Raw genomic sequence first — 144,179 nt, forward strand, 5'->3', positions numbered from 1 at the left:
TGGAAGAAGCACAGTGGTCAGCAAAGAGACCTTGTGGGAAGAGAACCAGAAGCAGAGGGAAGGAGGACACGTGGAGAAAGGTGACCACAACCCAAGTCCACCTGGCACACCAGAATCTCACAGGCAATTGGACAGCTTCTCCCCCAGAGACACCAGCAGGAGCATGGCCCCACTTACTGTGGGGTTTGTGCCTCCAGAATCGCAAAAGAATAAGTATGTAGGTGGTTTTTGTCCTTTTTAATAATTTACAAATATTACTTCTTTTCCCCTCCCTTTCCCTTTCTCCCAGCCTGTTGCTGACTTTGTCTGCTTTCTGTTTCTGTGAATTTGCTATCTCTGGTCAACTCTTATGAGTGACATCACACAGGTTTTCCCTTTTTGTGCATGTTTATTTCACTGAGCATGTTTCAAGATCCTTCCATATTATAGCTTATCTCATAATTTCATTCTTTCTTAAAGTCAAATAGTATTCCAATCTGTATATGGACTACATTTTGTTTCACCCATTCATTTGTGGATAGACACTTGGGATGCTTCTAGGTTTGGGCTATTGTGAACAATGGTGCTATAAAAACCATTATAATGTGATTATTATTGTGAATAATGATGCTGTACAATATCTATTTGCAACCCCTTTTTTCACTCTCTTTGGTTATATGTCTTGATGTGGAATTGCCAAGTCATATGGTAATTCTATATTTATGCTTTTGCAGAACTGCCATATTGCTTTCTACAGTTTTTGCACCATTTTACATTCCCACTAACAATGCACTAGAGTCAAAATTTCTCCACATCCTAACACTTGTTATTTTCCAATTTGTTATAATAACCTTCCTCATATGTGTGATGTGGTATCTTATTATAGTTTGGCTTTGTATTTCCATAATGGTCAATGATTTGAACAATTTTCATGTGTTTATTGGCATCTTATCTATCTTCTTTGGAGAAACGTCCAAATTCCCTGCACATTTTATAACTGGGTTATCTTTTCCTTGTTTCATTAAAAAGTTCTTTATATATTCTGGACATTAAGCCCTTATCTAATATACAGTTTTAAACTATTTTCTCCCATCCTATAGGTTGTTTTTTCACTTTCTTGATAATTTTGATCAATGCACATAAGTTTCAAATTTTGATGAAATCAAATTTCTCTATTATTTCTTTTGAGGCTTATGCTTTTGGTGTCATATTTAAGAACCCATTGTCAAATTCAGGTCATGAAAAACTGCTTCTATGTTATCTTCTAAGAGTTGTTTAACTTTAGCTCTTATATTTTGGTCCTTGATTCATTTTGAGTAGATTTTTGCATATGCTGTAAGGTAGGGGTTAAATTTCATTCTTCTGCCTGTGACTATCCAGTTTTCCCAATACTGTTGGTTGAAGAGACTGTTTTATCCCCATTTCATGTGCTTAGCACATTTGTCAACAATCAATTTGCCCTAGATGTATGAGTCTATTTATGGATTTTAAATTCTGTTCCACTGGTCTATCTGTTTTTGTGCCTTTACCACACTGTTTTGATTACTGCCACTTTGTAGTTCAATTTGAAGCCAGGAAGTATTAGTCCTCCAACCTCTTCTTCTTTTTCAAAATTGTTTTGGCTGTTCAGGGCCCCTTGAAGTTCCATAAAAATTTGAAGCTCAGGTCTTCCATTCCTGCAAAAGAAAGAAAGAAAAAAGACTGCTGGAGTTTTGACAGGGATTGCACTCAATGTCTATACTGCTTTTCAAAATAATGACATAGTAATGTCAACATTTCCAGTCCATGAACAAGGGCTACCTTGTCATTTGTGTAGTTCCATTAAAATTGCTCTCAGTAGTATTTTGTAGTTTTCACTACTCAAGTCTTTTTAACCTTGAGTACATTTATTGTACATTTATTATGAAATGTTTTATTATTGTAGATTTTATGGTAAAAAAATCTGCTGTTTCAAGACACAAAGTTTGTGTAATTTGTTATGGCAGTTGTAGGAAAATGATTCAGCAAGATAAGAAGAAAAAGCATCCCACACAGAGGAAAAATATCTAATGTACAATAAAAAATAACCAGGTACACTAGGAAAAAATTACTAACAACTAGCAGAAACAATAGGCAATAGAAACAATTCAGTTTCCAATTTTTGAAGCTTGATCAGACACTGGCTTTAAAGTAACTATGTGTACTATGTACAAAGAAATAAAGGAAAAGATAAAAATTTCAAAAAGATCTGATAAGTACAAAAACTTGTATAGCATTTTCAAAATAATTACCAATTTGAAATTATGGAGCCCTTAAAAAATACAACTACAACTCAAATCTCAGTGGATGCATTTAACAGCAGGGCATATTAAACAGAGCTCTAGAGAGAATTAGTGACCTGAAGTTATGTCAAAAGAAAGAAACAAGAAGGGAAAAGGAGTGATAATACAGAAGAGATGGGGAGAGTCTGGGCTCAGGGAGAGGTTCTGATGTACATGTAATTGTAGTCCCAGAGGAGAGAAGGGAGAAAGGATCAAAGGCAATATCTGAAGAATTCTTGCTAATGTTTCTCAAATCTAATTTAGGAAATTAGGTTATGGGTTCAAGAAGGACTATGACCCTAAACCTGAAAAGCATTTACTGAAAGTAAAATTGAAAGACAAAATCTTAAGATCATTTAGAGAAAAAAAGTCAAATTGCCTTCAAAGGAAACAACTGTTAGACGACAAATAACTTCTAAAGAAACAGTAGAAATGAGAAGAAAATGGGATGGTTTCATTAAAGTGCTGATAAAAAATAACTGCCAACCCCAAAACCTTATATACAGTGAAGACATCTTCAAACACAGGGGTAAAATGATGACATCAACAGGCCCATAGTAAAAGAACTACCAAAGAGCATTTACTAGGCTGGGGGAAAATACTGCTGCAAGATTCAGGCAGGAATTAGGGTTTGGGAATATGTCAATAAATTAGCCCTTGATGACAAAAAACAAAATATTATTTTAGTGAATATTGATTATGGAAAGCAACTGCAATGATAATTTATTATAGAATTTAAAATATAGACAGAGATAAAATATGTGATAGCAGTGATATTTGAGTTGGTTAGAGATAAATGGGTTTAAATGTTCTAAGACCACTGAATTCATGGCAAGGGATTCGGAGTCCTAATTACTATCAAATATTAGATTTCATAAGTCAAGGGCTCATATAATTTCTAGTGTAACCACTAAAATAGCATCCTAAAAGTGTAAAGCTTTCAAGCAAATGGGGCAGATGGATCTGAAATATTAAAAACATCAATCTGATAAAAGGCATGAAAGAAGGGCAAAAGGAACACAAGCAAGAAGTACAAAATAGAGCACATTAAGATAGATTTAACTGAGACTTCCAGGCCAAGACGGAGACTTAACAATGTGCGCATTTAAGTTCATCCTCCAGAACAACTACTAAGTAACCAGAAACAGTACAGAACAGCTCCTGGGGCCACGTCAGTGACTGGACACACAGTGTACTCCAGTCTGGACCAGCTGGACCAGCTGCAAGCCCCCCCGGAACTGTGAGTACCCCAAGCCATGGTGGCTGCTGCCCCTCCCCTACAGGCTGCTTCCCAGAGGGGAAAGGGAAGAGACTTTACCAGCAGCAGGGGCTGAGTCCAACCAAATGCGAATGGTGGAATTAATTAACAAATTATGACTACTAAAAATAGGCCCCCAGCTCAGGTGAACCTGGCCAAAGTGGAGGTCACTCATTTTTGTCCCAGCACCAAGGGGTCAGGGCTCACTGAAAAAGAAAAGCAAAGGGAAACAGAGGTTTTTGTGGCTGTGTTTCTAAAAAGGCTTGACTGCCTTTGGATACAGCAGCAGGGCTTCCCAGGCTGCAACTTCCCCAGGCATAGGCAGAAACAAACTTGTTTGAGGACTTGTCTGGAGCTTGTGCCTTCCCCAGGGAGGGGTGAAGCCCAATTCAGGTGGGGTCTCCCCCTCAAGGAATTCAGACAACAGGGCTTGGTAATTTGAAGCCATTAAAACCAGCCTACAACCTCTCTGTCTCCACCACGCCCCCAGTAGGGAGTCTGCCAAAGTTAAAGGTACTACATCATCTTATGCTGGTGGGACCTGTAGGCAGACAAGTACCACATACTGGGCAGGATAAGAAAAACAGAGCCCAGAGACTTCACAGGAAAGTCTTTCAACATGCTGGGTCTCACCCTCAGGGAAAACCAATTCAGGTGACTCTTTCCTCCTGACAGGAGGCCAATTTGGTCTGGGAAAATCTGGCTTGGGTCTATAACACCTAAGTAGACCCTCCTAAGGGTGAGGGGAAAAGGCACCATCCAAGCAGGGCAAGAAACAAGAATTGAAAAATTCTCCTCTGTTAAACAAAACTTAAGCTAGGCGTCCAGATAAAGCTGAACTGAATGTCAAAGAGCAGATAAACAACAAATTCATCCAGCAAGAAAACCCTAGGTAAAAGAAGTGAAAGCAATCTCCAGAATATACTAATTGAGGTAATTAAATGCATAGACACCAGCAAAATATAACAAATCACACTAGGAAAATTGAAGATATGGCCCAGTCAAAGGAACAAACCAAAAATTCAAATGACATATAGGAGCTGAAACAATTAATTCATAATATATGAACAGACATGGAAAACCTCATCAAAAAACCAAATCAATGAATTGAGAGAGGATATAAAGAAGACAAGGAATGAACAAAAAGAAGAAATTGAAAGTCTGAAAAAAGAAATCACAGAACTTATGGGAATGAAAGGCATGGTAGAAGAGATGAAAAAACAATGGAAACCCACAATGGTAGATTTCAAGAGACAGAACATAGGATTAGTGAACTGGAGGAAGGAACATCTGAAATCTTGCAAGAAAAAGAAAAATAGGGAAAAAATGGAAAAATATGAGCAGGGACTCAGGGAATTGAAACACAATGTGAAGTACATGAATATATGTGTTGTGGGTGTCCCAGAAGAAGAGAAGAGGAAAGGAAGAGAAAAACTAATGGAGGAAATTATCACTGAAAATTTCTCAACTCTTATGAAAGACTTAAAATTACAGATCCAAGAAGTGCAGCATACCTCAAACAGAATAGATCCAAATAGACACACTCCAAGATTAGTAAATACTAATCAGAATGTCAGAGGTCAAAGAGAAAGAGAGAATCTTGAAAGCAACAAGAGAAAAGCAATCCATCATGTACAAGGGAAACCCAATAAGACTATGTGTAGATCTCTCAGCAAAAACCATGGAGGTGAGAAGACAATGGGATGATATATTCAAATTATTAAAAGAGAAAAACTGCCAACCAAGAATTCTATATCCAGAAAAATTGTCCTTCAAATGTGAGGGAGAAATTAAAACATTTTCAGACAAGAAATCACTGAGAGAATTTGTGACCAGAGACCAGCTTTGCAAGAAATACTAAAGGGAGGACTAGAGACAGATACGAAAAGACAGAAGAGAGAGGTGTGCAGAACAGTGTAGAAAGGAAGACTATGAGCAAAGGTAAAAAGAAGGAAAATTAGATATGACGTATAAAATCCAGAAGGCAAAATAGTAGAAGAAAGTACTACCCATGCAGTAATAACACTAAATGTCAATGGATTAAACTCCCTAATCAAAACACTGACAGAATGGATTAAAAAACAGGACCCATCTATATGCCGTCTCTACTCAAAGGACATGAGGGCAAGGACACAAATGGACATTAGCATACCAATGTTTATAGCAACAATACTTACAATTACCAAGAGATGGAAACAACCAAAATGTCCATCACCAGATGGGTGGCTAAACAAACTGTGGCATATATGGATGAGGGAATATTATACAGCTGTAAGACAAAATAAAGTTATGAAGTATGTAACAACATGGACAGACATTAAGGACATTATGCTGAGTGTGATTAGCAAAAAAAAAGGACAAATACTGTATGGTCTCACTGATATGAACTGACATTAGTGAATAAACTTAGAATATTTCACTGGTAACAGAGACTACCAGGAGAAGAAATAGGGTAAGATATTGGGTAATTGGAGCTGAAGGGATACAGATTGTGCAACAGGACTGAATATAAAAACTCAGAAATGGACAGCGCAATACTACATAACTGTAATAAAATTATGTTAAAACACTGAATGGAGCTGAGCATGAGAATGATAAAGGGTGATAAGCAACTCTCTTGCTGTTTTCAAGATTCTCTCTTTCTCCTTGACCTCTGACATTCTGATTAGTAAATGTATTGGAGTATGTCTATTTGGATCTATTCTGTTTGGGTTATGCTGCACTTTCTCTTTGACCTCTGACATTCTGATTAGTAAATATCTTGGAGTATGCCTATTTGGATCTATTCTGTTTGGGGTATGCTGCACTTCTTGGATATACAGGATAAATTCCTGTAATTTTTTAAATTAATAAAAAATTTAAATCACAAAGAAAGATAAATGATAAAAATTGAGATGGTATAATCTAGGAATGCCTAGAGTGTATAATGATAGTGACTAAATGTACAAATTTTAAAAATGTTTTTGCATGAGGAAGAACAAAGGAATGCCATTACTGCAGGGTGCTAAAAATAGATAGTAATTAATATTTTCAAATCTCAACTGATGTGTGAGACTAAAGCAAAAAATGGTTATTTGGTAAAAAAAAAATTATATTTTGACTAATGCATCTCCTAATATATCTTATGTAGGTAGTTGGTTGAACAACATAAGTACATGGAACCTTGGGTAGGAAGTGAGATTTTGTTGGGTTGTCCAGAGTGATGCCCCAGCGAATCCCAGTGTGATTTGATCAGTGAGTGGAAAAGTATTTGCAAAGTCCCTTTGGGGAATGGTGAGAATGGGGGAAAATTCAACCTCCCTAAGTTGAATTCTTGATATTCTCACAAGCAGTGTGGACAACCAAAGCTATAGGCTGAGTCCCCAGTCTTGGGGCTTGTTCATATGAAACTTAACCCCACAAAGGATAGGTGAAGCCTACTTAAAATTAGGCCTAAGAGTCACCCCCAAGAGAACCTCTTTTGTTGCTCAGATGTGGCCTCTCTCTCCAGCCAACACAACAAGCAAACCCACCACCCTCCCCCTTTCTACATGGGACATGACTCCCAGGGGTGTGGACCTTCCTGGCAATAAGGGACAGAAATCCTAGAGTGAGTTGGGACTCATTCTAGGGGAAGGGGAAGAGTGAAATGAGACAAAATAAAGTGTCAATGGCTGAGAGATTCCAAAGAGATTCAAGAGGTTATCCTGGAGGTTATTCTTACACATTATATAGATACCACCTTTTTAGTTAAGGTGTAATGGAGAGGTTGGAGGGAACTGCCTGAAAATGTAGAGCTGTGTTTCAGTAGCCATGTTTCTTGATGATGATTATATAATGATATAGTCTTCAGAATGTGACTGTGTGATTGTGAAAACCTTGTGTCTGATGCATCTTTTATCTACCTTGTCAACAGATGGTAGAACATATGGAAAAAAGTAAATAATAGGGGGAACAAATGTTAAAATAAATTTAGTTTGAAATGCTAGTGATCAATGAAAGGGAGGGCTAAGGGGTATGGTATGTAAAATTTTTTTTGTTTTCATTATATTTTTCTGTTGTCTTTTTCTGAACTGATGCAAATGTTCTAAGAAATGATCTTGATGATGAATATGCAACTATGTGATGATATTGTGAATTACTGATTATATATGTAGAACAGAATAAGCATATACTAAGAATGTTTGCATTTATTTCTTGTAATTTTTTAAATTAATAAAAAATTTTAAATATATAGATTTAACTCAATTTATCACTAGTTACATTAAACATAAATGAACTGATATTTCAGTTATGTGTCAAACTTTTTCAGTCTGGAAAAAATTAAAAATATTATACAAAGTACAACTCTATGCTATTTATGGGAGTACTTGCAAAATGTAAGGATATAATATAAAAATTTATATCATGCAAACCCTAAAAGAAATCTGTTGTAGCTACATTAATATCAGGCAAAGTAGCCTTTAGGGAAAATGCATTAGTATGACTACAAAGGGATATTTCTTACTAAGAACAGGTGGAACTCACCAAGAAGTTGCAATATTCTAAATTAATATGCACCTAACAATACAGCCTCAAAATGGATAAAGCAAACACTAGCAAAACTAAAAGGAGACACAGAAAGTACACAAATTCGAAGACTTTAGACACGTTAATCTGTAACTGTTTTTTTTTAATGTTGGGGAAGAGGGCACTGTAGAGGGCCGCAAGACTCAGTCCTTCCATGAGAACAACTGTTAAACAGGCAGGAATGGCCTGAACCAACTATGTTGAAACTCAGGATGCTGGAAGGGCCTTGAAAGCACCCAGGGAAGAACAGGAGGTAAGGCCTGGTAAGCCACAGTATAGAACCATAAACTGCTCTCTGTGTCATGGCTATCACCACTCATACACTACTTTCAATATTTCTGCAATGGGGTACAGTCCCTCACTGGCTGCTGCCAACAGAAAGGAATATGAAAACCCTCTTCCCCAAGAATAGGGGTGGTAAACATTTTTTATTGTGAGATATAACATATATAAAAAAGTAATAATTTTTAAAGTACATTGTGACAAGTGGTTATAGAACAAATTTCAGGGTTTTGCATGGGTTACAGTTCCACAATTCCAGGTTTTTCCTTCTAGCTGCTCAAAGATAGTGGATATGAAAAGAAATATCAGTATAATGATTCAGAAGTCATACTCATTTGTCAAATCCTTTCTTCTCTGTTATACCTCCTTCTCCTTTGATGCTTCTCCCAATCTTGTGTGCTATTTCTAACTTCTTCATGTTGAAAAGGGGTGTGAAAATTATGGGGTAGGGGTTGGAACTTGATGTTCTAAAGAGGCTAACCCCTCTGTGGTTCAGGGCTTATCTAGACTGGGAAGCATCTGGAGGTTGTAGGTTTCTGGAAATTAATGTTAGTGTGTGAAACTTTGGTAGAATCTCAGAGAGCCCTAGGTATTCTTTGGGTTTGATAGGAATGGCTTTAGTTGAGGGTTGGCAAACCATGAACATGGGTCTTGATTAATGAATTTGAAGTCTGGGTCCCAGAGCTGGGGCAGTTATTGCTTCAACCCTCCCCAGACGGGGCAGAGGTGGTGGAGATATAAAGATGCATTGCTTATTTCCTCAGGACCCTCAAGACTATGAGGAACAGTTGGCTAAATGCTACATTTGCTGGGCAGCAAGGAGAGCTAAGCTTTGGGAGCTTTTGGAAGAGCTCTTGATGCCCCTCCTGACCCCTCTCCTGGGACTTTGGAGCTTGTCTGTGCCCCCTCTGTGGGTCCCTGGCCCTTTTTTGACTGGAAAATACTGAATTGGTTAAGTTCTCTCTGCAGTGACCCTCCTCCCAGAATTTGCCCTCCAGGCAAAAGTAGCTGAGACAACCAAAGGAGTGTTTTGAGATTTGAGGAGTATAAAAAAACCAAGGTGGATAGTCTGGAACAAAAGCTTGCCAGCTTTAGATACACAGGAGAAGGAAATTTTCTCCTGGGAAACAAACGGCTATGTAAATTTACATATGGCTATGTAAATTCCATAAATGGGGAAACTCCAAAATAAATAAGCAAGAGCTTAGGACAAGGCAGAAACCTGGAGATGGGGGTGGGAAAAACCCTGCACATTACATTTGTCTTGGGCAGACCTTCCCTACTAACGGAAATGAAGTTCAATGTCATGGCCAGGTGCCTGTGTCAACTTGGCCAAGTGGTGGTACCTGTTTGTCTGGTTGGGCAAGTGCTGGCCTGTCTGTTGCAATGAGGACATTTCATAGAATTAGATCATGATCAAGTCAGTTGCATCCACAGGTGTTTCCATTTGTGATCAGCCAGGGGGAGTGTCTTGTGCAATGAGTGATGCTCAATCTAATCACTGAAAGCCTTTGAAGGAGAATTCAGAATCTCTTCCTGCTTTGGCTGATGAACCTCTCCTGTGGAGTTTGTCCAGACCCTCCATCGGAGTCACTGGTTTCACAGTCTGCCCTGTGGATTTTGGACTCTGCATTCCTGTGGTCTTGTGAGCCACTTTTATACATTTTATATTTGTGAGTGTTCCTGTTGATTTTGTTTCTCTAGAGAACCCTAACTAATACATTTTGGTACTAGGAGTGGTTCTTAAGAAACAGAATCTTAAAACTGGGGTTCTATGAATGGTTTTATACTCTGACTGGACTCAAAGGCACTAAGGACTTTGATTCCCATAATCAGAATGACACTTCCAATCCATGGAGTGAGTTGGCAGAAGAAATAGTCAAAATATCACCATTCAATTCTCCTAATGTTTTGCTTGTATGAAGCCAGTCTCTGGGGGATAATGTTTTTGACACCTTTATGGAGTTTTGTGGAAATAAGAAGTATAGAGATGTTAGATGGTTCTTGTTAGATACTCTGGATAAATTAAGGAGTGAAAGGGATGGGCTTAAGGCTTCAAACGAGAAGCTTAAGCACAGTCTGACAGATGTAGAAGTTTCTATGAGTATCCTGAATGAGAATCTTATTTCCTGTAGCTTTAGACTTAAGAGCTCTGAAAATCAGACTCAGAATCTTATTGTTAGAGAAGTAGCATTATCACATAGATCTCAATGTTGCATACTGTCTGCCATTAAAGTGAGGACATTCATTGGAAAGGAGTGGGACCCTGAAAATGAGATGGTGACACATGGATTGAAAATGATGTCGGGTCAAGGCTGAAAACTAGGTCATTCTGAGTCTTGTCTAGATAGCCCTGTAATAGTCTGCTCTGAGGACCTAGTCACCCGACCTCCAGCCTGTCTTGAGGAGTTGGCCACCCAACCTCCTCCTAAAGGGATTAGCCCTAGAGTGATTAATCCTGTTTTACCACACAAAACTGCAAATGAATGTCCTGAAGCAAATGGCTTGGAAGATATTTCTAATTCTTTTTATGACCCCCCCCACCACCCATTTCTTCCAGACCTATAACTAGATTAAAGTCCCAACAGGCCCCTAAAGGTGAGGTGCAAAGTATCACACATGAGGAGGTATGTTGTACTCCAAAAGAACTGTGTGAGGTTTTCCTGTTTATATGGATGCAAATCAGGGGAATGTGTGTGGCAATGGATTTTAAGGGTGTGGGAAAATGGTGGGAGGAATATAAGGCTGGATCAGGCTGAATTTATTGATATGTGCTCCCTAAGCAGAGATTCTACATTCAATGTTATAGCCTGAGGGGTTAGAAAAGGTATTAACAGTTTGTTTGGATGATTGGTTGAAACATGGATGAAAAGGTAGCTAACATTACCTGAGACTGAAATGCCAGAACTGCCCTGGTATAATGTAGGTGAGGGGATCCAGAGACTTAGAGAGATTGGAATGTCAGAGTGGGTTTATCATGCAAAGCCTGATCTTACACCCCAGGAATGTCCAGAGGATGTACCTTTTACCAGAACAGTGACAAATTTGTGAGACAAGCACCATCATCCATGAACAGTTCTGTAGTTGCATTTCTCTGTAGGACAGATATTACTGTAGGAACTGCTGTCACTGAGCTGGAATCCTGAAACACAATTGAGATGATGGGATCCTGAGCTGGCAGAAGCTAGGTGGCAGTACTTAATTACCAAAGACAGGGTAGACATGGCTATTATAATAGACAGCAAACCCAAAGCAGGAGTCAAAATTATATGACTTACAGAGATTTGTGGCATTGGCTAACAAATCATGGGGTACCTAGAAATACAATAGAAGGGCAGTCTACTAAATTCTTGTTTGAGCTGTATAAACAAAAGAGTTCTAGGTCCAGTGAACAGAAGTCCAACCTGAATTACAAAAACACAGCGTCACGGCCCCTTAATCAATTTCCAGACTTGAAACAGTTTACAGACCCAGAGCCCCTTGAGTGATGGGGAGGCCATGTCCCTTTGTGGGAGAACTCTGTTATACTGCCACAAATTTATACTGCTAATCTTCCTCCAAGCCTTTCCCCAAGGAGACTGATGGCCTTTTACCAGGGTAACTATGCATTGGGGAAAAGTAAATGATCAGCTATTTCGGGGACTACAAGACACTGGTTCAGAAGTGGCATTAATTCCAGGGGACCCAAAACATCACTCCGGACCACCAGTCAGAGTGAGGGCTTATGAAGGCCAGGTGATCAATGGAGTTTTAGGTCAGGTTCATCTCACAGTGGGTCCAATGGGCCCCTGGAATCATTCTGTAGTTATTCCCCGTTCCAGAATGTATAATTGGTATAGACATACTGAGCAACCAGCAGAATCCCCACATTGGCACTCTAACTCATGCAGTGAGTGCTATTATGGTGGGAAAGGCCAAGTGGAAGCCACTAGAACTACCCTTACTGAGCAAAATAGTAAATCAGAAGCATTACCAGATTCCTGGAGAGATTGCAGAGATTACTGCCACTTTTAAGGACTTGAAGGATGCAGGAGGGGATGATTCCGATCACATCACCATTCAACTCTCCTATTTGGCCTGTGTGAAAGCAGATGGGTCTTGGAGGATGACAGTGGATTATCATAACTTCAACCAGGTGATGACTCAAATTGCAGCTGCTGTTCTAGATGCGGTATTATTGCTTGAAAAAATCAATACATCTCCTGGTACCTGGTATGCAGCTATTGATCTGGAAAAGGCTTTTTTCACAATAGCTATTAGTAAGGACCAGAAGAAACTGTTTGCTTTCAGCTCGCAAGGTCAGCAATATACTTTCACTGTCCTACCTCAGGGGTATATCAACTCTCCAGCCGTATGTCATAATCTTGTCCGCAGGGAACTTGATCATTCCTCCCTCCCACAAGACATCACACTGGTCCATTATATTGATCATATCATGTTGATTGGATCTAGTGAGCAAAAAGTAGCAACTACTCTAGACTTACTGGTAAAGCATTTGTGTGTCAGAGGATGGGAGATAAATTCAACAAAAATATAGGGGCCTTCCACCTCAGTGAAATTTCTAGGTACCCAGTGGTGTGGGACATGTTGAGATATCCCTTCTAAGGTGGAGGATAATTGCTGCATCTGGTCCTTCCTACCACCAAAAAAGAGGCACAACACCTAGTTGGTCTCTTTGGATTTTGACAGAAACATATTCCTCATTTGGGTGTGCTACTCCAGCCCATTTATCTAGTGACCAGAAAAGCTGGTAATTATGAGTGAAGACCTGAACAAAAAGAGGCTTTGTACAAGCTGCTCTGCCACTTGATCATATGATCTAGCAGATCAAATGGTGCTAGAAGTGTCGGTGGCAAATAGAGATGCTATCTGGAGCCTTTGGCAGGCCCCTATAGGAGAGTCACAAGGCAGACCCTTAGGATTTTGGAGCAAAGCCTTACCATCTGCTGCAGATAACTACTCTCATTTTGAGAAATAGATTTTGGCCTGCTACTGGGCCTTAGTAGAGACTGAATGCTTAACCATGGGACACCTAGTTACCATGAGAACTGAGTTGCCTATCATGAGCTAGATGTTGTCTGACCCACCAAGCCATAAAGTTGGGCATGTACAGCAGCACTCTATTGTGAAATGGAAATGGTATACATGAGATAGGGCCAGAGTAGGTCCTGAAGGGACAAATAAGTTACATAAAGAAGTGGGCCCAATGCCCATGGTCTCTACTCCTGCCACATTACCTTCTTTTTCCCAGACCACAGCTATGACCTCTTGGGGAGTTTCTTACAGTGAATTGACTGAGGAAGAGAAACCTTGGGCCTGGTTTACTGATTGTTCTAATTTGCTAGTTGCCGGAATGCAACACACCAGAGACGGATTGGCTTTTAATAAAAGGGGATTTATTTTGTTGGTTCTTCAGAGGAAAGGCAGCTAACTTTCCACTGAGGTTCTTTCTTACGTGGAAGGCACAGGATGGTCTCTGCTGGTCTTCTCTCCTGGTCCCTGGGTTCCAACAACTTTCCCCGGGGTGACTTCTTTCTGCATCTCCAAAGGCCTGGGCTGAGCTGCTAGTGCTGAGATGAGGAATGCCGAGCTGCTTAGGCTGTGCTACATTGCGTTCTCTCATTTAAGCACCAGCCAATTAAGTCAAACATCACTCATTGCACCAGACATGCCTCCTAGCCGACTGCAGATGTAATTAGCAACAGATGAGGTTCACGTACCATTGGCTTATGTCCACAGCAACAAGACTAGGTATGCTCACCTGGCCAAGTTGACAACTGAATCTAACTAACACACAGATGGTTCAGCATGATATTCAGGACAGCTGCAGCACTCCAACCCCTTTCTGGGATGGCCTTGTAGGAGAGTGGTGAGGGAAAATCCTCCCAGTGGGCAGAAATTTGAGCAGTGCACCTGGTTGTTCATTTTGCTTGGAAGGAGAACTGGCCAGAGGTGTGTTTGTATACTGACTCATGGGCTGTTGCTAATGATTTGGCCGGATGGTCAGGGACTTGGAAAGACCATAAACAGAAAATTGGAGACAAAGAGGTCTGTGGGAGAAATATGTGGATAGAACTTCTGAGTGGGCTATAAGCATGAAGATATTTGTGTCCCATGTGAATGCACACCAGAGGGTGACTTCAGCAGAGGAAGGTTTTAAAAAATCAAGTAGATAAGATGACTCATTCTGTGGATATCAGTCAGCTTTTTCCCCAGCAACTCCTGTCATTGCCAAATGGGCTCATGAACAAAGTGGTCATGGTGGCAGAGATGGAGTTTATGCATGGGCTCTGAAACATGGGCTTCCACTCACCAAGACTGACTTGGCTACAGCCACCGCTGAGTGCCCAATCTGCCAGCAGCAGAGACACACACTCAGCCCCCAATATGGCACCATTCCCCAGAGTGACCAGCCAGCTACATGGTGGCAGGTTGATTACATTGGACCACTCCCTTCATGGAAGGGGTAGTGATTTGTTCTAACTGGAATAGACACATACTCTGGATATGGGTTTGCTTTCCCTGCACGCAATGTTTCTCCCAATACTACCATCTGTGTGCTTACAGAATGCTTTACCTATCATCATGGTATTCCACATAGCATTGCTTTGGATCAAGGAACACATTTCACAGCAAATGAAGTGTGGGAATGGGAACATGCTAATGGAATACTCTGGTCTTACCATGTTCCCCATCATCCAGAAGCAGCTGGATTGATAGAATGGTGGAATGGCCTTCTGAAAACTCAATTATGGTGCCAACTAGGTAGCAATACCTTAAAAGGCTGGGGTTATGTTCTCCAGGAAGCTGTATATGCTCTGGATCAGTGTCCCCTGTATGGTGTTGTTCCTCCCATAGCCGGGATCCAGGGGTCCAGGAACCAAGGGGTGGAAATGGGAGTGGCACCAGTCACTATTACCCCTAGTGATCCACTGGGAAAAGTTTTGCTTCCTCCCCCTGCAACCCTGAGCTCTGCTGGTCTATAGGTTTTAGTTCCAAAATGGGGAGTGCTTCCAGCAGGAGCAACAACGATTCCATTGAACTGGAATCTAAGTCTGCCACTTTGGGCTCCTCATGCACCTTGATCAACAAGCCAAGAAGGGGACTGCATTATTATCTGGGATGATTAACCTTGACTATCAGGGGGAAACAGGACTGCAAGTACACAATGGAGGTAAAGAAGAGTCTTTTTGGAATATAGGAGATTCCCTGGGGAGTCTTTTAGTACTCCCTTGCCCTGTGATTAAAATCAATGGAAAACTGCAACAACACAATCCAGACAGGACTACCAATGGGTCTGAAACTTCAGGAATGAAGGTTTGGGTCTCCCCACCAGGCAAAGAACCATGGCCAGCTGAAGTGCTTGCTGAGAGTAAAGGGAGCATGGAATGGGTAGTGGAAGAAGGTAGTGATAAATATGAACTATGACCACATGGTGAGTTACAGAAATGAGGACTGTGATGCTGTTTGGTTCCTGTTATACTATTTAAGTTGTAAGATATCAAGTTTAAGAATGAATGTTACCCAAGGACTTGTACCCTATTCTGGAGAGAGTTAATGTGTTTCCAGTTATATATAGGACGGTTGAGTATTGTTAGGTGAAAGAAAAAAGTATGTTTTAATGTTTTTTATTTAGAAATTAGGTATGGTTTAAGGTGATATATATAGCCACCAAGTTGACAAGGGTTGGACTGTCATGGTCAGGTTCATGTGTCAACTTGGTCAAGTGGTGGTACCTGTTTGTCTGGTTGGGCAAGTGCTGGCCTGTCTGTTGCAATGAGGACATTTCATAGAATTAGATCATGAGCATGTCATCTGCATCCACAGCTGATTCCATTTATAATCAGCCAGGGGAAGTGTCTTCTGCAATGAGTGGTCAATCTAATCACTGGAAGGCTTTTAAGGAGGATTCAGAAGAGACAGGCTCTCTCCCTGCTTTGGCTGATGAGTCTCTCCTGTGGAGTTTGTCCAGACCCTCCATGGGAATCATCAGCTTCACAGCCAGCCCTGCAGATTTTGGAATCTGCATTCCCACAGTTATATGAGCCGCTTTTATACATTTTATATTTGTGAGTGTTCCCTGTTGATTTTATTTCTCTAGAGAACCCTAACTAATACAGTCAAGAATCTGTCTTATCACCTTTTGTCACAAAACCACAACCATGGAAACAAATCCTAGCATTAATCTTTTAAAATGTAAGAGTGGACAGTGTGCAATAAGATTGCAAGACAAATAAACATGAAATAATGACCCACACAAGGGAAGAAATAAAAATATAGAAAATATCAATGAAGAAGGTGAGACTGTGACCACATAAAGCACATCTTTATACAAATGATCTTGAAAGCATTCAAAGCAATGAAAGAAAGTACAGAAAAAGGACTGCAAGATATCAGGAAAACAATGAATGGAAAATATAAGAGTCTAAGTAAAGAGATAGAAAATTTAAAAGGGAACCAAAGAGCACTATTGGAGTTAAGGATCACAATAACTGAAATGAAAAATACTGAGGAGGGTTTTAACAGCAGAATCACACTGGAAGAAGAAAGAATCAGTGACTTTGCAGACAAGACACTTGAAAAGAGTCAGGCTGAGGAATCAGAAAGAAAAAAAGTAGTATTTTAAGCAAAAATAACCTAAGACAGCTATGGGTTACCATCAAATGCATCAATATACATGTCATGGGAGTCCCAGAAGGAGAAGAAGGAGAGAAAGGGGAAGATAATGACAAGAAATAGTGACAGAGAACTTTCCAAACTTAGCAATAATGTGGATATGCACATCCAAGAAACTCAGAGAACACTAAACAGAATACGCATGGAGAAAAACACACCACATCATATATTGATCACAATATCAAATGTAAAGCATGAGGAGAGAGTTCTGAAAGCTGCAAGAGAAAAGCAACATGCTACATATGTTACAAATAAAATTGAGTGCTGATTTCTCACTAGCAAACATGGAAGCAGGAAGGCAGTGGGGTAAAACAAAAGGCTGAAAGAAAACAACTGCCAGATAAGAATTTTATATGCAGCAAGACACTCTTTCAATAGTGAGGGAGAGAGTAAGGCATTCCTAAATGAACAAAAGTTGAGAGATTTTATCACCAATAGACCTGCATTTTAGCAATGCTAAAGGGAGTTCTTCAAACTGAAAGGAAAGGATACTAGACAGTAATACAAAGTAGCATAAAGAAATAGAGATCTGCAGTAAATGCACTTGGGTAATTAGAAATTCTAGTACTATTGTACTAGTTTGACATGTAACTCTACTTCTTCCTATTGGTGCTAAAATGCAAATGCATAAAAAGTAATAATGAATCTAGGTTTTTGAGCATTCAATGTACAAAGATGTAAGTGGTAACAAGTACTAAAAAATCGTGGGGGAACAGAAGGGTATAAGAAAAATATATGTGCTAGTATCTAGATTTAATGTTAAATAAGCAGCACACTTCAATATGCAACTGAAGTTAAGTTGGTATCAAATAGGATCATTATATATTTAGGATTTTATATTCTAATGCTATACTAAGCAGAAGGAAAACAGATAAAAATATATCCATATAGAAATGAGAAAGCAGTCAATATGGTACAACCCAAGGGAGCAAATAAATATAAAAGTGGATTTTAACAGAAGTGAGCAACAAAAAAGACCTAAGTATTACAAAGTCTAGATAGCAAAATGGCAGAAGAAAGACCTGTGTTATCAGTAATGACTTTAAATGTAAATGGATTGAACTCATCAGTCAAAAGACACAGATTGGCAGAATGGATACAAAAGCTTGACCCAACTATATGCTGTTACAGGAGACTCACCTTATAGTTAAGATTCAAGTAGGTTAATAGTGCAAGGATGGAAAAATATATACCCTGCAAATAGCAGCCAATAGAGAGCTGAGGTGGCTATTGACTAAGTTAAAACCACTTATAAAGGACAAAGATGGTCATTACATACTGACAAAGGGAAAATTCAACAGGAAGATATAACAATTATAAATATATATGAACCTAATAGCAGAGCCCCAAAATATCTGAAGCAATTTCTGACAGATTTGAAGGGAAAAACCAATGGTTCTATATAGAAAGTAGAAGACTTTAATAATGGATAGGACATTGTCTGAAGCTCAATAAGGATTAACGTACAGGACTGAATCAGCATGACCTAACAAACATTTTTTTAACTCTGCACTCAACAGAAATATCTTCTCAAGTGCACATGGCTCGTTCTTGAGGGCAGACCATATGTTAAGTCATAAGATAAGTCTCAATACATTCAAAATTATTGAAATCATACAATGTATATTCTATGACCACAATGGAGTGAAACTAGAACTCAATAACAGAGGGAAAAAGAGGAAATTCACACACACATGAAAATTAAACAACATGCTCTTAAATAACCAATGGGTTAAAGTGGAAATCAGAAGTGAAATAAGGAAATATCTTGAGGCAATAGAAAATGAAAATGCAACACACCAAAACTAATAAGAGGAAGTGAACTCTGTGCTATGAGGGAAACTTTTAATTCTAAATGTTTACATTAAAAATGAAGAAAAGCTTCAAATCAAAGATCTAATCTCAAAACTGGAAGAACAAGGAAAAAGAGAGCAAACTAAACAAAGCAAGCAGAAGGAATGAAATAACAAAAGTTAATGTGGACATAAATTAAATAGAAAAAAATCAAAGTGAATCAGCAAAGTCAAATGTTGGTTGTTTGAAGAGATCAACAAAGTCAACAAATCTTTAGCTAGACTGATGAAAAAAGAGAGAGGATACAATACTGAAAATTAGAAATGAAAAGGGTGGTATTAATACCAACATGGCTTAAATCAAAAGGATTGTAAGTTGATACTATGAACTGTATGCCACTAAAATAGATAATATATTTTATCTACAAAATAGATAAGAATTTCTTAGAAACATACAAACTACCTATCTGATGCAAGAAGATATTGAGATCACACACAAAATGACAACTAGTAGTAAAGAAATTGAATCAGTAGTAATAATTTTTTAAAAAGTACAAAGTAAAGCCCAGGGCCAGATGGCTTCACAGGGGAATGCTACCATACATTCCAAGAAGACAATTCAATTTTACTCAAACTCTTCAAAAAGCTAAAGAGAAGGAACCACTCCTTAAATCGTTCTGTGAGGCCAACAGTATCCTCATACTAAAGCTTGATAAAGGCAAAGAAAAGAAAACTAACAACCAATATCTCTTGTGTATATAGATGCAAAAATCCTCAACAAAATACTAGCAAACTGAATCCAACAGCATGTTAAAAGAATTGTAGATTGTGATCAAGTGAGATTTACCTCTGGTATGCAAGGTTGGTTCAACACAAGAAAATCAATTAATGAATTTACCACATCAACAGAATGAAGGAAAACAAACACATGATCATCTCCATCAATGCAGAAAATTTATTTGACAAAATATAGACCCTTTTCTTGATAAAAAGTACTTAGTGTGGGTGCAAGGGTAGATCAGTGGTAGAATTTTCACCTGCCATGTGGGAGACCCAGGTTTGATTCCCATCCCATGGAAAGGAAAGGAAAGGAAAGAGAAAGAAAAGAAAGAAATTTCAGTAAGTGGTACTGTAATGACAGGATACTCACATGTAAAAAGAAGGAAATATGTCTCCCACCATCCAACATACAAAAAATATATACTCAAAACAATAGGAATAGGAGGAAATTTCCTCAACATGATGAAGGGCATATATGAAAGGCCCACAGGTAACACCCATCTTAAGGATGAAAGGTTGAAACATTTCCCTCTAAGATTGAAAATAAGACAAAGATGCCCATTGTCACTACTGTTAATCAACATTGTACTGAAAGTTCTTCCTGGAGCAATTAGGGAAAGAAAGAAAGGAAGGAAGGAAAAGAAGAGAAAGAAAGAAAGAAAGAGAAAGAGAGAAAGGGAGAGAGAAGGGCAGAGAGAAAGAGAAGAGAAAGAAAGAAAAGAAGAAAGAAGAAAGAAAGAAAGAAAGAAAGAAAGAAAGAAAGAAAGAAAGAAAGAAAGAAAGAAAGAAAGAAAGAAAGAAAGAAAGAAAGAAAGAAAGAAAGAAAGAGATCATCCATATTGGAAAGGAAGAGGTAAAACTCTACTTATTTGCAGATTCAATCCTACATACAGAAAATACTGAAGAATCCACAACAAAACTCCTAGAGCCAATAAATGAATTCTGCAGTTGCAGGGTACAAGATCAACACCCAAAAGTCAGTACAGCCTCTACATACAGGCAATGAATTGGAAGAAGAAATGAAGGGGGAAAAATCTATAGTACTAAAAGAATCAAATATCTAGAAATAAATCTAACCAAGGATGTAAAGGACTTCTACACAGAAAACTACAAAACACCACTAATAGAGACTAAGGAAGAACTAAATAAATGGAAAGATATTCTGTGTTCATGGATTGCAAGACTAAATAACATTAAGATGTAAATACTACCCAAAGCAATTTATAGATTCAATGTAATCCCAAATAAAATCCCAGCAATCTTCTTTGTAGAAATGGAAAGTCAATAAAAAAAATTTATGTGGAAGGATAAGGGGCCCTGAGTAATTAAAGTCATCTTGGAAAAGGAGAATAAGTTGGAAGACTCACACTTCCTGATTTTAAAGCTTATAACAAAGCCACAGTAATCAAAACAGCATGGTACTTGCACCAGGACAGAGAACTGAGAGCTCAGAAATCAAGCCTCACATTTATTTCTAACTGATTTTTGACATGGTGGCAAAGACTACTCAATTGGGAAATGATGCTCTTCAACAAATGATGCTGGAAAAATGGATGAAGGACCCCTATCTTGCACCATATACAAAAATCAACTCAAAATGGATTAAAGACTTAAATATAAGAGATAGAACTATCAAATACCTAGAAGAAAACATAGGGCAGGCCCTTCAGGACCTTGTGCTTAGGCAGTAGTTTCTTAGATTTTACACCCAAAGCATAAGAAACAACAACAACAAAAACAGAAAAATGAGACCTCATCAAAATAAAAAAAATGACTTTTGTTCCTCAAAGGACTTTATCATGAAAGGAAAAAGACAACCTACACAATGGGAGAAAACATTTGGAAACTACCACAATGAGGATTTTTGGAGTGTGAGCTAGCAGTGTGGTGCAGGCTCTGAAGGCTGTAGGGGGGCTACACCCAGGTGTAGGAGAGAGGCCTGCTGAAAATGACTGAATATAAACTGGTGGTAGTTGGGGCTGGTGGCATAGGCAAGAGTGCCTTGATGGTACAGCTAATTCACAATCACTTTGTGGATGAATATGATTCTACAATAGAGGGAACAAATAAAAAAGAGTTAAAGATTCTGAAGATGGACCCATTGTCCTAGTAGGAAATAAATGTGACTTACCTTTTGGAACAGTAGACACAAAACAGGCTCAGGACTTAGCAAGAAGTTACAGAATTCCTTTTATTGAAACATCAGCAAAGACAAGACAGAGAGTGGAGGATGCTTTTCATACATTGGTGAGAGAGATCCAACAATACAGATTGAAAAAAATCAGCAAAGAAGTAGACTCCTGTTTGTGTTAAAATTTTAAAATGCATTGTAATGTAATATGGGTGTTGATGATGCTTTCTAAACAGTAGTTTGAGAAATTCAAAAACACAAAGAAAAGATGAGCAAAGTTGGTAAAAAGAAGAAAAACAGTCAAAGAAAAAGTGCATAATTATGCAAATACAATTTATACATTTATCTTAAGGCATTTTTAAGTAAAGGTGGTAATTTTTGTATATTACACTAAATTATTAGCATTTGTTTTACCATTACTTAATTTTTTCTACTCCATGCAAACTATTAGCTTTTATCTTGAATGCTTATTTTGAAATGAAAGTAGAAACTTTTTTTCCTCAAAGTGCCAATATTCCCTGAGTTTTGGTTTTTGAACTAGCAATGATGTGAAAAGAAACTGAATACCTGAGATTTCTGTCTTGGAGTTTTGGTGCATGCAGTTGACTATTTACTATTTTTCTTAACAATTGTGAACTTCAGTGTGAAACAAATTAATGAAATTTTCAGATCTTCCTTATTCTGTGTTTTATCTAGGCATATAAATGGATTAATTCCTAATTGTAACTTCAGTAGAGACTTCATGATTGTTTTCACTAGAATACCGAGGGAACACAAACTTATAGACCTCCTACAGATTCATCTTCTAGATATCATGTCTTAGAGTTTCATATCAACCTTAATGAATGTAAAGATACACTGTTCACAAAGGTCCCCTCCCCTCCATTTTCCACTGCTATTTGTCATGGTCACTTTCCCAAGAATATTATATTTTTCTATAAAAAGGTAAAAGATGGAAAAAATGCAGGGCAATGAAAATTATTAAATGATCATTTAATTTCCTTATTAGATAAATTCCTATAAGACTCCTAATAACTTTTCTTAAGGCAGCAGATCCAGCGCATAATGGGAATTATAGCAACCACCTTGGGGCTATATTTCATGCAATTAAATTTTTGTAATAACTAAAAAATTTTTAATATGTATAAAAAGACTCATAGCAATTAAATATAGTCTCCCCATGTCAGATTCCTCTTTCCTGGTGTACCATAAATTTTTCTTGAACTTAAGTCTTTGAAAGTATTCAATTCTGTTAGTGATAGTAAAGATTATGGGACCATTTAGCTTAGTAGGTATTAAAACAGCCAAACTTGCAAGTCCAGGCCCCTGTTTGTGCCTTTGGTCTTCACTGACAGTTTCCCAGCTATAGACTGTATCTTTTTGGTCATACAGTGTTATCTTGCATTAGTTGGCCCAAAATGGGGACTAGGAGAGAGTTGGATAACTCATCAAGATTCTTCTCACTATGTGGTGGACCTGTTGGCAGATCTGGAGCATTGCTTTTGTTTATCAAAAGAACAGAACTTAAAAAAAAATTATTATTAAATGTTAACTTAAGAATTGAGTTCTGGAGAGTGGCAAGACTTTATTTTTAAACAAGAGCTGAGCTTCCAAATCCCTAATTTTGGCTAGTTTTGCTAACAATGGCTAAAGCAACATTTCATAGACATTTTACAAGTCTGGTCCATACTTCAGAATATCTAATGGTTAGGAAATAGGCAAATTAACAAAATGATTCCCTAAATACATTTAAAAATGTTAATTAAAGATCTTTGGATGGGCCACAGTGTCTCAGTGGCAGAATTCTCACCTGCCATGCTAGAAACCCGGGTTTGATACCCGGTGCCTGCCCATGTAAAAAAATTAATAAATAAAATTTAAAAATACAAAAATAAAAAAAAATCATTGAAGTGAGATAGTGTGACGATATCTCTGGAGTAAGAGGAAGGAGACTTAGATTCTAGTTATGTGTGTTTTATATCTCTAATTTCTGACAACCACATGCTAGCCACTTCTTCATATTGAACTAACTCATCTCAAAGACTCTATTTAACTTTAAAACTATGTGATTTACATTTACTTTACTTAAGGATACACCTATATGTCAAGCTCAGCACGGCATGTAAATTTTTATATGTATCATCATCTTCACTACCAGTCTTGGGCAAAATTGTCAAGAGATAAAGTTTATTTTTGAATACTTCTTTTCTAGTTTAGGATCCTCCTTGCCATATTAGTATCATATCACTTGCCTTACTTTTCTGAATGCCCCACAGCTTGATGCTTTTTCTTCTAATACTTGTAATTCCCTTACCTTCAAGATTTGTTGCTGCTATGTGTATCCCAGAGAAGGTTTCCCATCAAATAACATCGGACTGCCCCATGTCTTATTTCATCTGGGCTCAAGATAATCTGATAGATACCATAATGGGATTTGACCTAATAGCTAATTTCTAGGTGGTTGCTGTAGCATTTTAATCTTGATCTTTTCAACATCATCTTTTGGTTGCCTGGTCCAGTAGTGACTAAGGTAGGAATTTTCAAACCTACTAGGAGTAAAGAAAATCTTATCCAGTGGATAGAGAATTTTATAAAGGTAATCCTGTAAGAATTCCTTAAATAATCTATAACTAGGATGAGTCCTGGTAAGTGATACATTCCATTGTTTAATAAGTAAAAGCTTTTTACAGTGAAAGATAGTTTAAAATTTAATTTATAAAATATTTTTATCAGAATTAATTATTCAAGAAATATTTGAGTACCTACATGATGTCAGGCACTATGCAAGACAAGGGGGATATTACAGAATACCCAAACAAGGGATATGATCCCTGGTCTTAAATAGTGTTTATTTCTATAGTGGTCTATAACATCTTAGTGAGGCATTTGGCACATGACTCAGTGATAGCACTAAGTAAATCTTTTACTTTTGCAAAGAAAGTATTTGGTCTGTCAGGTTTCCTCCAATTCCAAAAGAACTGTTTCAGTATAATCCAGGTGCAACTGTTTAATCAAGCTACTTCATACAGATCACTTTATGTCATTGTTATAAAGGAGTAAATGTGATTATATATATTGTTTAATTTGGCAAACTATGTGATTCTGTTGCACCAGCTATAATACATATTAAATTGTATGCCAGTTAAAAATATTAAAATTCCCAAGTATATAATATTCCAGTTTGCCTCTGTTAATTAAAATAGGCTCTAAAAAATTAAGTACTCAATTGTACAATAATTTTATCTGGGTACAAGTAAACAGGTCCTGAACTAATTCACAGAAAAGGAAATTTCTATGTAAAAATCAGTATGATTTCTGAAATGATGTACTAAATAGCCTACAGATTTATGGAACATTGTCTAGGTAGGAGATTAAGGTTTATGCAGTACTTCCTCTTTCTTGTTTCTACACAAGAGAAAGAAATCATCATAGTTCAAGTGTGGCAGTGTGTAACTGAGGAGATCTTTAGAACTCATTTTTTTTATGTGCCTGGGCAATGTTTTGTAAGGCAGTGGTTATTGTCCTTTATTATCAGAGTGTTGAAAGGTTTGACAAATTATTTTTGTAGAGATTGTAAAAATGGAATTAAACCTAGAAATAAAATAAATATTATATAATTTTTACAGCCTTAAGGGCGGGCCGCGGTGGCTCAGCGGGCAAAGTGCTTGCCTGCTATGCCGGAGGACCTCGGTTCGATTCCCGGCCCCAGCCCATGTAACAAAAACGGAGAAACAGAATACAATAAAAAACAAGAAAATGTTTAAAAGATGTTTCCCTTTCTTCCTTCCTTCCTTCCTTCTATCCTTCCTTCCTTCTCTCTGTCTTTCCTTTAAAAAAAAAAAAAAAAAAAATAGCTAAAACACATAGCTTTGGACATTAACATGATTGTAGAAGAATGTAATCAAAGTATGTAGCATAATTTGAATGGTATTCCCAATTAGGAATTCTTGGTTTTATTTTAACTGAGTCACACTGCATAAGAATTTAGAACCAAACTTTCTTTTTTATGTTATCAACACCTTTGCCACCATTGTACAACTTTGTCCTGATAGATACAGAAAGTACCTCATTTATATTCCAGTGATTTTTTTCTTCTAACCATTTTTCCATTCAATATATATACATTTAACTTTAATGTATCTGTAAAAATTATCTGGGGGAAGATGGCTGAATAGAGTAATTTGAGATTAGGCCTGCTCCCCAGAAATGTTAGAGAAGGGACAGGAGCGGAACTGAGGCTGTGATTCAGGAGTGTGGCTGACCTGAGAGAGCTTTCTGTACCACATGGGGCAGCCCCCAATGCAGAGACAGAGGGACTCAGAGGTAGAAAGCTGGAGCTTGGCACAGAGGAATGGAGCCATGAAGCCTGTGGGAGTGCACAGACAGGAGCTGGGGACCAGGAAGAAAGCAAGGCCATATTCTTTGGGCAGGCTACCCTCACCAGTGTAGCCCCATGACTGGTAACTCACCCTACACCCCATGAACCCATACACTGTCACCTACTCCCATTCCCTGTCCTCCAGGCACCCCAACCCACCAGCTCCCAGTGCATGTATTTGCCCCACATCCCCACCCCACCTGCAGCCCAACCCACCTCTTCTACTCCCTCCTGAGCACTACCTCCCACTCCCTGTTCCCTGAAGCCTGTTGCCAGTGCATAAAAGGCACTAACCTCCACACCTAGGCTACCCCTGCCTCATGCCCATAGTGTTGCACAGCCTCACTCCACACCCTGAGAGCTCTGTACATCTCTTTATGGCACTCCAGGCCCATACATATGCTCAGGTCTGCAATCACATCATTCAGCTCTGGGAACCACACTTCACAGCATTCCAAGAACTGCACATATGCACAGCCCTCAGCCACTCTTCTCAGTTCTGAAAAAGTGCTGACCTGCACAGGGAGGTCACATCTGCCCCCAATCCATGAAGCCATAATGCTGACCTGCTGCCACAGTTCTACACATGTGCACAAAGGGCCCCGTGTCTTAAACCAGCACACTCCAGAGTTAGGCCACAAGACCAGTGCCCCTGCACAGGCCCCTCCCTGGCCACTGGGCGCTCATGTTCACAAGTATCAGCGTAACATCCCTAATCTGTGCCTATACCTGTCCTGAAACAAATCAAATTGAGAACTTAACAGTGCACCTGGAGGAACTTGAGAAAAAACAGCAAACTAACCCCAAAGAAGAAGAGAAATAACAAAGGTTAAAAAACAGATAAATTAATGGGAGAACAAAACAATAGAAAGAATCAATGGAACCAAAAGTTGGTCCTTTAAGAAAAATAAATAAAATTGATGGGCCACTAGCAAGACTGACAAAGAAAAAAAGAGAGAGGATGCAACTAAACAAAATCAGAAATGAGAAGGGGTGCATTATCACAGACCCTGAAGATATAAAAGAAATCATAAGAAATTACTATGAATAACTATATGCCAACAAATAGACAACTTAGATGAAATGGACAAATTCCTAGTGATGCACAAATAAGCTACACTGACTCAGGAAGAAATAAAAAAAATCTCAACAAACTAATCACAAGTAAAGTGATTCAAACGGTAATCAAAAATCACCCAGGGCCAGATGGCTTCACAGGGGAATTTTACAAGCATTCAATAAAGAACTAACACAAATCCTGCTCAAACTTTTCCAAAAAATTGAGGAAAAAGGAACTGTATCTAAGTCATTTTATGAAGCTAATATCAATTTAATACCAAAACTGGGTAAAGATACTATAAGAAAGGAAAACTACAGGCCAATCTCACTAATGAACATAGATGCAAAAATTCCCAATAAAATATTAGCAAATTGAATCCAGCAACACATTAAAAGAATTATATAACATTACCAAGTGAGGTTTATAAAAGTAATGCAAGAATGTTTCAACATAAGAAAATCAATTAATTTAATACAGCACATTGGCAAATTAAAAGGGAAAAATCAGATGATCACCTTGATTGATGCTGAAAAAGCATTCAACAAAATTCAGAATCTTTTCTGATAAAACACTCCAAAGGTAACTATCTCAATGTGATAAAGGGAATATATGAAAACCTGATAGCCAGCATTGTATTCAGTGGAGAGAGACTGAAAACTTTCCTCATAAGATCAGGTACAAAACAAGGATGTCCACTGTCACCACCATTATTCAACATTGAGCTAGAAATTTTAGCTAGAGCAATCAGTCAGGACAAAGAAATAAAGGGATCCAAATTGGAAAGGAAGAAGTAAAACTCTCATTATTTGCAGATATGATACTATGTTTGGAAGATGCTGAGATATCTACAGCAAAGTTACCTGAGCTAGTAAATTCAGCAAAGTGGCAGTATATAAAATTAATGTGCAAAAATCAGTAACATTTCTATACACAAGCAATGACCTAGCTGAGGAGTCAGTTAAGGAAAAAAATTAATTCAAAATGGCAACTAAAAGTATCAAGTACTTAGGAATGAGCTTAACTAGGGAGGTAAAGGACTTGTACATGGAAAACTACAAAATATTGCTAAAAGAAATCAAAGGACATCTAAACAAGTGGAAAAACATTCCCTGCTCATGCATAAGAAGGCACAATATAATTAAGATGTCAATTCTCCCCAACTGATCTAGACAGTCAACACAGTACCAACCAAAATTCCAACAATCTACTTTGAATATTTGGAAAACTTAACTATCAAATTCATCTGGAAGGGAAAGAGACCCAAAATAGCTAAAAGCATCCTAAAAAAAGAGGAACAAAGAGTGAAGATTAATGCTCCCTGACTTTAAAACCTATTATAAAGCCACAGTGGTCAAAACAGCATGGTACTGGCACAATGACAGAAGCATTGACCAATTGAATTGAATCAAGAGTGAGAAATAGACAACCAAGTCTATGGTCAAATGATATTTGGCAAGGTCTCCAAATCCTTCAAACTGGGACAAAATAGTCTTTTACATAATTGGGAATGGAAGAACTGGATATCAATACTCAAAAGAATGAAAGAGGACCCCTATCTTATGTCCTACCCAAAAATTAACTCAAAATGGATCAAACAGCTAAATGTAAGAACTAGCACCATAAAGCTTCTAGAAGAAAATGTAGGGAAATATTTTCAAGACCTAGTAATAGGAGGCGGCTTCCTAAACTTTATACACAAAGCACAAGCAACAAAAGAAAAAATAGATATATGGAAATTCCTCAAAATCAAAGGCTTTTGTACTTCAAAAGACTTTGTCAAAAAGGTGAAGAAGTAGCCAACTCAATGGGAGACAATATTTGGAAATTATATATCAAAGGTTTGATTGCCTGTATACACAAAGAAATCATACAACTCAACAAGAAAAGAACAAACAATCCAATTATATTATGGGCTAGAGATATGAATAGGCATTTTTCTGAAGAGCAAATGTAGATGGCTCAAAAGCACATGAAGAGATGCTCAATTTCATTGGCTAAAAGGGAAATGCAGATCAAGGCTACTATGAGATACCACCTCACACCTATAAGAATGGCTGCTATAAAACAGAAAAGGAAACTATGATGTTGGAGAGGATGTGGAGATACTGGAACACTTATGCACTGCTGGTGGAATTGTATAATGGTGCAGCCACTATAGAAGACTTGTTTGGCAGTTCCTTAGGAAATGAAATATCAAGTTGCCCTGTGACCTAGCAATAGCACTACTTGGTATATACCCAGAAGAGCTGAAAGCAATGACACAAACAGACATCTGCACACCAAAGTTCACAGCAGCATTATTCACAATTGACAAAAGATGGAAACAAACCAAGTGCCCATCAACAGATGAGTGGATCAAGAAAATGTGGTATATGCATACAATGGAATATTATGCAGCAGTAAGACAAAATGATGTCATGAAGCCCATGACAAGATGGATGAGCCTTGAGGATATAAGGCTGAGTGAAGTTAGCCAGACACAAAAGGATAAATATTGTATGATTCCACTTTTATGACCAGCATAAATGTAAATCACAGGCTTATAATAAAGAATATAGGGAATTTAGAGAACATAGAAGCTAGAGATGGGTGAACCATTAGCTAATGAGGTTGAACTCCAATGTAAGGGAATACACAGTAGTGAAGGTGGTTCTCTAGTGGGTCTGTAAGTAGTATTACCATCTTGAAGATAAACAAGATTGAAAGGGGTTGTACAGACCTATGTGTCCCACTGTTTAACACTAGAAATGTGAATTAGTTCTCACAAGAATTACTTCAAAACTACGACTCTTGTGTAAAGAGTGTTTAAATCCAGGGTACATGGAGAAAACTGTGATTGCATGCTGTGAACTATGTTCAAAAGGAAACCATCAACACTATGACAGCAACAGCACAGGTAAATAATGGGGGGAGGGAGAAGTGTTAAGAGGAGGTTTAGATCTCCTATTTGGCGAGAGTATACTTACTGATTTTCTTTCTCTTGGGAACAATGCAATTATCTAAAATTGAGAATGGTGATGTATTGTGGACTTTGGGCCCTCTACATGATGTCTGATGAATGCAGGTGGTTGAAGGATACACTAATTCAGAAGTAGATTGGTGAACAATGTTGTTGAACTCTCTCTGCCACTGATACCTTATTAATTATACTTCTTTTCGCCCTTATTGTCAGGATGGAATTTTTGATCCCACGGTGCCAGGTCTGGATTCATCCCTGATGAATTCACACTGAATGATGTGAATGAGCATGTGGGACATTTGGTGAGACAAAATAAGCCAAAAACAAAAGAAAAAGAATGGTATGGCTATCTTTAGAAAATGATTATAAGAAAACAGGGGCCTAGATTGTAAGCTTTTAGAGTAGACACATTAAGTCTGGAGTGGTGAGTGTTATTTCTGGATTTTGAGAGGTAATTTTATATACATATAACCTGATATTTAGAGATAAGAACAAAGCCAAATAGGTGGCAGTTAAAGTAATTCAGAACATAATGGTAAGGAAGACAGTGTCTATATTGTAGAACCACACATCCTCTTTGAGACCAATGGAAGAAAGGTTTATTTGGTCTGGAACCTAAATTTTCTGTAGTGCATAATCTAATTCAACTTATCTGTATAGCTCATTTGAACAATCGAAACTCAGGGAACACAGAATAAGAAAGAGGTCCTTTAATCCTGTACAGATTCTTGTAATGACTGGATACATCCTTGATTATATTAAGCAGATAATCAAAAAGTATTGGCAAAGTCCCTTGAGGGATAGGATAAAAATAAAAACTATTAAACCTTCCCATTAGGGAATCCCCTGATACTGTGTCAAACTTTAAGGATACCCAAATCAATAGGCCATGCCCTCAATCATGAGACTTACTCTTCTGAAACTTATGTAGGTAGCAGAGAAGCTTAGACTACCTATAGACATGCCTAAGAGTTACTTCTGTAGGACATCTTTTGTTGCTGAGATGTAGCCTCACTTTCTCTAAGCCCAACTCTGCAAGTGAAATCATTGTCCTCCCCCCTCCCACATGGGACACAACATCCAGGGGTGAAAGTCTCCTTGGTAACATGGGAGATGACTCCCAGGTATGAATGCAGACCTGGCACCATGGAATCAACAATTCCAACCTGACCATAAGGGGGAAAAAGTGTAATTAATAAAGTATCAGTGGCAGACAGAGTTCAATAGGGTTGAGAGGTTACTTTGGAGGTTGCTGTTATGCAAGCTTCAGTTACACTTTGCTACCTATCATAACCTGCCAATCCCCAGTGAGGACCACTCCAGCCAATCCTAAAAAACACCTAGGGCAATATATAAGATTCCACAAATGTTTCATGCACTAGAGTAACTGTCCAGAAACCTACAACATCTAGATGGGTCCCTTGTCGAAATAAGTCCTGAAACCCTGCCCTGACTCTCCAGAACACCAGATAGATCCACCTCCCTACCCCATATTATTGACAGACCCTTCCAATATGGAAAATTTAGAATTGCCATAGCCCAAACACCCCTAAAGTGTGGAATGGAAAGATCAAAGGTGATGGTGGAGTTATACAGAGAAGATAGGATTTAACAAATGAATATGAATGCTGAATCATTAAATTGATATCTCTTTCAGTCTCTACTATTTTAGAGCAGCTAGAAGTAAAAACCTAAAACTGTGAAACTGTAACCCATGTCAACCTCTGAAATGTGTTCTACAACTAACTGTCATGCTGTGTTTTGAAATTTATAGCTTTTTCGTAATTATGCTATTTTTCTCAAAAAAAAGGAGAGAAAAATGTAGATTGTGATGACAAAAAATATTCAATTCCTATTGCCTCCTACATTCTGGAGCAGCTAGAAGGAAAAGAGGATCATATGATAGCCCATGACAAACTCTGGGATTTGTCCTGTAACTGCATGTTGAAGAGTGTATTGAAATGTTTTCCTTTTTATTTCTTTGCTTTGTATATATGTTATACTATACAACAAAAAAATAAATAAAAACTATCAGAAGTCGGACATCCAGAAAAGATGGGGGCTTAGTAAGACGCGCAGGTCTTAGTTCCTCCTCCAGAAAAGCAACTAAAGAAACAGAAACAACACGAAACAGCTCCTGGAGTCACGAAAGAGACCAAAAAGACAGCGTACCCCATTCTGGAATGGCTGAACGGGCAGGGAGAATCCGCTGCGGTGAGATACCCGAGGGGCGCACGTTTTCCTGGCCGGGGCGGCTGGCGACTGGGGTCCCCTCCACGCATGTGGCTCCCCGGTCTGACTGGGAACATTGGATAGCGGGGCCCTCCCGTCACGCTTGGTGTCTCGGGCCAGCTGGGCAATTTGGACCGGCACTCCCCCAAGCCGCGGTGGCCAGCGACCCCCACCTCCATGCACGGTTTCCCGGGCCGACTGCCCCGCAGACAAATGACCACCACGAGTGCCACCTACTGGGCAGGAAAAGAAAAACAGAGCCCAGAGATTCCACAGAAAAACCTTTCAACCAGCTGGGTCCCACACCCAGGGAAATCTGATCAAATGCCCAGACACCAGCAGAAAATAATGGATGACACTCAGAAAATTGAAGATATGGCCCAGTCAAAGGAACAAACCAATAGTTCAAATGAGATACAGGAGCTGAGACAACTAATGCTGAATATACGAACAGAAATGGAAAAACTCTTCAAAAACCAAATCAATAAATTGAGGGAGGACATGAAGAAGACATGGGCTGAACAAAAAGAAGAAATAGAAAATCTGAAAAAACAAATCACAGAACTTGTGGGAGTGAAGGACAAAGAAGAAAAAATGGAAAAAACAATGGATACCTACAATGGTAGATCTAAAGAGACAGAAGCTACAATTAGTGAACTGGAGGATGGAACATCTGAATTCCAAAAAGAAACAGAAACTATAGGGAAAAGAATGGAAAAATTTGAGCAGGGAATCAGGGAACTGAATGACAATATGAAGCGCACAAATATACGTGTTGTGGGTGTCCCAGAAGGAGAAGAGAAGGGAAAAGGAGGAGAAAAACTAATGGAAGAAATTATCACTGAAAATTTCCCAACTCTTATGAAAGACCTAAAATTACAGATCCAAGAAGTGCAGCGTACCCCAAAGAGATTAGACCCAAACAGGCATTCTCCAAGACACTTACTAGTTAGAATGTCAGAGGTCAAAGAGAAAGAGAGGATCTTGAAAGCAGCAAGAGAAAAACAATCAGTCACATACAAGGGAAACCCAATAAGACTATGTGTAGATTTCTCAGCAGAAACCATGGAAGCTAGAAGACAGTGGGATGATATATTTAAATTACTAAAAGAGAAAAACTGCCAACCAAGACTCCTATATCCAGCAAAATTGTCCTTCAAAAATGAAGGAGAAATTAAAACATTTATAGACAAAAAGTCACTGAGAGAATTTGTGACCAAGAGACCAGCTCTGCAAGAAATACTAAAGGGAGCACTAGAGTCAGATACGAAAAGACAGAAGAGAGAGGTATGGAGTAAAGTGTAGAAAGAAGGAAAATCAGATATGATATATATAATACAAAAGGCAAAATGGTAGAGGAAAATATTATCCAAACAGTAATAACACTAAAAGTTAATGGACTGAATTTCCCAATCAAAAGACATAGAATGGCAGAATGGATTATGACCCAGCAATACCACTGCTAGGTATCTACTCAAAGGACTTAAGGGCAAAGACACAGACGGACATTTGCACACCAGTGTTTATAGCAGCATTATCTACAATTGCAAAGAGATGGAAACAACCAAAATGTCCATCAACAGACGAGTGGCTAAACAAACTGTGGCATATACCTACAATGGAATATTATGCAGCTTTAAGACAGACTAAACTTATGAAGCATGTAATAACATGGATGGACCTAGAGAACATTATGCTGAGTGAGTCTAGCCCAAAACTAAAGGACAAATACTGTATGGTCCCACTGATGTGAACTGACATTCGAGAATCAGCTTGGAATATATCATTGGTAACAGAGACCAGCAGGAGTTAGAAACAGGGTAAGATAATGGGTAATTGGAGCTGAAGGGATACAGACTGTGCAACAGGACTAGATACAAAAACTCAAAAATGGACAGCACAATAATACCTAAGTGTAATGTAACTAGGTTGGAACACTGAATGAAGCTGCACCTGTAATATGGTTTTTTGTTTGTTTGTTTGTATCTTTTGTTTTTGTTTTTTTCTTTTTCCTTTTTAAATATATATATATATTTTATTAGTATTATTATTTTAATTCTCTTCTCTATATTAACATTCTATATCTTTTTCTGCTGTTTTGCTAGTTCTTTTCCTAAATCGATGCAAATGTACTAAGAAATGATGATCATACATCTATGTGATGATACTAAGAATTACTGAGTGTATGTGTAGAATGGAATGATTTCTAAATGTTGTGTTAATTTCTTTTCTTTTTTGATTAATAAAAAAAATTAAAAAAAAACTATCAGAAGTCAATTCTGTTTGTCATAAATTTGTCTCTTGATAATTATGTAATAAAGATTTTTTAACTTCTATGTTAATATTGGGTAGCATGAATTCTGCATTGAGAAATTGAACTGCATATACGTGGTAGTTGTAAATTCAACCAGAATATGAAAATTATTTTTTAATTAGATAAATCATAGGTTTACAGAAAAATCATGCAGAAAATACAGAAGTCCTATTTACCTCCCTCCTATTATTAACAGTTTGCATTAGCATCGGTGTCTTAGTTACAACTGCTGAGTGAAACTTTTTGTTCTAAAGTTATGCTCACACCAATTCTTGAAGAATAATCATAACTACATTAAGATATGTGTGTTAATTTAACAGGTTTAACTGCCTGTTTGGGATGTTGATAGGTAACTTAGATGAGTTCAGCCAAAAAAAAAATGTTATCTGAAGAAATATTAGTTATAGAGAGTTCCTTTCACTCCCCCTAAGAACTAAATGGATCACTTTTTATCCAAACATTTCTAATTTCACTGTCTTGTGTTTCACGTTGAAAATATTTTTGCTTTTTTCCTTTGAGTGCCAATTTCTTACTAATGCCATTTCTTAATGTATCATGCTTATTTGGAATGTGTTTTAACTATTTTTGTATAGTGTAAATGGAAACATGCACATTTTGTACATTGTGCTGTTTTTGCATGTGGGACTTATGCAGTCTGATCGAGTTTTACTCATCATTTGGTTACACTAACCTAGGAATGTTGGTTATATCAGACATTAAATTTAAAATTGGCCACTATTAATTAAAATTAACTTTTAAATGTTTATAGGAGTATGTACTGTGAAGTGATCTGAAATTTGTAAGTTTTTTGTCATGAACTGTACTGTTTGTAATTACTGTAATGTAATAAAACTAGCTATGGTGACTAAAATAAAACATGAGATAATATTTCATACCCATCAATGGAATATTATTCAGCTATAAAAAGGAATGAAGTCCTGTTAGATGTGACAACACTGATGAAACTTGAAGTCATTATATTGTGTGAAATAAGCCAGATGTAAAAGGACAAATATTACCTGAGTTCCCTGATATGAAACAATTTGAGTAAGCAAACTCACAGAGTGAGAATCTAAAATAGCACAAATACAAAGATGCATCATCAGTTATAACAAATGTTCCACACCAATGCAAGTTGGTGGTGGGGAAGGATATAGGAATCCTGTATTTTATACATGATCGTTCTGTAGACTCCCAACTTCTCTAACAAAGCTATAAAAATCAGTAGGTATACAGAAGATTTGAACACCATGAATTGAAAATGTTAAGGAGAATAACTAGGACACAGTAACCAGTAATTGTAGCATTTACATTCCTTACATGCACCCACAAAATATTCAGTCATGCTGGGCTTTAAAGCAAGTATCAACAAAATTGAAAGAACTGAAATTATACAGAATATATTCAACTAACATAGTAAAATTAAATTAGAAATAAAACCCAAAAAGAAACAAGATAATGCACATATGTTTGGAAATTAAGAGACAAACTCCTAAAAAGTGCAGGGATCACAGAATATTCCACAATGAAAACAAAAAATATTGACAAAAAAGTGTGTATATATATTTATAAAATCAGTAAGCTAAGTAGGCAACTAAAAGATAGAAAGGAACAGAAAGTTAGGGTTAAAGAAAACAGGAAGAAATAATGATGATGAGAGGAGAACCCAATAAATTAGAAAACAAATCTATGATGGAGAGAATCAAGAAAACCAAAAGCTGGTGCTTCAAAAAGATTAATAAAACTGTTAAACAACCTTCAGAGATTAATGAAGAACAAGGAAGAGATCAGAATAACATATAACAGTAGAAAATGGGCCATCTCAATAAGAGGGCCCTCAACCCACAGGTAAGAGGCTGCATAGAGATGCCATGGGGGCGCATAAGGAGGCCTCTCCATGGGGAAAAGCAAGAGGAGGAGGAGGGCGAGGAAGAACAGGAGGAGGAGGAGCAGGAGGAGGCAGGAGAAGGGGAAGGAGGAACAGGAGGAAGAACAGGAGTGGGAGGAGGAAGGGAGAAGGAGGAGCAGGAGGAGGAAGAATGGGAGGAGGAGACACATCCTTGGATATTCTAAGAGGTCAGAAAGTATAGATGAGCAAACCAGTGGTCTAGGTGGTTTGAACTTTAGGCTTGGAAAAGGTCAGGACCGATCCTGCCATGCAGAAGTCTCATAAACACAAAGCAAGTCCAAGTAAATGGGCTCCTGCAAGGGTGGACTCACCTCTCCCACCCACCAAGAGGAGAAAATGGGCCTTTCAGAGTAAATGGGGGGATTACAGAAGACACCTGTAGTGTGGAAGTCAGAAGTGTTTCTATCTCTTCCCCAAATAAGGCCTAATTTGGACATTTACACATTTAATTTCAAATGAAAACTACCCTATTGTTGCCCAGCAACAGTTAAAGGGGAAAGTGGAATACAAGAGCAGCCTCATTTCAGCATCAGAAAATGAGATTGGAGAGGTTTTCCCTGGTAACACAGTCTGTCACTTTCAGTGGGGAATGCCACACCCACATACATGTGATTCTGAGACTTCTATGACCACCTTTCCCTCAGGGATCCTAGTCGGTAATCAGAGTCACTTTCTAGGAGTGACAGTGGGGGTTGGGGAAGGAGGGTCCTTCTCTGAGCAGGTGCTGCTGGGCAGGGATGTGGGGTCTGGCAGGTGGGGATGCTAGGGTTTGGGTGTGTCTGGGTCAGGGGTTCTGGGGGTCAGGATGTTGGATGTCAGGGATGCGGAGGTTCAGGGATACTTTGTGTCAGTGATGCTGGAGTTCAGGTATGCTGGGGTCAAGGACAGGGAGTTCAGGGGTGTGGGTGTCAGGGGTGCTGGGAATCAGGGGTGTTGGGTTTGGGGATGTAAGTGGTCAGATGTGCTGAGAATCAGAGGGGCTGGGGTCAGGGATGTGGGGGTTCAGGGATGTAGGTGTCAGTGGTGCTGGGAATTAGGGGTGTTGCAGTAAAGCATGTGGGGTGTGTGGTGTCAGGGGGCAGTGGCTAGAGATTCCAGGGATTGGAGGAACCACTTGTTGGGCTTGGGGCCCCCATGGACCCAGCACTAGCTGGGCACCCCCATGTGGAAGTAGCCATGCAAAGTGCAGCACAGCCCGGGGCTGCAGGAATCACACCATGGGGGCTCCTGGTCCTCAGTGTCTTCATAGCTCACAGCATGCCCCACCTTCTGGCTCCAGGGGCCAGCGACCTGAACCACTCTGGAAGTGGCCTCCCATGTCTCACCAGTAACATCAGCAGCCAAAAATAGGCACCTACACCAGGCAGCTCGGCCCTTCCCAGAGGAAGCCTTTAATTCTCCACCCAGTCCCTAGCACCCCACATCCAGCCCCAGCCCACACAGCTGGGATCTGTCCTGTAACTACTTGTTGAAGAGTGCTTTGAAAACTACGGTCTTTTTATTTCTTTGCTTTGTATATAAACTGTACAATAAAAAAGCTTTTTAAAAAGACCCTTTATAATGGTTAAAACAGTCACTGTACCTTCAAAGGCTGAGGAGGGTCTGCCAAGAGAAGGAGTCAATAAGCTCCTCCCCTGCCCTGATCACTCACAATCCTATAAATCCAGCAAGGAGTGTTCTTTGGAGTTTTGGGCCCCTATGGAAGTAGCCTCTTCAGACGATTCCCCATGGCCCCCCCATGCAGAGTCCTTCTGTGGACCGAGTGATGAGAAGAGGGAATGGGGGTGGGGTTGGGAGGTAGGGACCAGGGTTCTGTGATCACAGCCACTGCCAGTACATGGTTCCAGTTTAAGGCAAGGGGATATTCTCTCTGACTGGCCCCACCCTCCTTCCTGCCTGTCCCAGGTCTCCCTGTCCACCCCATGCCCCACTCTTCAAAGTTCCCCAGCAGTGAGCGACCACCCAGGGGCCAGGACCTGCAGGTTCTGTGGAAGCACTGACCTCTTCCACTCCACCCGGTCCCCAGCGCCTCACCCCCAGCCCTAGCCCACACAGCTCTGGCCCAAAGGAGTGTCCAATAAACCTGAAGAGGTCAGGAAAGACCTGTTGAATAGCAGGCTCTACAAAGGCAGCTCCAACGGGTTTTCTTCTCACATTTTCAAGGTTCATATAAACAGCTGAAACCCCAGAAGAAACTTTTGGGTCAAAAGCAGTGTGCTGCCCCCCACCTCCACCCCAGAGAAAGGTGATGAAACCTGGGCAGTCTCCAGATCTTGACTGCAAACACATGACCACACAATATAACATCTCTCCAGGGAAGCTTCTCCATTTGCGTACTGCAGGTCTCACAGTCTCACCTGTCCTGAAAACAAGACCTAATGCACAGGGGTCTTCATGGCTGCCCTAGGATTTGACCGCAAAAGGGCAGCAGCAGAGAGGGGTCGCGTTCACTGTGGGGCCTTGCAAGCAAAAAAAGTCCTTTCTGAAGGCACGGATGCACTAAAGATGGGCTATATTAAGGGGCTGCGTTTCAACCCCTCAAGCCCTAATTTCCCACTGTGTCGCCAGAATATGAGGGACTACAGGCAGCTTGGGCAGCGGCCTGGGCGTGGGTAACCGTATTTTTGTGGCTATACTTGGAGAAGGATCCACGCGCGTGGGCTTGGGTGGCCGCCTCCGGGGGAAGGAGCCGACAGGAGCATCCTTCAGCTTCGTCACCTAGAGCCCAGTGACAAGCCCTCTGTTCCCAAGGCCAGTTGATCTCGCCTGCTGCGCCCCACCCCCAGCCTATCCTGTGCGGACTCGCTGAGTGGGTGAAGGCTCGCGCCCCCGGGGAACCCCAGCTCGGGCGCCCAAAGCCGCCTCACGGCACTGGGGTGCAGGAATGCATGGGGATGCGTGGGGGTGTGCGGGGGTGCGAGGGTGGCCTCAGAAGGGGACCAGAAACGGGCACCGGTGGCGGTTGGCAGTAAGCCTGGCGGGCCCTGCATCTTTGTGTCCCGCGGGGCCGTCCGCGCTGCTCCCGTGAGCCCAAACCCCTCCCCACAGCACGCCCTGGCCGCGGCGACCCACGAGCTGCTCACCTGCTAGACGAGGCGACAACAGCAGTGCTGTCTCCATGACTTGGCCACGCTGCGGACTTGGTGCCCAGCAGTGTGCTCGGGCCTGGCAACATCCGGGACGTTGGCCGCGCCCGCCCTGCCTCCACGCTAATTAGCGACGGCCCCGCCCCCCAGATGCCGCCCCTCCTCGCCCCAAGCCCCACCTCTGCCCTCCCTTCGGGCTCCCAGTGGAGCGTAAGCTGTCTGTACCTTATGTGGCTGTGTTCCTGAAGGACCGCGGCCCTGTCCATGCGGGGTCCCGGTAGGGGGAGGCGCAGGCGGCGGTTCCAGCGGGTTCGGAGGCAGTACTTGGTCCACCTGGGTGCCACTGGCGCCGCGCAGGGTGCTGGTGAAGGTGCGCCACCAAGAGCGCTGGAGCGCGCGGATGCGGCAAGGCTGGAGCTGGGGTCAAGGCTTAACCCTGGGGGTGGTCACAGAGCAGGGGCGGGAGGCTAGGCAGAGAGGGCTCAGGGCTCAGCGCCGAGGACATGGGATCGGTGCGGGATGACTCCTGGCCGCGCCTGGGTCTCACTGCCTGAGGTTTTGGACCATTAAGCAGCCACGGAACGAGCGGGATGAGCAACTCCAGGGGTTTGGGGCGGTGGGCTCTGGGCCCTCGCGAGAGCCGCAGACCCAGAGGGCTCGTAGCGCAGCGAGAGGGTATGGCGAGTGCGGGGTAGGGGGGCCGAGGGAGCACAGCCTCACCCCACCACCCCTTCCCCCGGGCCCGGGAGTTGTCTCGTCGCCCCGCTGTGGACGGTCGAAACCCCTGCCCCTACCCCTCACCCGACAGGACCCCTCTTTGGCCCCACCCTGGCTTCAGACATCCTACTCCGCACCAACTCCATGAGTCTCCCTTGTTGCCTGTGTGCAAAACCTTGATCCTTATCTTTTCCGATTTCCCCTTTTTTTTCTTTCTCAGGTTGCTGTTGCTCCCACCCCGCTGTGAGCTCTTTGTGGTCGGCAGGGGAATGGGAGGTTGGAGGGGGGAGGGGGGAATGTCCAGAGGCTATGGGGGCTGGGAGGCCCTGGGGCTGGCCAGAAATACTAGAGTACCTGTCAGATACGCTGGCTGTGGGGGTGCAGGGCATCCATTCTCCAGGCCTCCTCCCTAGGAAACCTGCCCCAGGCAGCTGAGAAACAGCCCCACCCCAAGCCTCTTCTCCTCTGGTGTTCAGTGGAGCTGACTGACCCCTGAACAGCCAGGGCAGACACTCCTGGGCTCTGTTCTCCCAAGGGTGGAATCTCACCCCAGGCAGAGCTACAGGACTGACTCCCAGCATGTCTGAGGTCAGAGACCCCTCAGAGGGAGCAGGAAGTTGGGGGCTCACCCGGGAGAAGGGTTACAGGTGCCGGGTGGAAACTGACCCTCTGCCCATATGGTCCACCAAGCCCTTGGGGCATCTCAGCCCCCATCCCATGTCATGGAGTCCTGTGTCTGTCCACCCCCTGCCCCTCCAAGTCCCTTTGCTTTCCACCTCCAGGCAATCTCCACCAAAGATTTATTCTTTCAAACTCTTGTCACTGAAACATCTCCCACTCCAGACACTGGGAAGTCAGATTTACAAGTCTGGGAGAGAGAACAGGCAGGGGTGTTGGATCTCCAAACCAGCTTCTCTGTGACTCAGTTTTTCTTTGAGGTTACATAGCAATAAGCTCTGCTGTGGCCTGGTAGTTATTCACCATACAAATAGGATAATTGGCACCTTCCTCATTTGGACTCCTATTAGTGAAAAAGTAGGCTGTCAAGACAATTTTCAGAAACACATAGACTCCACACTGTTCACATAAATGCAATGGGCTCGCTCCTGTCCAGAGGTGGGTTGTGAGTTGGGCCACACATGGAGGTGAAGTGGTCACTGTATTTGCATCAGGCACTGCCCCTCCTCCATGATGGAGACAAACACTGGTTGTCTTTGAACAAATTCATCTTGGAAAGGTGCAGTGGGAAGTGGAGTGTGGCAGAGCAGCAAAAGCTGAGAGGCAGGGGTGTGGAAACCCCCCTAGGAGGACTGACCCCCTTGGAGAGACTGCAATGTGTGGGGTACTTTGCAGAAACCCTCTGGAGAATTTCCAGTTAGAGGAAGGTGTTTGGGATGGTGAATTCCATGCATCCACTGGGCTGTGCCATAGTGTCCAGTTGTTTGATCAGACACTGGCCTTGCCAGTGGTTGGAGGTATTTTGCTGGCATAGTTAACCATGTCAATCAGCTGAGTTTAAGTATGCCCTTGACAATGTGGTCACCTCATCCCATCTGGTGAAGGCCTGAGGAGCAAAGTGAGGCATCCTGGGGAAGAAAATTCTGCCTCAAGATTCCTGCAGATCTGGCCTACGTGTGGACTCAAACATAGACATATAGACATGGACATGGAGACAGGCAGACATCCACCCCAGAGGTGCAGCAGGACCACTCTGAGGCCCTAGCACCTGGAAAGGGAGGGCACCTGGGGGACTGAAGGAGGTGACACTCCCATGAGGAAGCACCCCAGCCTTGGAGGTACCTCTGAAAAGGCTGGTGATGGGCAAGTACATACCAACCAGGAATGTGCTCTGCTAGCTCATGACCCGCTTGGTCTCATTTCAGCCTAGACACACGCACAGGAAATGGCCCTGCCCCATTCCTACACAGTGGGAGCTGGGGTTTGGATCCCCAAGCATGCAGGTGAGAGCAGTGGGCAGTGGAAGGTCCTAAGAGGGTAGGCAAGGGAACATGGCACTAAGCTGAATACAGTACAGAGCTTAACAAAATCTTAAAATCTTCCCAGTTAGCCAGACAGGAAAACTGCAACTATGGGTCCTTCTTTTCTCAACTACTGGCTTAGGAGCCAAGAGCCTGTGCAGGGTCCCTTCTCTCTGGGGTCTCCTCTCCTGGGCCTCCAGGACTTGGGTGGAACTTGGCACTGAGCTCTCAGAATTCCTTGAGGCTGCCTTTGCACTTGGAAAACAGATAGATCCCCTTCTCCAATCCCAATGTCATCTCCCATGGGGATGACCACAGACTCCAGTTCATCATCCATGGGAGGACCACAGATGTGTGAAGGCTCAGGACAGATAACAGATCAGTACTGACCTCAACCTGGGCAGCAGGCAGATCTGTGGCTGCCTGGCTGGATGGCATGTCCCCATTGGCAGCTGAGTCCCCACTGACAGCTGAGTTGCCATGAACAGGCTCAGCCTCTTTGAACTCAGGCAATGGGTCCTGCTGGAGGTCACACCCCAACTGGAAGCTCAGCTCCTCAGGCTTGTTGGCACCAGCATTTGATCCCAAGCTCTGGGACTTGTGGCCCCCTGGATGGTTTCCCAGAGCTCAGGAGCTGATGGCCTGTGGCTACTGGGGTTTGGTGTTCTTGGGAGCAGGGACCTCTCCAGGGTGTCTGAGTTGAAGGGCCCCATCCATGTGGAGCCCTCAACTGGAACTGGTGGATCACCTCCTGCAGAGGAAAGGAAGCATCAGAATGAGAGGCTGGGGGAAGGTCTGTGACACCACAAGTGCAAGTGCCCACCTGTGCTTCCTTCTCTTCAGTGCAGTGTAGTAGCTCCTTGTACACTGTCCCCTGCTTGCTGTCCAGTCTCTGCAATGGGCATTTCCATTGACCAGGCCTGAGGTGCCAATGTGCAGTGCTGTGATGCATATTACCCACATGGCACCCAGGTAGGCAGTTCTCTGATACCACCCTGCCCCCCAGAACTGCAACTCCTGCTCCCAGGGAGGATGGGTCATGCCAAATGCTCCCAGCAGGGGGGGTCATCTCCATTACTCCCCTCCTGGCCATGGCTTTGTTCTCAAGAATTTAAATTTTTGTTTACCCTATACAATGGCATAAATGTTTAAGCAATTTTCATGTGTTTCTTGGCCATTTGGGATCCTCTTGTGATATGCCATTCAGTCATTTCTCTATTTTTCTTTCCCTTGAACCATAAACATTTATGTATTCTGGATACCAAGACTTTATCAGTTATGTATGAGAAATAGTCTCCCAAATTTGTGTGACTTTTCACTCTTTAATGGCATCTTGCTCCCTCTGTGCTGTGCTCTTGAACTCCTTCTTGTGGCACAGCCAAGTGCCTTTGAGCCCAGCTCAGCAGCACCCATGTGACTGAGTATGCAACAGAGTCTGCTCCTTACCCACAGTGCTTTGTCTCTATGTACTTGTTTTTTAATGTGGAGCTTTTGGTTTTCTTTTATTTGTGTAAAATCTTGGAAAAAAAGGATGAAGAGCAATTCTTCAGTGTAAAATGGTCCCTGGCATGACCAGTCCAGATTTATTCTATATTATATTCTCAGCTCAAGGACTTGGGATCACACTCTGTCATGGTCAGGGACATGTGTCAACTTGGCCAAGTTGTGGGACCTGTTTGTCTGGGTGGGCAAGTGCTGGCCTGTCTGTTGCAAGGAGGACATTTCATAGAATTAGATCATGAGCATGTCAGCTGTATCCACAGATGATTCCATTTGTAATCAACCAAAGGGGAGTGTCTTCTATAATGAGTGATGCTTAATGTAATCGTGGGAAGCCTTTTAAGGAGGATTCAGAAGAGGCAGTTTCCATTCCTGCTTCGGCTGGTGAGCCTCTCCTGTGGAGTTCATCCAGACCCTCCATCGGAGTCATCGGCTTCACAGCCTGCCCTGCAGATTTTGGACTCTGCATTCCTGTAGTCATGAGACACTTTTATAAATTTTATATTTGCTAGTGTTCCCTGTTAATTCTGTTTCTCTAGAGAACCCTAACTAATACATCTTGGTACCAGGAGTGGTTCTTAAGAAACAAAATCTTAAAAATGGGTTTTTATGAGTGGTTTTCTACTCTGACTGGACTCAGAGACACTAAGGACTCTGAGTCCCATAATCAGAATGATACTCCCAATCCATGGAGTGAGCTGACAAAAGAGATAGTCAAAATATCATTCGATTCTCCTAATGCTTCGCTTGTACAAACACAGACTCTGGGGGATAATTTTTGGCACCTTTATAGAGTTTTGTAGAAATAAGAAGTATACAGATGTTGGTTGGTTGTTGTTAGATATACTGGCTACATTAAGGGGTGAGAGGGATGGGCTTAAGGCTTCAAACACAAAGCTTAAGCACTGTCTGAAAGATGTAGACATTTCTATGAGTATCCAGAAGGAAAATTTTATTTCCTGTAGCCATAGACTTGAGATCTCTGCAAATCAGACTCAGAATCTTATTGTTAGAGCAGTAACTTTACAAGATAAACTGAAATCTCAATCTTGCATGGTGTCTGCTGTTAAAGTGATGGCATTGATTGGAAAGGGGTGGGAGCCTGAAAAATGGGATGGTGACATATGGATTGATAATGATGTTGGGGGTAAGGTTGAAACCCTAGTTCATGCTGAGTCTTCTCTAGATAACTCTGTAATAGTTTGCCCTGAGGAAATAACTGCCTCACCTCCAGCCTGCCTTGAGGAGTTGGCCACCCAACCTCCTTCTGAAGGGATTAGCCCTAGAGAGATTAATCATGTCTCACCAGAAAAACTGCAAATGAAGGCTCTGAAGCAAATGACTTAGAAGATATTTCTAATTCTTTTCATGAACCACCCCCACCACCCCTCATTTCTTCCAGACCTATAACTAGACTAAAGTCCTAACAGGCCCCTAAAGGTGAGGTACAAAGTATAACACATGAGGAGGTAGGTTATACTCCAAAATAACTGTATGAGTTTTCCAATTTATATAGACAGAAATCAGGGAAATATGTGTGGTAATGGATCTTAAGGGTGTGGGATAATGGTGGGAGGAATATAAGGCTGGATCAGGCTGAATTTGTTGATATGGGCCCACTAAGCAGAGATTCTACATTCAATGTTATAGCTCACGTGGTTAGAAAAGGTATTAACAGTTTGTTTGGGTGGTTGGTTGAAACATGGATCAAAAGGTGGCAAACATTACCTAAGGTTGAAATGCCAGAACTGCCCTGGTATAATGTAAATGAGGGGATCCAGAGGTTTAGAGAGATTAGAATGTTAGAGTGGATTTTTCATGCCAAGCCTGCTCATACACTCCAGGAATGTCCAGAGGTTGCACCTTTTACCAGAACAGTGAGAAATAAATTTGTGAAACTAACACCATAATCGCTAAAGAGCTCTGTGGTTGCACTTCTCTGTAGGTCAGATATTACTGTAGGAACTGCTGTCACTGAGCTGTAATCCTGAAACACAATGGGGATGACAGGATCCCAAGTTGGCAGAAGCCACATGGAAGCACTTAATCACCAAAGACAGGGTAGATGTGGCTTTTATAATAGACAGCAAACTCAAAGCAGGCATCAAAATTATATGGCATGCATAGATTTGTGGCATTGGCTGGTAAATCATGGGGTACCTAGAAATACAATAGGGCAGTCCACTAAATTCTTGTTTGAGCTGTAAAAACAAAAGAGTTCTAGGTCAAGTGAACAGAAGTCTAACCTGAATTACAAAAACACAATCACGGCCCCTTAATCAATTTCCAGACTTGAAACAAGTTTACAGACCCAGAGCCCTTTGAATGAAGGGGAAGCCAGGTCCCTTTGGGGGAGAATCCTGTTACACTGCCACAGAATTATACTGTTAATCTTCCTCCAAGCCTTCCCCAAGGAGGCCAATGGCCTTTAACCAGGGTAACTGTGCATTGGGGAAAAGGAAATGATCAGATATTTGGGGGATTATTAGACACTGATTCAGAAGTGACATTAACTCCAGGGGACCCAACGCATCACTCTGGACCACCAGTCAGAGTGGGGGTTTATGAAGGCCAGGTGATCGATGGAGTTTTAGCTCAGGTTCATCTCACAGTGGGTCCAGTGGGGCCCCAGACCCATCCTGTAGTTAATTCCCCAGTTCCAGAATGCATAATTGGTATAGACATACTGAGCAACTGGCAGAATCCCCACATTGGCTCTCTGACTCATGCAGTGAGGGCTATTATGGTGGAGAAGGCCAAATGGAAGCCACTAAAATTGCCCCTGCCAAGCAAAATAGTAAATCAGAAGCAATGCCGGATTCCTGGAGAGATTGCAGAGATTACTGCCACTCCTAAGGACTTGAAGGATGCAGGGGTGATGATTCCCACCATATGCCCATTCAACTTTCCTATTTGGCCTGTGCAGAAAACAGATGGGTCTTGGAGGATCACAGTGGATTATTGTAAGCTCAACCAGGTGGTAACTCCAATTGCAGCTGCTGTTCCAGATGTGGAATCATTGCTTGAGCAAATCAATACATCTCCTGTTACCTGGTATGCAGCTATTGATCTGGCAAATGCTTTTTTCTCAATAGCTATTCATAAGGACCAGAAGAAACAGTTTGCTTTCAGCTGGCAAGGTCAGCAATATACTTTCACTGTCCTTTCTCAGGGGTATATCAACTCTCCAGCCCTATGTCATAATCTTGTCAGCAGAGACCTTGATCATTTCTGCCTCCCACAAGACATCAAACTAGTCCATTATATTGATAATATTATGTTGATTGAACCTACTGAGCAAGAAGTAGCAACTACTGTAGATTTACTGGTAAGGCATTTGTATGTCAGAAGATGGGAGACAAATCCACCAAAAATACAGGGGCCTTCCGCCTCAGTGAAATTTCTAGGTGTCCAGTAGTGTAGGACATGTTGAGATATCCCTTCTAAGGTGAAGGATAAGTTGCTGCATCTGGTTCCTCCTATGACCAAAAAGGAGGCACAACATCTAGTTGGTCTTTTTGGATATTGGCAACAACATATTCCTAACTTGGGTATGCTTCATTTATTGAGTGACCAGAAAAGCTGGTAATTATGAGTGGGGTCCTGAACAAGAGGAGGCTCTGTGACAGGTCCAGGCTGCTGTTCAAGCTACTCTGCCACTTAGGCCATAGGATCCAGCAAATCCAATGGTGCTGGAAGTGTCAGTGGCAAATAGAGATGCTGTCTGGAGCCTTTGGCAGGCCCCTATAGGAGAATCGCAATGCAGACTCTTGGGATTTTGGAGCAAAGCCTAAACACCTGTTGCAGATAACTACTCTTCTTTTGAGAAATAGCTTTTGGTCTGCTACTGGGCCTTAGTAGAGACTGAACGCTTAACCATGGGCCAGCAAATTACCATGAGACCTGAGTTGCCTATCATGAGCTGGGTGTTGTCTGACCCACCAAGCCATAGAGTTTGGCATGCACAGCAGCACTCTATCATAAAATGGAAATTGTATATATGAGACAGAGCCAGAGCAGGTCCTTAAGGCACAAGTAAGTTACATGAAGAAGTGGCCCAAATGCCCATGGTCTCCACACCCAGCACATTACTTTCTCATTCCCAGACCAGAGCTATGGTCTCTTGGGGAGTTCCTTACAGTGAATTGACTGAGGAAAACTCAGGCCTGGTTTACAGATGGTTCAGCACAATATGCAGGTACCACCCAAAAGTGGACAGCTGCAGCATTACAACCCCTTTCTGGGGTGTCCTTGAAGGAGAGTGGTGAGGGAAAATCCTCTCAGTGGGCAGAAATTTGAGCAGAGCACCTGGCTGTTCATTTCACTTAGAAGGAAAACTGACCAGAGGTGTGTTTGTATACTGACTCACAGGCTGTTGCTAATGGTTTGGCTGCATGGTCAGGGACTTGGGAAGACCATAATTGGAAAATTGGTGACAAAGAGGTCTGGGGAAGAAGTATGTGGATAGACCTTTCTGAGTGGGCTAAAAACATGAAGATATTTGTGTCCCATGTGAATGCACAGCAGAGGGTGACTTCAGCAGAGGAAGATTTTAATAATCAAGTGGATAAGATGACCCATTCTGTGGATACCAGTCAACCTCTTTCCCTGGCAACTCCTGTCATTGCCCAATGGGCTCATGAACAAAGTGGTCATGGTGGCAGGGATGGAGGTTATGCATGGGCTCAGCAACATGGACTTCCACTCACCAAGGCTGACCTGGCTACAGCCCCTGCTATGTGTCCAATCTGCCAGCAGCAGAGACCCACACTCAGTCCCTGATATGGCACCATTCCCCGAGGTGACCAGCCAGCTACATGGTGACAGGTTGATTACATTGGACCACTCCCTTCATGGAAGGGGCAACGGTTTGTTCTAACTGGAATAGACACATACTCTGGATATGGTTTTGCTTTCCCTGCATACAGTGCTTCTGCCAAAACTATCATCCGTGGTCTTACAGAATGCCTTATCCATCATCATAGCATTCCACATAGCATTGCTCCGGATCAAGGAACACACTTCACAGCAAATGAAGTGTGGGAATAGGCACATTCTCATGGAATTCTCTGGTCTTACTATGTTCCCCATCATCCAGAAGCAGCTGGATTAAGAGAATGGTGGAATGGCCTTTTGAAAACTCAATTATGGTGCCAACTAGGTGGCAATATCTTGAAAGGCTGTGGTAATGTCCTCCAGGAAGCTGTATATGCTCTGAATCAGAGTCTTCCATATGGTGCTGTTTTTCCCATAGCCAGGATCCATGGGTCCAGGAACCAAGGAGTGGAAGTGGGAGTGGTAACACTCACTATTACCCCTAGTGACCCACTAGGAAAATTTTTGCTTCCTGCCCCTGCAACCTGAGCTCTGCTGGTCTACAGGTTTTAGTTTCAAAATGGGCAGTGCTTCCTCCAGGAGAAACAACAATGATTCCACTGAACTGAAAGTTAATACTACCACCTGGTCACTTTGGGTTACTTATGCCACTGGATCAACAAGCCAAGGAGGGGATTACATTATTGTCTGGGGTGATTGACCCTGATTATCAGGAGGTAGTAGAACTCAACTACATAATGGAGGTGAAGAAGAGTTTTTTTGGAATATAGGAGATCTCCTAGGGTGTCTTTTAGTACTACCATGCCCTGTGATTAAAATCAATGGAAAATTGCAACAACACAATCCAGGCAGGACTACCAATGGGTCTGACCCTTCAGGAATGAAGGTAGGGGTCTCCCCTCCAGGCAAAGAAGCATGGCCAGCTGAAGTGCTTGCTGAGGGCAAAGGGAACATGGAATGGTTAGTGGAAGAAGGTAGTGATAAATATGAAATTTGACCTCATGATCAGTTACAGAAACGAGGACTGTAATGCTGTTTTGCTCATGTTATACTATTTCAGTTATAAGATATCAAGTTTAAGAATGAATGTTGCCCTAGGATTTGCACCCTATTCTGGAGAGATTTAATGTGTTTCCATTATTTGCAGGACAGTTGAGTATTGTCAGGTAAAAGAAAAAACGTGTGTTTTATTGTTTTCATTTGGAAATTAGGTATGGCTTAAGGTGATATATATAGCTGCCAAGTTGACAAGGGGTGTACTGTCATGGTTAGAGGCATGTGTCAACTTGGCCAAGTCGTGGTGCCTGTTTGTCTGGATGGACAAGTGCTGGCCTGTCTGTTGCAATGAGAACATTTCATAAAATTAGATCATGATCACATCAGCTGCATCCATAGCTGATTTCATTTGTAATCAGCCAAAGGGGAGTGTCTTCTACAATGAGTGATGCTTAATCTAATTATGGGAAGCCTTTTAAGGAGGATTCAGAAGAGACAGGTTCCATTCCTGCTTCAGCTGGTAAGCCTCTTCTGTGGAGTTCATCCTGATCCTCCATCAGAGTCATTGGCTTCACAGCCTGTCTTGCAGATTTTGGACTCTGCATTCCCGCGGTCACGTGAGACACTTTTATAAATTTTATATTTGCTAAGGTTCCCTGTTGATTCTATTTATCTACAGAACCTTAACTAATACACCCTCCTATCCCAGTTGTGATACCAATCAAAGGTGGTGGATTCTCTGCCCAATGCCTCAAATGACCAATGTCTGGGACAACAAGGTTTCAAAAGAGAGAAAGAGTTTATTGCTGGGCATGAGGCAGGAAGTCAGATGGCCTATGCACCCAAAAATCTGTCCTCCTCAATCTGTAGTAATTCTTAAAAAAATTTTTAGTATCAGTGGATGGGCATGTATAAGGGAAATGCAGATCAAGACTACAATGAAATACCACCTCACAACTGTAAGAATGGCTGCTATTAAGCAAACAGGAAACTATAAGGGTTGGAGAGAATGTGGAGAAATTGGAACACATGCACTGCTGGTGAGAATGTATGATCATGCGTTCACTATGGAAGACAGTTTTGTGGTTCTTTAGGAAACTAAATATCAAGTTTCCCTATGACCCAGCAATAGCAGTACTTGATATATACCCAGAAGAGCTGAAAGCAATGACACAAACAGACATTTGTGCACTAATGTTCATAGCAGCACTATTCACAATCACCTAAAGATGAATGTTGCTTCCACGGGACCAGAGTGTGAAGGATATTAAGGAATGATGAGAGAGAAACAGTCAGGATCAGGAGGTCTGAAGATCAGCCATAACAGACAACAAGCAACTTTATTCTAAACCAGATCCTCCCTATCTACTGCAGGGTGACAAAAGACATGCATGCCTTTCCTGAGGGAACAGAGTGCTTATCTTTCAGTGCTCCCTTCCTTCATACTTAACTTAACCATTTGGGGTAAACAAACATGAAATGTCAGACATAAAAGAACAGATAATTTATGATTCCACTTTTATGGCCATGGTAAAGGTAAAATCAGAGGCTTATGATGCAGAATATAGGAGATTTGGAATTACGCAGAAGCTAGAGATGGGTGAATGGTTAGTGTATTAGTTAGGGTTCTCTAGAGAAACAGAACCAACAGGGAACACTTGCAAATATAAAATTTATGAAAGTGTCTCACGTGACCATAGGAACGCAGAGTCCAAAATCCACAGGGCAGGCTGCGAAGCCGATGACTCCAATGGATGGCCTGGATGAACTCCACAGGAGAGGCTCACCAGCCAAAGCAGGAATGCAACCTGTCTCCTCTGAGTCCTCCTTAAAAGGCTTCCCATGATTGGATTTAGCATCACTAATTGCAGAAGACACTCCCCTTTGGCTGATTACAAATGGAATCAGCTGTGGATGTAGCTGACGTGATCATGACCTAATCCTATGAAATGTCCTCATTGCAACAGACAGGCCAGCGCTTGCCCAATCAGATGAACAGGTACCACAACTTGGCCAGGTTGACACCTGTCCCTAACCATGACAGTCCACCCCTTGTCAACTTGGCACCTATATATATATATATCACCTTAGACCATACTTAATTTCCAAATGAAAACAAATAAGCACACATTTTTTCTTTTACCTGACAATACTCAACTGTCCTGCATATAACTGGAAACACATTAAATCTCTCCAGAATAGGGTGCAAATCCTTGGGCAACATTCATTCTTAAACTTGATATCTTACAACTTAAATAGTATAACACAAACAAAACAGCATTACAGTCCTCGTTTCTGTAACTGATCATGTGGTCGAAGTTCATATTTATCACTACCTTCTTCCACTACCCATTCCATGTTCCCTTTCCCCTCATCAAGCACTTCAGCTGGCCATGGTTCTTTGCCTGGTGGGGTGACCCAAACCTTCATTCCTGAAGTCTCAGAGCCATTAGTGGTCCTGCCTGGATTGTGTTGTTGCAGTTTTCCATTGATTTTAATCACAGGGCATGGTAGTACTAATAGACGCCCCAGGGGATCTCCTATATTCCAAGAAAACTCTTCTTTACCTCCATTATGTAGTTGCAGTCCTACTTCCTTCTGATAGTCAGGGTCAATTACCCCAGACAATAATGTAATCCCCTTCTTGGTGTGTTGATCCAGAGGCATAAGTAGCCCAAAGTGGCCAGGTGGCAATCTTAACTTCCAGTTCAGTGGTATCACTGTTGTTTCTCCTGGAGAAAGCACACCCCGTTTTGGAACTAAAACCTGTAGACCAGCAGAACTCAGGGTAGCAGGGACAGGAAGCAAAAATTTTCCTAGTGGATCACTAGGAGTAATAGTGAGTGGCACCACACCCATTTCCACCCCTTGGTTCCTGGACCCATGGATCCTGGCTATGGGAGAAACAGCACCATACAGCGGACGCTGATTCAGAGCATACACAGCTTCCTGGAGAACATTACCCCAGCCTTTCAAGTTTTTGCCACCTAGTTGGCACCGTAATTGAGTTTTCAAAAGGCCATTCCACCGTTCTATCAGTCCAGCAGCTTCTGGATGATGGGGAACATGGTAAGACCAGAGAATTCCATGAGCATGTGCCCATTCTCGCACTTCATTTGCTGTGAAGTGTGTTCCTTGATCCGAAGCAATGCTATGTGGAATACCATGACGATGGATAAGGCATTCTGTAAGCCCACGGATAGTAGTTTTGGCAGAAGCATTGCATGCAGGGAAAGCAAACCCATATCCAGAGTATGTGTCTATTCCAGTTAGAACAAATCGCTGCCCCTTCCATGAAGGGAGTGGTCCAACGTAATCAACCTGCCACCATGTAGCTGGCTGGTCACCTCGGGGAATGGTGCCATATTGGGGGCTGAGTGTGGGTCTCTGCTGCTGGCAGATTGGGCACTCAGCAGTGGCTGTAGCCAGGTCAGCCTTGGTGAGTGGAAGTCCATGTTGCTGAGCCCATGCATAACCTCCATCCCTACCACCATGACCACTTTGTTCATGAGCCCATTGGGCAATAACAGGAGTTGCTGGGGAAAGAGGCTGACTGGTATCCATAGAACGGGTCATCTTATCCACTTGATTATTAAAATCTTCCTCTGCTGAAGTCACCCTCTGCTGTGCATTCACATGGGACACAAATATCTTCATGTTTTTAGCCCACTCAGAAAGGTCTATCCACATACTTCTTCCCCAGACCTCTTTGTCACCAATTTTCCAATTATGGTCTTTCCAAGTCCCTGACCATCCAGCCAAACCATTAGCAACAGCCCATGAGTCAGTATACAAACGTACCTCTGGCCAGTTTTCCTTCCAAGCAAAATGAACAACCAGGTGCACTGCTCGAAGTCTGCCCACTGGGAGGATTTCCCCTCACCACTGTCCTTCAAGGACACCCCAGAAAGGGGTTGTAATGCTGCAGCTGTCCACTTTCGGGTGGTACCTGCATATCGTGCTGAACCATCTGTAAACCAGGCCCGAGTTTTCTCTTCCTCAGTCAATTCACTGTAAGGAACTCCCCAAGAGGCCATAGCTCTGGTGTGGGAAAGAGAAGGTAATGTGGCAGCAGGAGTGGAAACCATGGGCATTTGTGCCACTTCTTTATGTAACTTACTTGTGCCTTCAGGACCTGCTCTGGCTCTATCTCGTATATACCATTTCCACTTTACAATAGAGTGCTGCTGTGCACGCCCAACTTTATGGCTTGGTGGGTCAGACAACACCCAACTCATGATAGGCAACTCAGGTCTCATGGTAACTTGGTGGCCCATGGTTAAGCGTTCAGTCTCTACTAAGGCCCAGTAGCAGGCCAAGAGCTGTTTCTCAAAAGGAGAGTAGTTATCTGCAGCAGATGGTAATGCTTTGCTCCAAAATCCTAAGGGTCTGCGTTGTGATTCTCCTATAGGGGCCTGCCAAAGGCTCCAGACAGCATCTCTATTTGCCACTGACACTTCCAGCACCATTGGATCTGCTGGATCATATGGCCCAAGTGGCAGAGCAGCTTGCACAGCAGCCTGGACCTGTCGCAGAGCCTCCTCTTGTTCAGGTCCCCACTCAAAATTAGCAGCTTTTCCTGTCACTCGATAAATGGGCCGGAGTAGCACACCCAAATGAGGAATATGTTGTTGCCAAAATCCAAAAAGACCCACTAGGCATTGTGCCTCTTTTTTGGTTGTGGGAGGGGCCAGATGCAGCAATTTATCCTTCACCTTAGAAGGGATATCTCGACATGCCCCACACCACTGGACACCTAGAAATTTCACTGAGGTGGAAGGCCCCTGTATTTTTGTTGGATTTATCTCCCATCCTCTGACACGCAAATGCCTTACCAGTAAATCTAGAGTAGTTGCTACTTCTTGCTCACTAGGTCCAATCAACATGATATCATCAATATAATGGACCAGTGTGATGTCTCGTGGGAGGGAGAAACGATCAAGGTCTCTGCGAACAAGATTATGACATAGGGCTGGAGAGTTGATATACCCCTGAGGTAGGACAGTGAAAGTATATTGCTGACCTTGCCAGCTGAAAGCAAACTGTTTCTGGTGGTCCTTACTAATAGCTATTGAGAAAAAAGCATTTGCCAGATCAATAGCTGTATACCAGGTACCAGGAGATGTATTGATTTGCTCAAGCAATGATACTACATCTGGAACAGCAGCTGCAATTGGAGTTACCACCTGGTTGAGTTTACGATAATCCACTGTCATTCTCCAAGACCCATCTGTTTTCTGCACAGGCCAAATAGGAGAGTTGAATGGGGATGTGGTGGGAATCACCACCCCTGCATCTTTCAAGTCCTTAAGAGTGGCAGTAATCTCTGCAATCCCTCCAGGAATACGGTATTGCTTTTGATTTACTATTTTGCTTGGTAGGGGCAGTTCTAGTGGCTTCCACTTGGCCTTTCCCACCATAATAGCCCTCACTGCACGAGTTAGAAAACCAACGTGGGGATTCTGCCAGTTGCTCAGTATGTCTATGCCAATTATACATTCCGGAACTGGGGAAATAACTACAGGATGGGTCCGGGGGCCCACTGGACCCACTGTGAGACGGACCTGAGCTAAAACTCCATTGATCACCTGGCCTCCATAAGCCCCCACTCTGACTGGTGGTCCAGAGTGACGTTTTGGGTCCCCTGGAATTAATGTCACTTTTGAACCAGTGTCTAATAATCCCCAAAATATCTGATCATTTCCTTTTCCCCAATGCACAGTTACCCTGGTAAAAGGCCGTCAGTCTCCTTGGGGAAGACTTAGAGGAAGGTTAACAGTATAAATTTGTGGCAGTGTAACAGGTTTCTTCCCCATAGGGACCTGGCCTCCCCTTCATTCAAGGGGCTCAGGGTCTGTAAACTGTTTCAAGTCTGGAAATTGGTTAAGGGGCCGTGACTCTGTGTTTTTGTAATTCAGGTTAGACTTCTGTTCCCTTGACCTAGAACTCTTTTGTTTATATAGCTCCAACAAGAATTTAGTAGGCTGCCCTTCTATTGTATTTCTAGGCACCCCATGATTGGATTTAGCATCACTAATTGCAGAAGACACTCCCCTTTGGCTGATTACAAATGGAATCAGCTGTGGATGTAGCTGACGTGATCATGACCTAATCCTATGAAATGTCCTCATTGCAACAGACAGGCCAGCGCTTGCCCAATCAGATGAACAGGTACCACAACTTGGCCAAGTTGACACCTGTCCCTAACCATGACAGTTAGCTAATGAGGTTGAACTCCAATGTAAGAGAGTAGGTAGAAGTGAAGGCAGCTCTCTAATGGGTCTATAAGTATTATTACCATATTGAAGGTGAACAAGATTGAAAGGGGTTGTATGGACCTATGTGTCCCACTGATTAACACTAGAAATATAAATCATTCTTGCAAGAACTACCTCAAAGGTATGATTCATGCAAAAAGAGTTCTTATTTCCAGGGTACAGGGGGAAACTACTATTGCATGCTGTGGGTTATGTTTTAAAGGAAAACATCAGCACTACCACAGCAACAACAGAGGTAAATGGTGGGGGAGGGACAAGAGTTAAGAGGAGGTATAGATTTCCTATCTGATGATGGTGTGTATATTGATTGACTTTCTGTTGGGAACAATGAAATTATTTAAAATTGAGAGTGTTGATGGACTGAACTTTGGGCACTATACATGATGCGTGGTGAATGCAGGTGGCTGAAGGATGTACTGACTGAGAATTATATTGGCAAATGGTGGTGTATACATATGATCAAATGTTTTGCTTCTACAAAAAGGAATGATGTCATGAGGCATGGAATGACATAAATAAACACGTGGTACATTTGGTGAGTAAAAATAAGTCAGAAATGGAAGAACAATTATGATATGGTCTTCTTTAGAAAATGCTTATAAGAAAACAGGGGCCTAGAAGGTAAGCTTTCATAGCATACACATTTAGTCTGGTGTGGTAATTATTATTTTTGGATTTTGAGAGTCTCATGTATATATATATATATATAAACCTGATATTTAGAAATAAGAACAAAGATGATCAGGTTGGGGTTAAAGTAATTGAGAACACAGGGGTAAAGAACACATTGTCTATATTTTAGAATCACACATACTCTTTGAGACCAAAGGAAGAAAGTTTTATTTGGTATCAAACCTAAATTTTGTGCATCACATAATCTAACTCAGCCTATCTGTAGCTCATTTGAACAGTTGAAAAACAGGGAGCCCTGAATAAGGAAGAGGTATTTAATCCTGCATAGCTTAATGAAATGCATGGATACATCCTAGAGTACATTAAGCAGATAATAAAAATGTATTGGCAAAGTCCCTTGAGGGATGGGAGAAAAAATATGGAACTACTAAATTTTACCATCAGGGAATCCCTGGATATTGTGCCAAATTTTAGGGACACACAAATCTATAGACCAAGACTTTGATCTTGAGGCTTACACTTGTGAAGCTTATGTAGGTAGCAGAGAAGCTTAGTCTACCTATAGGTAAGCTTAAGAGTCACTTCTGGAGGATCTCTTTAGTTGCTCAGATGTGGCCTCACTCTCTCTAAGCCTAACTCTGCAAGTGATATCATTGCCCTCCTACCTATGTGGAACATTACATCCAGAGTTGAAAGTCTTCCTGGTGGCATTGAAGATGACTCCCAGGGATGAGCTCAGCCCTGGCACCAAGGGATCAACAATTCCATCCTGACCAAATGGAGGGAAAGAAGTGTAACTAGTAAAGTATCTGTGGTAAGGAGAGTTAAGAATTGAGATGCTACTCTGGATGTTACTCTCACACAAGCTTCAGTTAAGTATTGCTACCTATCATAACTTGTCAAACCCCAACCAGGACCATTCCAGCCAGTCCTAAAGAACACCTAGGGCAATATATAAGATTCTACAAGTGTTCCATTAACTAAAGTAACTTTCTAGAAACCTACAACCTCCAGACGATTCCCTGGATCAGATAACTCCTGAAACTTAGGGGGCCCAGTCTTTCCAGAACCTCAGATAGTCCATCTCCTACCCCATATTAGTGACAGAACCTTCCAACATGAAAAAGTTAGAATGGCCATAGCCTAAACACCCCTGAAGAGAGGGATAGAAAGATCAAAGGTGATGGAGTTATACAGAGAAGATAGGATTTAACAAATGAATATGATCACTGAATCATTAAATTGATATCTCTTTCAGTCTCCTGTATCTTAGAATAGGTAGAAGTAAAAACACAAAATTGTGGAATTGTAACCCATGCCAAACTCTGAAATATGTTCTACACTTAATTGTGATGCTGTGCTTTGAAATCTGCTTATTGTACATATGTTATTTTTCACACAAAAAATTAAAAAGTCGATTGCGATGATAAAAACATTTGTCTTCTAGCCTCCTGTATTCTGGAGCAGTTAGAAGAAAATATCTTAGAAAATCATATGGTAGCCCATGAAAAACTCGCGATCTGTCATAACTATTTATTGAAGAGTGCTTTGAAAACTACTGCTTTTTTCTTCACTTTGTATATATATATATTATACAATAAAAAATTTAATAAAAAAAGATGGGCACCCTTTAGCATAATGAGTACAGTGGCCCCGAATGCTGTATTTGGAGGTGTTCTAACTATTGAGCATATACAGATTGATTACATGTTTAGTCATAGAATGTGTATAATAAAATTGTGTCCCTCAAATGATGGCAGATGTGAGTTTTAGTGTTATAATTATGTTAAGGTGTAGTTTAAAGTACAAGCTACTGCATATTTGTTAGGTGGGTCCATTCTAGTTAGATCCAGTTATATCAAGATAGCATTGAACTTCAGGTGTGTTAGTTCAGGGATGACCCAGGGCCCTTCATTAATAAATATTAGGGGCTGTCATCAGTGATCAAAAGACTCTAAAGTAAAAAAAAACTTGATCAAATGGGTACAAGAAGAGAATATTCACAAGGATTTTACAATCCTAAGGGGACAAGATAAAGGCTATGCAATTATTACCAGAGATCAAGGGAGCTGGATTACAGTTCAGAGATTTCACATATTTATGTCTATTCTAATACTCTAATAGTAAAAATGAAATATCTATGTTATAATTCAGTCATCATAATCATCCTTTAAGACCTAGCTTCTTCATTAGTTAAGGCAATCTGCTGTTCCCAATACTCAAGAGTGGTTTTTCTCTCTTCCTCTCAGCTCCAAGATTTGAGACAGCTGATGGTTCTTGAACCCCCAGGTGGAGAAGAAGTGAGTTTCTTGTAGTTTGCCGTTACAATCAGGGCACTGTCCCTTGGACATCCCAAAATGATGGGGAATACCACTTACAGACCCCCATTTTGTCTGTACTCTGAGTTTGATCTTCTCCTTCTATATGTGAAGCCAAGAAAACACAAGAACATCTTTGCAAGGTTTGACAAATGTCATCAGGGCACAGGTCAGATGAGAGCCTGCTTAGTTTCTCTGTGGGCCTCCTCTTTGATTCAGTCTCCAGCTCAAGGAGTCCTTACTTTTTTGCTAGCTTCATGGACACTTGTAGGAATGCTTGTACCCGCATGTGCACATGCACACATATGCACTCACCCATGATGCTCACTTGTTTTCAGAGTGATGGTTGATTCTGGTAGTCATCCTGGCACATTTATTTAAAGAGTCTGCAAGCTTTTGGTTGCATTTTACTGAATCTGTTAATTTTCTTTTCCTCTTTCTTTTTTATTTACACCAATCTGTTTGTGCTTTATGATCCTTACAATCCACCTTAAATCCTTTCTGGAATTATGTAAAAATGAAAGAACAAAGGAGCAATCTTTCTGAACCTTCATCTCTTAATCTATAGTAGTTGTTGACTCCTGTACTGGGGCATGTTGCAAAGATTAAATAATTTTATGTAATCATGACATGCTCTTGACAATTGAAAGTGATGCACAATTCTAAGTTATTATCACTGGAACCAGTAGTTGTTTAAAAACTAAGTATTAAACACATTTAAATAAGAGACTGAGCCTTTTCAAAAGCACTCTGGAAAGATCATGACATGCAAACAATGAAAGAAGACTGCTACCTGAAACCACCTGTAACCTGGGCAGGCAGGGTGAGGTCAGCTGAGTCTGAGCTTCCATAGAAGACACTGAATTTTGTTTGTCATGAATCAAACTCTCCCCTGGGACCAGGCCTTTGGTCCCATGGTAAGCTGCCACCATGGCTCTCAGTAGCACATCCAAGCTCCAGTGATGACCAGGACTGGTGCTTGCATTTGGGAGGCTGGTGGATGGCTCAGCCAAGTGTCCAGCTCCACACTTCATCTCTGCACAGAGAAAGGGGCTGGAGAAAATGTGGGAACTTCAGGCACTGTTTTGTAGATGTTCTATGAGAGCTTGAATTGTGGCTTCTCACAGTTGTCTTCCAAGCCACTAGGGCAATTTTCACAGCATCCACCTCCCATTCTCTGTCCTCTTGGGATTTTGATTCTGCCCCATTGGATTCTGTGTTTCCCAGTCTGCCTGCAGCCACCACATCTCCCTTGCACCCCTGGCTGATGTGTTGTCTCATCTCCACATAGGGTCCACTGAAGGTTTTGTTCCTGCTTCTCTGAGGTCCCAAATTACCTCTCAAACACAAACAATTTCTCAGAGAACCATTTTCATGGGTTTGCTCTTCCTGGGGCAACCTTCACTTCAGCTTGCAAAGCATTTCCATGAGGCTCTAGGACTGCAGTCTTATCTTAGGTGGGTGGTTGTATTAGTTAGGGTTCTCTAAAGAAACAGAATCAACAGGGAGCACTTGCAAATATAAAATTTATAAAAGTGTTTCATGTGACTGCGGGAATGCAGAGTCCAAAATCCATAGGGCAGGCTGTGAAGCCGATGACTCCAATGGAGGGTCTGGATGAACTCCACAGGAGAGGCTCACCAGCTGAAGCAGGAATAGGGCCTGTCTTTTCTGAATCCTCTTTAAAAGGCTTCCCATGATTACATTAAGCATCACTCATTGTAGAAGACACTCCCCTTTGGCTGATTACAAATGGAATCAGCTGTGGATGCAGCTGACGTGATCATGATCCAATTCTATGAAATGTCCTCATTGCAACAGACAGGCCAACACTTGCCCAGTCAGACAAACAGGTACCACAATTTGGCCAAGTTGACACATGTCCCTGACCATGACAGTCCACCCTTGTCAACTTGGAAGCTATATATATCACCTTAAACCATACCCAATTTCCAAATAAAGCAATAAAACGTGCATTTTTTTCTTTTACCTAACAATACTCAACTGTCCTGCATATAACTGGAAATACATTAAATCTCTACAGAATAGGGTGCAATCCTCGGGCAACATTCATTCTTAAACTTGATATCTTACAACTTAAATAGTATAGCAGGAACCAAACAGCATCACAGTCCTCATTTCTGTAACCCACCATGTGGTCATAGTTCATATTTATCAATACCTTCTTCCACTACCCATTCTATGTTTCCTTTACCCTCAGCAAGCACTTCAGCTGGCCATGGTTCTTTGCCTGGTGGGGAGACCCAAACCTTCATTCCTGAAGTTTCAAAGCCATTGGTAGTCCTGCCTGGATTGCACTGTTGCAGTTTTCCATTGAGATAAACACAGGGTATGGTAGTACTAAAAGACGCTCTAGGTGATCTCCTATATTCTAAGAAAACTCTTATTTACCCCCATTATGTAGTTGCAGTCCTAATTCTCCCTGATAATCAGGGTCAATCACCCCAGACAGTAATGTAATCCCCTTCTTGGCTTGTTGATCCAGTGGCATAAATACCCCAAACTGCACCAGGTGGCCCTCTTAACTTCCAGTTCAGTGGAATAATTGTTCCTTCTCCTGAAGGAAGTACTCCTCATTTTGGAACTAAAACCTGTAGACCAGCAGAACTCAGGGTTGCAGGGATAGGAAGCAAAAATTTTCCTAGTGAGCCACTAGGGGTAATAGTGGGTGGTACCACTCCCATTTCCACCCCTTGGTAACTTGACCCATGAATCCTGGCTATGGGAGAAACAGCACCATATGAAAGACTCTGATTCAGAGCATATACAGCTTCCTGGAGAACATTACCACAGCCTTTCAAGGTATTGCTACCTAATTGGTACCGTAATTGAGTTTTCAAAAGGCCATTCCACTATTCTATCAATCCAGCTGCTTCCGGATGATGGGGAACATGGCAAGAGCAGAGATTTCTGTGTGCATGTGCCCATTCCCACATTTCATTTGCTGTGAAGTGATTTCCTTGATCAGAAGCAATGCTATGTGGAATTCCATGACGATGGATAAGCATCTGTAAGCCCACGGATGGTAGTTTTGGCAGAAGCATTGTGTGCAGGAAAAGCAAACCCATATCCAGAGTATGTGTCTATTCCAGTTAGAATAAATCGCTGCCTCCCCCATGAAGGGAGTGGTCCAATGTAATCAACCTGTCACCATGTAGCTGGCTGATTACCTCGGGGAATGGTGCCATATCGGGAGCTGAGTGTGGGCTTCTGTTGCTGGCATGTTGGACACTCAGCCGTGGCTGTAGCCAGGCAAGCCTTGGTGAGTGGAAGCCTATGTTGTTGAGCCCATGCATAACCTCCATCCCTACCACCATGACCACTTTGTTCATGAGCCCATTGGGCAATGACAGGAGTTGCCGGGGAAAGAGGCTGACTGGTATCCACAGAATGGGCCATCTTATCCACTTGATTATTAAAATCTTCCTCTGCTGAAGTCACCCTCTGCTGTGCATTCACATGGAACACAAATATCTTCATGTTTTTAGCCCACTCAGAAATGTCTATCCACATACTTCTTCCCCAGACCTTTTTGTCACCAATTTTCCAATTATGGTCTTTCCAAGTCCCTGACCATCCAGCTAAACCAATAGTACCATCCCATGAGTCAGTATACAAACACACCTCTGGCCAGTTTTCCTTCCAAGCAAAATGAACAACCAAGTGCACTGCTCGAAGTTCTGCCCACTGGAAGGATTTCCCCTCACTACTGTCCTTCAAGGACACCCCAGAAAGGGGTTGTAATGCTGCAGCTGTCCATTTTCAGGTGGTACCTGCATATCATGCTGAACCATCTGTAAACCAGGCCCGAGTTTTCTCTTCCTCAGTCAATTCACTGTAAGGAACTCCCCAAGAGGCCATAGCTCTGGTCTGGGAAAGTGAAGGTAATGTGGCAGAAGTGGAAACAATGGGCATTTGGGCCACTTCCTCATGTAGCTTACTTGTGACTTTGGGACCTTCTCTGGCCCTATTTTGTATATACCATTTCCATTTTACAATAGAGTGCTGCTTTGCATGCCCAACTTTATGGCTTAGTGGGTCAGACAACACCCAGCTCATGATAGGTAACTCAGGTCTCATGGTAACTAGGTGTCCCATGGTTAAGCATTCAGCCTCTACTAAGGCCCAGTAGCAGGCCAAAAGCTGTTTCTCAAAAGGAGAGTAATTATTTGCAACAGTTGATAAGGCTTTGCTCCAAAATCCCAAGGGTCTGCATTGTGATTCTCCTATAGGGGCCTGCCAAAGGCTCCAGATAGCATCTCTATTTGCCACTGACACTTCCAGCACCATTGGATCTGCTGGATCATATGGCCCAAGTGGCAGAGCAGCTTGTACAGCACCCTGAACCTGTCACAGAGCTTCCTGTTGTTCAGGTCCCCACTTAAAATTAGCAGCTTTTCTTGTCACTTGATAAATGGGCTGGAGTAGAACACTCAAATGAGGAATATGTTGTCTCCAAAATCCAAAGAGACCAACTAGGCATTGTGCCTCTTTTCTGGTCATAGGAGGGTCCAGATGCAACAACTTATTCTTCACCTTAGAATGGATATCTCGACATGCCCCACACCACAGGACACCTAGAAATTTCACTGAGGTGGAAGGCCCCATCATTTTTGTTGGATTTATCTCCCATCCTCTGCCATGAAAATGCCTTACCAGTGAATCTGGAACAGTTGCTACTTCTTGCTCACTAGGTCCAATCAACATGATATCATCAATATGATGGACCAGTGTGATGTCTTCTGAGAGGCAGAAATGATCAAGGTCTCTGCAGACAAGATTATGACATGGGGCTGGAGAGTTGATATGCCCCTGAGGTAGGACAGTGAATGTATATTGCTGACTTTGCCAGCTGAAAGCAAAGTGTTTCTGGTGTTCCTTACTAATAGCTATTGAGAAAAAAACATTCATCAGATCAATAGCTGCATACCAGGTACCAGGAGATGTATTGATTTGCTCAGGCCATGATACTACATCTGAAACAGCAGCTGCAATTGGAGTTACCACCTGGTTGAGCTTACAATAATCCATTTTCATCCTCCAAGACCCATTTTTTTTCTGCACAGGCCAAATAGGGGAGTTGAATGAGGATGTGGTGGGAATCACCATTCCTGCATCCTTCAAATCCTTAAGAGTGGCAATAATCTCTGCAATCTCTCCAAGAATCCAGCATTGCTTCTGATTTACTATTTTGCTCCATAAGGGCAGTTCTAGTGTCTTCCACTTGGCCTTTCCCAACATAATAGCCCTCACTGCACGAGTTAGAGAGCCAATGTGGGGATTCTGCCAGTTGCACAGTATGTCTATACCAATTACACATTCTGGAACTGGGGACATAACTGCAGGATGGGTCCTGGGGCCCACTGGACCCACTGGGAGATGGACCTGAGCTAAAACTCCATTGATCTCCTGGCCTCCATAAGGCCCCACTCTGACTGGTGGTCCAGAGTGAAGTGTTGGGTTCCCTGGAATTAATGTCCCTCCTGAACCAGTGTCTAATAATCTCTGAAATATCTGATCGTTTCCTTTTCCCCAATGCATAGTTACCCTTGTAAAAGGCTGTAGGTTTCCTTGGGAAAGGCTTGGAGGAAAATTAACAGTATAAATTTGTGGCAGTGTAACAGGGTTCTCCTCCAAAGGGACCTGACCTCCCCTTCATTAAAGGGGCTCTGGGTCTGCAAACTGTTTCAAGTCTGGAAATTGATTAAGGGGCCATAACTCTGTGTTTTTGTAATTCAGGTTAGAATTCTGTTCACCTGACCTAGAACTCTTTTGTTTATACAGCTCAAACAAGAATTTAGTAGACTGCCCTTCTGTTGCATTTCTCAGTACCCCATGATTTACTAGCCAATGCTACAAATCTCTGTCATATAATTTTGAAGCCTGCTTTGAGTTGGCTGTCTATTATAATAGCCATATCTACCCTGTCTTGGGCAATTAGGTGCTGCCACGTGGTTTCTGCCAACTTGGGATCCTGTCATCCCCATTGTGTTTAAGGATTCCAGTTCAGTGACAGAGTTCCTACAGTAATATCTGACCTATAGAGAAATGCAACCACAGAGCTCTTTAGAGATGATGGTGCAAGTATAACAAATTTAATTCTCACTGCTCTGGTAAAAGGTGCATCCTCTGGACATTCCTGTAGTGTAAGAGCAGGCTTGGCATGAAAAATCCACCCTAACATTCCAATCTCTCTAAGCCTCTGGATCCCCTCACCTACATTATACCAGGGCAGTTCTGACATTTCAACATCAGGTAATGTTGGCCACTTTTGATCCATGTTTCAACCAAACACATCTAAACAAACTGTCAATACCTTTTCTAACCACTCGTGTTATAACATTGAATGCAGAATCTCTGCTTAGTGGGCCCATATCAATAAATTCAACCTGATCCAGCCTTATATTCCTCCCACCATTATCCCACACCCTTAAAATCCATTGCCACACATATTCTCCTGAATTCTGTCGACATAAATTGGAAAACTCACACAGTTCTTTCGGAATATAATGTACCTCCTCACGTGTGATACTTTGTACCTCACCTTTAGGGGCCTTTAGGCTGGAAGAAGTCTGGAAGAAATGAGGGGTGGGGGGGTGGGTCAAGAAAAGAATTAGAAATATCTTCCAAGCCATTTGCTTCAGGGCCTTCATTTGCAGTTTCATCTGGTGAAACAGGATTAATCACTCTAGGGCTAATCCCTTCAGGAGGAGGTTGGGTGGCCAGCTCCTCAAGGCAGGTTGAAGGTGGGGTGGTTATGTCTTCAGGGCAAACTATTGCAGGGTTCTCTAGAGAAGCCTCAGCATGATCTAGGGTTTCAACCTCATTCCTGACATCATTATCAATCCATATGTCACCATCTCATTTTTCAGGGTCCCTCTCCTTTCCAATCAATGCTCTCACTTTAATGACAGACACCATACAAGATTGAGATTTCAGTTTATGTTGTAAAGTTGCTGCTCTAACAATAAGATTCTGAGTCTGATTTTTAGAGATCTCGTCTATGGCTACAGGAAATAAGATTTTCCTTCAGAATACTTATAGAAACATCTACATCTATCAGATGGTGCTTAAGCTTCTCATTTAAAGCCTTAAGCCCATCCCTTTCACTCCTTAATGTAGCCAGTGTATCTAACAACAACCAACCAACACTTTTATAACTCTTATTTCTACAAAACTCTGTAAAGGTGTCAAAAACATTATACCGCAGAGCCTGGCTTCATACAAGTAAAGATTAGGAGAATTGAATGGTGATATTTTGACTATCTCTTTTGCCAACTCACTCCATGGATTGGGAATGTCATTTTGATTATGGGAATCAGAGTCCTTAGTGACTTTGAGTCCAGTCAGAGTAGAAAACTATTCATCAAAACCCATTTTTAAGATTCTATTTCTTAAGAACCACTCCTGGTACCAAGATGTATTAGTTAGGATTCTCTAGAGAAACAGAATTAACAGGGAACACTTGCAAATATAAAACTTATAAAAGTGTCTCCAATGACCATGGAAACACAGAGTCCAAAATCTGCAGGGCAGGCTGTGAAGCCAATGACTCTGATTGAGGGTTTGGATGAACTCCACAGGAGCAGCTCACCTGCTGAAACAGGAATAGGGCCTGTCTCTTCTGAATCCTCCTTAAAATGCTTCCCATGATTAGATTAATCATCACTCATTGCAGAAGACAATCCCTTTTGGCTGATTGTAAATGGAATCAGCTGTGGATGCAACTGATGTGATCATGATCTAATTCTATGAAATATCCTTCTTGCAACAGACAGGCCAGCACTTACCCAGCCAGACAAGCAGGTACCGCAACTTGGCCAAGTTGACACACATCCCTGACCATGACAGTGTTCTTCTCAAGAGTTCATTCCATCCTGCCGAGAGGAGACCCCTACCCTGTCAGGGGCATGTGGCTCTGACCTGCCTTGGAAGCTGCCCAGGATGCAGGAAACCACAGATTGTGAGATGCTTGCTTTTTGACCCCCTTATAGGGCTTTCCATATGGGAAGATATCATCAGGTCATGATGCATCTCCCTTCTTCCCATCCAATTGGTTTTTACTGGGGGCCTTCTCTAAAGGCTGTGAGAATAAAGGCACAGGTAGGGTAGATGGGGTGAAGTAGATGGCTTTCCCTTCAGATGACATGATTTGTGGAGGGAGGAGCTGAGACCCCCTGCCTCATTATCCCATATCATCTGCCTCAACTGGAGCAGGGGAGGGGAGAATGGGTCAGGTTCCCAGGTGGTCAGCCTCACTCAATTACCATGACAGACATGGGTTGCTGAGTGTGAGTGTGTGTGTGTGTGTGTGTGTGCATGCACATGTGTGTGTGGCTATTTCCTTTGGCCTGAGAGTGAAGTTCCTCACTGGTTCTGGGAGCTTATGCCCACTGCAATCATGTTACTTCTCCTGGAATTGTGCAGATCTTTTTAAGGGTTTAAGCAGACAGCTGAGAGAGGCAGGTGGGAGGCCTTTCACAAAAGGCATCTTGAGTTGCAGGTGTTGATTGCCTGATAGGGTTCTTAGGTCAGGAGGCCCTGCAACAACAATGCTCAGCACAGACTTAAGGTTAAGTTTTGAGATGAGCATCTGCAATGTACACTGTCCACCTGGCTCTGCCCTTTTATGCTCACCCACAGTGCACCCTTGCAGAGATGGCTGGGGTGTTGGGCATTTCAGGCTCACCACCAGCATCAAGACACTGGTCAATGAGAAATGTCCTAGCCCTTACCTGTTTTAGGAAATATTTTTATGCTTTAGAGAATCACACCTGGATTGATCTCAGCATGACCCAAATTCAGGAATGACTTACCTGTGGCAGGACTTTCATGTCTACCACCTTTGCTGTCCAGAGACCCTGTTTCCTGTTGATCCACCACACTCTGTCGAAAGAAACACTGCAAAAACATACTGCATAGGTTATTCAGCCAAAGTGGGCAAAATATGGCAACAACAGGGCCTTCTGGAGTCAAAAGGCCAGGCCCATCCCTGGATTCATGTGCAGCCTGGGCAGCTTTCTTCTCTGGTTTTCATACCACTGAGCATAAAATGGGCACAGTGATGTGGCCACACTGGTTTAGGATGGTGGCTTGTTCTGAATGTGCTTACAGCAGAGACACACAGTCTTGGTCTAATGAGTAAGAGGTTCTCAAGGCAGCCAGGAGGCCCATCTGGATCCCCAGAATGACCACAGGGGGTTGCAGGGCTCAGAAACAACCCAGTGGTCTTCACAGAATGTGTCTCCTATGCAGTGCCTGCTTGCAGGTAGTGGGTTCTGGACACTTAGGGACCCAAGCCATTTAATGTCCACTTCTGGAAAGCAGATTCTGTGTTCCTTGCCCTGATGCTGCCCTGACCAGCCAGCTGATAGCATCATTGCCCCATGCAGTTTGCAGTGGACAGGAGTGAACCCAGTTCTTACTGAGACCTGCCCTAGGGCCAGGATGTGCCTCCTTTCAGCTTGGGGAGTAACTGTACACTGGAAATGGGCAAAGTTTTCTTTGAAAGTTTTGAAAAACTGACTAAAAAATGTTACTAGGAGTCTTCTAAATCAAAATGGAGACTTATGATATGCTATGTTCACCCTTTCTTGATTTGCTACTTAAAAAAGAAGGGAAACCAGTGACCAGAAGAAACTCTAAGGACTCTTGGGAGGAAAGAAAGCAAATGGGACCAGCCTGCAGGACAGAGCTGGGGGATGGTGCTGGGCAGGTGTAACCCTCAGAGACTCCTGAAATGTGTGTGCACATAATCACACCTATGTACATATGCAGGGACAGACGTGTGCACAGATTTGCACACACTTGCACACATACACACACACCATCTTCATTCCCTATTTGTTTCCCACACTCAGTTCTTCCCCCATCTTTCATTATGGATAATTCAAACAGAAAATTTGAAGGAATGGTATAGACAGCACCCACAGACACATGATCTTAAACCCTACCATTGTAGGCACTTGTGACCTTGGCCGTGTGACCTTCTACCCACCACTTCATGTTCAGTGAATTTCAAAGCTTCTGCCACTGTCACCACACTCTATTCAGGCCTTGGTGACCCACCTCCACTCAGCACACCTGCAATATGTCCTGTCACTTTCTCTCTCCCACACAGTCCTACAGTTGGAGGATTCTCTCTATCTCTTGCTTTACTTTTCCTCCATCACCTCTTACCAGTGTTCCAGTCTGAGCAGCATCCTTGGGTCCCTCAAGGCATCAGTCACACAAGCAGTTGGGAATCGTGCTCTAGGTGTGGCCTTACCAGCCCTCCACTCACCTGCAGTGGCAGGGAGCTCCCTGGGTGTATGCTGTTGGTTGTACACAGACTCAGGTACTGATAAGAGGACAAAACCTCCTTAGACTTGTCTCCACTAGGAAGACAGAAGGAGGGAAAGGGCAAACATGTCAGTGGAAGGCTTTTCATTGGGGAGAGAGCTCATAACTGATGCAAAGTTCCCACAAGCACCATTGTAGGAGTTTCCCCTTTATATGCAGCCCCTCAAAAGCAGAATTCTCTGGGAGGCTATTGGAGCCCTACTGGGTGTAAAAAGAAACACAAAAAGGTACAGTGATTGTGCCCAAGTGATTTCAAATGGAGTTAAGGTCATTCAAAAGGTGACTCTTATGCAGGTCTCTAGTTATATGAATTTGACAGACCTCTAATTATATGTACAAGAGATCCCTGAAGCCTGAGACCTATGTAATTGGATAAATCTTTGATCCTGGGGAGACTGGACTTGCAGCATATCTCAATCCTTGTTAATCCCTTTTCTTACTGTTACCATCACCACAATGTCTCCTATTGTCTTTCATTTCCAGAACAGCCACCACTACCTCCTGAGCCAGCTAACACACCAAGCCTTCAATCTGGAAGCTTGCACTTAGGAAATTTATTTTCTGTACTGATGAAACTAAGCCCAATTATAAATAATGCCTTAGAGTCTTCTCTGAAAGCCATCCTGTTCCTCAAGGGTGGTCCCCCAAGCCCTTTGTAAGCCAAACTGTAAAAGTAAACTCACTACCTTCCCCCTATGTGGGACATGACTCCCAGGAATGAGCCTCCCTGGCACCAAGGAATTAATACCAAATGTTGATCCAAGATACTTTCAGAGTAGGGTTTTGCTCAAAAGGGGGAAATGTTTAAAGAAATCAAACAAAATACAGTTACTAGAGCTAAAAGGTTTGAAATGGAGTCAGGGTCATTCTGGAGGTGGTGCGTAAGCAGTTCTCAGTAGAGATCACAGCCTGGCACAGGATGCAGAGCCCCTGGCACAGGATGCAGTGTCCTCAAAACCCATGGATACCCCATCCATAAACAAACCCCAAAATAAAGAACTCAGTTAACTCTCTAGCCTGAGGCTGTTTGGAGTACCCCAATATCCAACAACCACAAACAGCTTGTCTAACATTCTTTTCCTTTAAAACCCATCCTTAGGAGTGCCAGGAGGGGACATGATGTGGGGTGCACCCTGAATCTGTGCTCCCTGAGTGCAGCTATGTGGCCCCACATAAATTTTCAGATACCTGCAGTTCAGTTTATGAGGTATAGGTTGGCAGGTATGCCACATAACCTGCAGCAGCCTAAGTATCCCATGTCCACTTTCAGTGGGACACAGAAAGGACATGGGTGTCCACCCTGCAGCACCATCAGCAGAGCACCTTGGCAGGTGGATAGACAGCTTGTCCTGGTCCCAGGACATCATGAAAGGACAAGAGCATGGGGTGTGCCCGACTTCATGACCTTAGGTGTCTTGGAGTCAGGAAATGGGTCTGGGGAAGGAGGCAGCCCAGGAGCTTCCTGGGTGAGGTGTTGGATGGTGCTGGGTATCTCCCAGGCAGGGTGAGAGTCTGCCAGCCAAGGCTCTGGATTTGGCAGTGAGGAGACTTTTAGGGATGAGTGGGGTCATAATGGGGACACAGGTCATGACAGAGGTCAGGGACCATGGACCTGGGTCACTCAAGGGGCTGTGGACTGGAAGGCAGAAGGCAGAGGGCTGACAGTTGGGAAGAGGCAGTTGGCAGTTAAACTGCTGCAGGCTAACAGGGCTTTGTGTGCTCCAAAATTCTAAGGTGGGTCAGCCCAGTGCAGTCACCATAACCTCCAGATGCAGAGAGGTGATTGGGGGTGGCAGCCAAGAGCCTGGAGGGCACACCCACTTTCTGGCCTTCAGATGGAGTGGCCACATGAAAGCAGGGAAGAAGGAGACTTCTGTCAGCCCTTGCCTGAGCTCAGAAGCAGCTCTCCCCAGCAGCTTCAGGAAGAGATGCAGCCCTGAGGAGTGCATGATTTTTGCCTGGTGAGACCCTGCCAAGAGGGCCCTGCTAAGACACCCAGACCACTGACCCTCGGGAACTGGGGGTGATAAATGTGTGTTGTTTAGAGCCACTGATTTGTGGAACTTTGCCACGTGCAAAAGAAAACCCCTACAAGATCCTGGGTGGACTTTAAATGAGTAAAACCCTTTAAAACAGGAAGGAAGTACCTTTGAAAGTGGGATCCCACTCCGTCTGACATCTCCCTGGCTGGTTATGTCTCAGCCTGCATTTCTTTTGATATTCCATAACAGGCACACAGACCAAAAGAGACACTCCCGATAAACCAGCTGACACTGATCACCAGAAAGAGAGTCCCTGAAGTCTGTCAGAGGGATGAAACCACGACTACTGTCTATGGTCCCAAAGTACTTGCTGCATGGGTCTCTGCACTGGCATGGTGGTGAGCCATTCTGACAAAGTCCACCATCCTGAGAGACAGGAACACTGGCCACTGCACACTTGGCCCTGGGGTCCTCTGTGTAGCCAGCCCTGAGAATGGGTCATTTTGAAAATCTTTTAAGAATTAGGTCTTTAAGACCCTCCTCCAATCTAAGTGAGGTGCAGAGGTCATGGATGACGGGCTAGGAAGAAGGAAAGCAGCTCAGCAAATGGGGTAGGTGGATCCAGGATGGGCTTGGGTGGGTCCAGGGCACTGCAGCAAAAGAGAATGGTGGGGAAAGGGGCAAGGGGACAATGACTACAGTTTCTGTAGTTTGGGCAAACAAGTGAAAATTGGGTTAATGAATGGTATAATATCACTGACCTTAACTGAAACAATTTTACTTTCTATTCGTTATGCTATATTATTTAAAACTCCCCATAGTCAATGTTTATTTTCCTAAGTAAATTGAGTTAGAAAAGAAGTTAGCTATTTTTCAAATAAATGAATGGGCTCCTGTAAGCTTTCAAACTTGTCTATGATAAGATGAACTGGCACTCTCATCTGTTTGCTGTGGGGATAGACAAAAATTCATAAAATGAAAAATAAAGATGTCAGTATTGACTTTTTCCTTACCCAAAATTCAAGTCCATTATTAATCAATTTTGAGCAGTGGTACTTTATACATTTTAAGAAATTAAGTGATATACAACCACAATTATTGTAGTCACCCACTATTTCAGTTTCCTCTTTGCTGCAACAAATACCATGTAATTGGTTGGCTTGAGGTTGTTGGCTCAGTTTTGAGGCTAGGAGAAGGCCAAATCAAGGTATCATTAAGGTAACACTTTCTTCCTGAAGCCTGGTGTTCTGGGGCCCTCTGCCAAGGATCCTGGGTCCTGGGTTCCTCTGTCACATGGTAAGGCACATGACAGCCACCCCAGGCCTCCTGTTCTCTGGGTTCCTTGACCTTCAGCCACTGGCTGCTTCCTGTGACTTTTTCTCTCTCCATGGCCTTCCCTATAAGGCCTTCAGTAATAGGGTAAAGACCCATCCTGGGCCATATCTTATCTGAAGGATCCTCATCAAAGGTCCTATTTCAAAGGGTTCATTTCCACATCAATGGATTAACTTTAAGAATGCATGTTTCTGGGGTGCATGGCTCCAAATCACCCCACATGCATATTATCCCCTCTAGTTCTCTTGTTACCATTTGGTGTCACCCTTTTTAGCCAAAAAAGATGTGTGTCTCACAGGGAAAATTTTGCAGCAAATACAGTTTTTTAAATCTAGAAATCCCTTTAATTGATGTATTTTTTAAAACTTTTAACTAGAAATAAGATTACAGAAAAACTACTTCAGTTTGCTGAGATAATACAGAGTCAAATTTCCCTTCCCCCAGAGTCCCTCATGTTAGAATCTTTGTCAAAAATATGGTGTTACTGTTGTCATAATAAACTGAACTAAGCAGGGCTCTTGACAGATTTCACCACTCATGTCCTCTTCAGGTTGAAGCTGTCAGTCCAGAATGCCACATTGCACTGAGTTGCCCTGTCTCCTGAATTCCTTGGTGTGTAGTCTTCTCACTTCTCCCCAGTCTCCTTCAACCTGGCCACTTCTAAGCCTATCCTCATCTTTTCTTGCAGTCTTGATGATAATTGTTTCTGATCAGTTCTTTTGTACAATGTCTCTCAGCTTAAGATTTCCTGATGTCTTCTTCATGACTGGACTGAGGATGTGAGCTGGGGGGACTAGCACCACTGAGGTGGGAGTCCAATCCATCCACCTTGTCCAGACTCCATGCTGTCCACATGCATCTTCCTGGGGTGCTTTGCTTTCTTGGTGCAGGTGGTGTCTGCAGAAGCCTTTATTCCACAGTTCCCTTTTATCCCTTTGCATACTCTCCTCACAGGAAATGCCACTAAGCCAGCCACACTCCAGAGGAAAGAATCAAGGCCCATCTTCTCAAAAGAAGTAATATTTGAATATATTAATTTTGGTGATCAAGTTTCCTGAGTATGACAGACTTGGCTGATGGCTATGTGCTTTTTCTGGCCCATGTGGTTTTGAGGGGTGGCAGCCACCAGCCACAATGCTGGCCTCTGAATGTGATGAGCTGTTGTCTTCACTCTGCCCTCAAGGCGTTCTCATCTTCTGTGAACCTCCAGGTGTGAAACTCCTGATCTGTGACCGGCTTAGGTACATTGAGTTTCCTTGATTTGCTTGCTAATGTTTACCATCACATTTTGGGATTTTTATTTCTTCAGGTATTTTTTCTGCTCCTGCTCTCTTCTTCTACTTATGGGGATCCCATTACCCATAATGTGGGTACATTTGAAATGGACTCACAGGTCTCTGATGCTCTGTTCACTTTTCTTCATTCTTTTTCCTTTCTGTTCTTCAGATTATATGCATTATATTAATGTAAATCCACTGATTCTTTCTTCTGCCATCTAAAATTCAATGTTGAGCCCATTTAATGAGAATTAATTAGCTTATTGTACTTTTCAACTCCAGAATTTACATTTGGCTCTTTATTATAGTTGCTCTTAGGTACTGAAGTTACCTATTTAAGTCACTGTTGTCAGACTTTCTTTTAATTCTTTGAACACGTTTCCTTTCCTTCTATAAAACATATTTATAGTGGCTGTAGTAAGTTATTATCTGCTAAATTCAACATCTCAATCCATCTGAGTCAGTTTCTATTGACAATTTTTTCCTGAATATAGGGCAGAGTTCATCTTTCTTTGCATCTTATAATTGTTGGTTGAAGATTGGAATTTTTATATAGTGTGTTGAATCAACTCTGGAATCTGACATATATTCTGAGAATTGTTGATACTGTTTTTGTTTACTATAGTTGCTCTTAGGTACTGAAGTTACCCATTTAAGTCACTGTCATCAGATTTCCTTTTAATTATTTGAACACAGTTTCCTTTCCTTCCTATAAAACATATTTATGTTTTTGCTTAGTGACTTGCCTGATTCTGTCTTCCCCATACTCTGTGGCACTGATATCTCAGCTCATCATTTCATTCTGATTTTTAGTTTTTAGTCTGGCTCCCAGAGGCTGCCACTGGGTCTGCATAGCTTAGTGGTCAACTGTTGGTTTGGGACGGAGTATTTGTGTTCAAACACCTTTGGTCTGTAAGTGACTACACTCTGGTTTTGCATGTAGGTTGAGCAGCACAAAGTTCAGTCAGTTTCAAGAGTGCCTCACCTTTTACTTACCACAGGCTATCAGGCATCTCCCATGTGTGCTAATTCTCAGTCACCCAGGGATATGCTGAGATCTAACTCAGCCCATCTTACTCTCTTGCCTCTAGAATTTCTGTTAAATTTCTGCAACTGTGGATGTTCTAGGTTTGCTAGCAGCCCGAATGTAATATACCAGAAACAAAATGGCTTTTAGGAAGGGGAATTTAATAAGTTGCTAGTTTACAGTTGTAAGGCTGAGAAAATGTCCCAATTAAAACAAGTGTATAGAAATGTCCAATCAAAGGCATCCAGAGAAAGATACCTTGGTTCAAGAAGGCTGATGAAGTTCAGGATTTCTCTCTCAAGTGGAAGGGTGCATTGTGAACACAGTCAGAGTTTCTCTCTCATCTGGGGAGGCACTTGGCAAACATGGTCAGGGTTCCTCTCTCATCTGGAAGGGCACATGGTGAACACAGTATCATCTGCTAGCTTCCTCTCCTGGCTTCCTGTTTCATGAAGCTCCCCAGGAGGCACTTTTTTTCTCCATCTCCAAAGGTTGCTGGATGGTGGACTCTGCTTCTTGTGGCTATGTTGTTCTGCTCTGCTCTCTCTGAATCTCTCATTCTCCAAAATGTTTCCTGTTATAGAACTCGGAAACTTATCAAGACCCACCCAAATGGGTAGAGACATGTTGTCACCTAATTCAGTTTAACAACCACTCTCAATTGCATCACATCTCCAGGGAGATTATCTAATTGCAGTTTTAAACATACAATGCTGAATAGGGATTAGAAGAAATGGCTGTCTTTACAAAATGGGATTAGGATTAAAGCATGGCTTTTCTAGGGTACATTTATCATTTCAAACCAGCACAGTGGGCTAGCAGAATTTGTAGGTTTTCCCAAATCATTTCCTACTGAGCTTGCCCCTCTCAGCTGACAAACTTGCAGGTTTTCCCTTCCTACCCCAAATTGAGTCATCACCTTCTAACAGAAAAGCTGCTGCTTTTCTCATCCAGCCACGCACTGGTAAGCTATGCTTCTCACTGCCACACTGGGGTGGGAGGGAGGAGGTGAGAAATAAGAACAGTGCAGGCTAGAAGTCCAGAAAATCCTGCAGTTCTTACTCAAAGCTCTAGCAATTTTCAAAAATAAAAGCATTTAATTTGTTGTTGGCTTTTAATTGAGTTTCAAACCCCTGAATGGCTGTTTTTCATTGTTGTGACCAAGTTCATATGTATTTAGAAAGATTGTAGTCACCCATCTCATCTTTTTCCTTCCCAGAATATTTCATTGTATTTAGATTTTAAAATGTATGGTAGGGAGCATTCATGTACATAGATTTAAAATGTATGGTAGGGAGCATTCATGTACATAGATTTAAAATGTATGGTAGGGAGCTTCGTTTAAGTTTCTCACTGGAAATTTGAAGTGCTTGAAATGTCTAATGGTAATTTCTCAAATAGCCCGATGATAAAGTTTCTTGTTACTAACCAAGTACCACAGAATTAAACTAAAATCTTGACACAATAATATAAAAACTCCCCAATTATACTTACCTGACAGGGGAGATACCACGATCACGTAGGTGGTTTTCCCAGGGCGAGACTTGTCCATTGCATTCCAGATGTGTTGAACCCTGCGATTTCCCCAAATGTGGGAAAATCGACTGCATAATTTGTGGTAGTGGGAGACTGCAAAAAAAAAAAAAAAACCTCCCCAATTTTACATTATAGTCAGATGCAATTTCCTGAAGGAGTTATAAAAGATAACATGTATATATAAAAGATAACATGTTCCTGTTCATGTCGATAGTTTCCTTTGGAGAGGCTTACAGATGCATGTGGCATTCACTGCACATTGTTGTCCTTTGTGCCTCATTCAAGCAGCTGTTATGTATAGCTCCTTATTATGACTTATATTTTGTCATCAAACCATTGCAGATAGACCAGGTGGTTCTGACGCAAACCTCTTGTTCAGGTCTTTGGAGACGGAGCTGGCTGTGAACAAGACTGGAAGGTCTGCTGGCTGATGACCTCAGACCTGCCAGCCATCTGCACACCTGCACCCTCAAGGACAACCAGAGCAGCTGTCAGGTACTGCATGACATAACTGTGGAAGGAAGGGCTGCCAGTGGCTCCAGACCTTAGGCAATTTTCCCACACATGCTTGAGGGGGAGCATTCCAAGAGCACAAGAGGCTGCAGAGAAGTTGTTGAGTTCTCTGTAGTAGTTTATTGACCATAGTGGGTGGGTATAGTTATTCCAGGACTATTATCTGATAAACATTTATGCTGTGAGAAATCAAGATTTACAGTCTGGGAACTGATGATACCATTACAGAGTTAGGAACACTGCAAAGTTAAAATGAACTAGAAATAGCAATGTGAAAGCACACCTCTTAAGAAAAAATGAAACCCCATGCTTTCTCTATCTTTGCCTGCCATGTGTTTCAGGAGCAGCTGCACAATGAACCATTCACCTTAGTGAGAAGCCCACTGTCTCAACTTCCATTCTATGAAAAAAGGAACAAGGGCTCCTGAGAGAGAGGGCTTGACGCATGCCAGTGACAGGAGGGAAAAAGGTACACGTGGAATCATTGGCTATACCAGAAAGTGAGGTTTTCAGCTATAAATGGGTAGGGTCTGCAGCAACAAGCACCAGCCAAAGGGGCTGCAGGTGTCCTTGGAGAGATCCATGGGAAGGGCTGCAGGTGCCCCATGGGCAGATCCAGATAGGGAAGGCCTGCAGGTGTCCCATGGGAGGATCCAGAGGGGAGGGGCTGCAGGCCTCCTGTGGGAAGATCCAGAGGAGGGTGGGAAAGACCCATGGTCTCCTGGTCATGCTTTGGGGCAAAGGGGTAACGTTCAGTGCCTGAAGCTGTGGTGGAAGCAGGTGGGGACATGTGATGGTCTCCACTGAAAACATTTCAAAGTGAATAGACTGCAGTCAGGGGAAGATGTCTGCTTACAGCATCCCAGTGATCAAAGGTGGGTGCCCCCTCTTCAACACCTGCATTCCACACAGCTCTCTCTCTGGTGTCCCACAGGGACTACAGGCACAGATGTTCCCACAACAGAGGAAACAAAGCCACTGGCCACCTCATGGAGCCAGCACTGTTTCACACACAGCTGCAGTTAATGAAAACCACTGCAGCTGCCACCAGAATGGCTGCAGAAGTGGGGCACCCAGGAAGAGATGGCCCTCCTGCCATGGACCAATGAAGAATGGACAGAGACAACAAGCCACCCTCCTCCTCCCCACACAGACACACACACACACATGCAGACACACAGATACACACCTGCACACATGCAGACATACCTGCAAACACAAGCCTGTGCTCATAGAGAAGGTGAGCAGCATAGCTAAGAGTTCCCAGCCACATGGCCACCTGAGCAGTGTCCACTATAACCATGCAGAGTGAGGCACAGACATATCTGAGGAAATCCTTCCTCCATAAGCACAGATGGATCTTCCTGGAAGGATTTAACCCCCTCTTGCTTCCTCTGACTTGTATCATGAAGTGCCTTTTTGTTTTTTATTACTAGAAGGAAGAAGGAAAATAGCAGAGGGTTACTGTGGGCATAGATAGCAGGCAAGCCCAGTGTCCACTCAACCAGGGACTTGAGGTGGCAGGGCACTTTGCCATGGGTTCTTTCCCACATAAGTCCTGAGGACCCATCAGAATGTGTGGACATTGTGGTATGGCTGCCCACATCCCTCCTCAAGTCCACTATTGTGCTGCCCCTCCCAGGAAATGAGGGCAGAATCTGCTTGGGATAAGAAAACATGGCAGAATGAAGGGCACCCCTCTTGTGATGAGGGCACACAGAGGCAATGACTTCTTTCCCCACTCTCTCTCTCACCACCTCATTTACATGCAGACATAACTGCTGCTTGAGTCCCCCACCCCCGGTGCACTCCCTCTGCATGTGGACAGGGAACCAGGTCCTGTGTGACTGGGCAAGGTCAGCAAAAGTGGCCAGTTCAGGGACTGCACTGAGAAGCCTGAGTTTGGGGCCAGCAGGCTCACTGCCCAGCACATCAGGCCCGACACACATCCAACACTGGCCCCTGAGGGGCTCTACAGGATAGAACTGGAAACCTGAGAGGGGCTTATGGGGGGTTGATGGCCATGGCCAGTGCTTGCCAGGCACTACCTATCCAGGTAGAGGTGAGAGATAAACAGCTTTCCCAGCATCCCAAGACTGACAGCATCCCACAGGAGTGTGGCCACAATCAGCAACAGGAAGACAGTGTTCTTTGTTTTTAGTACAAAGCAGGGCAGAAACTGCAGCCATGCATCAGGTTCTGGGTTGTCTGCTGGTGAGAATGTGTGCTGGCTCCTTGGCTCAGGGGTAACACCCTGGCTGGGGTTTGTCCTGGGCCCTGAAGCAGCAAACAGGGAGTGAGCTAGATGCAGGTTTGGATCTACCCCTCAGCCCTCTCCTGCCAGGGGCTCTGTGAATTCTGGCCCATCTGAATGCAGCCAGGTAGTGCTCAATGCTGCGCAGGGTGCCAACATGGAAGCAGCCCTATGGATCCTTCCAGAAGAGTGATCCCAGCAACTCTAGACTGGCCTCAAGGCACCATCAAGGAACCCCCAGGACAGGAACTCCACGGTCTTCTCATACGTGCCTGGCATGCACCCAGCCTGCACACATCTCCTGGCACCTGGGTAGCTGAGGGCTGAGGCTGGGCCCTGGGCCATGGCCTCTGGCTGAGTGAGTGTCTGGGAGGCACACCAGAGCACCTTCTGGCTTCACCTGCCCTGCTCCACCGCCCAGGGCTGCATAAGTAGGTGCCCCTACAGAAGCCTTGTGCCTAGACAGGTGGCAGGGAGGCCACCCCTAAACCCAGGAGCAACTCCACAGAGCACCCAAAGTGGGAAGTGACAACATAGCTGGAAGGTCTGGGTCCTTGCAAATCTCCCACGGGTTAACCATGCACTGAAAAATGAGGTATAAAACCATAAACACACAGAGGAACCAAGCCACAGCTGAGGGCACAGAGCTGAAAAACCACCAGTGGGAGGAAGCCCAGTCTGGGACAGTTGCATCGATGGGCAAACCTGATGAGCAGATTGCACATCCCAGGGTGCAAGCTGAGGGGGTGGTGGGGTGGCACGGGGTGCCCCTCCTGAGTATGAGATCACTACCTCCAAAGTGCCTCAGCCTCCCTGCCAGCACCACGCTCAGAAAGTATCCTTGTGACATCACCCCAGGTGCAGGATTCACTCAATTTTAGCTGAGTCCATTGTCTTTTCAAGACTGCTTTGAAATTTCTTTATAGCAGTCTTCAGATAGAGGGTCACATGTGAGCATCTGGGGGCCTCCATCACCTGGTCCCTTTGAGCATCCCTTTGGGGCCAGTCCTCAGATTCCCTCCTGCACTCAGCATCCTTACCATAGGTGGAAAGAACCCAAATGTTCCCTGCCAGCTACCTTATCTACTATCATTTTCATTGATGGTGATGACACTAGACTATGTCAGTGGTTTAAATGTTTTCATGTAATATTTGATAATCTTAAAGAATATATTTAAGTTGTAAGCACAATTAATGCATCCCTCTGACTCCATCATTGAATCATTTCATCTTGCTGTGCTGCTCCTCTAGCCCATCACTTACTTCTTCCTTCCCTCTTCCAGATTGACAATCTCATGTTTATCATTCTTTAGCACTATTTTTTTTTTGCATGGGCAGGCACTGGGAATTGAACGTGGGTCTTTGGCATGGCAAGCAAGAATTCTGCCACTGAGTCCACCATCGCACCACACAAACACTAATTTTTAAAATCATATATGTACATACCACATAGCATATATTGATTAGTTTTGATTGTTAAAGTGGTATGTCACAGTTTACTGTTACTTTTTTTTACTTGATATTGTCTTTCAGATATTCACTATACTCTTGCATGTTTCCACAGTTAAATCATTTTCACAGCTGTAAATTATTTTTTGGTGTGATATATTGTATTTTCTAACCAATTCTCCTGACTGATGCATATTTGGCTTTTCCCATTTGGGATTCTATTGCTTTGAACATTCCTTCATGTCTCCTGGTATACATGGATTTCTACATGGCTTATTCATATGAATGAGATGGCTGGGTGTTTTTGCTCATTCCTAGAACAGAATTGCTGTAATGAGATTCATCTTCCAAAACCAGTTCTAGAGAAAAATATTTGGGGGAATTATTTAAGATGACAGTTTAGTGAAGTGTAGAATCTAGTTCGTCCTCCAGAGCAGCTAGTAAATAGCTAGGAACAGTACAGAACAACTTCTGGGGCCACATCAGTGACTAGACACACAGCATACAGCAGTCTGGACATGCTGGATTGTCTGCAACCCCACACAGAACTATAAGTTTACCAAGTCATGGAACCCAGTGCCCATGCCACATAGGCACAGTAGTATTGTTTTGAAAGGGGAAAGTAAAGAGACTTTACTAGCAGCAGGGTCTTAAATCGACCAAGCTCTAATTGTGGAATTAATTACCAAATTCTGACTGCTGAAAATAGACACTGAGCTCAGATAAACCTGGAATAAGAGCTAAAGGTACTAGGAATTTTTGCCCTGGCAGAGAGTGTGCAGGGCTGACAGGGAAAAACAAAAAACAGTGGCTTTTTGGATCAGACAGTAAAAATACTTGAAAAGGACTGGACCACCAAAAAGGGGGGCACATAAAGCCCAGAGATATATAGAGAAATAAGTAATGTATCAACTCAAGCTCTTCATTAACAAACCTTGGGAATGTGGGTCTTGTCCCAAAAAATGATTTTTTTTTGTTTTTTTTTCCTACTACTTAACATCTCATTAGCTAGAACTACAAGGTTTCTTAGACTTCAATTCTCGAGGCAAGGGCAGAATTAAGCTTGTTTGAGTGACAAAGTGATTGGTCAGGCAAAAGGAGCTAATTCCTTATAAGCTATGCTTTCCCCAGAAGAGAGGTGGGGCCCAGATCAGGTGGATTCCCTCCCTCAGGGAATTCAGGCCCCAGGGACTGGAAAACTGAAGCAATTAAAGTCAGCCTACAACTTCTCCTCTGTCCCAACCATGCCTCCAGCAGGAAAAGTCTACTGAATTAAAGGCACTATATCACTTTATGTTGGTGGGAAACCACAGGTAGGCACATTATACTGGGCAGGACAGGAAAAAAAGAGAGAGTATACCGGGTTCATATGAAAGTCTGTCAACCTGCTGGTTCTCATCCTCATGGAAAACTGATGCAGGTAACTCTTTCTTCCTGAGAGGACACCAGTCATGTCTGGGAAAACCTGATTGGGGTCTATAATTTTGGAGTAGACCTTCCTAAGGAAAAAAAAAACTCCATATATGTAGGGCAAGAAACAAGAAATCAAGAACTGAAAAATTTCGACTGTTAAACAAAACCTATGCTAGAGGTCTAGAATAAACCAAATTGAGTGTCAAAGAATAGAGAACAAAGCCATCCAGCAAGAAAATCCTACATAAAAGAGTGAAAACAATCTTCAGAATGAACTAATTAAGGAAATCAAATGCTTAGATGCCAGCAAAAAAAAAAATCATATAAGGAAAATTGAAGATATGGCCCAGTCAAAGGAACAAACCAACAATTCAAATGAGATACAGAAGTTGAAACAACTAATTCAGGATGCTTGAATGGATATGGAAAATCTCATGAAAAATAAAATCAATGAACTGAGGGATGATATAAATAAGTTAATGGGAAAACAGAAAGAATAAATTGAAGGTCTGTAAAACAAATCACAGAACTTATGGGAAGGAAAGGTACAGCAGAAGAGATATAAAAAACAATGGAGGGTGGGCCATGGTGGCTCAGCAGACAAGAATGCTCACCTGCTCCAGAGGACCTGGGTTCAATTTCTGGTGCCTGCCCATGTTAAAAAAAAATGAAAAACTACAATGATAGATTTGAATACATAGAGGAAAGGATTAGTGAACTGGAGGACTAGATACCTGAAATCTAGCACACAAAAGAAAATATAGGGAAAAGAATGGAAAAATATGAGAAGAGTCTCAGGGAATTGAATGATAACATGAAATGCATGAAAATTTATTTTGTGGGTGTCCCAAAAGGAGAAGAGAAGGAAAAAGAAAGAGAAAGACTAATAGAGGAAATTACCACTGAAAATTTCCCATATATTATGAAAAACATAAAATTACAGATCCAAGAAGAGCAGTGTACTTCAATCAGAATACCCAAATAGAAGGATATAACTTTCCCTCAAATGCTCAAGGTTCATTCTCAAGGATGGACCATATGCTGGGTCACAAAGCAAGTCTCAATAAATATAAAAGACTGAAATTGTAAAAAAAAAAACCAAAAACTTTCTCAGATCATAAAGGAATGAAATTGAAAATCAATGACAGACAGAGAAAGGGACAGTAAATTCACAAATAGATGGAGGCTAGAAAATACACTCTTAAACAGCCAGTATGTCAAGGAAGAAATTACAAGAGAAATCAGTAAATATCTCAAGGCAAATAAAAACAAAAACACAACATGTAAAATTTTATGGGATTCAGCCAGGGAAGTGATAAGAGGGAAATTTATTGCCTTAAATGCTTATGTCAAAAAAGAAGAAAGAGAAAAAAATTGGGGAATTAATTGTTAACTTGGAAGAACTGGAGAAAGAACAGCAAACAAACCTTTAAGCAAGAAGAAAGAAAGAAAGATTAAAGCAGAAATAAATGAAAGTAAGAACACGAAAACAATCAACAAAATTAGAAGTTGGTCCTTTGAGAAAATCAATAAAATTGATGAACACTTAGTAGGTTGACAAAAAAAGAAAGAGGATGAAAATTAATAAAATCAGAAAAGGAAGAGGAGACATTACCACTGATGGCAGAAATAAAAGAGATAATGAGAGGATACTATAAGCTATTTTGTGCTAATAAACTAGACAACATAGATGAAATGCACAACTTCCTAAAAAGACATGATCAACCAATATTGACTTGAGAAGAAATAGACAACCTCAACAAACCAACCATAAGTGAAGAGATTGAATCAGTCATCAAGAAGCTCTGAAAAAAGAAAAATCCAGGACCAGATGGCTTCACATGTGAATTACACGAAACATTCAAGAAAAATTAGTATCTATTCTGCTCAAATTCTTAAAAAAAAAAACTGAAAAGTAGGGAAAGCTATCTAACTCATTCTATGAAGCCAACATCACCTTCAAATCAAAAGAAGACAAAGATATTACAAGAAAAGAAAATTCCAGACTAATCTCTCTAATGAATAGAGGATAAAAAAATTCTCAACAAAATTCTTGCAAATTGAATCCAGCAGCACATTAAAAGAATTATACACCATGACCATGTGGGATTTAATCCAGGTGTGCAAGTGTGGTTCAACATAAGAAAATCAATTAATGCAATACACCAAAACAAATCAAAGTAGTAAAATCACATGATCATCTTGATTGATGCAAAAAGGCATTTGACAAAATTCAACATCCTTTCTTGATGAAAACACTTCAAAGGATAGAAATTGAAGGAAACTTCCTCAACATGCTAAAGTGGATATATGAAAACCCACAACTAACATCATCCTCAATGGGAAAGGAGTGAAAGCTTTCCCTCTAAGTCAGGAAGAAGTCAAGGGTGTTCACTGTTGTCACTGTTACTAAACATTGTGTTGAAAGTTCTAGCTAGAGCAATTGACAAGGAAAAGAAATACAAGACATCAAAAATGGAAAGGAAGAAGTAGATGATACGATATTTATGCAAAAAAAAAAACACTGAGGAAAATCCACAGCAAACTACTGGAGCTAGTAAAAGAGTACAACAAAGTGGCAGGGTACAAGATCAACACTCAAAAATCTGAGCAGGAAATCAAGGAAAATAATCCATTTACAATTGCAACCAAAAGAATTAAATATTTAGGAATAAATTCAACTAGGGATACAAAAGACCTATATACAGAAACCTACAAAAAATTGCTAAAAGAAATCACTGAAGACCTAAATAAATGGAAGGGCATACTGTGTTCATTGATTGAAAGACTAAATATAGTTAAGATGTCAGTTCTGCCTTAATTGGTTTGTAGATTCAATGCAACGCCAATTAAAATCCCCAAAACTTACTTTGCAGAAATGGAAAGACCAATAACCAAATTTATTTGGGAGGGCAGGGTGCCCCAAATAGCTAAAAAGGTCTCAAGAAAGAAAAATGTAGTGTGATGTCTCACACTACCTGACTTTAAGGCATATTCTGAAACCTCAGTGTTCAAAACAGCATGGTACTTGTATGAAGATAGATATAGAGACAAATGGAATAAATTAGAGTGTTCAGACTCTAATAAATAGACACTCATCTACGGATGAGTCTTTGATAGGGCAGTCAAGCCAACTCACCTGGGATAGAATAGTTTCTTCAAGAAATGGTACTTAGAGAACTGGATATCCATATGCAAAAGAATGAAAGAGGATCCATAACTCACACCACATACAAAAATTAACTCAAAATAGGTAAAAAAAATCTAAACATTAGAGCTAAAACCATACAACTTTTAGAAGAAAATGTCAAGAAGTATCATATACAATTTTAATAGATTGGTTTCCTAGATCTCACACACAAAATATGAACATTGAAGAAATAAATGGAAACTGCTCAAAATTAAACAATTCTGTGCATCAAAAAACTTTGCCAAGAAAATAAAGAGATTGCGCATGCTGTGGAAGACAATATTTGGAAATGACAAGTCAGATAAGGGTTTAGTATCCAGAATATATAAAAAGATTCTTCAACTCAACAACAAAAAGACAAACAACCCAATTAAAAAATGGGCAAAAGACATGAATAGACACTTCTCAGAAGAGGAAATACAAATGGCTAAAAGGCACATGAAAAGATGCTCAACTTCCCTGGCCATTAGAGAAATGCAAGAGAAAACAATAATGAGATATCATCTCACACCCACTAAAATAGACATTATAAAAAAAAAACAGAAAATGATAAGTGCTGGAGAGGATTGAAGAAAAGCACACTTACCCACTGTTGGCAGGAAAGTAAAATGGTGCAACCACTGTGGGAAGTGGTTTGGTGGTTCCTCAAGAAGCTAAGTACAGAATTCCATATGATCCAGAAGTCCTATTGTTAGAGGACATTAGGGCAAAGACACAAATGGACATTTGCTCACCTATGTTTATAGCAGCATTATTTACAATTGCCAAGAGATGGAAACAGCCTAAATGTCCATCAATGGATGAGTGGCTAAACCAGCTGTGATACATGCAATCAATGGAAGATTACACAGCTCTAAGGCAGAATAAACTCTTGAAGCATGTAATGATATGAATGCATCTTGATGACCTTAGGCTGAGTGAAATTAGCCAGAAACAAAAGGACAAATACTGTACATTCTCACAGATATGAACTAACATTAATGAATGAGCTTGGAGAATTTCAAGAGCACAGGTTATCAGGAGTTAGAAATACAGTAAATATTGGGTAATTGGTGCTGAAGGGATGCAGACTGTGTAACAGGACAGATTATAAGAATTCATAAATAGATTACACATTACTACTTGAATGTGGCACAAAAATGTTAAGTACAGTGAATGAAGCTGCATGTGAGAATGATAAAGAGAGAAGAGCTGGAGGAATATATGAAACCCAGATGAGGAAAATGAGAAAAAAAAGACTGAGGTGGTGATATTTAGGAATGCTTAGAGTGTAAAATGATTGTGATTAAATTTACAAATTAAAATATATTTTTCCATGAGGAAGAACAATGGAGTGTCAGTATTGCAGGGTGTTGAAAATAGTCATTCATATTTTAAGTCTTCAACTTCTGTGTGAGACTAAAGTGAGAAATGTTTATTTGATGTAAAATTTATATTTTGACTAGTGCATTTCCTAATTTAATTTGTATGGTCTGTTAAATTGAAAACCATTAGTACATGGAATCTTGAATATGGCATAAGATTTTATCAGTTTGTTCAGGTTAGTGTGATGCCCTGATAAACCTCAGAGTGATTTGAGCAATGAATAAAGAAATATTTACAATGTCCCCTTAAGGGCATGGGGAGAACGGGGGAAGAATTCAACTTCCCCATTTGGATAATTCCTGATATTTTTTGCAAGCAGTGGGGAGAATCAAGTCAATAGGCCAAGGCCTTGATCTTGATTTTCACCCCTATTTAACTTATCCCTGCAAAGCATAGGCTATAAGCCTACCTAAAATTGGGCCTAAGAGTCACCCCCAGATAACCTCTTTTTTTGCTCAGATGTGGCCTCTCTCTCTCTCTAAGCTGACATGGCAAGCAAATGCACTGTCCTCCCCCCATGTGGGACGTAACTCCTAGGGGTGGAATCCTCCATTGCAACATGGGACAGATAAGATTTTGGTATATGTTATGATGCTAACAATCCAATTTCAAATTTTTCTTGTGTGTAGTCAACTTTTCCACTACTGATTGATGAATTCTCTCCCCTGTTAGCAGTGACCTTCAATGTCATCTATGTCATACAGCAATGTTCCATGTGTTGGCAGCCTCCTCTCTGGGTTCCCAATTCTTTTTCAATGGTCAGATTGTCTCTTCCTATACCAGAACCACACTTTATTAATTACTATTGTTTTATAATAAATGGTAATAAATAGTAGGGGAAATGAATACCTCCATCTAATTCTTCAGGATGAAGTCTTGGCTATTACTTTTAAAAATTAGCATCTTATTTTTTATTTTTTTGATATTCCATTTAAATTTTATGATCAACTGGTCAACTTCTTGAAAAAATCCACCTCATTTGAATTTTGATGTCATCAAATTGAAGAAGACATAATGTTTCCATATTGAGACTTCTAATCCAGGAATATGATATTTCTCTTCTCTTTTATGTCTTTATTAATAAAGTTTTATGTATTTTTACCTTATAGATTTTACCTGTCTTTTATTTGATTTAGTTCTGAGTTTCTAAAGTATTTACTGCTGTTATATAAGGAAACTTAAAAACTCATCTTTTCTGTACATAGCTGGCATATGGAAATACAGTTGATTTAGAAATTATGTTAAATTATGTACTTATTTCTAATAATGTGAGAGCAGATCATAAATTTTTTGTATGTAACAAATCATATTTTCTCTTTTTTTGTAAGTTAAGACTATTTCACTTCCATTTTTACAAATCTTATCTTGTTTATTTCCTTTTCTTGCTTACTCTGTTAAACAAAATTAGTGACAGAGATGATCTTGTCTTAGTCTTAATTTTAAACAGAATTCCCCCAAGTTTCATCATTAAGAATGATGATTGCTGTAGCTGTTTGGTAAATTGTTATTATTGTGTTAAGGAATTTCCTTTTAGGCTGAGTTTGCTAAGAGTTTTCATGTATGACTATTGAATATTATCAAATATTTTTTCTGCATCCTTTGAGATTTTGTTTTTCTTCTTTAATATGACACTATAATAAATGACAAATACTTTCTATTTCTAAATCACATTTGCATTCTTAAGCTAAACCAACTTTGGTGGTGATACTATTGTTTTTATACACTGTTGAATTCAGTTTACTAATGTTTTGTTGAGAGTTTCACATTGATGCTCATATATAAGACTGGCCTGTAAATTTCCCTTCTCACTTTCTCACTCATCCTTGTTCTCTTGCTATCAAGGTAATATTGGCTTCATAGTTCCTCTTTAAAAAAATCCTTTCACTCATTTTATACAAAATTAAAGTATGGATGAGCAGCTTAAAAACATTGATGAGGAAACATTTTTACATAGTTTTGCAGGAGTTCTGTTAAATATTTGGTTCAAACTTATATTTTAAAAAATGCATACATCATTATTTAAATCTTTTAGAATTGGAGACCACCCATGTATTCCTTTGTACTGCAAGTTTGACTTGCTTTAATGACTTTCTCAAGAATTAACCTTTTCTCTCTGTCTAGTTGAGATCAATTGTTAAACTTTTACTATTTGCAGTTATGCCTCCATGTGACTGGGGATTTTATTGGTACTATACAAAACTGACTGAGTAATACTATTTTTTACTTTACCTGATTTTATTTGGGTCTCATGCAATATTTACCTTACCAAGAGGATTCATCTGTCTGAACTAAAAATGGGGAGCTTTGATCACTAATGGATTTTGCAGCTCTGATGACCTATGATGAAGTGTTCTTTGTGTCAAAATGAATGGTGTGAACCTTGGACCAGCATATGATTATGGCTAGCAAAAGCCCAGCATTAACTACTGACCTAGCCATCATGAGTTATCAAGTATTGAGTGAGCTCAGCTCCCTCTCCCACATTTTTTTTGCCCTAGTTGGCCATTAGCTTCTGAGTAAGATGGATACATGCAATACAAGACCTGTTAATAGCATTTACTCTCTCTTAATCCTTTTAAATTCCATTTAAAGAAGAAAAGAAAAATGTATATTTTGACTAGTAGAGCAAATTATTAAAAATAGATGTCTGATAATTTTGGATTTGTGAATCTGAATTTTCACTTTAGGCGTAACTGAATCTCTTATGTACTACTGTTAGTAATCTTTGTGAGAAGTGATTTCATCCTTTTTTTTTCAATTGGTGAAATTTGCTAAATGGTGATTTTAGCATATTGTGTTTATACTGTATCTTACAATGATTTGTGAACTGACCATACTAAAACAAATCCTAGTACTATCTCTTCTAGTATATTGTTTCCATGTTGTGGTCTCTTACTGCTCGGTTTTGTGGGTTGGGGGGGTTCAGTATTTAGTTTACTTAAAACTGTCAAAGTGTTTTTCCTAAATACCATAAAACTGTATAACTATAAACCAAATAAGAATGCCCTTTTTTATTAATTAGGGCACTGTATAGACCATTTTTTTAACTATTACATAAAATGGTATGTTTTTTGTTTAAAAAAACAAACTCCTACACGAAGGGAAACCAAAGTAATAGTGTATGTAATATTTCCATGTAATATGCTAAATGTTATATTAAGTATCCATATTTTAAATCTTATACAGATGCTAATTATGCAGAGATCAGAATATCAAATATAACACCTCAATTTCTTAAATAGTGATGTGTAACATTTATTACCTCATTCTTTGCAAATGTCATATACGTTATTTTATCTTTAAAAAATCCATATGAAGTACTAAAATCATCTGAAGTTTAGAGATTAAGCCACCAAGATTTAGAAAGATCGAGTGACTTGCCCAAGATCATATGGCATGTGAATGGCTTTAAATCTTATATTCTTTACACTATTCATCCTCCAGTGTGTTTTTTAATCCTAACGGTCATATTTAAAGCTTAGACTGAAATTTAACTTTAAAGGATACAGTGAGAAACTTAAAGTTTTAGGTGAAAGGTATTGTTGCTGTTACTATCAGACTTTTTTAGATACTTCCAAACTGTAGTTCTTCCACAAAGTGATAGTCAAAAATTTCTCATTTAAAGCATATTAAATCCACATACCTTAAACCCATATGTTGTCTAAATGCTAGACTTAAAAGTGATCTTCTTTCTAATTTCCTTTTATAAAACCCATCACAATGGCTGATTTCTGAATAGTTGAAAGAAGCAATAGTCACCCCAAGAAATGGCAACCAACCTGATTCAGAGAAAAAAATACAGCCAAATTGACAGTGAAACCTACCATAGCAATAATTTTTTAACTTATTGTTTTTCAGCACATGTATCCTATGATTAGAGAAAGAAAAGCAAGGGGGAGTGTCAAGAAAAACTGCCTTTATTTTAAGAAAACTCAGTTTTTTTCCTAAGTATTCAAAAATAATTCATTATCAAGCATTATCTATCAGTATTAACATTTAGCCATAGTTCAAATATATGATAAAGTTTATCCACTAATTTAAATCCATTGACAGATTTTCCCATAAAAAATAAAATCTAGTGACTGCTCAGTTAGAATATAAAGAATATTCATGTATTAATCCACAACACAATACTACATTAATATTCTTTTCTCAAATAATAGACAGACACTATTACTGCTTTCCCTTGTAAATCAACAGTCTGTGATACATTCTGTACTGTTAATGACTAGCAATGCAATGTAAGTGTGAATATTTAAACAGAACGTATACTAAACTATATCAGATTTAAATTTTTTCTAACTTTATATTTAGTTCTTATCAAACAAATAAGTGAAAAAAGTATTATTTTGTATGGAATGAAATAGTAATAATTCTTAAACAATAGTAATAACAATGGAATTCTGAACTAAGATGTAAACATCAAATATATATTTTATATTTTTTCTATATTTGTCTTCTTTTGACATTGACTTATGTTCATTTGTCACATATTAAAATAAAATGATAAGTTCTTAGTCTGTATTCTCTAATGTTGTTTTCATAATAATTTTGAGCCTTCTGTTATGTAAATTTCAGTAAATACCTGTGAGTTTTGATTATGTGATACATTTCAGTAAATACCTGTGAGTTTTGATTATGTGAAACTCCAATACAAAGTTTTCATTGGAGTTAAAGTGTGTTCAATGCAAATGTTATGCAGAATTCAATAAAACAACCCCAAAATCTTAAAAAAAAATTCCATTTAAATTTCAGTATCTGAAACCTGGCAAGATGTCAGAAGCCACAGTGCAAGCAGGGAAAATTTTCTTTGAATGTTAAGCACCAAGTAAAACTTCTTTCCTGATATTTTAATTTGTAAGAGTGGAAAATTCCCTGTTGATCTCAAATAGAGTACCAGAAAAAGATCTTGTCAAAATAACCCACTGGAGCTTCTGCTTATCTCTATGTTTTTAAATGGCTCTAAATTCTTTTTATCAAGCTTATCAAGTATTGCAGCTTATAGTCTTTTAAGTTTACTGTATAAGGAAATAACTTTAACAGAGGTTGATGTCTGAAATTAAATGTTGTCCATCTAATGTCAAAGCTGTTGAAAATTTGAACATTAGCACTTTCCTGATAAAGCATTAGCTTCTGCTTGGTTGATTGGCCTGAACTTTTTATTAACTGGGCTTTTGTACTGATTTGTATGTCCAATAGAAGGAATTTGGAGAATGTGGTTAAAATATTTATTGAAGACTTAAAACCACAGTGTGTTAAGATCTGCAAATTTGGGATTGGGTGAACTAGTTTTGCTGTTTTCTCTGTAGTGGGCATGTGTTGTTTGAAGGACTAAATATAGGTCCTGAAAGATGTTTGTGGTATGCAGTGGTTCTCTGTAGCACCGTGACCCCCAAATGCTACATTCTGAATCTGACTGTTTCAGCTTTAGGGTAGGAAGAGGATGGATGCTCAAAAACATTTTGTCTCTGGCTTCCTGGCCCTTCCCTTCTTAATGTTGTCCTTTAATATGGTCTATGTCTGTGTGGGCAATTCTTCCTACCATTTGAGTTCTTGAGTTGTCCTGGGGTATGAGGCTAATGAAGGGAAACCTAGCCCGATGTGGGAGACAAACCTTAGAGCTAATTGAGGAGACTTGGGGTTTGAGTCAGATGGACTTGTCCATGGAAGTAATTAAGGAGATCACAGGGTTGTTTCTGATTCCTGATTCTGTACAGTGTCTTTTCAGACAAATAGAGACAGTCAACTTGGACAGGGGATTATTTGAGCAAACAACAGAGTCCTGTTGTTTCAGAGGCACATTCTCAGACTATTTGCACTTTAGTGAAGTTTAAGCTCATAGAAGGAAATAAAAAGTGTTTTATTAGATGGTAAAGTAAGATGAGCCAGATTTATGAGACTTTGAGGATTCTATCTTTTTCTTTGCAAAAGTAAACTTTGGAGGGAAGTGAATCTTTATAGAACACAATTTATTTGTACAATGTGGAAATTATTGCTAATGGTTACTATTTAAATTTTACTGAGCAAAACACACGTGATAGGTTCTAGTGTCAAATTGGCCTAGTGGTTATGCCAGTTGTCTGGTCAGGCAAGCACTAGACTGACTGCTGCTGCAAAGATATTTCATAGCTGGCTAATAAACAGGAAGTCTGATTAATAAATCATCAGTCAATTGATTGCATATCTGACTGATTACATCTGTGATAAACCAAAGGTATATCTTGAACAACAACATAATCCAATCAGTTGAAGGCTTTTAAGGAAGGAGACTCCTTCACTGGTTCTTTAGCCAGTAAGCCTCTCCTATGGAGATTGTCCAGTTGAAGGCTTTTAAGGAAGGAGACTCCTTCACTGGTTCTTTAGCCAGTAAGCCTCTCCTATGGAGATTGTCCAGACACTTCATCAAAGCCACAAGCTTCACAGCCTGCCATATGAATTTTGGACTCTTCCATTCCAATGGTTGTGAGAATAGACCCCTTTCTAAATCTCATATTTACAGATCTCTCCTATTCATTCTCTTTCTCTAGAGAATCCTTACTTTCTTAATATAATTCTGCATTTGAAAAAGAGAGCAAGAGAAGGAGGGAGGAGTGAGAGAGAGTGAGAGCATATGGGTTTAACTTTTATTTGAAGCTAAAATTTGCTACTTCTGAGGATGAAAGTATCTTTAGGATACAACAAACTAATGTTTATTAAACATCTACTTTGTACAACCCATTGTGATGATACATGTTTGCCACACTACTGGGAGGTCAGGCAACATCATTTCTGCTATGAATATGTAGAAACTAAAACTTCAATTGAACTGGTGACTTATACAATGTCATACAAATAGCAAGGTTTGGGGTTGGGATTTGAACCCATGTCTGACTTCAACAACTGTTCTTCTTTGGAGAGTGCTGACTCATTTAATATAGGCCCACCTGTGAACCAGCACAGCTCACTGTGGTTGATGGAACATATTTACACCCTTCATGTGTTGAATTTTGTTTTCTGAAAACATACAAAGAAGATAAAGGGATCCACTAATGTGACAAATAATGTGTTGGGTGGACACATGGTGCAGTCAACTGGCAGGGAGATAACACTCTAAGTACCAAGTGACAGAGTATTAGTCTTCCTGACCATTGTATGAAAATGTTTCAGGTTCTTGGTCAGACAGAAAAATCACTCTTAACCCAAGCCCTTGCATGGGACAATGAGATTGTATTCTGAGATTATTTTAGTTCCTGGATTTGTTGGAGGGACAATTGGAAGAGGCTGCCAACTTGCAGGACTTAGGGAAACACTCCTCTTTGGCCCACTTCCTCCCACAAGTCCAGTCTAATTTTACAACTGGAATCCATTGGGGCCAAACTCAGCTTGGGAAGATGAGGCTCTTCCTGTTTAAAGACCATTAAAAGATATCTTCAATTTATTCTGGTTTGAACTTTTTTGGAATTTTTCTTATTGAGATATCTTCACACACATGCTTTCTATACATGGTGCACAATCAATGGCTCACAATATCAACACATAGTTGTGTATTCATTACCATGATTACTTTTTAGAATATTTGTAACATTCCAGAAAAAGGAATTAAAAAGAAAAAAGGAAAACATACATAGCATACGCATTACCCTTCCCTCTCTACCAAATTATTTTATCCTTTCCATCTACACAATTTATTTTATCCTTTGTGCCCCCTATTTATTTTTATCTGTATTTTTTACTCATCTGTTCATAAACTGGATATAAGGAGCATTAGACACAAGGTTCTCACAATTTCACAATCACATTGTAAAAATTACATCTTTATGCAATCATCTTCAAGAATCTACTGGAACACAGCTCAACAGTTTCATGCAATTACATCTAACCACTCCAAAACACAATAAGCTAAAAAGGGATACCTATATAATGCATAAGAATAACCTCCAGGATAACTTCTCAACTCTGTTTGAAATCTCTCGGCAATTGACATTTTATTTTGTTTCATTTTGTTCTTCCCCCTTTTGGTGAAGAAGGCTTTCTCAATCTCTTGATGCTGGGACCTGGCTTATCCCAGGCTTTATGTCCCACATTGCCAGGGAGATTTAAACTCTGGGAGTCATGTCCCACATAGGAGGTAAGGCAGCGAGTTCACAGGCTGAATTGGCTTAGAGAAAGAATCCACATATGAACAACAAAATATGTTCTCTGTGGGTGCCAAGGGCCTATTTTTTTATTTTTCAGTTTTTCTTTTTTTATATAGGACTATTTTTAAGCAGGCTTAGCCTATCCTTTGCAGTAATGTTTTCTAGGGGTGAACCCCAAGATTGAGGGCTTGGCCTATAGATTTTGTTGTCCCTACTGCTTGCAAGAGTATAAGAAATTCTCCAAATCGGGAAGTTGAATATTTCTTCCTTTCTTTCCATTCCCCCAAGGGGACTTTGCAAATATTTCTTTATTCACTCTGGGATTTATTGGGGCATCACACTAGCCTGGACAGACCAAGAAAATCTCACTTCCTATTCAAGATTCCATACACTTATGGTGTCAACTAAAACTGACCATAAAAGTTAAATTAGGAACTGACAAAAAAGTTAAATTTTTCACCCAGTAGACATCTTTCCCTTTAGTCTCATATAAAAGTTTAGTCTCATCCAAATGTGGATGATATCATCCTTAACCCAGTCTTCTGGTATAACTTACTACTATGAAGATCAGCTTCATTCATATCTCTAAAGTCTGATCCCTTTTTAAGCTTTTAAAACAATTCTTGTATGAGGTACTGCTCACCTTCATAGCTCCAGAGCTCTAACGCTGAGCCTCTGTTGTCACATAAGTACCCAAAATTTCTTGGAAAGACCCATGTTATATACATATATCTTGGTATCTCAGAATTTAGAATTAACAGTTACACCTCATGAATATATGAGTCTGCTGTAAGAGCTTGCAATCTAGGAAATTTTACCATAAGCCCCAATCTGATAGCCCATGCTTTCAACTTTAGTTCACTGAATGTTTATTTTATAGTTAGTCCATATGACTGAGGCATGATAATATTTGTCTCTTTTTTCCTGACATTTAATTCAACATACAGCTCTTAAGGTTCAATCACCTAGTTGCATGTCTCACAGCATCATTCCTTCTTGTCCTGCTTGGTAGACTTCCAGGTTGATTTTTCTCAGATCAAACCACTCCTACATCTCTCCTTAGATTTATCCAGGTGTGTTAGGGGGCTGTCATGGTTAGGGACAGGTGTCAACTTGGCCAAGTTGTGGTACCTGTTCATCTGATTGGGCAAGCGCTGGCCTGTCTGTTGCAATGAGGACATTTCATAGGATTAGGTCATGATCACGTCAGCTACATCCACAGCTGATTCCATTTGTAATCAGCCAAAGGGGAGTGTCTTCTGCAATTAGTGATGCTAAATGCAATCATGGGAAGCCTTTTAAGGAGGACTCAGAGGAGACAGATTCCATTCCTGCTTTGGCTGGTGAGCCTCTCCTGTGGAGTTCATCCAGGCCATCCGAGTCATCGGCTTCACAGCCTGCCCTGTGGATTTTGGACTCTGTGTTCCTACGGTCATGTGAGACACTTTCATAAATTTTATATTTGCAAGTGTTCCCGGTTAATTCTGTTTCTCTAGAGAACCCTAACTAATACAGGGGCTTATATGTTGTGCCTGCTTCAGATGAGAGAAGACTTTCTTAGCTACATTATGTTTCCTCTTAAAGTAGTTTAAGCCATTGGCCCTTGCATTTTGGAAGGTATTGGAATCACTTAGATTGTTGATGAAGAACACAGAGACTCAGGCTCATTGAAGTAGTATAGTGCCATAGCTGTGCAGCTTTACTAAGTTCCCAAAATGATTTTTATATCCATCAGTGTGTGAGAGCTACTTCATTAAGCTTTTTTGCCATTGTATTTTTCTGCACGTTCTTGTTCTTGGCTTGAATGCCCTCCTTCATTCTTTCCTATTATCCAAATCTAACCTTCCTGCCTACACCCTCCCCCCACCCTCTTCCTTTTCAGTCCTCAATTCTCTGGCCCATCTACAGCCAACCAAGATGCTATGATAGGTGTGAGAATAGACTCTTCAACCACAAGGAGTTCCCTGAGGATCAAATAAAGAGTTACAATACATCTTGGTAAGAGGTGAGTGCTGGGTGCTAGGCAAGCCTACAAATGAAGTGTCCAGGTACACTGGCAAAGGGAGTTTGGTGAATTTGTCTTGGCTGAAGAATGAACAATAATTAATTATAAAAAGGAGAGGGCAAGGAAACTCTGTTTCTACATAGAAAGACCAGCATGTTTGTGCTGGTTTGAAAGGAAGTATGCCCCCTGGAAAGCCATGTTTTAATCAAAATCCCATTTTATAAAGGTAGAATAATCTCTATTCAATACTGTATGTTTGAAACTGTAATCAGATAATCTCCCTGGATGTTGTGATTTAGTCAAGAGTGGTTGTTAAGCTGGATTTGGTGATGACATGTTTCCACCCATTTGGGTGGGTCTTGATTGGTATATTGGAATCCTATAAAAGAGGAAATGTTTTGGAGAATGGGCAATTCAGAGAGAGCAGAGAATGCTGCAGCACCATGAAGCAGAGAGTCCACCAGCCAGTGACCTTTGGAAACTAAGAAGGGAAACGCCTCCGGCGAGCTTCATGAAGGGAAGCCAGGAGAGAAAGGTAGCAGATGATGCCTTGTTCACTATGTGCCCTTTCAGCTGAGAGATAAACTGTGACTGTGTTCACCATTTGCCGTTACATTTGAGAAAGAAACCGTGAACTTCAGTGGAGCAGAGCAGAATGACATAGCCACAAGAAGCTGAGTCCACCAGCCAGCGACCTTTGGAAATGAAGAAGGAAAGCACCTCCTGTGGAGCTTTGTGAAGGGAAGCCAGGAGAGAAAGCTAGCAATTGACACCGTGTTCACTATGTGCCCTTCTAGCTGAGAGAAACTGTGACTGTGTTCACTATTTGCCCCTCCATTTGAGAAAGAAACCATGAATTTCATTAGCCTTCTTGAACCAAGATATCTTTCACTGGATGCCGTGATTGGACATTTTTATAGACTTGTTTTCATTGGTACATTTTTTTGGCCTTAGAACTGTAAGATAGCAACTTATTAAATTCCTCTTTTTAAAAGCCATTCCATTTCTGGTATATTGCATTCTGACAGCTAGCAAACTAGAACAATGTGCTAAAGCAGGGGATGATAGAGTGGATTATTCATGGAATTTACAGAATGTTTGATATGTGGAAAAATGTACATGAAATGTTTAACTCTGTTTTTTTAACTCCACTTTTGTGACTTACACTTTTCTGTACAGAAGCATCTAGACATTGATTACATCCCTTGTTTAAAATAAAAAAATATTGAAAATTTCAGAAGATTTAAAGTAATAGAATGTAATATGTTGGTATCCTCCACAAATTAAATGATTCCATTTAAATGGAGGAAAATAAATGATATATTTCTTTGTCTTCTCTTTTGCCAGCTTTTACTCTCCTTGAGACTAGGCCTTGTTCATGGCCATGTCCCTAGAATGATCAGAAGGCCTGGCATACAGTCTGCATAGGGCTAATGAATGGGTTTCAGACCCAGGTTCTTTGGAAAAATCATTTTACCTCTCTGCCCTTGTTTCCTCAACTCTAAAAGAGATAGATGGATTCAGATCACACCTAAGATCTTGCCCTACTTCATTACTATCCCAATTGCTTGCCCTTGAAGCCTTGAAATGCATACACATATCATCAGTTTTACCTGTCAAAAGCTAGGCCAGCTCTCTTCCATGTCCTGTGGATCCAATTAAAAATCTACCAACCAGCCAAAGTTGAGTGAGCATATAACAGGGAAGCTGATTGGCTAGACATGGGTAAATGTGAAGTGTGGGACTCCTTTGACTAAAGAAAGATTTTATAATCTAGCTTAAGAGAGTATATTAAAACATGAAAAAATAAGTTGGTTCTTAACAAGTTCTAAAAGAGAGGGTCTGATTACAAGGTACAGTGTACTGAAGGGGCTGCTTTGAGAAGGCAGCTTTGTCACCCAAGACTTTTTATCATTCCATGTTGTCACTGGACCCCAATTTCAAACTATTTTATCTCCTGAATACCCTGTATTTTTTAAGAAATACTTTGTTCCTTCCTACATTCTGCCAGCCAAATATTTCCAATTGAAATTTTCAGACTAGGATTGAGAGACTGTGTGATATTAAACCAAGTTGATAGAAACCTTGCCAAAAGCAAAGAAACAAGGAAAATAATGATCGAGTTATCTTCACTTGAGCATTTACCTTGCCTCACACATATTCTTATTTAATTCTCAGAAAGACTTCCAGAGTATACTGTTGTATTCCTTATTTTTGGATGAGAAGATTGAAATTTAGCACAGTAATCAAGCTAGGAGTTCTCAGAACCAGAACCCAGAACAGAAACAGACCAGAAAGCTCATGCCTTGACCTGCTGCAGGCCTGTGTGCATAGCTGTATTCAGAATAAATATGTGATTTAAGGCAGGGGCTGGCAAATACAGGCTGCCACTTATCTTTGGATGTTCACAGCTGAAGTTTTTTTTGCATTTTTAAAAGCTGGGGAAAAATTCAAAAGATGAGTAATACATTGTGACATATGAAAATTATATGAAATCCCAATTTAATTTTTATAAATAAAGTTTTATTGGAACATAGATGAGCTCGTTAGTTTATGGATAGTCCAGTGCTTTCATGCACCAGTGTCAAACTTGAATAGTTACAAAACAGAATGTAAAAGAGACTGTAAAGCTTGAAATACTTAGCCCCCTCTTTTACAGAAAAGGTTTGCCAATCTCTGATTTAGAACATTCACTAGAATATCTATAAGGTGGAAAATCATCTCACCTCCCATCACTATCTTTCCCAAGGTTTTTCTGAGGGAGTTCTCCAATAATCCAGAATTTTACTACTCTGGGTTCCCTTGCCATTGCCTGAGTGCCAAAAAAAATGTATTTAATTTGTGGCATTTCTGGCTTGGGTATTACCTGTGTGCAGGTTTGAAACTGTTAAATACTTCAGAGAAGCCATGTACTTTTAATCTTAATCCAATCTTGAGGGTGGGAAGACCCATTATTTAAGGTGGAATCTTTTGATTAGATTGTTTCTATGGAGATAAGACTCACTCAAATGTGAGTGTGGCTCCATCTGTCCTGGTTTGAGATGTTTATGTACTCCAGAAAAGCTATGATCTTTATCCTAATCCAGTCTTGGGGGGAAGACCTATTGTTTGGGCAGGATCTTTTTAATTAACTTATTTCCATGGGGATATGATCTACTCAATTGTGGATGTGACCTTTTGATTAGGTGGTTTCCATGGAGATATGTTTCTGTTCATTCAAGATTGGTCTTAATACACTTACTGGAATCCTTTAAGAGGGAACCATTTTGGAAAAGTTTCAAAGCCAACACAGAAAGATACTTTTGTAGATGCAGATAGAAAATGTTCCTGGGGAGACTGTTAGAAACAAGAAGCCAAAGGACAAGCAAATATTAGCCACCTGACTTCCTAGCTGACAGAATTGTTCCAGATACAATCAGCCTTTCTTAATTCAAGTTTTCTTATTCTGGGTGTGTTAGTTTGAACTTTTTTTTTGTCATTTGAGATATATATTTTATTGACAAGATTTATAAATGCTGATATCACAGCAGGATCATTTTTCTTACCAATTAAAGAAATTATTGTGGCACTTAAAATGTTTTAAATACTTTTTTCCTGTTTGAAATAGCAGGTTTCAATGTAAAATCACTTGTAAACTTTTTTGAATTTTGTTGCTTATTGCAAGGCAGGTAAATTATGACATGCACATTTTCACAAGAATCCTTGTGCTGTATTTGCCATGAGGAAGTTAAGGCAATTGAAAGTAATTTAAGTAGTTCAGAAGTAATTGCTGAACAAAGGATCAAAGAAAGAAAACAAAAATGTAGGAATTTCACACAATGATCAAGGGAGTCTATGAATATATTTTTTGGATGTTTTACTCTCAGAACTCCTTGGATTAGATGCTGTTTCATTCTCTAGTAATGAAACAATGCTTTGAAAGAAAGTATCCTCATGTTCAGGAGAATAGCTTTCACTATTTGGGGATTGGGTATGTGGGTGAGTATGTGGAAGAGGATGTAGGACCAGGAGATTGAGGAGACTGAAACCGTTTCATAATGGAGAATGCTTTAAAAAACCTTGTGTTTCACATTCTATAGAATGCTGGGAGGGATCCTGCCATCAATTCATGCAGCAAATTATCGCACATTTACTTTGTGCTAGCATTGTGCTGGGCACTAAGGATCCATGCTTTGAATGTGAGCAATCAGTTTCTAGTCACCATAATTATATTAGAACCCACACCTCATTCCTGTCTTGTTCCCAGGTGCTTTTGATCATGAGAGAACTGGCCAAGTCTTCTATAATCCAAATAAGTTTTCCTGGGGCAGCTACTTTAGATGCCATACTTGGCAGTGTCAGAAACCCTTGCTATATCTTAGCAAACTGCTCTCCTGTATAAGTTTTAACAAACAACTTTTTAATAATCTATTTCAGAATATTCTCCAGGGTTAATGGAAAGATTGCTTGTTATAGTTTGTGGAAGACACCTTCCAACCTTCAAAAATTAGATAATGTGTTTCTCAAATTTATTTTATTTCAATTAGATAATGTTGATTCCTCACAGATTAATGAGAGTGAAGTTCACTCATTTCAGTTTTAGGTTGTTAGTTCCTAGCATACAACTGACTAAAGACTGAGTACCTGGCTAATCATAATATACACTCACTTTCATTTTCTCCATTGTTTTATGATAGCAAATTACAAAGAGAAAGCAGAAACAAAATGCTTTCATTTAACAGTGCCCCACTGACTCTTTTCCTTGCTCTGAATTTAATTACTTTCCCCCTTCCCACTTAATCTGTTTTGTATGTTATAGCCTTACTTTGATTATTCTTGCAAGCCCAGCTGAGGCATGGTTAGCCTGGATTTGGAATCCTTTCCGGATTTTATCATTCTCTTCTCTGTGTTGCCACACTATTTATTTAGGTACCTATTTCCTTGTTACAGTTACTTTTGATATTATATGTCTTGATCCATCTTTAAGAGTTCAGAAACCATGTGCCCATGCTATTGCATCTAGTGTAACACAATGTAGTTATATCTCTATACCAACAAATTCTGAATTTGAAATCTCATATTTTGCAGTTATTCTATTGAGTAATAATACTATATCATGCTGTTATGTCCTTTTAGTGCTAAGAATGTGTAGGGGTAGAAACTGTATTTGAATACCAATGTTTAAGTTTTATTCATAATGTTTGATGATTTTTCACAATATCTGAGATCCTCCACCTCCTAAGCTGCCAACAGTATAATTGTGTATAAGAGAGTATGGTACCAGGCTATATACAAAATTGCTAAGTTTTGAGTTATTTTTCTTGGGAAGGGGGAGTAAAGGAAATGACCAGCCACCCCAATTTTGGCATGCTATTATTATAATATCATACATTATGCCATGAGCTGCTAAGCCTACCAGTCAAATTTAGATTCTCAGGTACTGGTCTTTCAAAAAGTAACCAAGTATGTAGCAGTTTATCTGCAGCATGTGTCTCTTTCAAAGCCAATTAGTGTGTTTCACATCTTGGACTGCTTGTGTTAATAGCTCTCATAGAGCTCTTCTCTGGTTCTCTATTTTGAAAATATGTCAAATGCTTGTAGAAACAGATATATAGGTAGGTGCTTTCTGAAATTGACAAAATGGTTTCCTTTGTACAACATTTCTATTTCTCCCTAATTATGTTTATGAATGCTGTTCACTAAATATTACTGTCAGGTGCAAATAATGGCTTCTTTGTATCTCCTGTTCCTTGCAGAGGTGAACTTGCATCTTAAGTGTGGCTAAGTCATAACAGTATGATATATTAAGCCTATTCAGATAATGATCTTTATTTTTAAAAGTACATCAAATTTACTTATATCATTTAACATCCACAACATGCACCTCTCAATAATTAGTTGTACAGTAAAATTGTAAATCAGAAACAATGTTTCACAGTTATACTGTTGGCAAAATTATTTAAAAATCTTTCTAAATGTGAAAAGGAAAAAAGTATTGATACCAAGTGTCTGGCATTGTTCATGAAAGGTACTCATATACATCCTTTTTGGAAATAACTAAGTTATTCTCAAATAATTGCTCTTTTGCTCAAACTAATTACTGATCTGTTCTCAGATCAGCAGCTAATGTGTCTCCGATGCTAGTAATATAGCTGAGAGGATAGTTCTGAACTTATACTCCAGGTTGGTTCCAGGAGAAAAAAATGTGTTTCTATTTCTCGATGTGTTGACCAGCTTTCTTATAACAATTTCATTTGACTTAAAGCAAGAGTTCTCAATTTGAGAGTCTAAAATTAGTAAATAAATGCTGCTTGTTCTGCAGTTTTTTGAAAATAGTATTAACCATATAGGGTGATTGAAGGTTTCATCTACATTAATTTTATTAATATACATGGTGGAATTGAAGAGGTAGAGAACACTATGGTATGAAAAAGGATGAATTGCACCTCTCATATATATTAGTTTTTATTGCACAATGCTTTTTCAAAATATTTAAATTCTTTTGGCTATCATTCATTTATTATGGAGAAGAAAATATTTTTAAATAGATTGAGGACAAGGTAGATCTTAAAACTATTAAGAGAAATGCAGAATATAGTTCATTATCTGTCTCATTGTTTGTTAAAGACTAAGTTAACTTTAATTGTGCTGTATCACCATCTAAAGAAAATGCCCTTTAATAGTCTTACCTTACTCCTGAGAACTTGCTTGATTTATTTTGCTTTTATATATTTAATAAAAACTGTCTCAAATATTTCCTTGTGTAGCTTATGGATAACAGTCGAGCCTCTGTTAAATTCAGTTTCAGATGCAGTTAATTCTGGCTTGTGTGTGATGAGTACTCTAGATTTTCTTTCAGTCCCTATTGTTTTGGGAGATGTCACACAGGTTTGGGAGGGAAAAATATTTTTTCCTAGAATGTTCGAATTATATGTTATTAAGCTTAACTCAGAAATTTTATTTGAATAGTGATTATCCCATTTTTCTCTGTCATGGGTGTTACTGATGTTTACCTTGTACTCAATATCAAAGTAGTTTAGTGAAGATTTTAAATGTTTAAGAGTTAAGGACTTTCAAAGGAAAATGAGAGATAAATGCAATTTGAAAATTCATTTGATTATATAAGGGTTTGATTAATCTATGCCAATATTTTCCCTCCATTGTCCTGAATATTAATGGATAGGATATATACTTACATTGGGTAAAAGTGAAGACATGATTTGCTAATGTCAAATTCAGTGACTTTCTAAACTTAATAAAATGTGATTTTAAATTGCATTTGGTTGTAACAATGAAATCATGAAGAAGAAAAATGGACACCATATCCCACATTGTGGGGAGGGTAACAATTTCACTTGCAGAGTTGGGCTTAGAGAGAAAGAGGTCACAACTGAACAATAAAAGGGGTCCTCCAGAGATAACTGTTAGGCATACCTATAGGTAGGCTAAACCTTAAGATCAAGGGCATGGCTTATTGATATGGGTGTCCCTAATGTTTGACAAAGTTTCAGGGTTTTTTCTGGTGATAAAGTTTAATATTTCACTATTTTTTCTGTCATCCCTCAAGTGACCTTGCCAATACTTTTGATTATCTGCTTAATATAGTCTGGGAGTTATCCAGACACTACATTAATATATATATATATACATAATAGCCCTCATTCTTATTCTAGGTTCCCTGTGTTTGGATTATTTAAATGATCTATCCAGACAGGTTGAGTTAGAATACATGTCATGGAAAATTTAGGTTCTAGATAAAACTTTCTTTCTTTTGTCTGAAAGAGTAGATGAAGTTCTAAAACACAATATTTTCCTTACCCATGTATTGTGTAATGAATTGCGTATTTCAACATACAGGTAGTAGAAGACTGTCTATATTTCCTCATTTTTTCCTCATATACTATTAATATATCTTTAAAATTTTGGCTATTATATTCAATTTGCTTATTACACTTAGTAATCCTTGATATTTTTCTATTTCAGTACCTCAATCGTTTTAAATCCTGTGGAATATTACATTCTATAGATATATTGGTTAAATATTTCTTTATTGATCAACATTTGGCTGTTTCCAAACTTTTATTAAAAAAAGTCTTTAACAAATACTTCTGACCTTTTTTTAAATTCAGGATTAATTTATAGAAATATAAGCTCTGGGTTCCAAGGATATGAACATTATGGAATTTTAATTGATATTGCTAATATACACTCTTAAAATAGCTGTGCCAATTGATAATGCTGAAAATGTTATTTTCTTGGATATCATAATAACCTAATTTTGCTAACATGATGCATAAAAAAATGTTGTGTTTCATTTTTAATGTTGTGAAGTTTGTTTCCTAACAAACTAACTTTGGTTTCTAGCAATAAACATCTCAATTCACTACATCTTTGAATTTAATTTACCTATTATGCTTGCTATTAGATTGAGCTTTCTGTAAAGAGCAGCCTATTAGTTTCCATCACATAATAACTCTTTTCTTCTCACTGATGATGAGACAGGATTCTTAAAGGCCTCAAACTATTTATTATTTTTGTATGCTCTATGGTAGGGGCCACATTTCATTCTTTTTCCATGTGATTATCCCATTATTGCAGCACCACTTGTTGAATTTCTTTTGTGGGGGAGTGCATGGGCTGGGAATTGAGAATGGGTCCCCTGCATGGCAGGTGAGAATTCTACCACTGAAACTACCCTTGCACCCCCTCTTTTCTCTTTTTTTAACCCTGAAAAAGTTAGACCACTAACTATCTCTACCTTTCCTACTGAATCTAGTGGAACTCTCAATTCACTAACTTTCCATCTGGGTGAACATATTTTTTTTTTTTTTGCAGAAGAATGGTATAACCAGAATAATTTACAGTCTCCATTTTTATTCAACTTTCTTTTAAAAAATGAGATGTCATTCTTCAGTTTGTAATACCTTCCTGCCCTTTGGACTAATCTGGCTCCTATCTCTATGGGTACTGGTTTCAACTCATGGTACCAGGGACTCTCCAAATTTGGAGTGTCTTGATAGATGTGCTACCCAAGGCAGGGATTGGGGACCTAATCCTGACCTTTGAGTAATAGGCATTAAAGCAGTTGTAACAAGAAATATTTTACAAATGCTAAAATCACCATGCTTAGAAGCAATTATCTAAATTTAAAGTTAATAAAATATTTTTTCTAATGTAAAAATACACAATGGGGGAAAGAAACAAATTGAATTTTCAGAAAACATCTTCACATTAATCATTCTTTTCATACACTTCAAATTTATACTTAATGCCTTTCTCCTCCTGGACATCAGAAAGAGCACCTGGGTATTCTGGGAGAAGTTTATATTTCTCTGTATCAATTTCTGGAAAAAATTCATCACTTTCAAATTCCTGCATGATCCTTGTCACAAACAGTCTAAGATGGCCTGGCTGATTCATGGCTTCCTTATAAACAGAACTGCCTTGCACTGTCCAAACCAGGTCTACCTTATTTGCTAATTCTGTTTGTTCAATAAGTTTTAAGGCATTATTCAAACTTTTGGCAAGAGAATGTGCTCCTTGAGGAGATTCCTTGAGTTCTCTGCTGAGAACTAAATTAATTATGTTCTTTAAAGTCTGATTCTTCTCAGGGATGGAGAAACAGGTTTTTCCACCCATAATCACCATATTCTGTTTATTCTGTACTGAATAGGTTGAGGTCACTCTTTGGAAATACTTGAACTCATATCTGAGTGTGGGCCAGGGCGGGTCTCCGTTCTTGCCAATGCCAGTTTTCTGGGACACAGTGACGATGCAGTTCACCTGACAAACCTTGACGACAGCAGCAGCAGATCCTGCTGAGCTCTATTGTCTTACCTAACTCCCCACCTAGTTGGGTGTGAAAATTGTGGCAACCCTGCCCCTTCGGCCCCATTGGTGCAGAGGAGTTTCCACCCCCCACCCCATCGCCTGGCAGGGATGTGACGTGCTAGCGCCCCTGGATACCCTGGAACTGTGACCGTGGGCTCACACTGCAGGTTAGGCCTGGGTCTGGCTACCGGGCCGGCCCTGTGATGCAGTTCCTGAAGCCTGCAACTGGCCGCACTGGTGTTGCCGCCCCAGCTCCTGCAAGCCAAGTGGTTTTGAGCAGATTCTTCCAGTCTACGGGAAGCCTGAAATCCAAGTCCTCCCCTATGGACCCAGCCAAGAAGGCAGACCCTGACTTGGCAGTGCCCCCATTTGCTCATTTTTTTATTAATTAAAAAAATTAACTAACAAAACATTTAGAAATCATTCCATTCTACATATACAATCAGTAATTCTTAATATCATTACATAGATGCATATTCATCATTTCTTAGTACATTTGCATTGATTCAGAAAAAGAAATAGAAAGACAACAGAAAAAGAAATAAAACAATATTAGACAGAAAAAATAAAAATAATAAAAAAATAAATAAAATTAAAAAAACTATACCTCAGATGCAGCTTCATTCAGTGTTTTAACATAATTACATTACAATTAGGTAGTATTGTGCTGTCCATTTCTGAGTTTTTGTATCCAGTCCTGTTGCACAGTCTGTATCCCTTCAGCTCCAATTACCCATTATCTTACACTATTTCTAACTCCTGATGGTCTCTTGTTACCAATGACATATTCCAAGATTATTCTCTAATGTCGGTTCACATCAGTGGGACCATACAGTATTTGTCCTTTAGTTTTTGGCTAGTCTTACTCAGCATGATGTTCTCTAGGTTCATCCATGTTATTACATGCTTCATAAGTTTATTCTGTCTTAAAGCTGCATAATATTCCATCGTATGTATATACAACAGTTTGTTTAGCCACTCGTCTGTTGATGGATATTTTGGCTGTTTCCATTGAAATCATACACAACACTTTCTCAGATCATAAAGGAATGAAGTTGGAAATCAATAATAGGCAGAGTGCCAGAAAATTCACAAATACGTGGAGGCTCAACAACACACTCTTAAACAACCAGTGGGTCAAGGAAGAAATTACAAGAGAAATTAGTAAATATCTCGAGGTGAATGAAAATGAAAACACAACATATCAAAACCTATGGGACGCACCAAAGGCAGTGCTAAGAGAGAAATTTATTGCCCTAAATGCCTATATCAGAAAAGAAGAAAGGGCAAAAATTCGGGAATTAACTGTCCACTTGGAAGAACTGGAGAAAGAACAGCAAATTAACCCCAAAGCAAGCAAAAGGAAAGAAATAACAAAGATTAGAGCAGAAATAAATGAAATTGAGAACATGAAAACAATAGAGAAAATCAATAAGACCAGAAGTTGGTTCTATGAGAAAATCAATAAGATTGATGGGCCCTTAGCAAGATTGACAAAAAGAAGAAGAGAGAGGACACAAATAAATAAGATCAGAAATGAAAGAGGAGACATAACCACTGACCTCACAGAAATAAAGGAGGTAATAACAGGTTACTATGAACAACTTTACGCTAATAAATACAACAATGTAGATGAAATGGAAAAATTCCTAGAAAGGCATGAACAACCAACTTTGACTCAAGAAGAAATAGATGACCTCAACAAACCAATCACAAGTAAAGAAATTGAATCAGTCATTCAAAAGCTTCCCAAAAAGAAAAGTCCAGGACCAGATGGCTTCACATGTGAATTCTACCAAACATTCCAGAAAGAATTAGTACCAACCCTGCTCAAACTCTTCAAAAAAATTGAAGTGGAGGGAAAGCTACCTAATTCATTCTATGAAGCCAACATCACCCTCATACCAATACCAGGCAAAGATATTACAAAAAAAGAAAACTACAGATCTCTAATGAATATAGATGCAAAAATCCTCAACAAAATTCTAGCAAATCGAATCCAGCAACACATTAAAAGAATTATACATCATGACCAAGTAGGATTCATCCCAGGTATGCAAGGATGGTTCAACATAAGAAAATCAATTAATGTAATACACCATATCAACAAATCAAAGCAGAAAAATCACATGATCATCTCAATTGATGCAGAGAAGGCATCTGACAAGATTCAACATCCTTTCCTGTTGAAAACACTTCAAAGGATAGGAATACAAGGGAACTTCCTTAAAATGATAGAAGGAATATGTGAAAAACCCACAGCTAATATCATCCTCAATGGGGAAAAATTGAAAACTTTCCCCCTAAGATCAGGAACAAGACAAAGATGTCCATTATCACCACTATTATTCAACATTGTGTTGGAGGTTCTAGCCAGAGCAATTAGACAAGAAAAAGAAATACAAGGCATCAAAATTGGAAAGGAAGAAGTAAAAGTATCACTGTTTGCAGACGATATGATACTATATGTCGAAAACCTGGAAAAATCCACAACAAAACTACTAGAGCTAATAAATGAGTACAGCAAAGTAGCAGGTTACAAGATCAACATTCAAAAATCTGTAGTGTTTCTATATACTAGCAATGAACAAGCTGAGGGGGAAATCAAGAAATGAATTCCATCTACAATTGCAACTAAAAGAATAGAATACTTAGGAATAAATTTAACTAAAGAGACAAAAGACCTATACAAAGAAAACTACAAAAAACTGGTAAAAGATATCACAGAGGACCTAAATAGATGGAAGGGCATACCGTGTTCATGGATTGGAAGACTAAATATAGTTAAGATGTCAATTCTACCTAAATTGATTTATAGATTCAACGCAATACCAATCAAAATCCCAACAACTTATTTTTCAGAAATAGAAAAACCAATAAGCAAATTTATCTGGAAGGGCAGGGTGCCCCAAATTGCTAAAAGCATCTTGAGGAAAAAAAATGAAGCTAGAGGTCTCACGCTGCCTGATTTTAAGACATATTATGAAGCCACAGTGGTCAAAACAGCATGGTATTGGCATAAAGATAGATATATTGACCAATGGAATTGAATAGAGTGCTCAGATATAGACCCTCTCATCTATGGATATTTGATCTTTGATAAGGCAATCAAGCCAACTCACCTGGGACAGAACAGTCTCTTCAATAAATGGTGCCTAGAAAACTGGATATCCATATGCAAAAGAATGAAAGAGGACCCGTATCTCACACCCTATAAAAGAGTTTACTCAAAATGGATCAAAGATCTAAACATTAGGTTTAAGACCATAAAACAGTTAGAGTAAAATGTTGGGAGATATCTTATGGAACTTACAATTGGAGGTGGTTTTATGGACCTTAAACCTAAAGCAAGAGCACTGAAGAAAGAAAGAAATAAATGGAAGCTCCTCAAAATTAAACACTTTTGTGCATCAAAGAACTTCATCAAGAAAGTAGAAAGACAGCCTACACAATGGTAGACAATATTTGGAAACAACATATCAGATAAAGGTCTAGTATCTAGAATTTATAAAGAGATTGTTCAACTCAACAACAAAAAGACAGCCAACCCAATTACAAAATGGGAAAAAGACTTGAACAGACACCTCTCAGAAGAGGAAATACAAATGGCCAAAAGGCACATGAAGAGATGCTCAATGTCCCTGGCCATTAGAGAAATGCAAATCAAAACCACAATGAGATATCATCTCACACCCACCAGAATGGCCATTATCAACAAAACAGAAAATGACAAGTGCTGGAGAGGATGTGGAGAAAGAGGCACACTTATCCACTGTTGGTGGGAATGTCAAATGGTGCAACCACTGTGGAAGGCAGTTTGGCGGTTCCTCAAAAAGCTGAATATAGAATTGCCATACGACCCAGCAATACCATTGCTAAGTATCTACTCAAAGGACTTAAGGGCAAAGACACAAACGGACATTAGCACACCAATGTTTATAGCAGCATTATTTACAATTGCAAGGAGATGGAAACAGCCAAAATGTTCATCAACAGATGAATGGCTAAACAAACTGTGGTATATACATACGATGGAATATTATGCAGCTTTAAGACAGAATAAACTTATGAAGCATGTAATAACATGGATGAACCTAGAGAACATTATGCTGAGTGAGACTAGCCAAAAATTAATGGACGAATACTGTGTGGTCCCACTGATGTGAACCGACATTAGAGAATAAACTTGGAATATGTCATTGGTAACAGAGACCATCAGGAGTTAGAAACAGGGTAAGATAATGGGTAATTGGAGCTGAAGGGATACAGACTGTGCAACAGGACTGGATACAAAAACTAAAAAATGGACAGCACAATACTACCTAATTGTAATGTAATTATGTTAAAACACTGAATGAAGCTGCATCTGAGCTATCGTTTTTTTGTTTGTTTGTTGGTTTGTTTTTTATATATTTTTTACTTTTTATTTTTATTTTTTCTCTCTATTATCATTTTATTTCTTTTTCTGTTGTCTTGCTATTTCTTTTTCTAAATTGATGCAAATGTACTAAGAAATGATGATCATACATCTATGTGATGATATTAAGAATTACTGATTGTATATGTAGAATGTAATAATTTCTAAATGTTGTGTTAGTTAATTTTTTTTAATTAATAAAAAAAGTGAGTGCAGTTTACAGGGTTTTCCATCTTCTTAACCTGTCTTCTCCATCTTACAGGAGTTTGCTTGTTACCTCCATTTCCCAGCAGGGATACTTCTGTCCTCAAGGTGTTTGAAGCTGGCAAGGCTTCCCTGAGATTGTCTGCCTTTATAGCTTACTATACTCCTTTTTTCATGTCAGTCTCCCTTTGCCAAGAGGTCAGAATCTTTTAAGAGGGGCATTTTGGAGAGGACTTTCTTGAATTAGACTTTTCCAGTGTAAACAAGACCAAGAACACAAATGGGAACACAGAATGGCTCCAAAGTGCCCCAGGGAGTGGGCTTTTTTTTTTGCTCCCTAAACTTGAGTTCTTGGCCTACCCAGAAAATATGACCCTTCATATAACTGCATCCCACAGCCCTGAGAAAGAATAACCTTTTTAATCTTCTTTGTTACTATCTTTGTTCTATATATGTTGAAATATTTGTCTCCCTCAGAGTTGGGACATCACTAATCAGAAGTTTCTAATCAAAACCCATAATCAAAGATCCATTGTACCCAGCTCTGGTCTTGGGCAAAAGAATTTTTACACTTCTTTCTTTTACCAGTGAGTTACCCTGGGGCAGTACCCCATGAGGACATTCAGTTAGATTGTCTGATAAGCACTGAGAAGATAATTTACTTTTCTTTACCATAATTTGTCAGCCTTTTCATCCCATGCATCCCTGCATTTTATCCAACGTCCTTCTGGTCTCTGGAGTTTTGAAATAGTAGTTTCAAACTGTTCCTGCCTTTTTAAGAGATGTTCTGTTGGAAAGTCTGAACTGGAGCTCCCTACTTCATGTTTCCCAAATCTTATTCAATGTGAGAGTGTGTTTTAATGCATTCCCTTTTAGCACAGGAATTTGAGCATCTAATGTGCTATAGACAAAGACAAAAGGGAATGAGACAAGGCAATTTTAATATCCAGCAAAAATTTATGAATCTTACATTCTCAGTTACAAATAAATCTCGTAAGTGCATGCATCATCATAATTAGAACACTGCAAAGTGATAAATAGTACAAAATAAAAAGGTAAGAATAAAATAATCACCAAAAAATCAATTGTAATGAAATAATCAAATAAATTCTCTCAAAATAGAAGTATTTGAGTGGAGACAGAGAAAATAAGAATGCAAATGTTAAAGTGAAATTTTTTTCAAGCAGAGTGTGAGCACTTTCAATGAGCCTAAATAAGAAATAATCTCATTATTCTAGGAATGTAACAGTGAAAGGAAAGGAAAATAAGGAGAAGTGAAGCAAAGAAGAAAGAGGCAAGTATGAAGACTACAGTGTGTATGAGTTACATGTGCTCTTAAATGTTGTATCAATTTCATGTTTTGTTCTTCTTAATGTGAAATCATTGGAGGAACTTTAGGAAGAGAATGAATTACATTTTCATACAGGAAAACAATACCACATGATAAAAATAAGCTGCAAAACCTTCTCTCCTTGCAGTTTGTGAAAACTCACTCTGTTGGCATGAATTTTTACAATGAAATGAAGTTCCATTTTATTATTACTTAGTAAATTCTCAATCTTGCTTACTTTCCCTTAGGCAGAGTTCTAAGTTATCCTTTGTCAGCTTGTCAGGTGGATCGAATGTATGAGTTTTACCTCTAAAAGCTGTCCCTTTTTCTTCTCACCACCCATTATCTCTTTTTTTTGTCTTTCATGCCCAAATGCAAATGGAAACCTAAAATTCAACCCTTTAATTGCGGGCTGATATCATGTTAGACAGATGATCTCTTAGGCCTTAAATGTATCTTAGTGCAATCATTGAATTTCATGTGATGAAAATGAAGACAAACTTCTACAGTATATTTTTACAGTCCTAATTCTGGATTAGTAGAACTCTAAGTAGATAATTGTCTTCTGCCACCTATTCTTTATTTCCCTTTCCCTCTTGGAGCACTTTATTTTCCATCTTATTAAGGTATAACCAATTTTCATTCTTCCAGGATTCAAATCCTTGTTTTGTTTTCATTGTTTGTTTGTTTAGTTTTTGTTTATTTATATATTTGGTATCACAGTTTTTCAGTGATTTTTTAAATAAAATTACTAAGTGGTTGATGTTATCCAGTGAATCTCCTTGTTTAGACTTAGTCCTCATTGCCCTCATTATACAGCACCAACTCAACTTCCCTTTAGTAATCAACATCAATCCCCCTGGCTGGTAAAATCTCATTCTCTATACATGGATGGATATGTATAATATTGACAGACCTCTCCCACATTAATCTCTATTCATCTTGGATCTTAGTTTTTCTCAAATGCACAGAGACACCTGCCATGACATGAAAGTCCTGGCTACATTTGATTCATCGTGGGAAAGGAAAACAGCTGAATTAAAACAATCAAATAACATCCCTGGGATATTTAGTGCTTGGACTGACATAATGTTTCTTCATTAATAATTCTGAATATGAAACTCATGGACTGACTTTGTATTAACAACCAGTGAGCAAGGTGAATGTGCTGGGAATCTGAAAAACTTCTGAGGCAAGGAAAAAACTGAATGAAAAGATGACAAAAATGCCAGGTAGCAGTTGTTTCCCTTTTGTATTCTTATACACTAATAAGAATGAAGCCTTTTATAAGAAAGTCAATGTCTTCTTGATATAGAAATTGCATTTTGAGGGAATAGTAAAAGCAAAAAAATTATTTTAAAGTACAATAGAAATTCACAAGGGCAAGGGTACAGGTTTGGATTATCAATAACTGATTTGGTTATTTCTTACACCTCTAATGTGGTGAAATTTATAATACAAGTAAATGTCAAATTAATTGAAGAATCAAATCTTCTTTAACAAATGGAAGGAACTAAGTGCTTCATGAGAAAGAAAATTAACTGATATAAAAGGGAACTGAAATACTAAAGGACAATCCATATGTGATAAATAAATGTAGCCAATACATTTAGATAATGTAGTTAATTAATAAGTCAGTGACCTCAATGATAGTCAATGGTAAGTTACTATTGGACTTCAAGTACCATAGAATATATCCTGTGATCATGTTTTATCATAAGTGTGTGTGTGAGTGTGTGTCCTTATTACCAACCAGACTGCTGTATTGTTTCTTCTTTCCAAATTTGGTATATACAAACTCAACCAAGTAATACATACACCTATATTACTCTACTACTACTTTGTCCCTCTTTAACCAATAGCACTGTTATGAAAACATATATTAAATTCTATATTTACCACCAGAAGTGTCAGTACTACCACCAGGACATTATAATATTTGAATACTTATTTAACTATCTTAAAGTGTCAGATGTAAATGATTCCAGTCTAACTATACTTTTTATGATTAGAAATGATATGAAGATATACTACAGTATTCCACCATTTATAGTGGAAGTCCTGAATTGATTCTCAGTAATACCGAGAAACCTCATGGTTGGGATGACTCATCAATAGTCAATTACTTAGACCTCATCCTCTTAAGGAACTCCTGGCCCTTGGACAAAGTATCCTTCAGTGCACCTTTCATGGTTTCATTCCTTAGACTGAAGATGAAGGGATTCAAGAGAGGTGTGATGACACTGGAGAGGATAAAGAGGATCTTGTTGAGATGCAGGCTGCTCTTCTGGGATGGACGGACATAGACAAAGATGGAGATCCCATAGCCCATGGAGACCACAGTAAAGTGAGAGGCACAGGTGGCAAAGGCTTTGCGTTGACCTTGACCCGAAGGTATCTTCAGAATGGTGGAAATAATGTAAGCATAGGAGACCACTGTGAGTGAGAGGGAGCTGAGGAGTAGGACAAGGGAGCTGATGAAATCCAACAACTCAATGGCACGTATATCAGCACAGGCCAAGTGGAGGAGTGGGGCACTGTCACAGAAAAAATGATCAATCTCATTGGGGCCACAGTATGGCAGTCCTGCTTTAAGGATGGTAGATGGTAGAATGAGGAGGAAGCTGCCTACCCAGGAGAGAATGGCAAGACGGACACAGAGTGTGCTGGTCATAATTGTAGGATACTGAAGGGGGCTGCAAATGGCCACATAACGGTCATAGGACATGACAGCAAAAAGGATAAACTCAGTGCATCCAGACAGGAAGTAGAAATAGGATTGGATGAAGCACTCACTAAATGAGATTCTATTCCTTTCTGACAGGAAGCCTGCCAGCATCTTGGGAACAGCACAGGTGGTGGTTAATATTTCACTGAAAGAGAGATTGCTGAGGAAGAAATACATGGGTGAGTGAAGCCTGTAGTCCACAAGGATCAGGGTAATGATGAGGGTGTTTCCAAGTACTGTCACCAAATAAGCCAATAAAAAGATTAAAAACAAGAGGCTCTCTAGTGCTTGAGAGGTAGGTATACCAATTAGAATGATATCTTTCACCATAGTCCAATTATCTCTCTCCATGCTAGGTGGGAAATGTATTCTCTTAGGAGAACCAAAAAAAAGGAAATAAGTTAGATATATTATTCAGTAAAACAAGATTTTCAAAGATAAAGGGAATTGGACAATCTTATTCATTCTATTTCTACCAAGAATAAATTATATGACTGAAAATATGGCTCTGTTTAATTTTTCTTATAACTTTCCACATAAGAATATATGAACTTCAGTGTTCTCAATTATAATGATATATAAAAATCAATTGCCTTTACACAGTTATTTTTAACCCCAACATTCTTATTTTTACCAAAAATGTAAAAAGACTGTAAGTAAAATTTCCATATATATATATAATATATATATATAATTATTGGTGAAAATGCATTGTAAGCAATTAATATATTTTGTTTTATGAATTATTATTGAAATTCATAGGTGATTTTTTTCTTTTAAGTGAACTGGCATGCATCAATATTTAATATATTATCCAATTAACACAAAACCTTGATTAAATCTTCAAGGCACAGACTAATTGGTTTATACAACTTCACCTCTATTTTTTGTCTATTTAGAGTAGAGAGTACACTGAAAAAAATACCCCTTGCTGGAATGTAGAAATCACAATTAATTTACATTTCATCCTTTAAATGCTAAAAGCAGTCATCCCTACAGAATTTAAATTTTTACTAATATTTTTGTTAATGTTTATTGTAGTCAATGTAGATTAATCTATTGAATAGAACTTTTAAATGATAAAATAATAAGTAGCTAAGGGGAATAGTTATGCAATGGATTAAACTTTTAAAAGTCTTATTATTTAGAGAATGAATTCTAGAACAACCCAATAGCATTTTGTTTATTATTTCACCATGTGTTCATAAATTTGTGTGGTTGCAGTAGATATTAATTTCTTGCCTTAGCTACAATGTATGTTACAATAGTTCTCTACTTATGATATAAATTAGTGCCAGAGTTGGACTCACTTTATAAATTGGCAGAGTACCCAGAGAAAACTCTGAATGTGGAAGTGATGTGAATAGATTTGTCATATTAAATGAAGAATTTAAGAATAAGATGTGATTTAAGAGGGCAGGAAAACCTCAAAGTAGATCCCCAAGCCAAAGGAAATACAGGAAAATCAATTAGCAATTTAAAAAAAAGAAAAAACAAGTAATGAATCACCCACTAAAACTAGTATATCAGTTATATTTGTAAAAAATAGTATAACATTCAGAATGAAATAAACATAAAATTTTACTGTATGCAATTTGTATGAAACATATATAAATATAATGGATCAAAAATTTTAAAAAGAATTGATATATATATATGTTAAAATATAGGGAGTAATATATAATAATGAAAAAATAATCTGGCATACTCTGTGTTTAATGATCAAAACACCAGAAAGTGAAAAATATTAGGAAAGACATGGATATTATAAATAGCTGAGGCATTTGTAATAAAATTATGGAAATACATGGAATGTGAAAAGTGAGCTTGTTAAGTGAATCAACAGAACACTAGATTCTATTCCTGGATTTTAAATCCTTATCTCAAAAACACTTCAGAATTCATGCAAAATCCATTTGTATATATTGTAATTCCAATCAAGTAGCAGTATGATCTCTATTTTTTGCAATAGATCAAAGTAAATTAAATGAAATTCTGTACAATAACAATTATGATTTTAAAACCTACCAGCATTGGTTATATACTATTCAACTACAGCAACTTGGGACAACAATCCAAAAATTCATGGACATTTTTAACTGTTCATTTTAATTGAGGTGAAAATTGTAAGAAAGAAAATTTCAACTTACAGAATATGAGGTTCCAGTAGAGCCTATCCTGCCTAAAGAAGCTGCATTAGGTGACTGACCATGGAGGTAGGATAAGTACATGTAAAATGGAAAGAAGAGAATAGGCTCTCAAATATGGTTGTACTCTCAAATGATGTTATAATTAGAGTATAGCATGGTATTATGCAAGGGTTCAGCATAAGGGATGAAGGGAGAAGAAAGAGAGGGAGAGAGAGATTTTTCAGGTAATATGCAAAGAATAAAAACTATAGACCTTTGATTGATGGTTAAGGAAAGTGATGAGAAAATACTGACTACTACAGAAACCAAACCATGTTTTGGTGTTTTCAAGCAAATTTGGTGAGATTCTATGTGTTATTAAATTGTAAATATAAATTCCTTAAGGCTTAATTTAAAAAATGCTTAAACAAAATCTACCTGAGTGGACAAGATCACCCAACTTTCTCCAGCATCTATACTTCAAATAATTCTCAGACATTTGCTATGGGTCAAGGCCATCTTTTCTTCAGGAGTAACATCTAGATGCAATTTAGTGAATATTCCCTGTAGATCTCTGGTCTCCTCTTCTAGGATATTTGACTTTTTCCTTAACAATCCCAAACCTTGCTTGACAAGATGTCTCCTTTGTCTGGTGTAATTTCCTACACTGAGGAAAAAGGAAGAGAATGTCATGACTTTGATCCATTTTTCTTTCCTGTGGAATCAGGCTTCAGAGCTGAGAAGATGGTGTTTGCATAGTAACTGCAGAGCCATATCCCTTCTGAGGTTGGGGTACAGTCAAACTAACACAGGTAAATTACAGCACAAACCTGGAGGAAGATTTCACTGAGAAAAACAAGACTTTTAAATCAGCCCAGGACCCCTTAGGGGAAACTTTTACTAATGGAATAAAAGCAAACTTGTTTCTACTCATTCTGCACATTTTGCTTTGTAAACTCATTAATATAACTATTCCATAGAGATGCCAATACATGTAAAAAACTTTAATTTCCCAGGAGAATTTTTAAAAGCACTGGGCCAAGGAGTTTCAAATAATTTGAACATTTTTCTGAACTGTTTATAGAGCCACAGGAGATAAACATGTATATTATATATTAATATATGCATGTTTGTATGTATATATGTGTATATCTAATCTACAATTATGCTACCTCAGAACTTCAGCTAATTGTGTTTCAGAGATAGGGAAACTATTGCTCATTTATAGAGGGTGACTAGAATGAATGTACAAAACTATTTGAAAGACTGAAGTGCCTCAATGTAAAATTAGGAAAAAATAAATAATTAGGTATGAGAAATAGCAGAAATATATAAATTAAAACTTTGAGGAAAAACTACTCAGAGCTGTAATATTTTAAGTTCTATGGTAATTACCATTAAATTTTTTATGATACACATATAACTTGCTAATAATCATTATATGTATTTGCATTCCCTGCTTTAACCCTTGATATCATATCAATTTTCTATATGACTAACCATTTCATTGCAATTTTTTCATTCTTCTACTAACAAGCACTGATGATGATGATGGAAATATTCTTACCCTGCAGGTTCTGTGTGATTTTATGTAAATCAAGAAATAAAGAGTGTCACTTAAGATAATACAAGACATCACTAGTAGATGTATTGCCTAAGAAAAATATGACCAGTTGATAAGTATCTTGAATAAACTGGCACTTCATTAGGATGTGAAAGATGGTAACATTTGAACATGTGAATATGGTAGGAGAGAAATGTGCTTGATGGAGAAAGAAATAATTATAATTAGAAGGCAGCAGTAGTGAAAACATTTAGAATAAGAAATCCCCAAAAATGTGGAATTAAGACAAAAGTTAGTAGAAACTAATTCTTTAGTGCTCTTTCATAGCAATGATACGTGTAAAGCAAAATTGTAATGAAAACCTTTAGAATAAGAAATACCCAGAGGGTGGGTCACGATGGCTCAGCAGGCAGAGTTCTCCCCTGCCATGCAGGAGACCCAGTTTCAATTCCTGGTGCCTGTCCATGCAAAAACAAACAAACAAACAAAAAAACCTCAGAGATGTAGAATAAAGACAGAAGTAAGTAGAAACTAATTCTTTAATGCTTTTTCATAACAATGATATGTGGGAAGCAAAATCAATATTGTGCATAAATAAATTACCTCTGTGTTCAATTAAAATCAGCAAAATGATAATTTTGTATTACTATTCTATTCATAGAATTATAAAATATTCTATACTTTAAAATAAAGACAATATTTATTGAAATTTGTCATACATGTGGCCCAATTTGACATAGACCCCTGATTTATTAAGTTATTCCCCTTTTTATACCAGACTTATTACTCATGAAGAAGACTCTAATATTGTAAGTTAGTCCTATTTCTACTAGAATGTTTCCAAATATAACAGTGACTGCAATTTTTGCCATATTTCCTGATAGTAGCAGATTTGAGGAGATCCAATTCTCATAAAAAGTTCCCCAATATTTTCCACAGTGTATATTTTTATCAGACATCCCCAATAATATTAACCAGAGTCATCACTCATCATAAAGTATTCACCAGTAATATACAGTGCCTCCATTTCACATGAGAAGTGTCCTCCTTCCTTATCTGAATTATCCCATATTATTTGTGTCCCCATTCCTCATTACCCAATATAATGCTAGGGTCTTCACATCCTCCTGGAAGTTCTAAATATTTAAGCAGCGTCCCCATTCCTCATCAGAATCTCCCCAATAGTATACTGGTGCCTTGATTCCTCATCAGAAATTTCCCGGTATAATAGTATTTCTTCCAATTCCATTGCAACTTCATTAATAAAATGCCAGTTCTCCCATTCATCTTCAGAATTTTCCCAATCTTATACTAGTGCCCCTTTCCTTATCCACAATTACCTCTTCTTGTGCTATTGTCTTCATTCATCACCTATGCTTTCAAGTATAACTTTATTGCTTCAATTCGTCATTAGAATTTTCATAATGTGATAGTGCATTATAGAAGTTTCTGTTCATTATGCAATTCCTCCAATTTCTGATAGGAAACTTATCATTATTAAACATAAGCCATCAATATCTATAATATATTTTCCAATATTTCATCACTGACCCCATTACAAATCCAAATTTCTCATTCCTCTTAGACATTTGCTAATATTATTCCAGGACTCTTCCTCATCAGAATTTTTCCCATAATATTCTATTGCCTGCATTCTTCTTCAGAAGATTGTAAAAATTATGCTGCTGCTCCCATTCCTTATCAGATTTTCTCCATATGATACCAGTAACCCTAGTCTGTATCAAAATTCTCTTATTTTCTGCACCCATAATCATAATCATAATTCTACATATATCACACCATTCCATTACTTACCAGAAGTTTTATCATATAGTACCATTGTCCAGATATTCATCATTGGGCATTTAATAATATATGGAAGAATATGTATGATTTTTCATCCCACTACATTGCCCAGTTCCCTTATTCATCTTCAGAAGTTTTCCATTATGAAATTAATTCCACTATATCATAAGAATTTTCTCGTCGTATCCTGGTGCCCCTATTTCTTTTCTTCTTTTTTTAAATATGGACTGCTTCACGAATTTGCGTGCCATCCTTGCGCAGGAGCCATGCTAATCTCTGTATCGTTCCAACTTTGTATATGTGCTGCCAAAGCGAGCACTCAGTGACCCTATTTCTTTAGGAAACTTCTTATCAGAACCTTCCCAATATTATATGAACTCCCCTCTTTTCTCACCAGAAGTTTCTCTGTTTGTTTTAACAGTTCCTTCCACATTCCTTTTCAAAGTGTGTCCAATTTATTACACCATTTCCTCTTTATCAATCAGGAGTTTACTCACGTGATATCAGTGTTCCTATTCCATTTCAAAAGTTTTCCAATATTAGACAAGTGCACCCATTCACCAGTATGTCTACTCATATAATACAAGTGACTACATTCTCTTTGAAAGATTTCCCAAATGGCATCAGAGGCCACACTCCTAAAAGATTTCTGTTATAAAAGGAAATCTTTTTGTATCAGTATTTCCCCAATATTGCACTGGGTTCATCATTGATCATCAGAATTTTTTTCATTGTATAATTGCCACATTTTCATCCGATGCTTTTCAATGTTATTCCAATGTCTCATTTTTATTAAGTTTTTCCATATGATTACAGTGACCCTATTTCTTTTGAGAAGATTCCCAATAATAGTGCAACCATTCATTTCAGATATTCTGCCATATTATACCAATGTCTGATTTACTCATATGAAGCTTCCTAATATTATTTCAGTGACCTAATATCTCTAGTAGTTTCCCTGTATTATATCAGAATCCCAATTCCTTATTGGAATATATTTCCCCAGTATTATACCAACATCCTCATTCTTTATGAGAAATCTCAGAAGTTTCTTCTTATGTTACTAGTATCCCAGTTCTTCAGATTTCCCATATTATACAAGTGAATGGATTCCTCATGGAAATTTTGTTTCATCCCCACTACATGCCTATATCCAATTCTCCTTCAAAAATTTCCCAATATTATATGTAGTCTATGTTTCTCATTGTATTTGCAGTCCAAATTTCCAAATATTAAAATGTGCCCACCATCTCCATGGAAACTTTCCTATTATTATAACAGTATCCTCCAGCCTTCTCAATATGCTTCCCAAAATCATACATATTCTTCCATATATTATTAAATGCCCAATATTAAGTCAATGCTGCAGTTTCTTTTGTGAAAATACCCAATATTATATCAGAACCCTAAATCCTCATAATCAATTTTCCAGTATTATATTGATGTTTTCAGTTTTCTTCAGGAGTTCTTCAAATGTTACTAGTACCCCATTCCTCATTAGTAGTTTCTCCATTAAATACCAGTGTCACATTTCTTTTCAGAAGACCCAATCTCATATGACTGCCACAAATCCTCACCATAATATTTCCATGTTACATAATATCACCAGTTGTTCCTATGAGGTTTCACTACCACCACTGCTTATTTGAAAATTTGCTATATTATTCCAATGTTCACATTTATCATCAGAAATTTCCCAATATTATATCTTTACTTTCATTTGTCTTTGCAAATTTCCCAACATTATTTCATTTCTCTAAATCCTTCATCAGTAATTTACAAATATTACATTGATAGACTGACTGAATTGTCATCAGAAATATCTAACTGCTGTCTATGTATACGCTCTTTGCAGAAAGGTTCTCAGCTTCATACTGGCAAGCATATTATTAATTGGGAGTTTCCCAATATTGTACAAGTATAACTTCCTCATGAGATTGTTCCCAATATTATACCTGAGTCTCCATTCATCATTGTAAAGTTTCTAGTAACATCTTTCCTCTTTAGAATTGTCTCAAGGCTAGTTTTATTATCTTTCACTTAACAAAAGAATTCTCCTAATATAACTGCACCACAAAAATTCAATGAAATTTTCCAACGTATTTTATACATTCAATGCTCTTCAACAATTTTCCAATATCATACAATTATCCCCATTCTACATTGTCTCTTTCTATTATACTGATGATTCCATTGCACTTCAGAATTTCCTCCAATTATATTAGTGTCCCCATTTTTTCATCAGAAATAGTCCCATATTATGCCAGAGCTCACATTCATCATTGGAAATATCTTAGATAAGACAATAAATTATGTGGCCATGAGCATGTAAGTCATTAAATGGTGATGAGGCAACTGGTGGGTCAAATATATTTGTGTATTTCCAGTGCTCTAAATAGTCTGCATGAATTTAATATTTTTGCATAACTGAGAAGCTATATACTTAACTAGGGTTGTGCTTTTCTGCTTACATGTTTATCTATTAATGTACTCTGCCTTAATCTTGTATAGTGTTACCATGGGTAGCTTTCTAAAGCATCAGACATTATTTTAAACTAGCAAATAAATTAAATTTCGCAAGCAACATATACATTTACCAAATTTCATACCATTATTAACATTTATTCTCTATGGGATTTTGTTCATTTAAAGTTTGTGTTCCAGTAATGAATCCCTAGAAATTTCCAAGTTTGCAGATTAGCAATAGATTCTTTCAATTACCCATATCCATGTGACTTCAGTCATATTTTTACTTTTATTTATTTATATTGTGAAAAATATTATGTACACAAAGAAAGCAATAAATATGAAAGCATACCACAATTAATTATAGAATGGAATTCAGAATTTGATGTGGATTACAGTTCCACAATTTTAAGTTTTTCCTTCTAGCTTTTCCAAGACACTGAAGACTAAAAGGAATATTGATGTAATGATTCAGCTGTCATACTTATCTTATCTTCTCTGTTATAGCTCCATCTTCTCCTTTGACATTTCTTCCAACATTAAGGGGTATTTTGGCTATGCCAATTATAACTTTTTCATGTTGAAAGCACTGTTGATAATCTGGGATGCGAGATGGAACTATGTGATGTTCTGGAGAGGCTGGCCTCTCTGGGTTTCAGGACTCATCTGGCCTAGGAACCAATTTGGAGGTTGCAGGTTTCTGAAAAGTAATTATAGTGCATGAAAACTTTCTAGAAGCTCAGATAAAGCCCTAAGTGCTCTTTAATATTGGCAGGAATGGTTTTGGTTGAAATTTGGCACATGATGAGAAATAGCAATATCTAGCTGAAGCTTGCATAAGGGTAGCCTCCAGCGGTCTCATGATATATTTGAATTCTCTAAGCCACTGATACCTTATTTATTTTTGTTAATCCCACAGTGCCAGGGCAAGGTTCAGCCCTGGGAGTCATATCTCACATTGCCAGGGAGACTTTCCTTCCTATATGCATGCACATTTTTTTTTAAATGATGATCTTAGGTTCACTTAGAAACATTCTGCATTTTGTAAAGAAAATCAATAAGCAGCAACTACCAGGCATATGTACATAAAACACAAAAAACAATCATGCAAACACACATGTTGTTACATTTCAACAATAATACAGCTAAAGAATTGAAATTGATGCTGCAGGTGGCACAACTGTATACTCGTGTTTTTAGTTTATTATAGTGAACTGAAACACTCAAGATCAGCAAAAAGAAAAGGTGTGTTGGGTGAAGTTCAGAAGAAAGGAGGTGCAAGGTGTCAGTTGTTCTCTCCCAATGTAGTTGCATGGATGGGTGTAATTCATCCAGCAACAATGTATAACATCAACATGTCAGAGTAGGACTATCAGTGAACCTCACTGAAATTTTGCCATCCAGTAGTTTTATTGGTGATTAGTCACGTAGACATGCAACACAGATGTGATTGACCTCAGCTATTCAGACTCCAGTTACCCCATCCCTGAGGTCAAACTGATACTGCATGGTCCAAAGCCCCATGCATTCAAAAACAGTTATTCACAAAGATCACTTTCTTACTATAAACTCTCTGGAGTGACACAAGGTATACAAGTCACTCTTATTGTGCTGGTTGGGCCAAGGGCTCAGAAGATACCTCTCACAGTCCACGGTCAGTCTTGTAGAACTTTGGAATGTGGAGAGCTCATTATCCTTATTCTTATGCGTTTACCTATTACTGTAGAGTTCAGCTCCACAGCCCTTGGTCTAGATTCTTTTACAATAAAATGCTCAGATTTTTTTCTTAGCATCTACATTTAGTATGTCATTATAACATATAAGGCAGTAGTGTCAATATGGACATGTTTAACATTTGGAAGATCCAGGAATGGGTAGGGATATGCTTAAAGAAATAACTAACCCATCATATAAAAACATTAAGTACATTTTAATATTCAGATTAATTTGATTACTCATTTTCCCCTCAATCTACTACTATGTGTACCTTGTAATAAACTGTGAAGAATTATTCAATATAAAAATTAACTGATAGGTAAATTCAGTTTTCCCTAATGCAAGACATTTTACATCAGTATTAATCATGAGAAGGTTTTACCCTATCTCCAACCCATTTAATCATCACTATCACTGTTACCATATGACAATTTTTTTCATATCTTTTTTTCCCGATTAGGGAATTTGTGGGTTTAGAGAATGATCTTGCAAAAAACACAAGATTCCCATATGCCATACTAATATTAGCACTTATATTGTTGTTAAAAATTTGTTACAAGTGATGATAGCATATTTTTATAATTGTTATATTAACTATAGTCCATGGTTTAACTTAGGGTTCCCTATTTGTGCAATGTAGCTGTATGAAATTTTTAAAAAACTTTATTCTGTTGCCATATATACAAGGTAACATTTACTATTTTAATCACATTCAAATACATATTTCAGTGCTCTTAATGACATTCTCAATGTTATGATTTCAAAACCCCAACCCATTATCACAACATTGACATTATTCTAAATAGGATGTTTTAATACTTCAAGCCTGTTCTCCCAATTCCTTATCCCCATCCCATTCCCTGGTAACTTATGATTTTGGTTCTTATTTCATATGATAGTTGAATCATATGTGTATGTATATATATATACATGCACACATGCATACATATATATTATACTATAACATTTATTTTGGTATGTTCATGGTACAATTCACTTCATTACAGAAGAAAAAACTAATATTCACAGAGGTGCTCAATATGTCTTCCAAACAGAATCAGCTATTATAACAGATATTATTACATACTACATATATTATTGGGACAGGTATCATTGAAGTTGCTTTTGATAGTTATTACTGGGTTCCAAGTCATTTGGGGAAATGCCAGTTATCATGCCTCAGTTCATGGCCTTTTACTGGGGTGAGTCTTCATTGACTGTTTTGTCCATTGGTTGTCTGCCTACAGGGAGAACATGGATATTTTTTAGATAGTCCCTGTAACTTCTGACTATATTAAAGGATGTGTCTTATTCTTTCTATTCTTGAGAGGAGGATACTATTAGCACATTGATATAAGAAGTGTCCTCAGATAATTGTATAAGTTTGGAAGTCCATGAGATTCACATAGATGTGCCCCTTGAGCCACAGAATCTAAGACATAATGCCACTGCCCATGGCTACTTTGGCCTTATCTATTTCAAAAGAGTCAAAAAGTTCTATTAATTCAGGGTGCATACTCTTTCAAAGCACTAGGTCTTAGCATTATTCAGCATTATTTATCAAGTCTTCTGGATCCACTTCACTAAAACTTTATCATCTTTTCAGACTTACTCTCATCCTTTGCCTTCCTCTTGGAAGAGAAAAATCCTTCTAATCTTATTATAGCTTATACATTTTCTAACTAATAAATCTAGTGAATGAATGCTGCTCACCATTCAAAGAACAATGATGGCTAGATCAGCACCTTTCTTTCCCTAAAGTCCTTTCTGTCTTTGGGATAATGTTGTCTAATCCACCATGCATGTTGTTCCCATTGTGGATGCATGGCCTAAAGGAAGGTAGGATATATGCTTTGTATCTAAATTAGGGTTAATGAGCGGTAGGTTCACTTAAATGGTATTTAGCTTGAGTATATTATCAAGTTCTCCCATAGCCTTCTCAGCTTCCAAAAGCAGTGTGATCTTGGTCAACAATTAGATCCATCCTTCTGGGAATCTGATGTAATTATGCTAAGAGATACAGCTGATTCTCATATTTTTAGTAGTTAGGTTCTATAAAGTAATGGTGAACATTGAATTAACACCTATTGAAAAATTGCTTATAGGGAAAATGCAGAATTAAGTTCCTGCTAGGCTCTTGTCACAATATTTCTATCAACCATTCACTTCATAATCTTATTTTTTCTGTTTCTTTTTTTATGATGAAAGAAGAAGTAAAACTTATTCTTTTTTTATTAATTAACAGAAAAAAAGAAATTTACCCAACATTTAGAAATCATACCATTTTACATGTGCAATCAGTAATTCTTAACATCATCACATAGATGCATGATCATCGTTTCTTAGTACATTTGCATCAGTTTAGAAGAACTAGCAACACAAATGAAAAAGATATAGAATGTTAATATAGAGAAAAGAAATAAAAGTAATAGTAGTAAAAACAAAGCAAAGCAAAACAAAACAAAACAAAACAAAAAACTATAGCTCGGATGCAGCTTCATTCAGTGTTTTAACAGGATTACTTTACAATTAGGTATTATTGTGCTGTCCATTTTTGAGTTTTTGTATCTAGTCCTGTTGCACAGTCTGTATCCCTTCAGCTCCAATTACCCATTATCTTACCCTGTTTCTAACTCCTGCTGGACTCTGTTACCAATGACATATTCCAAGTTTATTCTCGAATGTTGATTCACATCATTGGGACCATACAGTATTTGTCCTTTAGTTTTTGGCTAGACTCACTCAGCATAATGTTCTCTAGGTCCATCCGTGTTATTACATTGTCCTGACCCACAGGACAGTCAACGGGGTCCGCCACCTGCTGAGGGAAGAATGGCTATGGGACAGAGAGACGCAAGAAGGACAGCAAGACAGGATTCTGATCAAGCTGAAAATTTTATTAAGCAAGCCGGGTGTATATATACCAACTTGGGGAGGGAAGTAGGGTATGTGGAGCATTATGATAGGAGGGAGTTCGCGCCGGCGGGAAGGGTTAGTTAGATGATTGGTGGCGCTTATTGTCAGGGGAAAAAGGGGCAGAACAGACTCTTGGTGGGAACCTATTTCCATGAAGAACCTTGTTGTAGTATGTAGGTGCTATTGCATCAGCCAGGGTGGCCATGTTGGCTTAATCGCCATCTTAGGTTAGCCTCTGGTCCCCAACATCTCCTCCCTTTGTTTTTCAAAAGGATGGAGGAAGAATGCTGATCGAGCATTCTTTTGGCATTAACCTTTGCTGGGGGAAGTAGAGGCCTCATTCCCCAAGTTGTTTGTGGCTCTGTTTTTCTGGGGAGGGGAATTTTTGCAGAGCGAACCCCTATGCAAATGAGGCATACTTCTCAAGGAGCTTGAAAATGGCCTTTGATTGTTCTGGCCCTCCTTTGCAGTGCTTTGCCTTGCACCCAGCGGTACCAATCATAGCATAAGCTAGAAGCATACTTTCGAGTTATATGCTGCTCCCGTAGGAGGGGGTTTGCAGAGGGTAGATGTTTTCTTGGCCTTCCAGGGTCACGCCTTGGTCCTGGAGATGGAGCCTTTGGTAATGCACCTGAATGGGCCTCCCTAGGGCTGAGTTAACTTGATCCTTTACAAGCTGGAGTATTTTCCTTATAATAGCAGGTGCAATAGATATTATAAGGAGTAGGGTTATTAAGGGGCCTAATATAGGGAGGAGGTAAGGGAGGATTCTGTTGAGTCCCCAGGAGGAGCCTCCTTGGGCTTCCCGCTCATGTTTGTGGTTTGCAATTCCTTCCCTGAGTTTGGTCATTGAATCTTTAATTAAGCCAGAATGATCAGCATAAAAGCAACATTCCTCGCCTAATGCTGCACAAAGCCCTCCTTGTTTAAGGAAGAGCAGGTCTAGCCCTCTTCTATTTTGGAGAACTATTTCTGATAGGGACGTAAGGGACTTTTCAAGGTGGGTGATGGAAGTTTCAATACGGGTTAAGTCCTCGTCTATTGCAGCTCTTAGGCTGGAGACGCTTTGCTGTTGGAGGGTGATTGAGGCGATACCGGTGCCTAGACCAGCAACACCAGTAGATGGATTCTTAGACTTCAGTCGTCTGTCAGCTTAGCCGTCGTTGAATAGGTTATAGCAGGGCTTGCTGGTTTATTAGTAGCTTCAGCTGTGCTGGAGAAAGAAAGAAAAATGCCTTTTCTCAGGGCAACTTTTTTGCCCTGGACAGATTGTTATTGTCTATTTGTTTTGTTAATCGCTTTGGCAACCATCTGACTGAATCGAATTCTTTAGAATATATACACACTGATCTTCTGCCCCATATTAGGATCGGATCCGGTCCTCGCCAAGTGTTGACAGAATTTTTTAAACATTTGACCTGTGTATTCAGGACCATTATCAGTTTTTATATGCTGAGGAATCCCTAAAGTGGCAGGTAGCAAAAATGAATGCAGAGTGTCAATAGTGACGTGTACCCATAGCAAATGACCAGATTTTTAAAGTTGAATTCATTGGATTGATTTAAAAGGAATGCAGGAATGTGGATTCTTTATAATTGGTTGTGCATTTTTGCTAATTTTAAATTTATTGCATGCAGTTTTTATGGTATTTTCTCACAATAGTGGCCAAATTTCGGTTTGCTTACATGACGGGGCCCAGTTGGGTCCTCTGGGAACTGGCTAGGGACCAAGAGGAGCTTCTTGGGACCTAGATATCTTTATTAAAGTACACCTCTTTCTGGGGGGATAGCCAGTCCTCCCAGCTAGAGTGTACATTTTAACTATTTTTTACCAAGGTCATGTGATAGCAATATCAGTTGCATGTGATGGCAACATCAGGTGAACAAAAAAGACTCCACAAGTATATTTTTTCCTTGCATTCAACCCTCAAATCTGATCTGCTTCCAATATAAGCCATGGTTATTTTAGGATAAATTTAGCTTATACATATGTAGTTTATATAAAGATTGGACAAAGCCTTAAGATATTTTGGCTTAAAGGAATATAGGTATTTATATGATTTGAATATGATTTAGCCAGTAATAGATTCATTTATAGTAATAGTACTTAGATTACTAGATTAAGCCACCTGGTTTAGGGCAAGAAAAGAAGCACTTTTTGCCAGTATAATGATACCCAGGAGAAAATCAGTATTTTTTATACAGATAACAACATGATAAAAGTTAACATAAGTTATTTTGATAAAACACAGACTCTTTGCTTTCTAACTAATTATTTAGAATCTTTTTATATCTTTTCATTATAACAGGCTAAAAGTTCAAGAAAACATTGTCATTTTAGACTCATTAAATCTTTCTTGATTTTAACCATAATTTCCATTTTTACAAACCCTCAGCACTTATTATACTAGTTTAGGCTTTATTCCATATCCCATTATTCAAAAATAATGCGTAGGGGGCAATTTTTTGAATAATGACCCGATTTGTTACAATTAAAACAGATGGGGCCGTTGTTTTGAGGGCGATTTTGTAAGACAGCTAATATTGCTAGAGTATTAGGATTTATTCCGTTACAAAGTTTAATATAATTGGAGAGGTCAGTGTTACGAAAAGGGCGGATTGCCGCCTGACAGGTGGTGTTAGCATTTTCATAAGCGAGACGCTTGTTAAAATCGCTTTCGCTTTCCTGATCACCGAGAATGCATTGGGCTGCGATCTGTAGCCGACTGAGGAAGTCAGTATACGGCTCATTAGGGCCCTGAACTATTTTTGATAAAGAGGAAGTGAGAGCCCATTTTTGGGGGAGTAGCCTCCATGCTTTAATGGCGGCGGACTGCACCTGGAGACCAAGTCCTCGGGGGTATTGTGCTTGGGTAGAATTAAGATGATAAGGACTTGACCTTGGAAGCTTTTTTAATGACCAAGATTTTGTGCTGTCTTTTAAGATGTTGCTTTCAGCATACTTTTTATACTGCTCCTCATAGTCCGCTTTCCATAACAGGAAATTGCCACCTTATAGGGTGGCTCTGGCGAGCTGTGACCAATCATTTGGAGTAAGCTCCTTTTCACTAATATTGTTTAGCAAAGCCAGAGTAAAAGGGCAGTTGCTCCATAATCATGTATGGCTTTCTTTAGTTCTTTTAAATATTTTAGATTAATCCTTTTGTATTTATTGGTTCAGGGTGTTTCCTCCCACTCGCGGCTACGCTCATGGCTACATTCTGATTTTATTTCATCCTCATCATTGGCCTTCTCGCTCCCTTCCTCCTCACTGCTTTTCTGTTCAGACTGAGGCTCGGAAGCTTCTGACCTTGCCTTTTGCTGGCTACGGAGGACCAGAAAAGTGTAGTGGGCACAGTGGGGGTTAGAGGGCTTATTTTGGTTAGTCATTAGAGAGAGAGAAGAGAGCGCCTGACTGGCGGTTTGCAGGGAGTTAAGGAGGTGATTATTTTGCAGTTGTTGTCGGTTAGCTCTGGCCTGTTCTTGGGCAAAGAGTTCATTAAAGGCATTTGCACTGTTTCTGAGCATAGTGGCCGCTTCCTCCAAGGCTGTATATTGTGGCAGGAAGGGCGGAACTCGGGGCATTATAGTATAGCAATGGTGAGGAGGTTGTGGCGCACATGGCACATAGAGGGGGGGTCAGAAGGCCGGGAGGTCATTAAAAGCTGAGAGGGGTTTTTCGGCACAGGGAGTTTTATCTTCTTGGAGGTCAGTGTCATTTGGTATATCTATAGTGACAGAATTACATTCTGAGTGGGGTCTGGAGAGGGGATGTGCATCTTTTAAGGCATTTTCTCCCTCTCTACAAAGCTCTAGTATTTCAGGGTCTGAAGGGGAAGTTTTTATGGCCTCATTGATTAAGTTCCAATAATTGAAGGCTGTAACTGGTACCTTTTCCGGCCCGAAAGTTTTATAATAGTCCTTTAAACAATCTCCTACTCTCGACCAGCATTTTTGGTCTATGGTCCCGTCAGCAGGGAACCATGGACAGGTTTGATAGACAAACTGAAAGAAATTTCTAAGGTCCTTTTTCTTAACTCTCGCTCCTCACGTCTTGAGGGTTTCTTTTAATTGTCTCACGTAAAGCTCATGTGTACTAGATTCCTGTCCCATAGTGAATTTTTTAAATGAAAATGAAAGTGACTTACTGCGTGATCCTTTGCTCTTCTCTTTTTTCGTCCATCGGCATGAGGCAGTGTCGCCGGGGCTGCATTCACAGGCAAGTTACTTCTGTGGCAGTCCGGGGTTATGGGAGGGCCCTCCTCATTTTTCGGCGCGTGACGCTTCTATCTCTCAGCTAGCGGTCAAGCCCCACGTTGGGCGCCAATTGTCCCGACACGCAGGACAGTCAACGGGGTCTGCCACCTGCTGAGGGAAGAATGGCTATGGGACAGAGAGACGCAAGAAGGACAGCAAGACAGGATTCTGATCAAGCTGAAAATTTTATTAAGCAAGCCGGGTGTATATATATACGACTTGGGGAGGGAAGTAGGGTATGTGGAGCATTATGATAGGAGGGAGTTCACGCTGGCGGGAAGGGTTAGTTAGATGATTGGTGGTGCTTATTGTCAGGGGAAAAAGGGGCAGAACAGACTCTTGGCGGGAACCTATTTCCGTGAAGAACCTTGTTGTAATATGTAGGTGCTATTGCATCAGACAGGGTGGCCATGTTGGCCATCTTAGGTTATCCTCTGGTCCCCAACATTACATGATTCATAAGTTTATTATGCCTTAAAGCTGCATAATATTCCATCGTATGTATATACCACAGTTTGTTTAACCACTCATCTGTTGATGGACATTTTGGCTGTTTCGATTTCTTTGCAATTGTAAATAACGCTGCTATAAACATTGGTGTGCAAATGTCCATTTGAGTTTTTGCCCTTAATTCCTTTGAGTAGATTCCCAGCAATGGTATTGCTGGGTCGAATGGCAATTCTATATTCAGCTTTTTGAGGAACTGCCAAACTGCCTTCCACAGTGGTTGCACCATTTGACATTCCCACCAACAGTGGATAAGTGTGCCTCTTTCTCCACATCCTCTCCAGCACTTGTTATTTTCTGTTTGGTTGATAATGGCCATTCTGGTGGGTGTGAGATGATATCTCATTGTGGTTTTGATTTGCATTTCTCTAATGGCCAGGGACATTGAGCATCTCTTCATGTGCTTTTTGGCCATTTGTATTTCCTCTTCTGAGAGGTGTCTGTTCAAGTCTTTTTCCCATTTTGTAATTGGGTTGGCTGTCTTTTTGTTGTTGAGTTGGACAATCTCTTTATAAATTCTGGATATTAGACCTTTATCTGATATGTCATTTCCAAATATTGTCTCCCATTGTGTAGGCTGTCTTTCTGCTTTCTTGATGAAGTTCTTTGATGCACAAAAGTGTTTAATTTTGAGGAGTTCCCATTTATTTATTTCCTTCTTCAGTGCTCTTGCTTTAGGTTTAAGGTCCATAAAACTGTCTCCAATTGTAAGATTCATAAGATATCTCCCTACATTTTCCTCTAACTGTTTTATGGTCTTAGACCTAATGTTTAGGTCTTTGATCAATTTTGAGTTAACTTTTGTATAGGGTGTCAGATACAGGTCCTCTTTCATTCTTTTGCATATGGATATCCAGTTTTCTAGGCACCATTTATTGAAGAGACTGTTCTGTCCCAGGTGAGTTGGCTTGACTGCCTTATCAAAGATCAAATGTCCATAGATGAGAGGGTCTATATCTGAGCACTCTATTCGATTCCATTGGTCAATATATCTATCTTTATGCCAATACCATGCTGTTTTGACCACTGTGGCTTCATAATATGCCTTAAAGTCAGGCAGTGCGAGACCTCCAGCTTCGTTTTTATTCCTCAAGATGTTTTTAGCAATTCAGGGCATCCTGCCCTTCCAGATAAATTTGCTTATTGGTTTTTCTACTTCTGAAAAGTAAGTTGTTGGGATTTTGATTGGTATTGCATTGAATCTGTAAATCAATTTAGGTAGGATTGACATCTTAACTACATTTAGTCTTCCAATCCATGAACACGGTATGCCCTTCCATCTATTCAGGTCTTCTGTGATTTCTTTTAGCAGTTTTTTGTAGTTTTCTTTATATAGGTTTTTTGTCTCTTTAGTTAAATTTATTCCTAGGTATTTTATTCTTTTAGTTGCAATTGTAAATGGGATTCATTTCTTGATTTCCCCTTCAGCTTGTTCATTAATAGTGTATAGAAATGCTACAGATTTTTGAATGTTGATCTTGTAACCTGCTACTTTGCTGTACTCATTTATTAGCTCTAGTAGTTTTCTTGTGGATTTTTCCGGGTTTTCAACGTATAGTATCATATCGTCTGCAAACAGTGATAGTTTTACTTCTTCCTTTCCAATTTTGATGCCTTGTATTTCTTTTTCTTGTCTAATTGCTCTGGCTAGAACCTCCAACACAATGTTGAATAATAGTGGTGATAGTGAACATCCTTGTCTTGTTCCTGATCTTAGGGGGAAAGTTTTCAATTTTTCCCCATTGGGGATGATATTAGCTGTGGGTTTTTCATATATTCCCTCTATCATTTTAAGGAAGTTCCCTTGTATTCCTATCTTTTGAAGTGTTTTCAACAGGAAAGGATGTTGAATCTTGTCAAATGCCTTCTCTGCAACAATTGAGATGATCATGTGATTTTTCTGCTTTGATTTGTTGATATGGTGTATTACATTAATTGATTTTCTTATGTTGAACCATCCTTGCATACCTGGGATGAATCCTACTTGGTCATGATGTATGATTCTTTTAATGTGTTGTTGGATACGATTTGCTAGAATTTTATTGAGGATTTTTGCATCTATATTCATTAGAGAGATTGGTCTGTAGTTTTCTTTTTTTGTAATATCTTTGCCTGGTTTTGGTATGAGGGTGATGTTGGCTTCATAGAATGAATTAGGTAGATTTCCCTCCGCTTCAATTTTTTTGAAGAATTTGAGGAGAGTTGGTACTAATTCTTTCTGGAATGCTTGATAGAATTCACATTTGAAGCCGTCTGGTCCTGGACTTTTCTTTTTAGGAAGCTTTTGAATGACTGATTCAATTTCTTTACTTGTGATTGGTTTGTTGAGGTCATCTATGTCTTCTTGAGTCAAAGTTGGTTGTTCATGTCTTTCCAGGAACCCGTCCATTTCATCTAAATTGTTGTATTTATTAGCGTAAAGTTGTTCATAGTATTCTGTTATTACCTCCTTTATTTCTGTGAGGTCAGTGGTTATGTCTCCTCTTCCATTTCTGATCTTATTTATTTGCATCCTCTCTCTTCTTCCTTTTGTCAATCTTGATAAGGGCCCATCAATCTTATTGATTTTCTCATAGAACCAACTTCTGGTCTTATTGATTTTCTCTATTGTTTTCATGTTTTCAATTTCATTTATTTCTGCTCTAATCTTTGTTATTTCTTTCCTTTTGCTTGCTTTGGGATTAGTTTGCTGTTCTTTCTCCAGTTCTTCCAAGTGGACAGTTAATTCCTGCATTTTTGCCTTTTCTTCTTTTCTGATATAGGCATTTAGGGCAATAAATTTCCCTCTTAGCATTGCCTTTGCTGCATCCCATACGTTTTGATATGTTGTGTTTTCATTTTCATTCGCCTCGAGGTATTTGCTAATTTCTCTTGCAATTTCTTCTTTGACCCACTGGTTGTTTAAGAGTGTGTTGTTGAGCCTCCACATATTTGTGAATTTTCTGGCACTCCGCCTATTATTGATTTCCAACTTCATTCCTTTATGATCTGAGAAAGTGTTGTGTATGATTTCAATCTTTTTAAATTTGTTAAGACTTGCTTTGTGACCCAGCATATGGTCTATCTTTGAGAATGATCCATGAGCTCTTGAGAAAAAGGTGTATCCTGCTGTTGTGGGATGTAATGTCCTATAAATGTCTGTTAAGTCTAGCTCATTTATAGTAATATTCAGATTCTCTATTTCTTTACTGATCCTCTGTCTAGATGTTCTGTCCATTGATGAGAGTGGTGAATTGAAGTCTCCAACTATTATGGTATATGTGTCTATTTCTCTTTTCAGTGTTTGCAGTGTATTCTTCATGTATTTTGGGGCATTCTGGTTCTGTGTGTAAATATTTATGATTGTTATGTCTTCTTGTTTAATTGTTCCTTTTATTAGTATATAGTGTCCTTCTTTGTCTCTTTTAACTGTTTTACATTTGAAGTCTAATTTGTTGGATATTAGTATAGCCACTCCTGCTCTTTTCTGGTTGTTAATTGCATGAAATATCTTTTCCCAACCTTTCACTTTCAACCTATGTTTATCTTTGGGTCTAAGATGTTTCTTAGAAGGATCCTGTTTTTTAATCCATTCTGCCAATCTATGTCTTTTGATTGAGGAATTCAGTCCATTAACATTTAGTGTTATTACTGTTTGGATAATATTTTCCTCTAACATTTTGCCTTTTGTATTATATATATCATATCTGATTTTCCTTCTTTCTCCACTCTTCTCCATACCTCTCTCTTCTGTCTTTTTCTATCTGACTCTAGTGTTCCCTTTAGTATTTCTTGCAGAGCTGGTCTCTTGGTCACAAATTCTCTCAGTGACCTTTTTTCTGAGAATGTTTTAATTTCTCCCTCGTTTTTGAAGGACAATTTTGCTGGATATAGGAGTCTTGGTTGGCAGGTTTTCTCTTTTAGTAATTTAAATATATCATCCCACTGTCTTCTAGCTTCCATGGTTTCTGCTGAGAAATCTACACATAGTCTTATTGGGTTTCCCTTGTATGTGATGGATTGTTTTTCTCTTGCTGCTTTCAAGATCCTCTCTTTCTCTTTGACCTCTGACATTCTAACTAGTAAGTGTCTTAGAGAACGCCTATTTGGGTCTAATCTCTTTGGGGTACACTGCACTTCTTGGATCTGTAATTTTAGGTCTTTCATAAGAGTTGGGAAATTTTCAGTGATAATTTCTTCCATTAGTTTTTCTCCTCCTTTTCCCTTCTCTTCTCCTTCTAGGACACCCACAACACGTATATTTGTGCGGTTCATATTGTCCTTGAGTTCCCTGATACTCTGTTCAAATTTTTCCATTCTTTTCCCGATAGTTTCTGTTTCTTTTTGGAATTCAGATGTTCCATCCTCCAAATCACTAATTCTATCTTCTGTCTCTTTAAATCTATCATTGTAGGTATCCATTGTTTTTTCCATCTTTTCTACTTTATCCTTCACTTCCATAAGTTCTGTGATTTGTTTTTTCAGTTTTTCTATTTCTTCTTTTTATTCAACCCATGTCTTCTTCATGTCCTCCCTCAATTTATCGATTTCATTTTTGAAGAGGTTTTCCATTTCTGTTCGTATATTCAGCATTAGTTGTCTCCGCTCCTGTATCTCATTTGAACTATTGGTTTGTTCCTTTGACTGGGCCATATTCTCAATCTTCTGAGCATGAACCGTTATCTTCTGCTGGCATCTGGGCATTTAGTCAGATTTCCCTGGGTGTCGGACCCAACAAGTTTGTAACATTTTTCTGTGAAATCTCTGAGTTCTGTTTTTCTTATCCTTCCCAGTAGGTGGTGCTCGTGGCACACGTTTGTCTCACGTGTTTGGAAGGGATCCCCCTGGTCACTGTTCTCCGCGGCATGGGGGATTTCCGATCCAATTCTCTCAGTTGGTCTGGGGGGCCGCGCGTGGTGGGGGCATCAGCCACCGCGGCTTGAGGGGACCTTGTGGCTCCTTTATTAATTCCCTTATTGGTGTTTGGTTGGACCCAGTCCCTGCCACTGTCGGAAATTCCCTCCTCTCCCTGGAGGGGTGTCGGTCGCTGGCAGCAGTGGCCCGGGGAATTCACCACCGGACCAGGAAGCCGCCCGCCGGGGAGGGGTGTCGGTCGCTGGCCGCTGCGGCCTGGGGAATTCGCCACCGGACCAGGAAGCCACCCACGGGTGAGGGGCACTGGTTGCCGGCCACCGCGGCTTGGGTAGCCCTCTGATCCGAGACTCGTAGCCGGTCCAGGAAGCCGCCCGCAAAAGAGGGGCGCCAGCCGCCGCAGCTTGGGAAACTTGCCTCTCCGAGACTCTCAGCCAGCCCGGGAAGGAGGGAGGGAGGAGCTGTGACCGCCACAGCTGCCACAGCTTGGGGAATCGTGCGCCACTCGGGGATCTCACCGCAGCAGAGTCTCGCAGTCAGACTAGCCAGACCAGACTGGGATACGCTGTGTGTCCATTCCCTGCCGTGGCCCCGGGAGCTGTTCTGCACTGTTTCTGTTCACCTAGTAGTTGCTCTGGAGGAGGAACTAAGATGCACGTACCTTACTAAGCCGCCCCCTTGGCCCCCCATGAAAAACTTATTCTTCATAGACAACAGGATTGTGCACTGAGAAATTCCACAAGAATCTACAAAAGAACTGTTTGAATTAGTAATAATTAATTTAGCAGGACAACTATATACAACAATGTCAACATATTGAAAATCAATTTTAGTAATGCCTATCAATCCTACCAAATTAGAACACAAAATTTACAAAAGATACCACTTGTACCATCATCAGAAATAATAGTTAAGCAAAATATAATAAAATATTTATAAGACCTCTACATAGAAAGCTATAAAATACTTTTGTGCAAAATTAAATGTTTATATAATGGTGAACTTTAAAATGTCCATGGAATGGAAAGTTCAACATTGAGATGTTTCTCAATTCTCCCCAAACTGATCCACAGACCCAACATAATCTTATTAAAATTCCAACACTGCTTTTGTTCAGAAAATTGACAAATTGATTCTAAAATTTATATGTAACTACAAAGAATACAATGGGCTAAGAATAGTGAAGAAATTCTTTATGAAGTACAAAGTTGGAGACTGCATACTTCCAGATATCAAAACTTAATTTAAAACCACAGCAATTAAACCCATTTTCCTGGGCTAAGAATAGATAAAATTAAATTGGAAAGCAATAGATGAAGGAGGAACAGAGGAAAATACTTACATTAGACAGAAGATATACATATTACAAATATCAAAGGAGTAACATTTATTTTAAGAGGATGAGAATTTATTTTTTAAATTCTTACAGACAATAAGAAAAAGAGACAACCCAGATACACATGGACAAAAGTTTCAAGGTGGCACTTTTGAAAAGGTATGATGTAGTCAAAAAGCATATAAAATTGTTCAACACTGGTAGCCATTAATGAAACACAAACCAAATATCACAATGAGTGTGCCAGTTTGAAAGGATCATTTTCTAAGGAAAAGCCTTGTTTCAATACTGTTCCATCTTGTGGAAGCTGCCATTTCTTTTCATTTCTATTCAATACTGTAGGTTGGAAACTTGATTAGATTACATGTGACACATCTATTGTGAGTATTAACCTTTGATTATAGGGAGAAATGACTCCACCCATTGAAGGTGGGTCTTGATTTGTTTATTGAAATCCTTTAAATGAGGAAATATTTTGGAAAGAGTCACAAAAACAATGGAGCCATTAGAACCATGAGAGCTCAAAGTCAACTTTGGAGATGAAGAAGGAAATATCCCTGGGAGAGCTCATGAATAAAGAAGCCTGGAGAGAAAGCTAGCAGGCATGTTCACACGGTGAGTGTGCCTTTCCAGTTGAGAGAAAAAGCCTGAACTCCATCGACCTTTCTTGAGTAAAGTAATCTCTTGTTGGTGCCCTAATTTGGACATTTTTATAGACTTGCTTAAATTTGGACATTTTCACAGCCTTAGAACTGTAAATTTGCAACTTAATAAATTCCCCCCTTTTAAAAGCCACTCTGTTTGTGGTATATCACCTTCCAGCAGCTGGCAAACTAGAACAACAAGCTATCTCCAGTCACACATCAGAGTGCCTAAAAGTTCCCAATTGACAATATTTAGTGTTGCAGAGGATGTAGAGAACCCTCATACACTGTTGGTGGGAATGCAAACTGATATAATCAATTTGATAAACTGGTAATGTCTTCTAAAGCTGAACATATACATACTCTGTGATCAAGTGATTCCACTCCATAGAGATTCTGATGATCCATGGGTCAAACTAAGTCACTAGAAATCACAACTTTTTCTATAGTCATAAAGTGGATTCATACAGTATTTATGCTTTTGTATCTGGCTTATTTCACTCAGCATTATGTCCTCAAGGCTCATCTATCTTGTAATGTGGCTCAGGATGTCACTTCATCTTATTGCTGCATAATATTCCATCATATGTATGTACCCCATTTTGTTAATCCACTCATCCATTGATGGGCACTTGGATTGTTTCTATCTTTTGGTGATTGTTAATAATGCCTTTATGAACATCAGTGTGAAAATGATGGTTCGTGTCACTGCTTTCAGATCTTCCAGGTATATACCAGGTTAGTGGTATTACCATGTGATATGGGAACTTGATATTTAGTCTGCAAAGAAACCACCAAACTGTCTTCTATAATGGCTATACCATTATATATTCCCACCAGCAGTGCATAAGCTTCCAATTTCTCTACTTCCTCACCAACATTTGTAATTTGCTGTTTGTTTAATAGCAGCCATTCTTATAAGGATGAGGTGGTATCCCATTGTAGTCTTTTCCTGCATTTCCATTATAGCTAATGAAAATGACCTTCATGTACTTTTTGTCCATCTGTATTTGCTCATCAGAAAAATGACTATTCATGTCTTTAATCCATTTAACTATTGGGTTGTTTGTTCTTTTGTTGTCGAGTTCTATGTTTTCTTTAGGTACACAGAATATAAAACATTTATCTGATGTGTGATTTCCAAATATTTTCCCCCATTGAGTATGTCATTACCTTTTTGACAAATTATTATGAGGTAAAAATGCCTTTGATTTTGAGGAATCCAATTTGTCTACTTTTTCTTTTGTTCCTTTTGATTTTTGTGTAAAATTTAGAGTGCTTCCTCCTTGAAGATGTTTCCTTATGTTTTCACCTAGGACTTTTATGGTACTGGTTCTATTATTTTGATCCACTTTGAATTAATTTTTGTATAGGGTGTAAGGTAAAGGTCCTCTTTCTTTCTTTTTTCTTCCCTTTTTTCCTGGCTATTGATATTCAGTTCTCCCATGCCCCTTTATTGAAAAGATTCTTTTTTCCTGGTTCAATGGATTTGGAGGACTTGTTGAAGATCAGTTGACTATAGATTTGGTGGTCTATTACTGCACTCTCAATTCATTTCATTGGTCAGTACTCTATGTTTGTGCCAGTACCATCTTCTTTTGACCACTATGACTTTATAATAAACTTTGGAATCAGGAGCTGTTAATTTTCCCACTTCACTCATTTTTTCAGATACTTTTAGTTTTATGAGATCTCTTTCCCTTTCATATGAATTTGCTAACCAGCTTTTCCAAGTCTTCGATGTAGGTTGTTGGAATTTTCATTGGTAGTTCACTGAATCTGTAGATAAGCCTGGGTAGAACTGACAAGCCAACTATATTAAATAACTTTGTTCTTGAGCAGGGAATATCTTTCCACATATTTAGATCCTCTTTCATTTCTTTTAGCAAAGTTATGTAGTTTTCTGTTTACAACTGCTTTCTGTCCCTAGTTAAGATCATTTCTAGATATTTTATTCCTTTAGCTGCTATTTTGAATGGATTTTTTTCCTTCACTGACTCCTCAGTTAGGTGGTCACTGCTTGTGAATAGAGAAGTTATGGATTTTTGCACATTAATTTTATATTCTGTCACCTTGCTGAATTTGTTTATTAACCCAAGTAACTCTGCTGTAGATTTCTAAGGATTTTCCAACTACAGTATCATGTCATCACCAAGCAACTAAAGTTTTACTTCTTCATTTCCACTTTGGATGCCCTTTACTTCTTTTTCCTGCCTGAATGAGCGAGCTAGAACAATGTTGAATAATAGTGGTGACAGAGGGCATCCTTGTCTCATTCCTAATTTTAGGAGGTGAGCTTCCAGTCTCTCACTATAGAGTATGATACTGTTTGTGGGTTTTTCATATATGCCCTTTATCATACTGAGGAAGTTACCTTTGATTCCAACATTTTGAAGTGCTTTTATCAGAAAAGGATGTTTAATTTTGTCAAAATCCTTCTCCACACCAATCAAGATGATCATGTGATTTTCCCCTTTAAATTTGTTACCATGATGTAACATGGTAACAAATTGATTTTCTTGCCATCCTTACATTCCTAGTATAAAACCCACTTGATTGTAGTGTATAATTCTTTTAATGTGTTGTTGGATTTGATTTGGTAGTATTTTGTTTAGAATTTTTGTTTCTATGTTCATTAGGGAGATTGGCCTTTAGTTTTCCTTTCTTATAACATCTTTACCTGGTTATGGTATTAAAGTGATGTTAGTGTCATAAAATGAGTTAAGTAGTGTTCCTTTTTACTCAGTTTTTAGGAGAAATTTCCTCAGTTTTTAGTTCTCTTTGGAATATTTGCTAGAACTCCTTGTGAAGTCGTCTGGTCCTGGGCTTTATTTTGTAGGAAGATTCTTGATGATTGATAGAAGCTCTTTACTTTTTTATTGCTTTTTTGATATCTTCTATTTGTTCTTGATTTACTATAGCTTGTTCATGTTTCCAGGAATTTGTCCATTTCATCTGCATTGTTTAGTTTGTTGGTGTGTAGTTGTTCATGGTATCCTCTTATGATTATTTTTTTATTTCTACAGGGTCTGTGGTAACAACTGCCCTCTCATTTCTGATTTTCTTTACTTGCATCCTCTCTCTTTTTTCTTTGTCAGCCTTGATAATGGCTCATTGATTTTATTGAATTTCTCTAAGAACCAACTTTTGTTTTTATTCATTCTTTCTATTAGTCTTCTGTTCTGCCATTCATTTATCTCTGCTTTAATTCTTGTATTTCTCTTATTTTATTTGCTTTGAGTTTAGTTTGCTGTTCCCTCTCAAGTTTCTTCATGTGAGAGTTAAGTCCTCAATTGTAGCTCTTTCTTCTTTTTTAATATAGGCATTTAGAGCAATAAATATTCCCCTCGATACAGCTTTTGCTGCATCCCATAAGTTCTAATATGTTGTATTCTCATTTTCACTCATCTCCAGATAGCTACTGATTTCTCTAGCGATTTCTTCTTTGAAACACTTGTTATTTAAGAGTGTGTTATTTAATCTCCATGTATTTGTAAAAGTTCTTGTTCTTTGGAGGTTATTGATTTCCTACTTCATTCCATTGTGATCAGAGATAGTTGTTTGAATAATTTCAATGTTTTTAGATTTATTAAGATTGTTTTGTGCCCCAGCACATGATCTATATTGGATAATGTTCCATGAGCACTACAGAAGAATGCATATCCTTGTGTTTTGAGGTGTAATTACCTATACATGTCTATAAGATCTAATACATTTATCAATTTGTTTAAGTTCTCTATTTCCTTGTTGATCCCTGTTGTTTTTTTCTCTCTATAGAGGATAGTGTTGTATTGGATTCTTCTCCTGTTATTGTTGAAATATCTATCACTCCCTTCAGTTTTGCCAATGTCTTTTTCATATATTTTGGAGCTCCTTGATTGGGAACAGACATTTAAGTTAGTTATTTCTTCTTGGTTAATTGTCCCTTTACTAAAATGTAGTATCCTTCCTTGTGTCTTATGTTGTCTTTACATTTAAAGTCTATTTTGTCTAATATTAGTATAGCTGCTCTTGCTTTCTTTTGGTTACAGCTTATGTGAAACTTCTTTCCCTATCCTTTCACTTGCAATCTATTTGTATACTTTTGTCCAAGATGAGTCTCTTATAAGCAGCATATAATTGGATTATATTTCTTAATCCATTCTGTCTATCTTTCTTTTAGTTGATAAATTTAGCCCATTAACATTCAAAGTTATTACTGTAAAGGTGTTTCTTAAAACCACCATCTTATCCTTTGGAATTTATTTGTCAGATCTGTATATTTTTTCCCATTTTTTTATGTGCTTTAGTTTACTCTTACCGGTACTCTTCAGTTCAGTGCCATCCTCCATATCTCCTTTTCATGTGTATTTTTTCAGCCAGTAGAAATCCTTTAACATTTCTTGTAGCACTGGTCTTTTTTTTTTCTTTTACAAATTCTCTAAGGATTTTTTTGTCTGTGAAAATTTTAATCTCTCCCTTAGTTTTGGAGGACAATTTGGCTTGTACAAAATTCTTGGATGGAAGTCTTTCTCTTTCAGGATCTTAAGTATATCACACCACTGCCTTCTCATCTCAATAGTACCAGTGGAGTAGCCTGAACACAGTCTTATGTGGTTTCTCTTACATGCAGTAGATTGTTTTTCTCTTACTCATCAAAATTTCTGCTTCTCATCAAAATTGGACTGGCTAATCAGTATGTGTCTTGGGAAAGACCTATTTGGGTTTATTCTATTTGGAGTTCATTGAGCTT

At 39.4% G+C, this 144,179-nt stretch overlaps 1 protein-coding gene, 3 long non-coding RNA genes, 2 other non-coding genes and 2 pseudogenes across 9 annotated transcripts; 3 read left to right on the forward strand and 5 right to left on the reverse strand.

The window, feature by feature from the left end:
* Positions 1–1,489: 1,489 nt before the first annotated feature.
* On the reverse strand, positions 1,490–39,809 carry LOC143681197 (uncharacterized). Its single transcript, XR_013174456.1, has 4 exons — positions 39,683–39,809; positions 12,341–12,444; positions 5,715–5,806; positions 1,490–1,655 (listed from the first exon to the last, which is right to left on the reverse strand). It is a non-coding gene; the product is annotated as an uncharacterized LOC143681197 (long non-coding RNA).
* Positions 21,424–22,049, forward strand: LOC143679209 (GTPase KRas pseudogene; annotated as a pseudogene).
* A 1,379-nt stretch (positions 39,810–41,188) lies between the features above and the next one.
* Positions 41,189–70,935, reverse strand: LOC143681199 (uncharacterized). Of its 2 annotated transcripts, none has more exons than XR_013174461.1 (4): positions 70,493–70,935; positions 67,780–67,849; positions 42,772–43,132; positions 41,189–41,423 (listed from the first exon to the last, which is right to left on the reverse strand). It is a non-coding gene; the product is annotated as an uncharacterized LOC143681199 (long non-coding RNA). The 2 variants fall into 2 exon arrangements; XR_013174460.1 differs by having other exon boundaries at positions 67,780–67,864.
* A 109-nt stretch (positions 70,936–71,044) lies between these two features.
* LOC143681198 (uncharacterized) lies at positions 71,045–80,427 on the forward strand. 3 transcript variants are annotated; one of them, XR_013174457.1, is made up of 5 exons: positions 71,045–71,265; positions 71,536–71,684; positions 76,841–76,956; positions 77,316–77,443; positions 77,909–80,427. It is a non-coding gene; the product is annotated as an uncharacterized LOC143681198 (long non-coding RNA). The 3 variants fall into 3 exon arrangements; XR_013174459.1 differs by lacking the exon at positions 71,536–71,684 and having other exon boundaries at positions 76,804–76,956; XR_013174458.1 differs by lacking the exon at positions 71,536–71,684.
* On the forward strand, positions 76,412–76,581 carry LOC143681971 (U1 spliceosomal RNA). Its single transcript, XR_013175005.1, has one exon. It is a non-coding gene; the product is annotated as a U1 spliceosomal RNA (small nuclear RNA).
* A 25,550-nt stretch (positions 80,428–105,977) lies between the features above and the next one.
* LOC143679210 (dihydrofolate reductase pseudogene) lies at positions 105,978–106,385 on the reverse strand (annotated as a pseudogene).
* Positions 106,386–114,650: 8,265 nt separating this feature from the next.
* LOC143680423 (olfactory receptor 6M1-like) lies at positions 114,651–115,586 on the reverse strand. The gene has a single exon (XM_077156858.1). The coding sequence runs from the start codon at positions 115,584–115,586 to the stop codon at positions 114,651–114,653; it is 936 nt and encodes a 311-aa protein (XP_077012973.1).
* Positions 115,587–120,971: 5,385 nt separating this feature from the next.
* Positions 120,972–121,074, reverse strand: LOC143681880 (U6 spliceosomal RNA). The gene has a single exon (XR_013174932.1). It is a non-coding gene; the product is annotated as a U6 spliceosomal RNA (small nuclear RNA).
* Positions 121,075–144,179: the final 23,105 nt, after the last annotated feature.

Source organism: Tamandua tetradactyla, chromosome 4, assembly GCF_023851605.1.
Source record: "Tamandua tetradactyla isolate mTamTet1 chromosome 4, mTamTet1.pri, whole genome shotgun sequence".
Taxonomy (NCBI): domain Eukaryota; kingdom Metazoa; phylum Chordata; class Mammalia; order Pilosa; family Myrmecophagidae; genus Tamandua; species Tamandua tetradactyla.

Excerpts from the sequence above, each read along its gene's own strand:
- LOC143680423 (XM_077156858.1), bottom strand. The coding sequence starts at position 115,586 with ATGGTGAAAGATATCATTCTAATTGGTATACCTACCTCTCAAGCACTA.